General features: G+C 37.6%; 1 protein-coding gene across 18 annotated transcripts; it reads right to left on the bottom strand.

Moving 5' to 3' along the window:
- Positions 1-15,960: 15,960 nt before the first annotated feature.
- Pcm1 (pericentriolar material 1) lies at positions 15,961-106,830 on the bottom strand. Of its 18 annotated transcripts, XM_042700334.1 has the most exons (42): positions 106,514-106,829; positions 104,852-104,918; positions 102,084-102,201; positions 100,560-100,805; positions 96,921-97,190; positions 95,508-95,678; positions 95,216-95,332; positions 88,299-88,476; positions 88,048-88,137; positions 83,807-83,916; positions 81,565-81,781; positions 76,383-76,581; positions 75,128-75,301; positions 74,156-74,313; positions 73,821-74,059; positions 69,108-69,256; positions 68,848-68,977; positions 67,111-67,251; positions 65,532-65,722; positions 64,028-64,225; positions 61,904-62,123; positions 61,652-61,797; positions 60,360-60,550; positions 57,720-57,891; positions 52,308-52,666; positions 46,503-46,667; positions 43,975-44,031; positions 40,332-40,504; positions 39,908-40,039; positions 37,588-37,708; positions 36,102-36,263; positions 35,570-35,712; positions 32,060-32,194; positions 29,011-29,208; positions 28,148-28,210; positions 27,768-27,903; positions 27,068-27,228; positions 23,296-23,368; positions 22,301-22,557; positions 19,803-19,895; positions 19,333-19,447; positions 15,961-16,295 (listed from the first exon to the last, which is right to left on the bottom strand). In XM_042700334.1, the coding sequence occupies exons 3-42, from the start codon at positions 102,177-102,179 to the stop codon at positions 16,270-16,272; spliced, it is 6,372 nt and encodes a 2,123-aa protein (XP_042556268.1). In that variant the 5' UTR covers positions 102,180-102,201; positions 104,852-104,918; positions 106,514-106,829; the 3' UTR covers positions 15,961-16,269. The 18 variants fall into 18 exon arrangements, with proteins under 18 accessions (XP_042556268.1, XP_042556304.1, XP_042556259.1 ...); XM_042700370.1 differs by lacking the exon at positions 104,852-104,918 and having other exon boundaries at positions 40,332-40,474; positions 106,514-106,830; XM_042700325.1 differs by lacking the exon at positions 104,852-104,918.
- Positions 106,831-107,049: the final 219 nt, after the last annotated feature.

Genomic DNA, 107,049 nt, shown 5'->3' with positions numbered 1-107,049 from the left:
GCTGAGATCTGAGGATTGTGATTTTAAGCCAGCTGAGACAGGAAAATCTGAGACTCTTATCTCCAGTTAACCACCAAAAAAACCAGAAGTGGAGGTATGCTCAAGTGGTAGAGTGCTAGCCTTGAGTGAAAAAGCTAAGAGATAGTGCCCGGGCCCTGAGTTCTAGCCTTAGCACCAGCACACATGAACACACACACACAACCTTGAAAATAGAAAGTGAATTTATTTTAAATTCGTACAGAATTATCTTTCATTTAATAAGTTTTTTGTACTTTGTTTTTTTTTTTGGGGGGGGGGGGTCCGGTTGTGGGCTGAACTCTGGGCCTGGGCGCTGTCCCTCAGCTCTTCAGCTCAAGGCTAGCGCTCTACCACTTGAGCCACAGCACCACTTCCAGCTTTTTTCTTTTTGCTTATGTGGTGCTGAGGAATCGAACCCAGGGCCTCAGGCATGCAAGGCAAGCACTCTACCACTGAGCCATCTTCCCAGCCCAGTTTTTTGTACTTCTAATCAACATTTTTTAATCTTAGTTTATTATTTTTCAGTAACAAGCTGTTAATCATCTTATCACAATTAATTATGAAGTAGATGCCCTATGTTACAGGATGCTTCTACTTTATTTTGTACCATCTCTGTTGTATGCATAGCAAGCAGCTTTGGAAGTGATGTCAGTCAGCACTCATGCATATTGACTGGGTGTGTATATCTATGTTGGTTTGAGGGTGGGGGTTATTATCGAGAAATACAAGCTGTACATAATATGAGTTAAATAACAGGTGTTATGTAAGTGGGTTATTAAACAAATGACTAAAGGGTCACAATCTTACATGACTAATACTTACCACCTCTTAACTAATAGTGTCAGCCCAGTTGGAAGAGTTCAGAGGCACCATTTTCCCCAGACAACAGCAGGTCCTTCCACAGAACAATAGTAACTCCAGGATTATTTTTTTTTTAAAAAAGAGTAATTACAAGAGGATTTGTACTAAAATAAGATTGAATTAATGAAAAAAAAAAACCTTCAGATTTTGACCCTCTTACAAGAATTAAGTCAGGTAAACTTGATGTTAATGATGATACAAGAAGTCAGATAATTGTTTCAAGCTAATTCCTCAGGAACAAGTGGAAGAGTGGGGGAAATTACTGGCATTGAATTTTAACTCATTTAAAAGTGGTGAAGAGGACTGGGAAGGTGGCTCAATGGTAGAGTGCTTGCCTTGCACGCATGAGGTCCTGGGTTCAACTTTGCAGCACCACATAAGCAGAAAAAGCCAGAAGTGGTGCTATGGCTCAAGTGGTAGAGCCCTAGCCTTGAGCTGAAGAGCTGAGGGACAGCACCCAGGCTCAGAGTTCAGGCCCCATGGCCAACAAAAAACACAAAAGTGGTAAAGAAACTCAATTGTGTGTGTGTGTAATTCCATGGATATTATTTTGACTGATTTTTTTTTTCTTTCTTTTTTATTTTGTCAGTCCTGGAGCTTGAACTCAGGGCCAGGGCACTGTCCCTTAGCCTCTTTGCTCAAGGCTAGTCCACAATACTTAAGCCACAGCACCACTTCCAGCTTTTTCTGAGTAGTTTATTGGAGATGAGTCTCACAGACTTTCCTGTCCACGCTTGCTTTGAACTGTGATCCTCAGATCTCAGCCTTCTGAATAGCTAGTATTACAGGTGAGAACCCCTACACCACCCAGTGACTTTTTAAAAAATATTTGACAAAAGTCAAATCTGGATCCAAAGAATGAGCTATCATGTATCTGTCTAGCTTTAATAGTGTAACTTAAGAGGAAGTGGATCACACCTATATTCCTTCACACATGCAGCTTTAATAGCATCTTGCTAATAGATCCTGCTTCCGCCCGTGCTCTCTGTGTACCAGGCCTTGCACAGGTGCGGCTATAATGCAGAAGCCTACTCAGTTTTCTCAACAAACAATTATGCTTGAAGTCTTTCTTGGCAGTGATGGATGGAAGTTTCAGTGACTTGCTCTAAGTTGTACCACGAGCAGGGATGAAAACAGAGAGGTGGCAGTGTCCAGCTCTAAGCTGCCACCACAACATTGCTGTGTAACTACAAGCAGAACAAGCCATCTTCCATGTAACACCCCCTACTGTGGTGGTAACCCCCAGGCTGTGGTGCTGAATGTGCCACCACCTGGACTCAGCCATCTGCTGGTTCTCCAGAAAACACATGCGCTTCCAAAGGCACTGGAAACTTTGTGGGATTAGGAACCAGTGACAATATGTTCATCTGACAAGTTACTTGTTTTTTTACTAGCCCAAGTCTATGTTCAACTTGTGATTTACCAAAAGACCTCAGTCCTCTTCTGTACTTGTGGCCACCTCCTCATTTGTTCCCCTCTTCTTCCTTTTAATTGTAGTTATGGGAAACACTCTAACGGCACTTGATCTTTGCTGCTGTAATTTTGCATCTATACTGAACTAATCTGTGGACATATGTTGCCCTTCTGCCTGGAGAAAAAGCATACTGCTTCTGTGTTCAGAGACTTCTTGAATTGCCATAAAGTCTCCCATCTGTCTTGCTACCAATTAGATACAACTCCCTAGCAATAAGAACTGACACTGGTGACCCAAATCAGAAAGAAAATTCCCATTTGTTTTGTCTATTTTCTATCCTATCTGAAAGCCTTATGGGAAATCTTATGTGTAGCACTGGGAAAGATGAGGAAAATGTTCCCGCCTCTAGGACAGCTACTCTGCAGGGTCCTCTGGGAGAGAAAAGCGCCAGGAGCCAGTGGCTCACGCCTGTGATCCAGGCTACTCAGGAGACTGCGAGCTGAGGATCTTGGTTCAAAACCAGCCCAGGCTGGAAAGTCCATGAGATTCTTGTCTTCAATTAACCTCCAGAAAGAAAAAGTGGTAGAATGCTACCCCTGAGCAAAAGAGCTCAGGGCTGAGTTTAAGCCCCAGGACAGAGAGAGAAGGAAGGGAGCTGGGACCCACTAGGCAGCTGTTCAGCAATCCAGTGAGGGGTCCCCATCATAGCTGGAGGGGTCCTAGAACCCAGAGGGATTTTTTTGGGTCAATGTGTGTGCATTAGTCTGGGGCTTGAACCCAGGCCTGGGTGTTGTCCATGAGCTTCATTTTGCTCAAGGTTAGGGGGGTCTCTACCATTTGAATCTCAGCTCCACTTCTGGCTTTTTTTGGTGGTTAATTAGAGATAAGAAACTCACCAAAATGGGCTGGGAAGGTGGCTCTGTGGTAGAGCGCTTGTCTTGCATGCATGAGGCCCTGGGTTTGATTCCTCAGCACCACATAAGCAAAAAGAAAAAAGCCGGAAGTGGCGCTGTGGCTCAAGTGGTAGAGCGCTATCCTTGAGCTGAAGAACTGAGGAACAGCGCCCAGGCCCAGAGTTCAGGCCCCACGACTGACAAAAAAAAACAACTCACCAAATTAAAGTTGCTAATGATATGTTTTTCACAGGTTTCTTTCCATACACTCCTTTAGCCACAATAACCAAAAGGGAAAAGACAGAAATTAATGAAAGTAGGTATGAAAAATAGAATACAAAAAAAAAAAAACAATGTAATTCAATGATACAAAGAAGATTCCACTGCTTAAAGAGAACTATAATGAAGAGAAAGATTGGAACCAGACTAACAAGTCTAACAACACAGAAGAGGACAGGACAGATGGATTCACTACTGAACTCGATCCGGCCTTTAAAGAAGGAGTAGGCTCTCCATGTCAGACTCTAAACTAAGACTCTAGGGAAAAAAAGAGACAATATAAGGAAAAGTAAAACTGAAGAAGAGCACAAAGAACCACAAGAGAGAAAAACTACAGATGAAAAGTGGCAAAACAGGAAGGCAACAGAGAAAAGTAGTAAACGATTTTGCAGCTCCAGCCTCTTCTCCCTTCACCAACCAGGTGATCTCTGGTGACAGGCCTGCAGACCTTACCTGCAGGACAAATCCACCCCTTCCAGAAGCCTCTATTCCTAGAATGGGGATTTGGCCAGTTAGTGATTTCCCATCTTGACAGACTAGCATCGGACAAGACCACCTTATCTTGGAGCAGCAGTGAGGCACCATCGTGTGGGTAGGCTGCCTGCTTGACACTGGGGTACCCTGGGGCCCTAAGACTTAGACACAATGGGGGTACCAAGTGTCTAGATAGATTTAGAGGGAGAGCAGTTTCCTAGCTCAAGGTGTATCATTCTTTTATCCAGAATACAAAAGATCTAGCTGGGCTGGCAGATAATTCAGATCACTGAGTATTAAGTTTACATTGATTGCTGCAGGCAGCCTGTGGCCAGGACGGCACTAGGACTGAGCTAGAACTTGGGAGAACCCTAAAATTAAGGAACATTTTGTAGGACTGAGTAGGGTTGAGACCTGCAGCTAGGTTCCAGGTGGCACGCAGCCACCAGAGCTGGACAAAGAAAAGAAGGCTATTGAGGCCTCTAGTGGATAGGAAAGACTCGTAGATTGGTAGGCTCATGCAATAACCTCAATCCTAGCAGCAATTTCAGAAACCAAAAGATGTGACCTCCACAGGTAGACAGTTTACACTGACCGACTGCAAACAGCCAGGGGCCACACAAATTTGGCGACTGAGCCATACTTGAATGAAGGCTTGGTGGCCTCAAAACAGTTGTTTAGGGACTTGTGAGTCACAAACACCAGAGGCCATAATGAGAGGCAGCTGAGACTTAAAAGGCAGCTGCTCTAGACACCTGGCAGGAGCAGCTGGCACCCTGAAGGCATGGGCAAAGGCTTTGAACTAGCCCCACCCTGCTAGGCTGGGATAGAGGCCTCACTTGAGGCTAGAGCAGTAACACACTGTTAGGCCTTTGGCACTTGCTGTCTAAGATCTGAACTAAGCTCTGCCAATGACAAGAAGACCCAGCCTTCAAGCACCAGTCTAAATCATGTGATCTCCACAGCTGTCTACACCCTACACACACACACACATGAATAAAAGATATGTGTGTTAGATGTCTCTATTTGCTTGCTTACATCTTTTATTCGTTTATTTCTGTATATCTGATATAGGCCATTTACTTTTAGTTTTTAGTTCTTATGCGCCATTTACTCTCTCCCACTTAGTTTTTAGTTCTGCATCTCCTGTCCTCTTTCTTTTCCCCAAAGCCATCTGACACTTGGTCTTTTTTTCTTTTCTTTCTCTCTCCTCTCTTTTTTTCTTCTTGGGTTGTTGTTGCAACTGGGGCTTGAACTCAAGGGGCCTGAGCACTGTGCCGAGCTGTCTGGTTCAAGACTTGTACTCTACCACTTGAACCACAGCTCTTTGATGGACTCTTGAATAGTAGGACTCTTGAATAGTAGAACTCTTGGCCTGTGAGCCACCAGCAGTAGTCAGTATTCAATTTTTAATAATATTTTTATTTTCCTTCTATAGCCATCTCTCATTCACACTTTCCTTCTACATATAGAACTTCTTTAAAAAAATAATTTAGTTATTGTAAAGGAGAGGTACATAGGGTACAGTTACGTCCTTCCCTCGCTCTCTTTCAGTTTTTTTCCTCCTGTCCTCACCTACAAGTTGTGTAATTCATTTTCAACAGAGTCTAGCAAGTGCCACTGCTGCATCTTTTCACCCTTTGTCCTCCATTTCTGTGCCTCCCTTGCCCTTTCCAAGACAGATAAATGAACAAACAAGCCAATAAATAAAAACTGAAAAAAAAACGTCATTTCAGTAGATCAGAGGCACAGAGGCATTGTGCCTTTTTATGGGGGGGTGGGGGGGAGTCATGGGGCCTGAACTCTGGGCCTGGGCGCTATCCCTCAGCTCTTCAGCTCAAGGCTAGTGCTCTACCACTTAAGCCACAGCGTGGCTTTTTTTTTTCTGCTTATGTGGTGCTGAGGAATTGAACCCTGGGTTCAATTTCTCATGCATGCAAGGCAAGTGCTCTACCACTGAGCCACCTTCCCAGCCAGAGCATTGTGCCTTTGTGTAAAACTTGTTCTCTTGCTCATAATTTCTTCTGTTTCTCCCTCTCTAATCCTTCCTTATTATCTTTACTACCTGGTAACTTCTTTTTTTCTGTCCTTTTCTCTCTCCTATTGTTAGTTGTTTTGAGGTATTGTTGCTGTTTTCATTTTATTCAATTCTCTTCATTTTGCCTCCCCTTTCCTACCCCAAAACATTAACTGTACTTTTTTCTACTTACCTCACTCTATGCCCTCAGTAACCTCTCCTGAATGCAAGGAGGTATGACAAAGTAAACAGGACTTGAGAAACAAAGGACTTCCACTCATTTTGTCATATCATTGCTAAATGACTCCAGTTCTTGACCACATATACGGTATATATATGCGCACATCTGAGGTTGGAACCTAGGAGGAGGACACAGGATCAGAGGGAAATGGGAAAACATACAACAAGGAGGCCCATCAGCTGCACTGGACATTGAGGAAAATGAACTAAGCAACTCAAAGGCAGTGATGGGAGGGAGGGAATGAAAGAGGGAACAGTTAGCACTAAGCAAAAAGAAAGAAATGTACATATCACCCAATGTGGAAGAAATAGTTGTACTGTCAAAGCTCATAGAATTCACGAACTTTATAGACCATGATAACAACAATTTGCCTTGTAAAGGTTAAAATGTTTGTAACTTTAAATATCACTGTTCCACAATACTGTGAAATATGTGAAATTTATGTAATCACCTAATTTCAATAAAAATTATTTTAAAAATTCATACCCCAAGATTAAATTGGTTTCACACCAAGAATGGAAACATAGTTTGGGTGCAGAATAGATAAAACGAGGAATGGAAAAAAGTAGCAAGAAAGAGAGAAACACTACTAATGCATTGCTGTCTTGGAAACACAGAAGCACTATCTTCTTTATCTTAAGGCCCTTACACTAAGGGGAGAGGGAGAGAAAGTGAGAGACTCTATGACCTTTACTGCTTGTCCAAGAGGGAGACGGAGAGAGAGAATCTATGATCTTTTCCGCTTGCCCAAAATAACTAATGTAATATGGAAACTGGGCCAAGATCTCCTAAAGACATTCATCTTTGAAAAACAACACTCAGGAAATGACTCTAATTGGCACAAAAATGTATTTAAAATTTTTGCTTATGTCAACAATGGATACCTATCTTGAAGGGAATATGTGGCAAAATCCATTCTTTCTTTGAAGGGATGTTGAAATATCAATGAACAAAGTTTAGCAAGCAAATGAACCTAATTGACAAAAGTTTAACAAAAGAGCCAGGCGCTGGTGGCTCACGCTTGTAATCCTAGCTACTCAGGAGGCTGAGATCTGAGGATCGCGGTTCAAAGCCAGCCCGGGCAGGACAGACCGTGAGACTCCTATCTCCAATAAACCACCAGAAAACCGGAAGTGGCGCTGTAGCTCAAGTGGTAAAGCGCTTGCCTTGAGCTGAAGAGCTGAGGGACAGCGCCCAGGCCCAGAGTTCAAGCCCCACGGCCGAAAAAAAAAAAAAAAAAGTTTAACAAAAGAGTGTACACACAGTGTTCCACAGTGTACAAGGTATCCTCACACCTGAAATGTGGAAACAAAAGAGAACATCCTGTTGTCAGATGGGCCTGCATCCATGTCCAGGCTGGGTACTAGCTATCCCTTCTTGGGTCTCCATTTTTATGTGTCCTCCAATTCTCTTTGTGACATTAAGAACTCAGCAGCCAAGGGCAAGAAAGAGGCCTCCTCCCTTCTGGAGACCTCCTCCCTGGAGCATCCCTGGGCCCAGATCTAAACAGTTTACACATGCAAATCAATCTATGCAACAGCATATAAAATCAAAGACAAAACCCACATCAACTCAATAAACACAGAAAAAGCCCCTGACAAAATTCAACATCCTCTTATGATGAAAGCGCTGTAGAAACAAGGACTTGAATGATCATCTAAACATAACACACACACACACACACACACACACACACACACACACACACACACACACACACACACACACACACACACGCTAAACCAATAGCCAAAATTATACTGAATGGGGAAGAACTCAAAGTATTTCCTTTATAAGTGGCAAAGGAACAAGAGTGTCCACTTTCACTATTATGCTTAATTATTAAGTAGAGCAGTAAAGCAAGGGAGAGAAATTTTAAAATTTAGATACAAATAGAAAATAAACTCAAATTATCCCTGCTTTCAAATAACATGATCCTATTCTCCAATAGAACCTTAGATAAACACTTTAAACAAAGTAATAGAATACAAAAATCAACATGCAAAATCCAGAAGCTTTTCTTTTTTCTTTATTTTGGCCAGTCCTAGGACTTGAACACTGGACCTGGCCACTTTCCCAGAGCTTCTTTTGCTCAAGGCTAGCACTCTACCACCTGAATCACAGCACCACTTCTGGCTTGTTTCTGTGTATGTGGTACTGAGTAATCGAACCCAGGATTTCATGCATGTGAGGCAAGCTCTCTACCACTAAGCCACATTCCCAGCCCCCAGAAACTTTTCTATAAACCAATACCAAGCTTCTTGAAAGTAAAAAAAAAAAAAAAGCCGGTAGTGGTGCTGTGGCTCAAGTGGTAGAGCGCTAACCTTGAGCTGAAGAGCTGAGGGACAGCGCCCAGGCCCAGACTTCAGGCCCCATGACCGGACCCAAAAAAACCCCAAGCAAACGAAAGTAAAAAAAAAAAAAAAAAAAACCATTTATACCCCCCAAATAAAGACAAAAAAAAAAACCTAGGAATAAACCTAAGCAAGGATGAAAGACCTCCACAATGAAAACTGAAATACCAAAGAAAGGAATAGATGATGACACTGAACAGACCACTCATGTTCATAGATCAGAATTCGTAGTTAAAATGGCTATATTACCAAAAGTGATCTACAGATCCACTGTAATTTATGTCAAAATTTCTATGACACTTTGTAAAATGAGAAAAACCAGTTCTAAAGTTTATAATGAAGCTAGGTACTGGTGGTTCACACGGTAATCCTATTTTTTATGGAAAACTGAAGGCTGTGGTTTGAAGCCATCTAGAGGACACTCATTTCCAATTAACCACCAAAAGTCAGGAAGTGGAGGTGTGGCTCAGATGGTAAAGAGCCAACCTTGAGCAAAAAAGCCAAAGAGGAATTTGAAGCCTTCAGTTTAACACCTAACACTGACACCATAAAAAAATTAAATTTATAATGAAGTACAAAAGATCTCAAATAGCCAATGTGATGCTGAGCAAAAAAGCAATGCTGGAAGTTACCACAATACCAGAAATAAACCCATGCAGCCACAGCCATCTGACTCACATGCTATCCATGTGTACATCCCATTTCTCAACCCCACACCAAAACCAATTCAGAGTGAATCAAAGGTCAAACTAGATCAAAGTTTTTACTTACTTTTTGGTGTGTGTGATACTAAAGCTTGAACTCAGAGACTTGTGCTTGCCACTAATTTTTTTTGCCTACAGCCAACCGTAAGATCATGATCCTTCTACCTCTGTCTCCTAAGTAGCTTGGATTACAGATGTAAACTACTACACCCAGCTTGCTTTCACTAATATGTTTGCTCAGGCTGGTCTCAAATCACAATCTTATCTCCATCTCTCTTACAGTTAGGATCACATCACAACCAGTGGTTTAAAGATCTTAATGCAAGATGAGAAATTTTGAAACTACTAGAGGAAACATAGGAGAAACACTTCATGATACAGACACAAGGGATAACTTTTTGAAGAAAACTTCAATAATTTGGGAAGAATAACAAGAACTGGCAATAACCTGGCACTGGTGGCTCATGCCTGTATATCCTAGCTACCAAGGCTGACCTGAGGATCACAATTCAAAGCTAGCCCAGGCAGAAAAGTCCCCGTGAGACTATTAGTAGACTCTTACTTCCAATTAACCACTCAAAAACTGGAAGTGGCACCGTGGCTCAAGTGGTTGAGTGTTATTAGCCTTGAGAACAGAGAGGCTAAGCGACAGCCAGCATTCAGGTCCCAAGTTCAAGCCCCACAACCAAAAAAAAGAAGAAAAAACCGGCAATAGAATACCAGCAAATTAAAAAGCTTCTGCACAGCAAAAGGAACAATCAGCACCAGCAACAGAAAGCCTATTGAGCTGAGAAAATATTTGCCTACTATTGTTATGGAATTATTTTTTCTTAAGAGGGAATGTATCTAAAATTTTTATTAAGAAAGAATGCAAGGATGTGGTGGTATATGCTTGTAATTCCAGCTATGTGGAAAGTGGATATATAAAAATTCTGATTTGAGGTCAGTTCAAGCAAAGGTTAGCAAAATTCTCTCTCTCAAAAAAAAGCTTGGTGCTAGTGGTGATGGGAAGGGATGGGGTACGGGGGAGGGATTTACAGGAACATAATAGAGAACTTGTTCAAAGTACACTATGTATCTATGAAATTATCACAATGAAATACCTTATTATTAATGTATGCTTTTAATAAAAAAGCCAGGCTTGGTGGCACACCACTCCAATCTCAGATATTCAAGAGTTACTGGTAGGATTGGGTATAAGATAAGCTCAGGCAAAAACATGAGATCCTACCCATGAAATAACTAAAACAAAAATGGCTGGGGGTGTAGCTCAAGCTATAGAAATTATGACTAGCAAGCATGGGTCAGGTCCTGAGTTCAGACCTAGGATAGGGGAAAAAAAAAAATCAAAAGCTAGCACAATAAGGACCTCTAGTAGGAAGTGGCGCTGTAGCTCAAGTGGTAGAGCGCTCGCCTTGAGCTGAAGAGCTGAGGGACAGCGCCCAGGCCCAGAGTTCAAGCCCCATGACCAACAAAAAAAAAAAAATAAAAAAAAAAGGACCTCTAGTAGTTGTATTATGAGGTCTCAAATTCATTTTCCCTCTGCCCAAACTGTATAAGTTTCTCTTTAATGGGCCTATTGCTTCACTGATTTGTTTTCCATAAAAATCTCTTCACACTTGGCATAAGAAACAATCTTCAAAACCTAACAAATCAATGACAACCTATCCTCATTACAAATAGAGTCACTGATAAGTTGGTGTAAAATTCATACCAGCTGGCCCCAACTACTCTCCTCTAGAACCCCAAAACCTAAAGTACCACTCTGGGAATTATCAAATAATAAATGTGTGTTTATTCTCTCACAAATTATAAGCAAATATCTGTGGTAGAGTCAAGTTATCTGTTAATATTGTAGGCTACTCCTTACGCTCCCATTTGGTTAGCATATTTTCTGAAGTGTCCTTCTCCACCAATAGGAAAGTACTGAGGAAATAAACTATTTCAGGAGCTTAAAAGCTGTAAGCGTTTTTGTGTTTTTTTTTTTAAACAAGTACCTGAATGTGAACTTGGGGCCTCATGTTTGCTTTGCTGGCACTCTACCACTTGAGCTTTTTGTTATTTTGGAGATGGAGTCTTCTAGACTTTTCTGCTTGGGCTGGCTTTGAGCCATGGTCCTCTGCATTCAGGCCTCCTGAGTAGCTAGGACAAAAGAAGTAGAATATTTGTAATAGTGTATCACAAACAGGGAAGTGGCAGTTGAGAAAAATGAAAATGCTTAACTATTCAACTCCAAAGTCATATGCAGTGATTTTAAATTTGCAATGAATCTAATAAGAGAATCAAAACTAATTATTGGCTGGGTGCCAGTGGCTCACCCGTGTAAACCTAGCTACTCCAGAGGCTGAGATCTAAGATCGTGATTCAAAGCCAGCTCAGGCAGTAAAGTCCATATGACTCTTATCTCCAATTAACCTCCAGAAAACTCAAAGTGGTGCTGTGGCGCAAGTGGTAGAGCACTCACCTTGAGCTGAAGAGCTCAGGGACAGCACACAGGCCCAGAGTTCAAGCCCCAGAACTAACAACAACAACAAAAACCCCAACAAACTAATTATTGTGAGATCTTTCAAAAAGATCAGGTTTTTAAGAATACCTACTAATGCTGGGCACCTATAACCCCAGCTAACTCAGAAGGCTGAGATCTGAGGATGGAAATTCAAAGCCAGCTAGGGCAGGAGAAACTCTTACCTCCAACATACTACCAAAAGTCAGAAGTGGAGCTGTGGCTCAAGCACTAGGGCACTAGCACCAAAAACAAAACACTCTACTAATGGTTTCTAGAAAAATAACATTGATCCTATTTCTCACTAAAATGTCCAGGACTTTGCACTGCTCTTATCAAAACTGCCGAAGTAGAAAAGACTATATCTGCTAAAGACATGTCCAATGAAAAACAACAAAGACTTTAAATCTCTCTTTGGAATACTCTCCACATTTATTCAATTCAACTGATACACAAACACCAAATTCCAAGGGCTGCTGTTATTGAACTAACATTTCAGGGGTAGATGAGATTAAATTCAGGCTCTCCTGCTTGCTAGGCAAGCACAATACCACTTGAGCTATTTTCCTCAGTCCATTTTTTTGGTTTTCAGATAGGAACTCAATGCTAACTTTGTCTAGAACTTTGGCCTAGAATATCTGACCACCTCTGCCTCCTGAGTAGCTGGGATTGTAGGTGTGTACCACCACATCTTACACCCTAACCTGAATGTTTGAATTCTGACAAATACTGAGAAATCTTTTACATGAGTGGCGCTGTAGCTCAAGTGGTAGAGCGCTCGCCTTGAGTTGAAGAGCTGAGGGACAACGCCCAGGCCCAGAGTTCAAGCCCCATGACCGACAAAAAAAAAAAAAATCTTTTACATGAAAATCTAGACAGATCATCAGGCTACAAAAGACTAGCTTTTTTATTATGAAAATAAATGGACACCCTAAAACAGGCCTTACTGATATGTTACTAAAAACTTAAGACCAAATGCAATATACTCCAATGATAAAACAGTGTGCCAGATGCTGGTGGCTCACCACTGTAATCCTAGCTATTCATGAGGGTAAGACCTAAGGATTGTGGTTCAAAGCTAGCCTGGGCAGAAAAGTCTCCCTGAGACCTTTATCTCCAATTAACCACGCCAACACTGGAAGTGGAGCTGTGGCTCAAAGTGGTAGAGCACTAACCTTGACCAGAAGAGCTCAGGACAGTGCCCAGGCCCTGAGTTCAAGCCCCACAACTGCCAAAAAAAAACCCAAAAAACCCAAATCCCACAAAATGTTTTTTTAAATTATTTATCTATTGGACTCTTGTATATAAAAAGAACATTTGTATGATATTACTAAATCTGAAATTTTTAATTAAAAAAACTACTTGAAATGCTAATTCTCTTACTTAAAATCTGTTTTGTCAAACCTTTTTGAAAGTAGTAGTAAGAGCAAGGCACTGTAAAAGGGGAGATAGCAAAACTAACACCAAGGGAGAATGACATCTCAGATGCTATAGTGAAGGCTCTCCAGACTATGGAAAGGAAAACCCACCCCCCCCCAAAAAAATGTGATAAGATGATAAAGTATCTACACTTAGTATAAGAGAATAAGACTTTCTGGTGTAGAAAGCTTATGCTGGTATCGTTTTTAAAATAAAGGACTATGAAAGTTGCTGGTCCAATTTGTGAACATCACAGTCACTTGCAGGCATAGAGCTTCACTGTATTTCTGAATTTTCACAAGCTGATCCGTCCAGGGATAGCTGAATCAGACAAACATGTAAATACAAGAAGTATGAGTAACAATCACAGTTGCACAGCCACCAAAACAAGTCACACTGGCTCTCCCAGTCAAGGTGACTAGTTACAAGCAATCTTACTTGTAAAGAAAGTGAAATCCAGGGCCAATACCCCTTTGACTGGTGAGCTGTTTATATACCAAAGTAGGTTGGACATAAAACATGTACTTTTGAGGAAATAAAATAATGTTTTCTGTATTATATATTAACTATGCTTTCTGACGCTGTAAAAAGCTTATTGGTTAGGAAACGCCCATTCTGCACAAACTTCTAGCTTTCTTAGAAACAGCAAAGGTTAAGCTAGAACAGTCTTACAACACATGCAAACCAAGCAATTCCTAGTCTATAGGCCCAACCATCTACCTCTTGCCCCTCAGTGTTTTCCTGGTTTACGTTATTCCAGGAAACCTCAATGAAGGCTCTCTAGTTAGGCTTTCTCCTGGTTTCTGCCTTCTAATCAACAGTTTAGAGGTTCCCTCCCATCCTATGTGCCATGTGCTGACACCTTTCCTGAGACCTGAATGTAAGTTTCTTCCAAGTCTCATTCTCATTTTCCCACTCTACTCACATTGACTTAATTAAACCATATCTAACGTTTACAGATTATAGAATGTCCCTAATTTTTCTTACATTAAAAACTGTCAATTCTGCAGTGTCAACTTAAATAAACATGCAATTCAGGGTTGTATGTAGGATACACATTTATTAACAACAAAAAAGCATTAAGCCAAAGGAAATATTACAAAATACAAAGATCCTCCATAGCCTGGCTAGGTCCTGGCATTATCTCAATCTGTATAGGAGTTTAAGCTCATTCATATTTACCTTTGCTCCTTCTATCTTAACCAAAATTTTAACTTACATATTGAAAATAGGAATATTTAATGTCATATCTTTTAGCAATAGTTTACTAAAACATATTAAACAAGCTATCTGGTATGTTATAACAAAATCATCCACTAAACAGAAAAACAACAGACTTAGAGAACAGCTACAACACAAGTCAAATAAGCTATTTTAATAAGGATCATAATTATTACATACTGCAATAATGTACTGAATAAAACCTTTCTACTGGGTCTATCTTCTGTTTTGTTTTGGAGACAGGTTTTACTCTATACCACCCTTTGTTGGCTTCAAAGGCAGTAGATAGCCAGGGTGGCCTACAACTCACAATCTTTCTGCCTCAGTCTCCTGTCTGAATGCTGCGAATACTGGTATGTACCACAGTGCCCCACCTTTGTTATCTTTAATATGCATGGAAGAAGGATGGATAATGTAAAGGTATGGCTTGAGTACTGGTATGCTTGAGTACTAAAATTAATTATGCTCTCTTTTTTGCTTAGAATCTAGAAAGTCTAAAAGTTGCCTCTACATAAAATAAAAATTACTATCCCATGTTCAACTGGGTAAAAATTCCTGGTTTGGAATTTGTAATTTTCCAAATAGATTTTATTAAAACTGGAGATAAATGCTTTGTATGTTTTAAGATTACGTATCAATATAACTAATGTCCTCATAGGGCAATCTTCATTCACCATTTCCTGACTGGACCTTTATAGTTTCAACTAATGAATTTTAAGGAACACCACGTAAGTTCTTTTGTATGAAGTATTTTATACAACCTAACAAATTTAGAAGACTACTTAACGCTAAGAATTCTTCATATATTCTTGTTTTACTCAAGGAAAAACTGTAAGACTGACTTCTTCATTAATTGGTGCTCTGATGCCTAACTGGGCCTATACGCAGGCATGGGATAAAAAGGCACATCTCACTGTTTATGCAATACTTTCTTACCCAATAGTCAATACATCATCTGTGAATTGCTTCTCCCTCACTACACACATAATCAGCTACTGGATAACATTAGCTACTATGCTTTGGCTTTAAACTTGACATACTAATTTTTTTGTTAACGTAAGTTCAATTCTATTCTGAAAGAGGTTTTTCTTAATACTAATCAGAATGTTATTTATGTAGAAATAACACTTGCTAACTACATAAAAGCTAATTATTTTTTAGACTGAGACAACACAATTAGGGATTTGAAATTCTGAAAAATATTCATAATAATTAAGAAAGCTCTAGGTGCCAAGGACATGTTTTTAAGCAATTTATAAGGATTATTAACGTATAATTAACGATAACTTTACAAATATGCCTGGTTACCTTTACAACTTACTTACCCTATTTGTACAGAGGTTCAACAGGTAGCTGGGAAAGTATCTGACCCAACAGAAGCAACACTGGCATTATTTGAATGATTGACTTTGGAATAAATATTTTCCTAATTCTTAACTTTTGCTCTCTCTGGATAGCCCAAAACTGTGTGTGTGTGTATACATATGTGTGTAATATATATACATATATATATATATGACAGCAATTTGCAGTATAGAATTCAACATAATTTCCAAAAAAGGTACTTTACAGATAAGTCAAACTTTATTTAAAACTACATTTTAAATTTAATGTTACCAAACATCACAATGAGAAAAATCAAGACCATAAGGAAAAAAACCAAACACAGTGTATCAATGCTTGAATCGGTCCAGGATTCAGTTTCTGATGTCTTAAACTGCCATGGGCAGAAATTAGCACACCTATCAAAAATGCAGTGTCAAACTAATTTACATTTTTATACAGATCAGAACTGATGTTTATTTAGTATCATTTTTCATGTATTCACTGAACTATGTAAAAAGAGAGTTAGAAGAGTCTCTGATGTCATCTTATATGTTCTGGATTCCCACTGTTTCTGAAAAACAGAATAAAAATGCTTAAATTACTTATTTATTTACAAAGTTTATTTATTTATTTATTTATGTATTTTGTCATGGTAGGGCTTGAACTCTGGGCTGTCCCTGCACTCTTCAGCTTGAGCCACAGCGTCACTTCTGGTTTTTTAGTGGTTTACTTGAGAAAAGTGTTTCACGGACTTTCCTGCCTGGGCTGGTTTTGAACCGTGATCCTCAGATCTCAGCCTCCTGAGTAGCTAGAATTACAGGTGTAAGCCTCCAGCGTCTGGCACAGAGTTTAAACATTATTTTCTTCCAAACTTTTTTTTTTTTTTGGGTCCAGTCGTGAGGCCTGAACTCTGGGCCTGGGCACTGTCCCTCAGCGCTTCAGCTCAAGGCTAGCGCCCTACCACTTGAGCCACAGCGCCACTTCTGGCTTTTTTCTTTTTGCTTATGTGGTGCTGAGGAATCGAACCCAGGGCCTCAGGCATGCAAGGCAAGCACTCTACCACTGAGCCACCTTCCCAGCCTTCTTCCAAACTTTTACTTAAAGGAAATCCTAACTTAGATAATATACAGTAAAGGAGAATAAGTAAGCCATCTATTTCATGATGGCAAACAGAATTTTGTGTGTGTGTGTGTGTGTGTGTGTGTGTGTATGTACAGGTACTATAAGTCCTAGATTGGAACTTAGGCCTGGACACTGTGCCTGAGCTTTTTTGTTTAAGGCTAATGCTCATCAGTTGAGACACAGATCCATTTCTGACTGTTTTTTGGTGCTAATTGGAGAATAAGAAATCTCACAGACATCCCTGCCTGGGCTGGCTTTAAATCACAATCCTCAGACCTCAGCCTCATGGACAGCTAGGATTATTATGGGTGTGAGCCACCAATGCCCACTGCAGATTCTTGTTCTTCTTTGGTTGATCATGGGGTTTTAACTCTCAGCTTGGGTGCAGTCCCTGACTGTCCCTGAGCTCCTTTGAATCACCATTCTCAGATCTCAGACTCCTGAGTAGCTAGGATTACAAGAGTGAGCCACCGGCACCTGGCTTACAGATTCTTGTCTGTCCATAAACCTAAATAGAAAAAAAAAAAGGAGACTGCCAATTGCATTCATAAACTGCTTTAATAAATGGCAACTCCTTTGCACAACTACTTAAAGAGAGTAATAAAAAAGGAAAATTGCAAATAAAAATGATTAAATGAACACAGATAAAGGCAAGAACTGGTGGCTCATGCCTGTAATCACAGTAAGCTTAGGTCTGAGGATGGCAATTAGAAGCTATCCCAGGCTGGAAAGTCCGTGAGACCCTTATCTTTAGGAAAAAGCCAGAAGTGGAGCTATGGTACAACACCAGCCTTGAATAAAAAAGGGATAGCACCCAGGCCCTGAGCTGGCAGCAGATTAGCTAAAAACTAGGGGCCCTGAGCTGGCAGCAGATTAGCTAAAAACTAGGGCAGTACAGAAAGTCTTATCTAAAATGGTCTAAATCATATATTTTTTTAACCAATTGATGAGTTGATAGAAAATAAGAAAAACATTCTCTGAGTGGCTCAGAGGTTGTGCTATTACATAGATAAAGAAGGAAATATGGAGACCTGGAGCTGGTAGCTCACACCTTGTAATCCTAGCTACTCCGGAGGCTGAGATCTGAGAAGCGCAGTTCAAAGCCCAGTTCAAAGGTAGGAAAGTCCCTGTGAGACTCTTATCTCCAATTAAACACCAGACAACCAGAAGTGGTGCTGTGGCTCAAGTGGTAGAGCTGAAGAGCTCAGGGACAGTGTCAAGCCTCAAGACCGACCCACCTCCCCACACCCCCTGTCACCTGGCTTTACAACAAATTTAAGATAAGTATTGTAGACACAAAAAGCAACACGTATGTATAAAAACCTTAGTAGTTTACAGATAATGTACATTATTTCAAGTAAAAAACAGAAAATAAAATCAATATGACACTGAGAAAGGACTTAATCCATATTTGTTACAGGGAAAATGAGAGAAATTTAAAACATCAAATATAAAATAGTACAACAAAAATCGCTCTAAAGAAATGAAATACAGGCCTAGAAATGAATGTGGCTTAGTGTAGGGTGCTTGCCTAAGATACATAAAACTCTGGGTTCAATTCCTCAGTACTACATAAACAGAAAAAGCCAGAAGTGGCATTGTGGCTCAAGTGGTAGAGTGCTAGCCACGAGCACAAGGAGCGCAGGCCCTGAGTTCAAGACTCAGGACTGATAAAAAGAAAAAAGAAAGAAGGAAAGAAAGGAAGGAACTCTAGTAATTAAAAGAAACAGGTTTGATACTGACCATTAACTCTCATATACCTTCCTAAAACTATATAAAAATTTATTTTCTAAAACAAAAGATTTTTAAAATACTTATCTGACTATCACTCAGGAGGCTGAGATCTAAGGATTGCAGTTCAAAGCAAGCATGGGCAGGAAAGCCCATGGGATTCCAATTAATTAATCTTCAATCAGATACCACCCCCCTCCCAAAATCCAGAAGGGGGATGCGACTCAAGTGGTATAACACTAGCCTTGAGCATAAAAGCTCAAGGACGGTGTGTAGGGCCTGAGTTGAAGCCCTAGGACGGGTATAATTTAAAAAATTCTGATAATGTTTTGAATCTCAAAGAGCTAAACTAAATTTTTCTTTATAGAACGCTTCCTTTCTAATAGTAGGGTTACAATCCTGTAAATACTATTAGCACATTTGAAGACCAAACCAAGACAGCATCATGATTCTGTAATTTTTTTTTTTTTTTTTTTTTTTTTTTTTGTCAGTCGTGGGGCTTGAACTCTGGGCCTGGGCGCTGTCCCTCAGCTCTTCAGCTCAAGGCGAGCGCTCTACCACTTGAGCTACAGCGCCACTTCCGGTTTTCTGGTGGTTTATTGGAGATAGGAGTCTCACGGTCTTTCCTGCCCGAGCTGGCTTTGAACCACGATCCTCAGATCTCAGCCTCCTGAGTAGCTAGGATTACAGGCGTGAGCCACCAGCGCCCGGCTGATTCTGTAATTTTTAAGTATAAAATTAATGGATAACTTTACCAGGTTCTTTCAGTTTCTGAGAATTTCCAGCTAATTCTTCAGTCTGCATTTCACATATTTCATCAGACAAATGGTTTCTCTGTTGTTCTTCTACCATTTTCTTCCTGAGATCTGCCTTTGGAATGAAAAATAAAAATACCAATCATTTTTTATCTCAATCATATTTGTTATATGAAAGTTAAGTTTTGAGGTTTTTTTATCAGGGTTTTTTTTTTGTTTTGTGGGGCCTGAACTGTGGGCCTGGGGCACTGTCCCTGAGCATTTCAGCTCAAGGCGAGCACTCCACCTCTTGAGCTACAGTGCCACTTCCAGTTTTCTGGTGGTTAATTGGAGGGAAGAGTCTCACAGACTTTCCTGCCCAGACTGGCTTTGAACCAAGACCCTCAGATCTCAGCCTCCTGAGTAGCTAGGATTACAGGTGTGAGCCACTGGCACCGGTGAAATGTTTTTAATTAAAGAGAGCCAAATACCTCTGAATATATTGTCAGTTTGAGTGGCAAATCTTCAACTTTCACAAAATCTTCTTCATCAGACTTTTGACTAATGTTACCAGATTCTGCTTCCTATAAGACAAAATTATATTTCATAAAAAAATTGCATTCTACTTTTGGATCAAAATCTAAGTCATCCATGCCAAGAAATAAAAATGAAATAAAAAGCTGGGTGCTGGTGGCTCATACATGTAATACTAGCTACTTAGAAGACTGAGACCTGAGGATTGTGGTTCAAAGCTAGCTCAAGCAGGAAAGTCTGTAAGATTCTCATCTCTAATAACCATCAGAAAGCCAGAAGTGGGTCTGTGGCTTAAGCACTGGAGTCCTAGCCTTAAGCAAACCAGCAACAGTGTCCAAGTCTCGAGTTCAAAGCCTAGAAACAAGCACCCAACCAAAAAAAGAATAAGCCCTGCGTCTTGCATATACATTTTTTATAATTTGGAGAGGTGAAGGGAAATAACAAAATGCTGAAATAAGGATATGGGTTGACCCATTATAACAATGAGATGTACAAGACACTATGTTGAAAATGAACTTTACAACTGGCGGGGAGGGGAGGAGTTGGGAAGGGAAGCTAGGGGAAAAAACAAAGAAGGGGTAACAATGCTCAACAGGAAATGTACTGATTATCTTACTCATGTAACTGTAACCCTTTGTACAGTATTTTTACAATAAAAACCAAAAAAAGAGAATAAGGAAGATTCTTATGTACATAAGTAATGTATCAATAATTCTTTCATGCTTGGGTTTTTTCCTATATTCATGTTTATATAAATAAATCAGAAACCTATATAGTTCATGAGAAGGGCTATGTAGCTAAACCTATGAACATACTGTCAAACTTACTTCCATTTACAAGAGAGCCAATTTATACAGAGGAAGATCAATACTTACATTTAGTTCTAAAATAATATTTTTTTAATTCTTAGAAAAAATCTTACTTTCTGCTGGGCACCAGTGATTCTGCCTGTAATCCTAGCTACACAGGAGGCTGAGGTCAGAGAACTGTGGTTCAAAGCTACTTTAGGCAGAGAAAATTCTGTGAGACTCTAACCTCCAATTAACCACTCAAAACAAAACAAAACAAAAAACTAGAACTGGAATTCTGGCTCCAAGTGGTAGAGCACTAGCCTTTAGCAAAAAAACTCCAAGACAGTGCACCCAGGCCCGGAGTTCAAGTCTCACAACCGGAAAAAAAAATCCTTCTTTCCTTCAGTACTGATCATCAAACCCATACCTTTGTGTATAGTAGGCAAAACTCTTATTACTGAACTTATTTGTTAACATGTTCACAGAATGGATCAGAGCTATTTACATACACACATACCCTCTCTCCATACATATGTAAATATATATGCATATACATAACAAATGTGTGTGTGTGTGTGTGTGCGTGTGCGTGTGTGTGTGTGTGTGTGTACATATAACAAACTTTCCCCCCCCATCAGTCCTGTGACAGCCTGGATACTGTCCCTGAGCTTTTTCACTCAAGGCTAGCACTCTATTACTTTGAGCCACAGAACCACTTTCAGTTTTCTGGTGGTTAATTGGAGATAAGAGTCTCACAGATTTTCCTGCCTGGGCTGGCTTTGAATGGGTTTTGGAGATCCTTAGATCTCAGCCCCCTGAATAGCTAGGATTATAGGTGTAAGCCACTGGCACCTCAGTTATAAATATGAGGTATGAATTTAGTAATTTACTTTTGTAATCATCTCAAACTTGTGTTTCCTTTAAATTTGGATTGGATTTTCATTCTTTAGCCCTCCCTGTAACTTTGAATAATATCATGTTTCTACCAAGTACCAAAGTAGAAACCTTAGGCTTTTTTTCCAAGGGGGGGCGGGGGGGGGGGGGTCGGAGGTGGGGAAAGGAGCGCTGCTATCATAGATTTGAACTTAGGGCCTTAGTACTTACTCAACTTCTTTGCTCAGCTGGTACCACCTGAACCTCACTATTAGTGAATATTGAACTTGAACTCTCTTAAAACTGTCACTGGAGGGCTGAGAAGGTGGCTCAATGGTAGAACGCTTGCCTTGCATGCCTGAGGCCCTGGGTTCGATTCCTCGGCACCACATAAGCAAAAAGAAAAAAAGCCAGAAGTGGTACTGTGGCTCAAGTGGTAGAGCGCTAGCCTTGAGCTGAAGAGCTGAGGGACAGTGCCCAGGCCCAGACTTCAGGCCCCACGACTGGATCCAAAAAAAAACAAAAAACAAAAAAAACTGTCACTGTAAAACTCTTTGGTTATCCAAATTATAAATTGCTTTAAGGTTTGAAATGCTCACTATAAATTATAATCACTCTTCTGCTACTGCCTGAAGTATGAATAAAAAATAAAAATGTTTAGACAGGTTCTAAACACAAAGTGTTTGTGTGTTTATATAGTATTTGATTTATATGCTGAAAATGTTAATCTGAAAACAGAAATATACATAGAAATAAAAAGCAATATATTTGGAAACACAAGTGATACTTACATAGTCATGCACTAACACTGGAGATTCAGTATCGGGACTTCCAGCCAGAGAGCTCTCAGGAGTTTCCTGGGTAGACTTAACTTCTTTGACTTTAGGCACTATGGTTTCAATTTCAGTTAAAGGTATCGGCAAAGGGTCAGGCTGTTTAGATGAATCAATAGTAGTAACTGAGTCCTTCTGGGTAGAACCATTTAATGGCTGTTCATTTTCCACGATATTAAGGTAACAAGGTTTCACAGGAGAATTAACTTGATCATCTGCCATCAAAACAAAGTCTTAACTTCAGTGTAATCCAAGTTGTTTTTTAATCCCTTTACATCAAATAAAGACAATATACATGAATAGAAATGATCAAGACACTGAAGACCCAACAGAAAAGGCAACTACAAATGTTCATTAGCAGTGGCTTTCAAATTTAGCTGAAGAGATTCATCTAGGACCTTTTAAAATAAGAATTTTTGCTGGGTGCTGGTGACTCATGTCTGTATTCCTAAGCTACTCACAGGAGTGATCTAAGGATCAGTTTGAAGCCAGCGTGGGCAGGAAAATTGGTGAGACTCTATCTCCAACTGACCAGCAAAAAAACTTCAAGTAGAATTATGGCTCAAGTGATAAATGCTAAGGGACGATGCCCCTCTAGCCCCAATTACTAGGAAGGAAGGGAGGGAGGGAGGGAAAGAGGGAGGGAGGAAGGAAGAAAGGAGGGAGGGAAAAGACAAGAATCCAACAATTAGGATTTTCAAGAGTCCCAGGAATGATTTTTTTTTTTTGGGGGGGGGAGGGTGAAGATATGCCCTGAAAAAGAATATTTCTGTATAGGTATATAAACATTTATTAACTCTTCTCTTAGAAAACAAAAGACAGAGTTACAAGATAGGTATTAAGTTCAAAGTGCCTTCAAACTTATATTAGTTTTAAGAATTATAATATTTAATAAAGTTTTAAGTACATAAAAGGTTCTTTAATCTTAAAACTGAAGTTATTTAACTTCTTACTTTTATCAGTGAGCACCTGATCTGGTGGGAAATTAGTGCTTTCTGCCGTTTTTTCCAGGTCATGTTGCAGAACCTAAAAAGAAAAAGATGTTTTAATATGAAAGCCTTAAAATATATGAACAATATACCTTATTATTATTTATCTTATTATTGTATGATTTTTGTCCATCAAAGCTTCTCTCTTAAAGGAGGCTTTGGCTGCATTAAGAAGATGGTCACACTAAAAAGGTTCCTTCTCAGAGAAACTCAACACAATGCAGAAAAGGAGACTAAAATACATTTTTCTGTTTTATGAATTTTTTCAGACCATATCTTAAAAAATACAAACAAAATAGAAAAAAGATATCTATACATGTAAGCATTACAAGGATGGGAGAGGAAGTGAGCAGGAGGAGAAAAATGAACAAAGCCAAGTACCTTTAACAGGATAGGAAACAAAAAAACGGAGATTTACCCCATCATTAGAAGTATCAGATTCTAGGGAGGGAAAATATGGTGGCAGAGTAAGGGCTAGTGATTAAAATTAAGACTGGTAGTGTTAGGCTTAAAACTAAGAAAAATGTGGATTCCTAGGTTCTTATGTCCAACAGACTACAACTAGTGAGCCAGACACTGGGATAAAGAAGGAGGGCAGCAGTGAAGTCCATACTGAAAACAGAATGAAATAGTGCAAAAGTGTATGTGATGATGGGGGCATTCCACTCCTTTCTCACATTAAGCTCCAGAACACCAGGAACAAAACTAATATGCACCCAAGCAGGAAAATAGAAAACCCTTGAAGATATTAAATCACTTTGAAACACAGACCAATAGATACTAACAGCTACAAGTTTCTATCAGGAAACTAGCTGTCTACCTCATGTCCTGTAGAGAAACAACCAACAAAAAAGCAAACCAAGTTAGGCACAGCAACTCAAATCTATCTATAATCCTAGTTTGGTGGGAAGTGAAAACTAGGAGATCTCAGTTTCAAGCCAGTTCAGGCATAAAGTTCATGAGATTCTATTTCAACCAATGGTTAGGTCCAATAGCACAGACTATCATCCCTGCTATATAGGAGACACAGTGGCTAAGTACAGTGGTGTGTGCTTGTCACCCTGAAGATGTGAGTAGATGATTCCCATGTAGATCTGCCTTGGCATAAAACAAGATCCTACCTCAAAAAAAAAAAAAAAAATCAATGCAAATGAGGATTGGAGAAACGGCTGAAGTGGTAGAACATCATCTGTCTAACAAGCATGAATCTCTGTTTCAAGACTCCCCCTCAAAAAACCCAAATTTTTGTATATATCATTCTTCAGTATAATCAGTAGATAACTGAATATGATCAGTAGATAATTGAAGAATATTTCCAGCTAGATAAGACCCTGCTTCCGTGATCAGAAAAGTAACAGCAAAAAAATGTTATTTAGAAATAAAATATGACCATGGAAATAAAAATAATTTCATACTGACATTAAGGCTAAGGAAATCCAGAAAGCAAAAGTAAAAGGATAAAAGCAGTGGGACAAGAGAAAAGAAAGATGATTATCCTCTGAGAACTAGCAATAGCTGATAAAGAAGAAAATATGGTGAAAAAAACAAATCACTAAGGGAAAAATATAAATGGAAAAGATCCAGTAAAATGCCCATATAATGGAAAAGACTCAGAACAAAGTATATTAAGTTTTAGAATTCTAGGGGGGATAAAGCTTTTGGAGGAAGAAAGGTAAATAAGATATAACAATGAAGCAGTTAGTACCTTCAAAGATCTGAAGAAAATATTTTCCACACAGAAGAAGTGATTTTCAATACAGAATTTTTTTTGGGGTGTGTGTGTGTGGTGGTGAACTGGTTGTAGGGCTTAAACTCGGGCCTGACTGCTGTCCCTGAGCATTTTTGCTCAAGGCTAGTGCTCTACTACTTTGAGCTACAGTGCTACTTCCCAGAAAAATATTTTAAACCATTTGAATCAATATTTTCTTTTTTTTTTTTTTGGGTCCGGTTGTGGGGCCTGAACTCTGGGCCTGGGCCCAGAGTTTTCTTAGGTATGTCTCAAAAAGTTTTATCTCTCATTTCTGAGAGGTACTAGAAATTATTATGCTCCTCTTTTTTTTTTTTTTATTTATTTATTTATTTATTTTTTCTGGTCACGGGCTTGAACTCTGAGCCTGGGCGCTGTCCCTCAGCTCTTCAGCTCAAGGCGAGCACGCTATCACTTGAGCCACAGCACCACTTCTGGCTTTTTCTGCTTATGTGGTGCTGAGGAATCGAACCCGGGGCCTCATGCATGCAAGGCAAGCACTCTACCACTGAGCCACCTTCCCAGCCCCCTATTATGCTCCTCTAAAAATAAGGCCAGTAAAAAAAAAAAAAAAAGACTGAATTCTAAAAATAGATCTGAAAAAGGAGATAAATGAACAGACACATCCTTGTGACTCTTCTCTCCCTCCAATTAACCAGCAAAATGCCACAGTGGGTATAGCTCAAATGGTATAGCACCAGTTCAAGCTCTAGTAGCAGCACAAAAAGAAAAAGAAAAAACATATCTAAACATGTAATATAAGTTAAATCTAGAGTGATGAGGAAGGAGTAATGATCAAGGGGAAAAAAAGGATGTCAAGACAAGTTAAATTTAAGTTTATATATGAATTCTGCTGGGAGGTTTATAAAGGTACTGGCTTGGGTTGGGAAGGTGGCTCAGTGGTAGAGTGCTTGCCTTGCAATGCATGAGGCCCTGGGTTCGATTCCTCAGCACCACATAAGCAGAAAATGCCAGAAGTGGTGCTGTGGCTCAAGTGGTAGAGCGCTAGCCTTGAGCTGAAGAGCTGAGGGACAGCGCCCAGGCCCAGAGTTCAGGCCCCATGACCGAAGGAAAAAAAAAAAAAAAAAGAAGATACTAGTATACAGCAGGGGAATATGTTAAAAGAAAACCAATGTAAACTGATGTAACTATCAAATTGAGGAGGAAGATGTACAAGAATAGACAAAAAATAATACTTTCTTGCTCAGCAATCAGTAACATTTATAGTTTAAGACTAAATGTAAATTTCACCAAAACACATACAATAAAGAAAGAAATATGGAGGCAAATAGTTGAAGAAATTGTATAAAGTACTGTCTATGGAGCAGGATGAAGTGAAAGTAGGAAATGATTTTATTTCTTGTTGCATAAGATGTTCTTATATGACTAAAAGACAAATATATATAATTCATTATTAAAAAAAAAACAAAAACCCTCTAGTCAGGTGCCAGTAGACCACGCCTTTAATCCTAGCTACTCAGGAGGCTGAGCTCTGATGATCACAGTTCAAAAGCCAGCTGGGGCAGGAAAGTCCATGAGACTCTTATCTCTAATTAACCACCAGAAAACCAAAAGTGGTGCTGTGGCTCAAGTGGTAGAGTGCTCACCTTGAGCTAAAGAGCTCAGGGACAGTGCCCAAGCCCAGAGTTCAAGCCCCACAACTGACAAAAAAAAAAAAAACCAAAAAACAAAAAACCTCTAATGTGAAAAAAGTTAAAATCTCCATCTGTATACAAAATAAAAACTGCATATGGAAAAGAAAACCCTCTAAAGTATACAGTAGTTAGGATTTGTTAGAAAATCTTAAAAAAAATAAAAACAAACTATTCTAAACAATGTTAAATATAAAAAGTGTTTCAGATTCTAATAAATATCTTAAGAATGACAAAGAATGAGAAAAGCTATAAATTTTGACATTTTTCAGAAGGTCTTTGCTTTCAGTAGTTGAAATAAGAATAGCAGTAACTATTCTGATGGTTAATGGATTACCTGACTCTCATGCTCAGTTTCTTCTGTAGTTTCAGTATTAGCCTGAAGTGAAGTCTGGACATCCACAGGGCTCTCTTCAAATTCTTCTATTTCTTCATCTTCATTTTCATCTTCTCCACTTCCATAATTAGTTAAAGCCTGAGTTTCAGCTTTAGATAAATCTATGTTGATTAATGTACAACTTTTAGTAAATCTCACAAATTCATCTTTTTTTGTTCTTTAGAGATGGGATTTTGTTGTGTCAACCATGCTAATATGCAAGTTTTAGAGTCAACATATCCTCCCAAACTTGGCCTCCCAAGTACAGGTATAAATTTCACACCCACACCATTTAATCTTAATAATGGTTAATATTTACTGTATTCTTGCTTTATTCAGGTGTTTTACCTAATATGCCTAAAATTGTCAATAAGTATTGGTAACTGTGGTACAGAAAGACCAAGTTGTTAGGTTTGTTTGTTGTTTTTCTAAGACAGGGTCTTAAGATGATCCCTCAAAATCATAATCCTCTTGCATTTCAAGTATAGGCATTGGAGGTAAAAGTGATCATGCTGGCCAAGTAAATAAATCAGGTTACTAATTTACTAACATTCAAATTCAGAATTAGATGCTTAATTTGCTATCCTTAAACTCCTCTCCTAAATGTTCTGATAGTGATCTATAAAGAATTATAAACATGGTTCAAAGCCTTTAAACTTACTAATAGACACTGGACATGCTTCACTTTCTTCATCTTCCTCTTGATCAGAAACATCTGATCTTACAGCTTTGGGACCTTTGGCATCGTATACCTCTGATGTCTGAGTCTGCTTAACTGTTTCAGTTTCATCCTTGTCCTGTCAACAAATGAGTAATTAATTTTTTGAAGTACTTTGAAAAAGGCCTATGAGGTCTCTATCTTAAAAGTAATGGTTACTATATATGAATGTATAATTATTTTTGACAGTCTAGTTTTGTTTTTTAAAGAATAAAGAATAGGCATTTGATGGTGCTCTCAAATATTAAGGTAAAAGCTGATAAAATTATGATTTATTATATCTTAAAAGCACTACTAATAGGCATAAATTAATTAGCACATACTTTGTCTTCATCATCAATCTCGCCAGCAGGTGAGCCATGATCTCCTTCAAGAATCCTTTTGGCCTAAAAGCAAATCAATTAAACAGAATTCAGCAAAAACACTTAGGTAATTCCAGCTTCCTAAACCTCAAGTAAGTGACACTTCATTCACTCTGATGCTAAAACCAATAAATTAGAAAATAGCCTTTTACATACTATTATCACATCTAAACTGATGAGAATGTCTTATTCGCCGATTCAATTATCAATTATCACTATTTTTCTATCTGGATAATTGCTAAATATTACAACTGGTCTCCTGATTTTCTTTCTACTCTACAATGACCTTCCTTAATATGATATCAAAACAATTAAAACTGTATAGTGTATGTCATCCATTAATTTATTCCAAACTTCCCTATGGATTTTCATCATGTTTCATGTTTTTATAAACATGGCCTAACCTATCTATGTGATGTCAATTCTACATTCTTACTATTCCACTTAATGTGTTTCTCCCTTCACAGCCTTTTCTCTGTTCTCCCAACAAATCAATTCTGCCTGATAGTCCTTACTTATGAAAGTTCATAAAGGAGGATCATTTAGAAGGTTTGTATCACAGAAACTAAACTACAGGGATGTGAAACTAAAGCCCTAACCAATAAATAAGCATGTCTATTAGCTGGAAGTCACCTTGGTTGAGACATATCCTTGGAGACTCTTGGAGATTGACAACAGCTGTGACAGGTAGTTGGCTAAAGAATAGATTTCATTATTCCTCAACTCTTTGGAGAACTAAGTGATAATATAAGTGACAGTGATCAAAAAGTACAGTTACAGGCTCATTACAGCTACTCCTAAAATCAAAATGAAAGTTAGGTTACCTCTTTGGCATAAGACTGTATCACTCCAGTTGCTTCTATTTTCCTTTTACATCTCTGTTTAACAGTTACACTATTATTATCCAAATCTTGCATCAGCTTAAAGAAAGCCAATTCATTAAACAAAACTTCAGATATTTCCACAAGAAGGTCTTCTCCACAGTCTTTCAGTTTTCTGCCTGCAAATTTTGCCAATGAATCCTATTTGATGATAAATCAAATAATTTTAACATTAAAACAGAGAGATATATGATTAAAAGATGAAGTTTTAAATATTTATCTAAAAGGAAATAAGATTACTGATTTTAAGTATGGAAAAACTTGAAACTAATGGCTAAGATGACAAAAAAAAGATTACATATTACTAAGTGAGCAATCTTCCCAGTCATGCTTAATGAGTAAATGGCAGAAGGAGGAAGAGAGCTGTCTTCCATATATTTAGTACCTAACATAATTCCTGGACATGGAAGATTTCTAATCCCCTAATCAGAGGATTTCTAATCCCAAAAAGTTCCCAATGCATATAGGGAACACATATATACTAACAGTTAAGTCATTAAGCACTATGAGAGAACAATACAGAGCTTCCTTCTAGTATCATTAGAATATTTTTCAGAACAGTTTAAAAGTAAACTTTAGTTCTATTCAAGTTCAAATATAACATCAAATGATAAAATTTATTATAGTCTATACATTTTATTAAAACTGCTTTCCTGTTCTTCCAAAACATTATGGATTTTCCTTTTTGGAAAATACATGAAGTATGATGTTCAGTGTCTCATCACTATTACTATTTCAATCATACAAGGAAGTACATATGCTGAGTGCCTTGTGAAAGGAAATTCTTCAATAAGTTTTAGACAATAAATTCTAGCTCATGAATAGAAATTTAATATTCTAGGCATTAATAGAAATTTTCATTCTTCATATATATACCCCAGTGAAAAATATGAGGGATGAAGTGAAAGAAATCCATTCACACCATCTTACACTTAGGGGAAAAAACATCCTATTTCTGCTGTGCACTAGTGGCTCATGCCTATAATCCTGGCTACTCAGGAGGCTGACATATGAGGAGCATGGATCAAAGCCAGCTCAGTCATCAAAGTCAGTGAGATTCACATCTCCAATTAACCACCAGAAAACTGAAAGTGGAGCTGTGGCTCAAGTGGAAGAGCGCTTGCCTTGAGCTAAAGAGACAGCAGCCAGGCCCAGAGTTCAAGACCCATGACCAACAAAAACAAAACAAAACAAAAAAACCTACTTCTAAACTAATGTTTATAATAACTAATGCTTATAATAATAGGCAAAACCAAAGATGGGCTGAATGGATCTTGATTTAAAAATATGAACTTAGTAATTTCTCTTTAAATCATATTCTAGAATAGTTACATCTTCCTTTAGAGACAAGCCATCTAATTAAATTTTTAAAAATACATTTATGTTATTTCACTTATTTCTACAGGAGTATCTTCTCTATAGTCTCTCCGTTTACTGCTAGCAAATGTTTTGAATCCTAAAGGATTCCTACAATGTAGAGCATCACTGACATCTTCCTTATAAATTATGTATTCACACTATTATAAATGGAGTCAGAACTATTCTGAGACTACTGTGAATTTATACTTTAGTCTTAATATATTGTTTAATTTGGAGTAACAATACCACCAAAAAACAAACCTCAATGGGAAAATATTCAAATAAAGGGTAAAGATTTTTGTTTTTTGTTGGTTTGTTTTGTCATGTACTGTGGGCCTGAGGGCTGTACCTGAGCTCTTCAGATCAAGGCTAGCGCTCTATCACTTGAGCCACAGTGCCACTTCTGGTTTTCTGGTGGTTTATTGGAGATAATAATTTCACGGCTTTTCCTGCCCTGGCTGGCTTTGACTCACAATCCTTAAATCTCAGTCTCCTGGGTAGCAAGGATTATAGGCCTGAGCCACTAGCACCCAGCTTATAGATGTTTTTATAGGAAATTAAAAAATCCTTATTTAAACAAAGTGTCTCATCTTGGTACTAGTGACATTAAGACTGCACAATTCTATTGTGAGAGACATTACAGGTTCTTTAAGCAGCATACCTAACCTACCAACCTAGTACCTCCTCTCTTCTTTCCCCTTCCTACCTCCCCTCTACCTTACTTGCTATGACAAAGTGTCTTCAAATGCTGTTAAATGTCTCCCAGGAGGTAAAAAAATCTCCCCTACGTGAGAATTGCCCTAATTTAAAGTTACTTTTACATCTAAGGATAGCAGTGTGAAAAGCAGGGGAATAGAAAGGTCAGACAACAGGTATAAAAACAAAGACATAAGAAATGTGTTATGGTGTTCTGTAGTAGTGGCTGACTACAGTTCACTATGACTTACGATGTATTTTATAAAGCTGTAGAAAAAAAAAAGCTTCAAGGTTTTAAGTGTAAAGAAATGATAAGGAAAGGGAAATGTTACTGTGGCTTAATCAACAAACATTCTATACAGTGTATATTGAAGTATCTAATTGTAACCTATTATTAAGTGCAATTAATATATTAAGAAAAACAATGTTATACTCTAAAAAGTTTCTTCAACTGGTAGCTGGGTTGGGGCTTTAAAATTTCCCCAGATTAGTCCAAATAAATGAACATATATATAGCATGCCCTAAAAAAACTTCTAAGTAATGGAATAACTTGGAATGTATTAAATGTCACACCAAGTTATTGTTAAAATGAATGTCTGAATAGATGCATAATACCAGAACATGAAAAATAAATAAATAAAAGTCCTAAACTCATTTCTGTAATCTTAAGCTATTCAGGAGGCTGAGATCTAAGGATAGCAATTCAAAACCAGTGTGGACAGGAGAAACTGTGAGATTTCCAATTAACTATCACTAAAAAGAAGCCAGAAGCTAAATTGTAGAGTACTAACTACCCTTGAGCAAAAAAAACCTCAAAGGACTGTGCCCAGGCTCTGAGTTCAAGTCTTAGGACCAGCAGAAAAAAAAAGAGGTGAAAGGGAAGAATTCTAAACAGATGGTGGATACTGATTAGGCAATGTAAGTATAAACACATACCTGTAAAATACTTCCAAGTTGTTTATGAAAGAACTTTACAAACTCTTTGCTCTCATCATTTTGCTGGGTAAGGGTTAAAACCATGCGTCTCACTGAAGTAAGAAGTTGAGACGAACATACTTCATCCATGTGCTCCTAAGAAAAACCCTACAGGGTTAGGATATAAACTTATCTATTGTTTAAAAATATCAATCACATAATAATTCATTTCTCTGGCATAGATCCTTCTCACCTTCTCAATTTTCAGTTGTACACTGGAAAGAATTGTCCATGACAACAACCAAACTCTTAACAATATACACTGAGAGGCTTGACAATTCGGACTCACTATACCAGGTGTTGGCTAGTAAAAGAAACTGGCTTATCCAGCCTTTCTCTACTAAGAATTATTCATCCTATAGCTTCAATTTGCCTATCTTCCTGTTTGCAATTTGGTTAACTGCAACTACTCTTACAATCAATTTTCTTCCACCTAATTTTCTATTATCAGACACATACATATATATATATATATATATATATACATTCATATATGTACACGTACACACACACACACACACACACACACACACACACACACACACACATATGTATGTATATATATAAAATATATCCCCACCTAGTGTTGAGGTTTGAACTCAAGGCCCCTGTTCATGCTCAGTTTTTTTGCTCTTGTCCAGCGTTCTACCACTTGATCCATGCCTCCAGTCTGGATCTTCATGTTATTAACATCTTGTACATCATAGGACATAGGAGCACCTAGTCCTCTACCTACTACATGCTAGTTACTCCATCAACGCTTCCCCAACATTCCAATAACTAAAGTCTCAATACATTATCAGATGGCTTGTTGGTCAACATAACCCCCTAATTTTCTTTAACTTTCTCCTTAATTGTTCTTTAAAAGCATGTATAAATTACAAAATAATTCTAACCATTTTCTGAGGTAAGTCTAGAAATTTCTTATTGCTCTTCTATTAAAGTCACAAGTTCTACAACCTTTCTCAGGTCAGGTTTTTTTCCTAGTTGAATAAATCTATAAAATGAAGTACTCAAACATATTAATTCCTAAGGTTGATTCAGGCTCATTTTTAAAAGTTCACATGTGTCAAGGCAAGTAACTGAAAAAATGAAACAAGAATGAAAAAGTTCTGTCCCTCAAAAGCTCAAAAGCTGGGGCTGGAAAGGTCGCTCAGCAGTAGAGTGCTTGCCTCACATTCATAAAGGCCCTGGGTTCAATTCCTCAGCACCACATAAACAGAAAAGGCCGGAAGTGGCACTGTGGCTTAAGTGGTAGAGCACTAGCCTTGAGCAGAAGAGTGCAGGGACAGCACCCAGGCCCAGAGTTCAAGCCCCATGACCAACCAAAAAAAATTCAAAAGCTTGATTCACAGTTGATCAAAATCTTAACATAAGACTTAAAACTCTGAGGGCTAGGAAGGTGGCTCAGTGGTAGAGCGCTTGTCTTGCATGCATGAGGCCCTGGGTTCGATTCCCCAGCACCACATAAGCAAAAAGCAAAAAAGCCGGAAGTGGTGCTATGGCTCAAGTGGTAGAGCGCTAGCCTTGAGCTGAAGAACTGAGGGACAGCGCCCAAGCCCAGAGTTCAGGCCCCATGACCGGAACCCCCCCCCCCCCAAAAAAAAGACTTAAAACTTTGAAACCCTAGGAGTAGAGTAAACCCTTTAAAGGTATAGGTTAACACTTTCCTGAGTAGAATCTTAATAGCTGACAGAGAAAAAAAAAAAAAACTGATAAATGGAACTTGATCAAATTAAAAAACATCTGCAGCATAAAGGCAACAATTATCAGAATCAAGAGACAGGCTAGAGAATGGGAAAAAAAAATTGTTTTAGTGCCTGGCACAGTGGTGCCAGAACCAGAATAATGAAACCTGTTAGGCAGGGTACTGTGGCTCCCACCTATATTTTAGCTATTCAAGTGGCAGAGTGGGATGATTATGGTAGTGGCCAGGCCCAGGAAAAAAGTTCATGAAACCTCATCTCACTAATAAAGGCTGAGTGTAGTGGAGTAAGCTTGACATCTCAACTACAAAGAAGTATAAATAGGAGGATTATAGTCTACCCCATTCCCCCAAAAAAGCTACAGTGCCTGCCTAGCAAGCACCAGGTCTTGACTCAAACCTTGGTACTACCAAAAACCCAAACTAAACTATAAAACTTGTTTAATATGGGGAAGAATAATATAGCAAGTGAAATTTTTTGTTGTTGTTTTTGCTGGTCCTGGAGCTTGAACTCAGGATGTGGATGTTATTCCTGAACCTCTCTCTCTGTGCTCAAGGCTACTACTCTATTACTTGAGCCACAGCAACACTTGCAGTTTTTGAGTGGCTTATTGGAGGTAAGAGTCTCATGGACTTTCCTGCCCAGGCTGGCTTTGAACTATGATCCTTAGATCTCAACCTCATGAGTAGATAGGATCACAGGTGTGGGCCACCAATGCCTGGCTGCATGAGTGAATTTCATCAAAGTACATCTCTCACTGAGTTGTCCTTAAGTTCTTTTCTGCAGTCAAAAATTCTCTTCGAGCCTGAATAGAAGCTCCATTCTTCTTCCTCAGATACCTCCTTGGAATCCTGCCACTGTAGCATTTTTCTTGGCCAGACTCTCCCTGTAATATGTCCACTGTCTAGCTCTTGCTATTTGCCATGTATCTTACATATGTTTCCCTGTGCTCCTATTTCCCTTTCCTTTCAAATCCTTTCTACCTTAAATAGATATAAGATTAGTCCTCGTTTATAATGGCACTGAAGAGCATGAATCTCACTTGGGATACAATACCCTATCCCTGAGTTAGATGGGACTGCAAAGGCCATATGAGTGTGCATTTGTACTCCAGGGCTTGGATGATACTTCACTTTAAGACCTGATCAGCTGATGTCCTAAGTCACTTTTTCTCATCTGAATCAAAAAGTTAGCCTGAAAGCCTTGTTAGACAAACCAACTGTGATATGATAAACTGAGCTAACTCATAGAAGCAGTAGATTTAAGATTCACTGACAGCAGGCGCTGGTGGCTCACGCCTGTAATCCTAGCTACTCAGGAGGCTGAGATCTGATGATTGCTTCAAAGCCAGCCCTGGCAAGAAGGTTTGTGAAACTCTTATCTTCAATAAACCACCAGAAAATCAGAAGTGGTGCTGTGGCTCAAGTGAGCACTAGCCTTGAGCTGAAGAGCTGAGGACAGTGCCCAGGCCCAGACACAGAAATCACCATGTCTACTTCTCCTAATCCTTATCACTCAGACTGTGACTCTCAATCATTTCTTTTCTTTGAGGCTCTATTTTGTCAAGATTGTGGGAGACAGTTTTGTCTTCTGTTTTACCTGAATTTTTGTTTTTTTTGGGTCCGGTCATGGGGCCTGAACTCTGGGCCTGGGAGCTGTCCCTCAACTCTTCACCTCAATTTACCTGAATTTTTATGATTTACTATAATAAAGTTTTACCTATGAGTCAAAAAGCACAGAAAGTTTATTTTTAAAAATTATTTACCTTCAAAAAAGGAATGACTTCTTTCATAATTGCTTTAATCTGACGATCCAGTTGCTGAGTATCAATTCTAGGACATGGGACAGTAGAAACCTCACTTATAGGTTGTTGTGAGCTACAATTTTCAATAATGGGAGTTTCTGTTTCTAAGAAAAATAATACATTAATAAAAAAAGTTTACATCATTTATACACACACACACACACACACACACACACACACCATTTTAAAGAATATCAAGATATGATAATTTAATTTAAAAAATGCCAGGGCAAAAAAAAAAAAATCCATGTACTTGTAGCATTCATGGTAGCTAAATAAAAACAGTAATAAAAACCTGTATTACCAACTATATATTAAGTAGGGCCTTTAATATGTTTTCTATGACAGAGTCTTGGTCTGTAGGACAGGCTGGCCTCAATATTCTCCTGCCCCAGCTTCATGACTACAAGAATACATACAGTGCCTGGCTGGTTTTTCACTGTTTTTATATGCAACGACGATTATAACTTCTAATCAATTAAAAAAGACACACCATCTAAATTATTATCTGCAGAGGTGGCAGCAGCAGCAGCATCTTCATCCTCAAGAACTCTGCAGGTGCATCTCATATTTGAATTACTGTCACCCTCGGTCTTCATACGTTCATATTCTCTCATTCTGGCTAATGCTTGATCTAAGTGAATCACCGTGTTACCTAAATTTGAACAGAAATATTTCTAAAATAAGCAAAAGTAAATCTTTTTATCCACTTCTCAAAAACTATTATCTGAACATTAGAAAAATTAGCATTTTAACAAGTTCCAGACACTATGTCCTTCATGTAGATCCTCACATTTATTTACTCCTTAAATAATCCTATGACAGCAGCTTCATACTTAAGTAACTTGCCCAAATCTTTACAATTAGTTTTAAATAAAATAGCAGGCATTTGACTTCAGGTTATTTTAAACCATGTTAGTCGCATCTATTTCATTATTATCATGTTGTTTTACTGGAAACAGTAAAAAGAAATCATGCCAAAATGTTATGTAAATTCTGAGGAAAGTAATCCAATTTAACAGAAGCAAATAAGGTAAGCAAAAGAAGCCTACCAATGAGATTTTCCAATATCTACCTCTTTCTCGAGGGGAGTACTGAGGTAGCAACTTACGGTCTTGCTAGGCAGGCAGTCTTTCACTTGAACCACATTCCCAGTCCTTTTGGCTTTAGTTATGTTTCTAACAAGGTCTTGAACTTATGGTCAGCCTGACCTGGACTTCAATCATCCTATTTATTCTACCCTCCTACGTCGGAGTGCACCACGATGCTAAGCTTTTTGATGCTAAGCTTTTTAATGGCTAAGATAGGGTCTTATAAACATTCTGCCTGGGGTGGTCCTGAACTGCAAATCTTCCTTCCTGAGTGCAGACTTGTGAATAGCTAAGATTATAGCTACCACCTATATCCACTTCTAGTTACAAAGCTAGTTGTAAAAAACTGTCTGAAAGAAGAATTTAGTAAAATAATGAAAATAAGCAGTTCATATGCAGCAACTCATTCAGAAATAGTAACAGAAGAAAAGGAAAGAACTAGCCAGAATAACTTCTTTACAATGGATGCACTTAATATAGACCTGATAGCTATTTACTCAGAAAGGAGGCAGAGCCTCAGTAATCAGGAAAATCTGAATCATTGTGATAACAGATACCTAGTGATAAAGCAAGGCTTGGACTTTGGATATTTTTAAAACAGTGTAAACTTCTGTTTATTGAGATATTATTATTTGTGCTTGATAGTGGTATGTATACATTTCCTCCAAGAACATAGCAAAATAAGAACTCTACTTTATCACTATTTCAGCCATAAACATTAGGTGATCTGACCCAGGTTCAGAGTCCTGATAAAGAATGCTGAAAGTTTAACATGATAGTACCTTTATGTCTATGTTTTATGAGCCATACATTATCTTTTAAGTTGCAATTCACAGACTGTAAGACATCAACTTAGTCATGCTAAAATGATAAACATGTTCTGCTTACCTAGATCATCTGTTGCAAAGGGTTCAAAATTTGAAGATACAGACATGACACTAGCATTATCAGCATTGTGTTGCTCACTTATTTTATGTGTTTCTCTTTCAAAGTTTTTCTCAAAAGTTTCCTGTTACAATAAAAAATAATTTCTTTAAAAATTTTATAAATATTAACTATCAAACAGATACTATTTGCAAACAACGATATACCTAAAATGTACGTTACATGAGTACTGCATGCAAACAGGACTATACACTACAACCAATTATTAAATGTTGAATAGTCATAGAAACATAAATATTAATCTTGCAGAACATCTCTTCTCATAATTGAACTCATTTCTGCATGTACTTTGCTGCGTTCCAACAAATGTATATACTCATGTAACCAGCTTCTTAAAAGACCAGGCAACCAGCTTAAAAGACCATGTCTATCAGCCTAGAAAGTTCCTTTGTACCTTTCTACAGTTAATCTCCACGACATTCATCTCATATATCTACCACTGTAGATTAACCTTATTAGTTCAGGCAAAAAGTATGTATTCTTCAGTATATTTTTCATGGTGTTTCTGAAATTAATACATGCTCTTGTGTATTTCAATATTACATTATTTCTAATTGTTGTATCATATTCTGTTGTAAGGTGTATCTGTTTTACTGTCAGCCTTTTAAGTTTCAGCCATTCTAATATGTTCATGGTGGCATCTCACAGTTTTAATTTGCATACTAGCCATCTATATGCTCCTTCATAAAGTTTCTATCCAAATCTCTTTTCTACTGTTATTACTGAGTTGTCTTAAAATTGAGTTGTAAAAATTCTTTATGTAATACAGCTATAAATTCTAGCTGTAATACAGCTAGAAACTCATTTGAAAAGCACAAAGCTTTTATTTTCATGGAGTCCAACAATATTTTCATGTATAATGCTTTTGATGTCCTAAGAAATCATTGCTGACGTTAAAATAAGATTTTTTCCCTTATTTTCTTCTCTTTTAATTTTATAGGTATAGCTTTAATAGTATTTTCATGTCATTTTAAACTAATCTTAAATGTGGTATGACAAGGGTGTCTCATATATATGCATATATGTTTTTGTGGGTTTTTTTCCTGCTAGCTATTGGTCTTTTGTGGGACAAGTGAACAAAGGATAGTGTGCTAATCAAATGGCACTGAAAACAAGAAGATGCTGAATTTCAGCTTTGGCAGGAAAAAAAAAAGAATATTTAAAATTATAGTAATACAGTTATTTATCCCAAGCCCTTATTTAGTAAGTAGTACGCTATCTTTACATTTTATTTAACTTTAAAACTTGATCAAGTTAGTTTTATCTTGAAATACAGTCAATTTTTCAAAATTTGCTATTGATGGTGCAGGTCAGTATGCTGTATCTGGAAATAATGCTACGTATATGAGACTTGGATTAATAACAGAAGCACTGAAGAACCTAAAATTTCTTAGACGTTTAGGAACAGACTTCACACTCCAACTTATTTCAATGCCCAGTAAACCTTAAGACACCTTGTTTAATAGCAAAAATTATCAAAATGATATTTTGGAGAAACACTTCAGAAGACATTATGGAACTATTCCAACTTTCTACCTATAAGCAATTACTTGCTAAGCAATTATTCTTATGTATGAATCTCCAGGTGATTCAACTGTATTATAAAAATAGAATCAAATTTTAAACAGGTGATTCCCCCAACAAGCAGCATCTCTTCAGATTCCTAGCAGTATGTCATTCAGTCTTTCAATGAACAAAGTACTGGGCACTATAGGAGGACACAGACTACTAAATGTCTACCATTCTCCTCCTCACCATCCTCTCAAAGTCCTTTTTGTTTTATTAAAAAAAAAATTTCAAGTTAAAATATATTCAATTACATTCATTACTAGGATGATTGACTTCTGACTTATCTTGTACTTCTTGACTTACCTTGTACTACTTAAGGATTATTATTAAGATCTGTTTGGTTTACTATGTATCTTGAAATACAACATACACCTATTTATTAAATGTCTGTTAAAAGTTAGTCCCTCCTTTACACAACTGCTTAAAAATAATAAAAATATAAGTCAGCCCCTATCTTGTAGAAGATATATGTATGACTATATATGACTATATATATGAGTATTTTGGACCTTATACTCTATCATTTACACATAATTTTTGGTGTTCACGGTATATTTTAATTGTAATTTATATTTTATCTGACAATAATGTATTATACCTATCTTTTAAGCTGTTCACAATTTGACAATAATCAAATTTTTGTTTACTGTATACTAACATTATGCCTACATTTCACGTACTATTATTATCTTACATCATCAGTAGTAGCCAGGCTTTCACTGGGAGTAAGTTCTGAGTTTGATGCTATCCAAGTACCAGAGTTTACAGACTTTACATTTTCTCCATCTTTTTCATCACTTTCAGAAATATGTCGGGATACTATGTCCTATATAAGGAAAATGAGACATTATTGCTTAATATCAAATGTATGATGCAAATTTTAAAACATAAAGATCCATTGCTTCTCACTTGATAGGTTAAGTGTGAAGAAATCATACCAAAGGAAAAAAACCTAAAAAACTGCTCACAAAGACTAAAAAGCTATTTAAGATATACAAAGAAAATAACAAAAAGAAATCAAAATATGTATGGAGCAAGAACATTCATGGGACTAAGAAAGTAAACAGATATAATCATGAAGTAACAGTAACAAGGTAGAAAAAAAAGTTATCAGATACCTGCAATGCATATAAAGCCCTCTGTCTCAAGTAGTCTGTATTAAGTAGTTGAAGCTCATGGAAGAGTTCAATAAGAAAATGTGGACGAGACTCATTTTGAGAAATTAATGTAGCTACTTCAGAATAAATAGTATCCTGTAATGCTTCAAACATGGAAAAATCACTCCCAGTTTCTGGAAGATATAAAATACCTTCATGACAATTTCTAATAATGTGTGTCATTAATCTAAGCTTTAAATTACTTAAAAATCTGAACAAAATTCTATTTCAGGACTTTTAAAGAATGCTTAAAACCAAAGTTAAAGATAATCAAAATAGGCAAGTAAATATTATATATTAAATAAATACTTATATTCATGAGTAACATTACCTAGCACTACTTGGTATCATATTTGCTTCTCAATTGAAATATCTTATTAGGTGTTGTGGTATATGACTATAATCTCAGCAACAGAGAGACTAATGAAAGAAGATTGTAAATTTGAGGCCTGTGTAGGTTAAACAAGACCCTTTCTCAAAATACACACAAAATAGCATTTTTACATACTCAATAGGACTAACCAGTGAAAATCCTTCACCATTTGAATCAAATAAACTAAGCTGAAATAGTTTTGTTTCTTGCTAATATGAACACTGTAGCAAAAAAGGACCTCAGGCTCAAATGGTATATGCTTGCCTAGCACTCTTGAGTCCTTAGTTCAAAACCAAAACCAAATGAAGTACTGCTGTTAAGTGCTATTTTAAGGTCTAAAAAGCTACTAATATTCAAATATCACTTTCAACTCAGAAAAGTTGATAATGTTTAACATGTTTAACTATAACTTACATGTGAATTTGCTATTGTCATACAAATATATATATACTTGTACTCAATGCAAAGTTTTCAGAATTTGCCTATCCCTGTTACTTCTGAGCATATAGCCAGCCCCATACTATTCTTTTTTTTTTTTTTTTTTTTTCAGCCCCATACTCTTAAAAAGAGTACAAATTAGGAACTTGGGACATGCATGGGAGGGGAGAAGTGGAGTAATCACAAAGTAGTCCTAGCTATCCAACTATAAATCTTCTAAAATAAGCCAAGCTCATGACTGTAATACTAGCTATTGAAGAAGCTCAAAGCTAACCCAGCAGGAAAGTCTAGGAGACTCTTGTCTCCAATAACCATCAAAATATCAGAAGTGGGGCTGCAGCTCAAGTGGTAGTCTTGAGCAAAATCATCATCAGGCCAAGTTCCAAGTCCCAGGAAGAAAGCATACTTACACATTTACACACACACACACACAATTCTGGAACAACAAAATATCAAATACCTAGCTAGTTAAATGCTCAAGTTCAGAAAAAATCAGTTTCTAAGAAAAACAAATATGTTGAAATTTTAGTATATGATTCTTTTTAAAAAATGTGTGTGCAGCCGGGCACCTGTGGCTCATGCCTGTAATCCTAGCTACTCAAGAGGCTGAGATCTGAAGATCATGGTCAAAGCCAGTCCTGGCAGAAAAGTCCGAGAGACTCTTATCACCAACAAACCACCAGAAAGCCAGAAGTTGCACTATTGATCAAGTGGTAGAGTGCTTGCCTTGAGCTGAAGAGCTGAGGGACAGCGTCCAGGCCCAGAGTTGAATTCAAGACTCACTACTGACCAAAAAAAAAAAACAAGTGTGTGCAGCTGGGTACCAGTGCCTCAAGCCTGTAAGACTAGCAACTTAGGAGGCTGAGATCTGAGAATGGCGATTCAAAGCCAGCCTGGGCAGCAAAGTTCTTGAGACTCTAATGTCCAATTAACCACCAGAAAACCAGAAGTGGTGCTGCGGCTCAAACGGCAGAATGCTTGCCTTGGGCTGAAGAGCTCAGGGACAGTGCCCAAGCCCAGAGGTCAAGCCCCACGACCAAGAAAGGAAGGAAGGGAAGGAGGGAGGGAGGGAAACAAAAATGTGTGTTTGTGAAGTTAGGTGCCAGTGACTCACGCCTGTAATCCTAGCTACTCAGGAGGCTGAGATCTGAGAACTGTGGCTTAAAATCAGCCTGGTTAGTGAATTCTCAGTCAAGCACTTATCTCCAATTAACCACCAAAAAACTGGAAGTGAAGCTGTGGCTCAAAATGGTATAATGTTAACCTTGAAGAAAAGAGCTCAGGGACAGCACCCAGGCCTTCAGTTCACTGACAAAAAAAAAAAAAAAAGAAGAAATGTGGAATGTATTCTACTAGGAAAAATTTCTACTCAGCAGTAGCTAAATGATGTAATATTTTGAGGTCTCAAATTTTCTAAACATAAAACAACTAATGAAAACCATGTAACTTTCTTATCCTTCTGCTATAGTTTGTAAATATAAAAGAAATACCATTTATTAACTAAAATAATCATATAATTGTTATTAAGTATTATTCATATTATGTAAATTTATCAAAAATATTCTGCCAATGTTTAAATGTTCACTTGTGACATACTACAAAAGTGAGTTACCATAAGCAGGAACCCAACTTATCTTTCTGTAAAAAAATCACTACTTACAGAAAAAAAACTACACCAACATATGATTTTATATGCAAGCTTTTCATTTACTTATTGACCATAGTTGTGGTTTTTTGTTGGTCATGGGGCCTGAACATTGGGCCTGGGCACTGTCTCTCAGCTCTTCAGCTCAAGGCTAGCGCTCTACCACTGAAGCCATGGCACCCACTTCCGGCCTTTGCTGTGTATGTGGTACTGAGGAATCGAACCCAGGGCCTCATGCATGCAAGGCAGAAGCACGCTACCACTGAGCCACCTTCCCAGCCCCAGCTGTTTGATATTTAAAAGGTTTGTTCCAAAGCTAAAAGAACAAAGTACACATTATGGTATCTTTAACAGCTTTGTGTTTAATAAAATTAGCACTCATTATACATCATTAAAAATTAAAATTTAATTATTTTTTGCCAATCACAATCTTCATCTCTCTCTTTTGCAGTCTAGTGATGGCAAGTTTATACCATTTTCTCATCCTGGACTAAATTAATGAGCTTTTGATAGAAAATCTCTGATCTCACAAAGGGTTTTGCCGATCCAATCTTGATTTTGTACAATTTTCATTCTTTTCTTTGAAATTACCAGCAACACATTCATCACTGTCAGATGTGGATCCTTCTTTTATTTTCTTTAGTGTCCCATAACAGTTCAAACAGGCTTTTATTTTTTAGTTATATAGCTTTAGAAGGAGGTAAAGAATTTTTGTAAATTCTGAGTCATATAGAACTATTTTAAGTAATAGATCAAATTAGCATTTTGGAATCTTTCCAATTTTGCATGATCTTTATCATATTCTTCCCATATTATACTTAAATACCAGTATTTTTTAATTAATTTTAATTTTTTTAAGAAATGTAAAATAAATTTCAAATTCTAAGTTTTAAAAAGTTCTATTCCCCTTACAAATGTATTAGGTTTCACACACAAATCAAAACAAGAAAGTCATCAATTTAACCAGCCACAAATTATAAATGAAAGGTTTCAGAATTTTATCAGTATGAACTTTTTTTTTTTATAAAGCACGTAACATTTATACAGTTGCCAAATCTAAAAAACTACCAGAACAGCATTTAGATTTTTAGGATCAAATGGAAAAAACTTAACAAAAGTGGACACCAAAAAACTAAGCAGATTGTTACCTGGCGCTTCATTGCATGCATTTCTGTTAGACTGCTGTAGCATTCTCCTAGCATGTGCTGTAGGAAAGGGCAGACATAGGATGAACATAAAATGTGTATGAGTAGGTCTATGAGTAAGTGAATTAAAAAAAAACAAAAACAAAATTTTTTAAAAAATTGTTTGCCTGAAGTGAAATGTTATCACAAGGTATTACTCTATTATGTTCTATTTAAAAGTAATCACATTAGAGGGAATTTCAAAAGGTTTAATATAAAGTTATTACTGTGATGATATACATATCCAGGTGAACGTCCTGTAACTCTTGTGGGAGCAAAGAACTGTAATGCTACCAGCGATATATGCTTCACTCTTTTTTTTTTTTTATTTATTTTTTATTTTTTTTAACTTTTTTTTTGGTCCGGTCGTGGGGCCTGAACTCTGGGCCTGGGCACTGTCCCTCAGCTCTTCAGCTCAAGGCTAGCGCTCTGCCACTTGAGCCACAGCGCCACTTCCGGCTTTTTTCTTATGTGGTGCTGAGGAATCAATATGCTTCACTCTTGATAATGACATATGATACGTAGGGTAGCAATAAGTCCAAGATACAATTTCAGGGTAGTGGTTAAGATGAAAAAAATGTGTATCTTTACACTACTGACTACATTTTTATGTCATTAATAATCACACTCTTCAGTAAAAGAGATCTGAAATACTATGATTATCAATTATTTAAGTAATGATAGTCTTTTTTTTGAGCCTTTCAATTTAGTGCCTCTCCTCCAACCCAATGTTTACTTTCTGACAATTTTACAACTTAGTAGTATTTTGCTAAAATTTTGGGTCTGAGATAGTAAGAATTGCTATTTCTGTCAAAAGGATTCTGGACTCAAAAGAAGTTTTACCATTTCCTACCAAAATAACCTTGAGGAAGTTATTTCAAAATACAAATGTGATGCTTCTGTTGTAATTACAAAACTTAACAAGTATTCACCTAAGTCTTAGAAAATATAGATGTTAAAGATTATAAAACCATTAAAAAAAACTTTCATTAATCTTCTAGTCATTACTCATTCACATTTTGTTTTACATAGTTGGAAGCAAACTGTTCAGGGATCACTAAATCTACTTTTTCTACTTCTCTTTCCATAAAATGGATTCCAACAAGAACAGAACAATTACTATGACTTTTGAGTCTTCCCAGAAAAATTCTACCCATTTATATAAGCAGCCGGGTTGGAAAAAGAAAAACAAACAGATATTCTTCATCTTTTGATTTCTCATTTGAAGAATGAAAACCAATGAAGCATTGCAGGGCTCAAATGACATACATAAATAATTCTTAAAAAATTAATTTTGAAAATACACAAATGACAGCTGATATAATTTTCACCAAAATCTTAACACAAATGAAACTACAAGTCTTTTTGCTGACTCCTTCTCTACATTCCTTTAGAAACATTTATTCTTTATAAATAAGTACCAGTGTTTATTTAAACTAAAATGACAGCAAATATATTCACCTAACAAGCAATTTCTTAAGAGTCTACCATGTGTATTTAAGACAAAAATATGTGAATGTACTACCTGCTGCCAAGGGACTCAAAAAGGTGACACAGAAACTTAAGTAAATACTACATAATGTAATACAGGTAACAAAGCAGGTTTACTCTGCTCCAGTGGAAACCAAATGGAGAAAAGTAAAGCTATTCTATATGAATTGAGATACAATTTCAGGTTCTAGAATTAAAACTGAATGAAACAGCCTTCCAGCGAAAGGGCTTACAAAGGGCAAAAAAGGACTTGAAGTAGAAAAGACAACTCATGAGGTAAAAAGTACCGTGACAGGCTGGGAAGGTAGCTCAGTGGTAGAGCGCTTACCTTGCATGCCTGAGGCCCTGGGTTCGATTCCTCAGCACCACATAAGCAAAAAAAGAAAAAAGCTGGAAGTGGTGCTATGGCTCAAGTGATAGAGCACTAACCTTGAGCTAAAGAGCTGAGGAAGAGTGCCCAGGCCCAGAGTTCAGGCCCCACGACCGGACCGCCCCCCCCCCCAAAAAAATAAAAACCAAAGTACCGTGACAGCCATGTGAAAGCTCTGCTTCAATGCTACTGAAAGAAAAGGTCTCTAAGCAGAGGATGGTAAGGAATGAATCTAGAAAGGCAAGAAAATGCCAATTCCTCTGTGGCCATGTATGTTAAAATCTGTTTGAAACACATTGGGTGGTAGACATAGTGAAGGGGAAAAAAAAGGTGACAGATACTATCGTAAGTACTTTAGGCTTTAATTTAACATACCATGCCTGGTGAAGCCAAAGGTTTTAATCTGAGGAATAGGATATTGCATAGTAATTTTTAGATGGGTTTTCAGAATTACAAACTTTGAGTCCACCTTTAATGCCAACTATTCTTTGTTTAAAAGTGCATGCACATAATTTCTACTACAAAATCTCACATACGGTAGCAATGTGTGATAGTCTAGTTTTGAAACTTGCTTTAATAGAACTGTTCATATCTAACCTTAAATAGTAGCAAAGCAAGAAAAAAAACATACCTGAAGATATTTCTGTAGACCTACTATATTTTATTATTTTTTCCAGGTGCTCATGATTCTTTCTGCTGAATGCTTTTGCTGGAACAGGCTCTTCAGTCTTTGCTGTATGTCTATTCCGACTTTTGCAAGGTTCACAGGTGCTAGACATACTGGCACTTTCATATCCTTGATTTAAACAACAAAAAAGTAACAGCTGCAACTAACTTAATATAAAGGGAAACTGATTTCTACAGTGAAAGTAGTACAATTAACTCAGTAGAGATGCAATAAAGCACTTGTATAAACAAAATGCAAAATAATGTCTTGGAGATAAATTTGGAAATAGTAATAAATAACTCATTATACTTGAATATTCCCTTAAGTACACTACAAAGTACAATATAAAATATATTTTACAGGACCCAAATTCTCAACCAAAGTCTAATTGATGATTTTTTTCAATGTGAGAAAATATAAGAAAAAAAAAAATCATAGCCAGTCACTGATGGCTCACGCCTGTAATCCTAGCTACTCAGAGGTCTGAGATGTGAGGATTGTGGATCAAAACCAGCCTGGGGAGGAGAGTCTGTGAGACTCATCTCCAATTAACCACCAGAAAACAGAAGTGGTGCTGTGGCTCAAGTGGTAGTGACTATAAGTATGTGGTTTTATTTCTGGGTCTTCTAATCTATTTCCATTGGTTTTTGGGTGTATTTTTGTGCTAATACCAAGCTGTTTTTGTTATTATGGCTCTATAGTAAAGCTTGAAATTTGGTATTGTGATACCTTCTGCATTGCTTCTTTTGCCTAGAATTGCTTTGGCTATTCTAGGTCTTTTGCTGTTCCATACGAAATTTTGGATTATTTTCTCTATTTCAGTAAAGAACATGGTTGGGATTTTGACGATAATTACATTGAATTTGTGTATCATTTTTGGCAGTATGACCTATCCAAGAACATAGAAGGTCTTTCCATTTCCTGATATCCTCTGATTTCTTTCTTTAGACATTTGTAGTTTTCACTAAATAGATCCTTTACATCTTTGGTTAATTCCTAGATATTTTTTTTGAGTTGATTTCAAAAATGGGGTTGTTTTCCTGATTTCCCTTTCTGCTTTTACGTTGTTGGTGTACAGAAAGGTAACTGATTTTTGTGAGTTAATTTTGTATCTTGCTACTCTGCCAAAGTGGTTTATTAGTGCTAGGAGTTTGGGAGTGGGCTGTTTAGGTATATTATCATGTCATCTGCAAATAGGGATAGTTTAATTTCTTCTTTTCTTGCCTTATTGCTCTGGCTAAGGATTCAAGAACTATTATACTGACAAGGAGTGGATAGAGTGGGTATCCTTACCTTGTTCCTGATTTTCAAGGAATTGGTTTTAATTTTTCCCCATTTAGTGTGATACTGGCTGTTGGTCTGTCATATATGGGTTTTATTGTTTTAAAGAATGATCCTTCAAATGTACTCATTACCTTGCCCATGTAATTGTTACCCTTCTGTACGGTATTTTCACAATAAAAAAATAAATAATTAAAAAAAAAAAAGAATGATCCTTCTAAATGGGGCGCTGGTGACTCACGCTTGTAATCCTAGCTACTCAGAAGGCTGAGATCTGAGGATTGTGGTTCAAAGCCAGCCCAGGCAGGAATGTCCATGAGACTATCTCCAATAAGCCACCAGAAAACCAGGAGTGGCATTGTGGCTCAAGTTGTCGAGCGCTCACCCTAGGCCCAGAGTTTAAGCCCCACAATCAACCAAAAACAAAAAACAAAAAAATAAAACAATGTTCCTTCTATTCTTATTTCCTCCAGAGCTTTTAACATGAATGGGTGTTGTATTTTGCCAAAGGCCTTTTCTGCATCAATAATCATGATTCTTGACTTAGGCTCTGTTGATGTGATGAACTACTTTATTGATTTACATATGTTAAGCCAGCAATGCATCTGTGGGATGAAGCCTATTTGACCATAACGTATGCTGGTTTTTTTTTTTTATGTTTCTGAATTCTGTTGGCTAAAATTTTATTGAAGAGCTTTGAGTCAGTGTTCATCAAAGAGACTGGTCTATAGTTCTGTTTGTTGGATCATTACACCTGGTTTGGAGATGAGTGTTATTGGCTTCATAGAATAAAAAGTTTGGGATTGCTCCCTCTGCTTGAGGAGTATGGGTATTAGTTCCCAATTCTGTGGTGAAATCTGTCTGGACCTGGGCTTTTCATTACTGGAAGCCTTCTGATTGCTTCCTCTATTCTCATTGTGAGTGACTGGATTATTTAGCTGATTTATACCTACTTAATTGAGCTTGGGCATTTGTTTTTCTCTAGAAATTCATGCATTTCTGCTAGGTTTTCCTTCTTTAGTGAGTAGATTCTGGAAATAGTTCTTCATGATGATTTCGATGTCTTGGATGTTTGTTGTAATTTTTCCTGTGGCATACCTGATCTTATTGATTTGGGTCTCCTCTCTTCCTTTTTTTGTTAATCTTGCAAGAGGTCTGTCAATTTTATTTTTAAAAAAACATTTTTTTATATTTATAGTTTTATCTCTATCTCATCATTTTCTGTCCTTACCTTGGTTATGTCGCTCAGCTCCATCTAGTAACTTTAGGTTTAATTTTTTTCTTGCTTGTCTAACAGTTTTAGTTGCATCATGAGATTATTTAGTTGACCTGCTCCTATTTTCTTGATGTGTACGCTCAGAGCAATGAACTTGCTTTTGTTGTTTCCCAGACATTCTGTTGTGATGTATTTTCATTGAATTATAGGAACTTACTAATTTCTTCTTTAATTTGTTCTGTGACCCAGGTGCCATTCAGTAACATGTTGTTCAGCCTCCATGTATTTGAGTAATTTCTGCACTATGTGTTGACAAAAAGTTTGGTTCCACTATGGTCGGATAGAATACAAGGGGTTATGCCAATCTACTTGTACTTATTTAAATTCTTTGTATGAACTATATGATCTATTTTGAAGACAATCCCATGGGCTGCAAAGAATGTGCACTGGGTTGTTGTTGGGTGGAAACTCTATAGATGTCTATTAGGTCCATTTGGGATATGGTGTCATTTAGCTCAGAGGCTTCTTTGCTTAACCTCTGGTTGGTTGACCTGTCCTTTGGTGAGAATGGGGTTTTAAGGTCCCCCACTACTATTGTATTTGGTTCTATCTTGTTCTGTAAATCTGAGAGTCTTTAGGTGTTCCTTTGTTTGGTGAATATAAACTGATGATTGTTGATATCCTCTTCTTGGATTGTTCCCTATATTATTATGTAGTAACCTTTTGTCTTTTTGTACTTATTTTAATGAGAACTCTATGGCGACCCTGCCTTCTTGCTGAGTACATTTGCATGGATCTTCTTCCAACCCTTCACTAAAGAGTCTGTTTTTGTCTTTGACTGTAGCATGCATCTCTTGGAGACAAATGGATGAATCTTGTTTTCTGATCCACTCTGCAGTTCTTTTGATTGGTGAATTGAGTCCATTAATGTTTGTGGTTAATACAGAGATGCGGTGTGTTTCCTATCATTTTCTTGCTTTCCTGCATCTTGCATCTTTCCTTTTCCAGTGCTTACTAAATGGATCTAATGATTTCTATCTGATGTGGTTCCCTTGATTGTTTTCTTTGGATTGTGTTCCTCCTTTTAGTATTTTTTGTAGTAGTGGCTTCGTGTTCATGAAATCCTTTAATTGTTCTTTGTTACTAAAAGCTTTAGATTTTCTGTGAAAATGTGAATGGTAGCTCTGCTGGATTGTGAGTTGTTGATTTTCAGGGCTTGGATGGTACTTTTCCAGGCTCTCCTTGCATTGAGGGATTGTGTGGAGAGGTCCGCAGTGATTCTGATTTTCTTTCCATTGTAATATAGCTCGTTCTTTGGCTTTGCAGTATTTAAAATCAGCTCTTTGCAATTCAGGTCTAGCGTCTTTACCATGATGTGTCTAGAAGTATTTCTCCTAGGATCCTGTCTACTAGGCGTATGCTTCTGTTATGTGGGTGAGGGAAATTTTCTATAATAATTCTATTGAATAAGTGTTGCATCCCTCTATTGTGGTAGTCCTCTTGTTAACTGATCTCAGTTATAGAAAGATTAGATTTCTTGGCATTGTCTGCCAGTTCTTGAATTTCCCTTTGGTAATTTCTGAGTGTTTTTTTCCATCTTTAATACTTTCTTCTCCAGCACCTCTGTTTTATCTTCAACTCCTGATATTCTATTTTCCATCTCATTCATTCTGTTACCATTCTGAAACCATTTCTGGTTTCTATATAGGTTCTCAAATGTTAATTTCATCTATTAACAAGGTATTTACTATGTACTATGAAATCGCCACTTTCAGCTTTTTCTGTTTATATGGTGCTAAGTGAACCCAGGGCCTCATACAAGGCAAGCACGCTACCACTGAGCCACCTTCTCAGCCCCACTATGACTATTTTTGACTGTACTTCTTTTTTTTAGGTCTTGGAATTTTTGCTCTTGAAGTTGCTGTTGTATCTCTCCTTTTGTTTCTTTGGCTAATTCTGCCATTATCTTTATTTGGGGGGGGGGGGGGGGGGGCGGTCAGTCATGGGAATTGGACTCTGGGCCTGGGTGCTGTCCCTGAGCTCTTCAGCTCAAGGTGAGTACTCTATCACTTGACCCACAGTGCCACTTCCAGTTTTCTGGTGGTTAATTGGAGATAAGAATCATATCTCAGCCTCCTGAGTAGCCAGGATTACAGGAGTGAGCCACTGGCACCCAGTTTAAACGTTAATTTTAAACTAATCAAGAAGCTGATGGTGCTCACACTTATAATCTTAATTACTCAAGAAGCTGAGATCTCAGGATCAAGTTTAAAAGCCAACCCAGGGCATACAAAATTCCAGGGAGTATCTCTATTTAACCAGCAAATGACTAGAAATAGAGGTGTGGTTCAAGTGGTATAGCTCCAGTCTTGAGCAAAAAAGCTAAAGCCAGAGGCCAAGACCCCGGGTTCAAACACCCATCTAGTGCACACACACCCCTTACACACCAAGATTTTAGGGAGAAGTCATCATTAAACACGGAGTTAGATGTAGAACTAGATGTAACAGTAAAAAACAGAAAATCAAACTTGGACACTGGCAATTTTTAAGTAACATAAAATTTGGAGTACACCCACTGAGATCACACTAATGCATTCACAGAAAAACAATGTTTGAAAAAGCACAAAAAAGAAAATACCATGTTTAAAAATACATTTTAGGGCTGGGAGTGCGGCTCAGTGGTAGAGTGCTTGCCTAGCATGTATGAAGCCCCAGATTAGATTCTTCAATACCACATAAACAGAAAAAGCTAGAAGTGGCACTGTGGCTCAAGTGGTAAGAGTGCTAGCCTTGAGCAAAAGGAACTATGGCCCTGAGTTCAAGCCATAGGACTGGCAAAAAAATAAAAAATTAAATACATATAAATATATAGACAAATCCTTGTTGAAATATTTTACAAAAAGGTCATGAAAGCAAAAAAACTTGCTGGGCCCAGTGGCTTATACCTGTAACCCTAGCCAATCAGGATCTGAGATCTGAGGATCGCGGTTTGAACGCAGCTGCCACAGTAAACTGTGAAACTCTCATCTCCAATTAATTACAGAAAAAAGCCAACAGTGGAGCTGTGGCTCAACAGCATTAACCTTGAGCAAAAGAAATCTAGGGACAGCACTCAGGCCCAGAGTTCAAACCCCAGGACCGGGGAAAAAAATAAAAAAGCAACAAAATCTGACTGTGGTCTGTCTGATCAGTTCTTGCACATCTAGCCAACATGCCTGAATAAGGTTACCAATCTTTATTCTGATCAGCATTCAACAAACCCCAATACTTACCAATATTTTTAACTCTGATTTTCGGCTGTGTGGAAGTCCTCTTTTTACTCTTTGATTTGGGAGTTTTGTCTTTAGAAGCCAGGCTGGCTTGTGCAGATGCTTTTCTTGTCTTAAAGGTTTTAGTCACTGTTGTTGGATCTACTGGATCAGGCATACTACTAAAGCTTTCTAATGATTCTTCATCAAACTGGCGTCTTCTCCTGCTTGTCTCTAGCTGATTTTTGCGGTTACCATTTGTAGTTTTCTCTACAGACACTGCAAATCCAGTCTTGATAAATGGTTTTTCTATTTCCCCTTCTTGATCATATAACCATGGGGTCTTGCCGTTTTCTTCTACTTCTTCAGGCTCTTTTTGATTCCTTATCAATACAAAGATTCCAAAAATCATAATCTTTTAATATTTCTTGAAAGCCAAAATCTTAATTTACTAAGCAACATATATTAACAAATTAACAAATATAAACCATTTCTAAAAAGCATGCATTAAATATGCAAAAAATATAATTACAAATTATACTTTAATTTTGGATCCTTCTCACTATACCATTTGTACTGGCAAAAAGTTCTAAATCAAAAACTTAAAATTTATGATGGAAAGAGTGGGAATTAACAATGAGAAGTACAAAATGTCATGTCAAAAATGAGCTTTACAATGTCGGTGTTGGGGAGGGAGGGGAGAAAGGATTGGGCGGGGGGAGGGGGGAGGGTGGGAAGGGAGGTGAAGGGTAAACAAAGGAGGAGGCTGCAATGCTTGGTAAGAAATGTATGCATTATCCTGCCCTTTTAATTGTAACCCCTCTGTACAGTATGTTCTCAAATAAAATAAAATTAAATTAAAAAAAAAATTGGAAAGGAAGAAAAGATATTGAGGGAAAACAAATAGTTGGCAGAAGGGATGTGAAAGGTGTAGTAGAAAGTTTGGGGGAAAACATGAATCTGTGTTGTCTAAAGTTTTAAACAGAACTAGAGTGTATGTACACAATTGGCTACTAAACTAATAATCTATTTCTCTACTCTGAAGTAGTTTATTTCTTTAGTTCTCAAATTACATTTGAGAAATGTAACTTCTCCAATTTTATCTGCCAAACTATGGCATCTGTTAATATTCAGAGGTGATCTACATTTGGAGGAAAAAACAAACAAAAAAAACACCTAACTTGGGCCGGGAAGGTGGCGCAGTGGTAGAGTGCTTGCCTTGCATGCATGAGGCCCTGGAAGCAGAAAAAGCTGGAAGTGGCACTGTGGCTCAAGTGGTAGAGCGCTAGCCTTGAGCTGAAGAGCTGAGGGACAGCTTCCAGGCCCAGTTCAGGCCCCACGAATGGCAAAAAAAAAAAAACGGGCTGGGAAGGTGGCTCAGTGGTAGAGCACTTGCCTTGCATGCATGAGGCCCTAGGTTAGATTCCTCAGCACCTCATAAGCAAAAAGAAAAAAGCCGGAAGTGGCGCTGTGGCTCAAGTGGTAGATCATTAGCCTTGAGCTGAAGAGCTGAGGGACAGCACCCAAGTCCAGAGTTCAGGCCCCACGACCGGACCCAAAAAAAAAAAAAAAAAAAAGCCACCTAACAAGTTCAAGGTTAAATAATTGTGTTTTTTGTTGTGCTAGTACTGAGGTGAAACTTGAACTCAGGATCTTATGCTATTTTTAGCTTTTTCATTCATGGTTGAGGGTCTATCACTTCAGTATCTCCATTTCTGGCTTTTGCTGGAAGAAAACTTTGGAAGTTACTTCCAACTTTGATCCTGAGATTCCAGCCTCCAGAGAAGTTAGGATTAGAGGTATGAACCACCAGCACCTGACCCTCAGAACTTTTAATATGCCAATATACTTTATAAATATCTTGAATGTAATAATAAGCAGGAAGTTCACAACTTTTCATCACTGAAATCAACCTACCACAGTAACAATAGCATTCCAAAAAACAGTTTGGGAGACAATGACTTACACAGGTTTTAACTGAAGATAAGGGTTAAAAACTAATCTTATAGGACAACTTCAACTGCTACTTGTTTTTATACAGCTTGTGGGCTATGAATAGGTTTTACATTCTAAAGTGGTTGGAAAAAAAATAAAAATATTCAATTCTATGAAATGTAAATTTCAATGGCTATAAATTGTTACAAGAACACAGACATATTTGTATGTTTATAGACTATCTATAGCTGTTTTGTATGAAATTGGCATAGATAAATGGTTGTGACTCTATAACCTAAAAAACTATGTTTACCATCTAGCATTTATAAGAATAGTTCTGCTAAAGATTACAAGGTTTTACTTGATTATCTTCAAGCAATTAACTCAGGAAACCTACATAATGGAGATTTTGAAATATAAAATCGAATCTAAAATACATCATTTAAGCATATCCTGCTCCAGTCTAAAAAATGATATAATTACTTAATGAAAACTGGAATAACTTTCATTATCAAGCATACATAAAACATTAATTAAGCCAGGTGCCATGGTTCAGGCCTGTTATCCTAGCTACTCAGGAAAGCTAAAATCTGAGGATTGTGGTTTGAAGCTCACTAGGGCAGTAAAGTCCCCCATGAGACTCTTATCTCCAATTAACCACTCAAAAACTGGAAGTGGAGCTGTGGCTCAAGTGGTAGAGTGCTAGTCTTGAGCACAAAGAGGCTCAGGGACAGTGCCTAAGCCTTCAGTTCTGGGGGGGAAAAGAGGGGAACAGGAAGGTGCGTGTGTACGCACCAGAGCTTCTCATTCTGGCTTGGTTTGCTACTCATGGCTGGTTGTCTACACACTTGAGCCATGCCTCTACTTCCAGCTTTGTTTCTGGACTTGTCTTCCTAAGTTGGCTTGAACTATGAACTGTAGATTTCAGCCCTAAGTAGCCATGATGATAGCAGCCACCAGTATCCACCTGAATGTTTATTTAACCATGTCTGCACTAAAAACTGTATTGCTTGGATGGAAATTCAATACAAAATGCCCAGAGCATCTAATAAAAAGAGGTCAACATGCCAAGATTAATCATATCATTCCTAGAGGTACTACAAAGTTGAAATTCTAAAATAAATTGTTAGGCCATGTATCGGTGGGCTCATTCCTATAATCCTTGCTATTCAAGAGAATGAGGATCACACAGCTCAAAGCCAGCCTGTGCAGGAAAGTGTTTGAGACTCTTAGCTCTAGTTAACTACCTAAAAGCTGGAAGTAGAGCTGTGGCTGAAGTGGTAGAGCACCAGCCTTGGGTGAAAAAGCTAAAGTACAACAGCAAAGGCACCCAGTTAAAGCCTCAATACAGGCACACAAAAGATAGTTTATTGGGTATTAAACTAAAAACAAAAGTATAAATACCCAGAAGTTTAAGATCTAACAATTATATAATAATATGGTTAAAGGAAATTATGTGAATCACACATTTCTAAAAGTTTTTTTTTGGTGGTACTGGGGCTTGAACTCACAGCCTTACATTTGCTAGTCAGACGTACTACCACTGAGCTACTACCAGCCCTAAATTGCTATTTCTAAAGGATATATTTTTAAAAAATCATAAAGTTATTGCTGACAGAAAACCTGCTTTATTCATCTTGGAGAAGTTTTTTCTGAAGTAAAAAAAATAAATAAAAGGACTATCAGACTGTTACCAGCTTGCTAGAACAGTAATTTTCTGAATACAAATAGTTAAAAACAAAAACATTGCATAACTTAAAAAAAAAAAAAAAAGACACCTTCTTACCAATGACTGGCCTAAGGCTATAGTACTTTTTTTTGGTATTCATCCTCAGTCATGGGGGCTTGAATTAAGGGCTTAACCACTAAGCTTTTTCATTCAAGGCTCTACCACTTTGAGCCATCCCTTCAGTTCTGATATGAGTCTCATAAACTTTCCTTTCTAGGTTGACTTTGAATCAGATCCTCAGATCTCGGCCTCTTGAGCAGCTAGGATTACAGGCGTGAGCATATAGTTCCATATTATTCTTTCATACTATTTGTATCAGAAAATTTATTTGGGAAGCCTACCATATTAAAAAAAAGTGAGAAAATCTTAATCATGATTCATACCATGTAACATCAAAATTTCTCAAGACAGTGTTGAGTTTAAAATTCTATAAAATGTATTGAGAAAGTGTGTCCTAGATTTAAAACCAACCACATCCCGTCTCTATGACATATAGCTTAAGAAACCTATTATAACTATGTACACTATTATTACAGTTTAATACAATTTAACGTAAAGCTAAAATTTTACAGGAAAACTTCTCAGGCAAAAATTGTTTTTATAATACAGTAATGATGAATATTGTAATTGACTAGTCTTTAGGAACTGATTCTAAAGATGTTCTGAATAAAATTATAAGCAATTAACTTCTGGCACTTATTATCAGTTTCCAGTTCTAAAGTCAGTGAAATCCTAAATCTTTAAAAACCTTGAAGAATGCTAGGTATTGGTGGCTCATGTTTATAATCCTAGCCACTCAGAGAGGCTGAGATATAAGGTTCATGGTTTGAAGCCAGCCCAGGCAGAAAAGACTATGAGACTCTCATGTCTTAACTACCAAAAAGCCAAGATGTAGAGCTGTGACTTAAGTGGTACAGTGCTAGTCTTGAGAAAAAAAAAAAAAGCTAAGGGAGAGCACCCTCACTCTGAATTCATTTCACAAATAAAATAAATACCAGCACAAATAATTAGCCTTAAAGACTTAAGAAATCAAGAATAAAAATCAGTGGGTGATATACTTCCAAACTGAATTTCATAGAATACCTTTAATCAAAACTGACCTGACATTGGACAAAGGTTAACAAAAAAATATACTTGAAGGGGCTGGGAAGGTGGCTCAGTGGTAGAGCGCTTGCATGCATGAGGCCCTGGGTTTGATTCCTCAGCACCACATAAGCAAAAAAGAAAAAAGCCAGATGTGGCGCTATAGCTCAAGTGGTAGAGCGCTAGCCTTGAGCTGAAGAGCTGAGGGACAGCGCCCAGGCCCAGAGTTCAGGCCCCATGACGGGACCCAAAAAAAAAAAACAAACAAACTTGAAGACAGGTGCCAATGGTTTCATACCTGTAATCCTAGCTACTCAGGAGGCTGAGACCTGAGAACACAATTTGCAGCAAGCCTGGGCAGGAAAGTCCATGAGATTCTTATCTCCAATAAATTTCTCAGAAAAAGCTAGAGTAGGACTCTGCTGTGGCTCAAGTGGTAGAGCACTAGCCTTGAGCACAAAGAGGCTCAGTACAGCACCTAGGCCCTGAGATAAGTGCCAGGACTGGCAAAAAAAAAAAAAAAAAAAAAAGGCTATAATTGAGTATATACTAAGATTCAGAAGTTTCATTATTTCTAAAACTGTCAAGGTAATCACAAAAATCTAAATTATCTTCAAATTGTTATATGTAATATAAAAATAACATGATTAAGTATTAAAAGCAAATAAAAGATGTTAAGAATCAAATACCTTTGCTTTTCTGCTCCAACAGAGGAACTGCTTTCAAATGGTTTTGGAAAAGCCATGTACTCAGTTTTCCCTGAAGGATTCTGGGCTAATGGTGGCTGCTGTTCAGTAGGTGTAGAAATATTCTGAGAAAAATCTCCAAAATTAGAAGGAAATAAAGGGCTGAAATTCATACCTAATAAATGAAATCAATAAGAGAACAATACACAAGTGCTTTAGCCTTAAGATAGTATTTGACTTCTAATTAAACATATGTTCAAACCCACCAAAACTACTCACTTGATAAACTAGTTAATTTACTCAATCCCTATTCACAGCTTAGCCTATAATACTTGTGATACAAACCTAATGATCCTCTCCCTTATGAACTGGAGAGTATAAGGATCACTTGGCATTCATTTTATTTATTACAGGGTTATGAGACTCACTTGTAGGCACTTATATTCTACTGGAAAAGTAGAATATAAAAAATAATCTGTTAGGGCTGGGAAGGTGGCTTAGTGGTAGAGTGCTTGCCTTGCATGCCTGAGGCCCTGGGTTCAATTCCTCAGCACTACATAAGAAAAAAGAAAAAAAGCCGAAGTGGCACTGTAGCTCAAGTGGTAAAGCACTAGTCTTGAGCTGACGAGCTAAGGGGCAGTGCCAAGGCCCAGAGTTCAGGCCCCACACACACACACACACACACTGTAACAAATATGCTATGTACAAGTTTATTTTTGTTCCTTTTTAATTGTGAAAGCATAATATGGTGAAATGCCTGCCAAACAGTGCTATGCACTAGAGGTGCTTATATAGGGCTAGAAGGGATAAGGAAAACTTCATAAAATGGAACCAGTTTATGTGATAAACAGCCTTTGTACGGAATTAGCTTAAGTATGAAAAGTGTTACAGTGAAAACAACTAGCACATATAACTTCTCATTTGTTACTTTTAAGTCTTCTCAAGGAAGCCATACAAAGTAGCTCATATCTGTAATTCTATTTATTCAGCAAGCAAAAATTGGGAAAAATTTTGTCAGAACACCCCTATCTCTACAAAAAAAATAAAAATAAAATAAAATAAAACCAGGGTAGGTTGGTGCGCAAAAAAAAAAAAAAAAAGAGTCAAAAACAAAAACAACAACAACAATGTACTTGTTATCTTGCCCATGTAATTGTAACTCCTCTGGACGATATTCTCACAATTAAAAAAAAAAAATACATTAAAAAAAAAAAGTACTGGTAGAGTACCTGCCTATCAAGGTCAAAGCCCTAAGATCAAACTCTAGTACTTCCCTCCCCCCAAAAACTTACTCAAATAATGTGTGCTACCAATATTTATACTGCAAGACTAAAAAAGCTTGTTCATTTTTAAATGCCACTCTCATAAAAATTCTGTTAAAAATACACTGTTGGGTATGGACACTTATTTTCACAAAGCTTTCCCAATTTCCTTTATCCTCTTACACTCTCTGGCAAATATCTCCTTCACGATTCACTTTATTTAAACTAGTTGCTTAACTTTTTCACTCCTGTCTTAGGACTTTGCTTTTTAAACCATTACTGGCAATGCTGTTAAGCCCAATTATCCTTTCCCTAAATTGCACTCAAGTCTTCTAGTAACCAGTTATACTCTTGGTTCTTTCCCTCCAATTCCTCAAACACTATTATCGTCAATATAATCTTTGTAAAATATAAATTTTATTTCCCCACCTCATTTAAAGTGCATCAATGACCCCCTTTTGATGCAATATAGCCAAAGCTGCTCTGTACATCACAACAGGACTCTGCCACAATTCTGCAAACATCAATTACTCCTCCTCAGCCTTCACTCTAAACACCAGTTACAATTAACTACCTCTAAATTGTCTAAGTGATACATTATTACTTTCCAGTCATTCCAGTAATTACAACGTTCTTTACCTTCTAATCTTTTTATTTTTTGGTCATGGGGACTGAACTCTGGGCCTAGGAGCTGTTCCTCAGCGCTTAGCTCAAGGCTAGTGCTCTACCATGGGCCAAGTGCCACTTTCAGTTTTTCTGGTGGTTTACTAAAGGTAAGAGTCTCATGGACTTCCCTTGTTGGGCTGGCTTTGAAGCATGATCCTCAGCTCTCAGGCTCCTGAATAGCTAGGATTACAGGTGTGAGCTACTAGCACCTGGCTCTTTTAATCTTTTAAGAAAATAAATTTTATTCACTCTTTTAATATAAATCTCGCCTATTCCAAAACTAATTTGCTGACACTTTGAGAGATATGAGCATTTATTAGTATTCTTTGCTTCCGGCCCAGAAGACTGTTTGATAACTTATATAGTACTTAGCATATAACAAGAAAAACAGAACAAAATGAATAAAAGTCTATTATCAACAAGATATGGTGTTTCTCTTGAAGAGTACTGTCTTCCTCATCATTACTCTCCTGTTTTATACGTAGCTTGTATACATAGTGCCTGGTATACGGAAGGTATTAAACTGGTTCTTTTCCCCTCAATAAACAGCTAATGCAACCATTCCTAACCAATATACTTAATTTTGTTAGCAATTATATTAATTTTCATCACAGGAAACAATGCAGGAATGTTAAGTTTCCACTCAAAAATATGATGTTAAAAATTAAAATCTCAACCTATTTATTTATCTTCCCTTTAGATTTTAGTTACTTACCTGGTGCAAATGATGAGAAGTTAGTAAATCCAGGAAGATTAAATAGATTTACAGGCTGGGTTGGAAAGCTAAAAGGACAAAATAAACTGGGAGAAGAGGGGTGTGATGTGTTACCACCTCTTTCTTTGCTTCTAGGTTTTTCCGGATGTTGACTTTGCTGGTGCATAAGTTCATTTAGCATTTGCTTCAATCTACAAAAATTTCAAGTCAGTAACTTAAAATCAGTTGTATTATGCTCTATATAAAATATATCCAAAAATATATGTAACAAACATGAGTTTGGAGAAAATTATGGAAGGGCTGTCATCAAGATACAGTGTACTTATAAACTAACTTGTTGAATGGTAATCTATTTGTACAACTACTTAAAGATAAAATTAAAACAAAATTTAAAAATGATTCAAAAGCACTCATACTAGACTGATTGTTCTTACACTATAAGAAGCATTTGTTTGCTCTGCTGGCTTAAATAACTTAGCCTTTGTAAAAAGAACCAAACTTAAGATTGGTACCACTAGCTTACTCTTATAATCCTAGCTACTAGAGAGGCTGACAATGGCTTGGAGCTGGTGGCTCATGCCTGTAATCCTAGCTACTTAGGGGGCTGAGATGTAGCATCACAATTGGAAGCCAGTGGGGGCAGGAAAGTCTGTGAGACTCTTATCTCCAATTAATCATAGACAAAGCCAGAAGTGGCTTGTGTCTCAAATGGTAGAGTGCTAGTTTTGAGCAAAAGGAGTTCAAGGACAGCACCCAGGAATAGCAAAAGATAAAATAAAAAGGAGAGGTTGACAATGGGAGGATGGGTGACTGGAGGCCAACCTAAGGAGAAAAATTCAAGATCCTTTCACAACTCATAGCTAGACACAGTGGCATCATCCCAAGCTACATGGGAGGCTAAAAATAATTAGTGAAATAAAGCCTGAAAATGTGGCTCCTGATATTGTGCCAGCATTGCATTCAAACCCCCAGCAGCACTGCGAGAAACACAAAAAACAACAGAACCAAACTCTATCAGATAGCAGGTATTTATAAGAAATTTGCTATGATTGTCATTATAGTGTAATTTACACATTTCACCTAATATAAGTACACAACTCACAAATACAAAATTTTACAAACAAAAGTCCTCAATATACAAGATGACTAGTTTTAAATTTTTCAGGTGCCTGAAGATGCAATTTGGCTCATTTCTTTCTCAAACTCAGGTCTGTTTCCTGGAAGGTAATTGTATAACTCTCTCTCAAGTTTAATATTCACTACACTCTCAATACTTCCAAGAAACAGGTTACCTCTGAACATTATTCTGTTGCCATGTTAGCTGCGTATAGCACTGGTTCAGCTGGTGCATTATAAAGTGCACTTGAGGAGAAGCAACATTGCTCGGCATAACACTATATGGACCAGTGAGAAGAGTTTGTAGAAGACATGACAGAGTCTATAATAAAGAAAAAAATTGGTAATAGTTACTAATGAGTTGAGGGGAAAAAATGTATTGCTTCAAAATAATGCAACTAAAGTTTTATTTTCAAAGTAAATTTTACCTGCTGGTCTTGCATTAAAGTCTGACAAATATTGACACTGAAATCAAGTTGTTTTTTCAACTGATTAATTTGTTCTTGCCATTGTTCTTTCTCCTCTATGTAAGACAGTTCTGACACCCATCGAAGGTTTTCTTGCCGTTGCATGCTAATATTCTGTTGTCTTGTCTTGGCTAACGGACGATAATTTCCATCTGCTGAGAAAGGGCGATTGTTCTTCCACCTATTACAAGATTTAGAGCCTTAAAGTCAAAGTATGTAATGATTTTCCAAACAGTAATAAATCTGAAACCTGAATCTATGGACCAGCGCTCCTTTAAATTAAAAATAGGAGAAAAATTATGGATTTCCAATCTGTTGTTTTCAACTGCTTTCCAGTCTTTTTTATTCATGTTTTTACACACAAGTATCAAAGTCTGAATTCTGCAGAACAAAAATACTTCTGTATTGCAAGTACTTGTCAATTATTCCTGATTTAATTTTTCTTTTTTTTTTGGGTCCAGTCATGGGGCCTGCACTCTGGGCCTGGGCACTGCCCCTCAGCTCTTCAGCTCAAGGCTAGCGCTCTACCATTTGAGCCACAGCGCCACTTCAAGCTTTTTTTTTCTTGCTTATGTGGTACTGAGGAATCCAACCCAGGGCCTCAGGCATGCAAGGCAAGCGCTCTACCACTGGACCCACCTTCCCAGCCCCAGTTGTGAGTCTTGAACTCAGGGCCTGGCTGCTGTCCCTGAACTTTTTTATGCTCAAGGCTAGTGCTCTACCACTCTGAGCCATAGCACCACTTCCGGCTTTTTTTTTTCTGCTTATGTGGTGCTGAGGAATCGAACCCAGGGCCTCATGCATGCAAGGCAAGCGCTCTACCACTGAGCCACCTTTTCAGTGATTTAATTGAGCCACCTAACAGTTCATTATCATGTGGTGTTACTCTTACATATTGATTGGTTGTTATTGGGGTTTTTTTGGTACCATATATGGGGCTTGAACTCAGGCCTGGGAACTGTTTCTGAGCTTTTTTTCCACAAGGCTAGTGTTCTACCACTTGAACCACATCTCTACTTCTGGTTACTTTTTTGTTAGTTTATTGGAGGTAAGTCTCACAGACTTTCCTGCCCAGGCTGATTTTGTACCTCAATCCTGAGATCTCAGCCCCGAGTAGCTAAAATTATAGGAATAGGAATGAGCTGCTGGCACCCAGATATAAACACTTTTATTCAGGACATTATATTTAATCTTAATATTGCAATTAACCTTTTCTAACTTTTTTTTTTCAGGATAGGATCTTACAGTGTTGTCCAGGCTGGTCTAATATTCTCCTGGCTTCAAATGATTCCCACCTCAGCCTCCTGAGAAATCAGGACTTACACATGTAATTGCAATACAATGACAACACATTACAGTATTTTGTTGAAAGGTATTTTTCATTATCTATGACGTTTTCATTTTTGCTGTTCACCCTCAAAGATGAAAGCTAAAATATGAATCTTGATTCAGTTTAGCAGGAATTGAATATTACTATTCTAATATCATTAAAAATACATCAATGTCTGTCTCCATTTCTTTGAACAGAGATCCTAAAACCTTTGAATCTCCTGAGTGATAAATTCTATCTTCTTATTTGTAACAAGCCTCTACTAACCATATCAGAGTTTATACTGAGGTGATCCTCAAAAGGCCTTCAGGACAAGGGGAGTGGTCATCAGAAAAACCAACCAGGTCATTAGTGGTTTATAACTTTCATACTCAACACTCTTGACCTCCAGGGAGGGCAAAATAGACCAGAGATTGAAATTACCAAAGGCCAATGATTCAATAAATCATAGCCACATAAAATCTCCAATAAAAAGCTCAGAGACCATGCAGGTTGGAAGCTCTTGTATACTTTCCCATTCTAAAATGCCCCCTGTATCTCTCATACCTTACTGCTCCTAAGGTAGATACTGCCTTTGAAGTTTCTCAGTTTTGATTTTTTCTAGCAAATTATCAAACCTAAGGGACTATAGGAATATTCAGCCAAGACAAGAAATGCAGTTACCCTGGCACTTTGAAAATGAGCTGAATTTTAGGACACTCAGCTGGTTCAGATATAATTAAATTAAGGCAAACAATCCAAACTCGGAAACTAACCTATTTTTAGTTTCCTTTACATTATAAGAACTATGATTCACACCATTAGGAAACACAGGAAAATTATCATTGGAACTAGCATCTTGTTCTTCTTCCTCCTCTTCATCTGTCCGAGCAATTCTTTCAGAAAGGTAACCATCTTCATCTCCCTCTTCATCTAATGCACACTGCGTAGAGCCTCCCCAGGTTGCCATTGTTCTAGTGATTAAAACATGTAACACAGAAATCATATGGAAATTAGCTACTTAAAATCTATTACCTGACATATTAAACAGTTTGCTATATCAAATTTCACTTAAATATAAATACTATGAAGTGTCACTCTCCGTTACCTAGTATACAAAATGTTTAGCTGTCTTGTTACAAAACAATTACCAAAAGTAATTAACCACACCATTTGGGGCTTTTTTCCTAAATTAAATGTCCTTCACCTTTCCCTTGAGTAACAATTCTCTACTTCAGTGCTATCCAACAAAACTTTCTGCAATATTGGCACCGATCTTTATTTGTGCTGCCTTATTCAATAGATGCTTGGTAGTGGCTTTCTGACACTTTAAATGCTGTAGACATGACTGAGGAAATGAATTTTAGATTGAATAGCCACCAATATCTACTGGTTGCCACACTAAAACATGCAATCTAGATTTCTGGTTTTGAAACCAGGTGCTCATCAAAATCACCTGAAAAACTTCACGAAAGAAAAGAGGTTCAGGCTGGTGGCAAAGTTCAGAGGGTAGAGCCCACTTAGCAATCATGAAGTCTTGAGTTCAAACTCCCAGTACTATACTCCACAAAGGAATAGGTAAGTAGTAGCCAGATAGAACAAAATATTGTATAGTTTGACCAATAAAATGTATATTAGGATCCCAAGCTCTAAGAACAGAAAAAGTTATTATAAAAGGAGAAATATCAGATGATATGAAAGGTGAGATCCCAATAAACTGTGATTTTGAAACTTTAAATCTAAATCTTATGATATAGTAAAGTAACTGACCATACAGATCAAATCTTTTGGGCATATCCTAAATATGAAAACTTAAAACTTAAGTCTTGCTTTAATACCTTTAGGACCTTTACAAATAGTAGATGCACAATTTGTTAAAAAAGGCTTATTTCTGCTCTGATAGAAAAGAATTGCAAAACATCTAGTCTTTTTCATTCTATAATTTTAAATTTGACTAAGAGAATAAGTTTATAAAGCTCAATAGGAAATGTCTTCATTACCTTGCTCATGTAACTGTAACCCCTCTGTATAGTATTTTTACAATAAAAACATACAAAAAAATACAGAACACCTATCACAATAGATGTATAAATATAGTGTTAAGAACAGAAACATGCTGTAAGACGTTAAAACAGAATATAGTGGGATTCAGTTTAACTGAATCATAAACTCATTAATACTTCAATAAAACATATGGTTTATGATACGAGATAACGAAAATGAGGCTGCTTGCCTACATATTTAGTCAGGCTTTCAAGGAAAGATTTAAAAACCTCTTACTTTTCTGTTCTACTTTGCTGAGGAGTGCACAAGTTCTCAGACCCATCACTTCTCAAGGACACAGCCACTGGAGATGTTGTTTCAGCCAGGCCTTGTCTCCTCTGATGTTCAGCCATCAGAGCTTCCAGCTGCTTTCTTCTCTGTCTCAGCTCTTCCCTTAACATTTCATGTCTTCGCATATCTGACCAAAGCTATTGTTTTAAAAGTTGGAGGAAATATTTATATACTTATTTTACCTTAAAACTTTCTACTTGCATGCTAAGATATCCATGAAAGCCAGTATATTTCAGTGACTAAAAAAGATATATTTTTTTTCTTTTTTGTCGGTGGTGGGGCTTGAACTCTGGGCCTGCACACTGTCCCTCAGTTCTTCAGCTCAAGGCTAGCGCTCTACCAACTGAGCCACAGCACCACTTAAGCCTTTTTCTGTTTGTGTGGTGCTGAGGAATTGAACCGAGGGCCTCATAAATGCAAGGCAAGCTTCTAAGCCCCAAGACTATATATATATTTGTCTGTTGTGGGGCTGAACTCTGGGAACTGTCCCTGAGCTCTTCAGATCAGGGCTAATGCTCTACCACTTGAGCCAAAGTGCCACTTCCGGCTTTTTCTGCTTATATGGTGCTAAAGAATCAAACCCAGGGCCTCATGCATTGCAAGGCAAGCACTCTACCACTGAGCCACCTTCCCAGCCCCCCAAGGCAATAATTCTTAATGAAAACAAGTAGCATTTGAACATACTTCAGTAAAACAAAACCCTGTATTTTAGAAAAAAACTATTTTGTATAAATTATATGTAAATAAAGTTCTGACGAACAGATCTAACTTAAATTAGTTTTGTTTTTCACTACGATTGCCTAATAAAGACCAAATATAACAGTACCAGTGTTTGTGTTTATTTTTTGGAAAAAATTAATTTACTAATCCAACTGAGAGACAAAACACCTTGTTATTTAAAAACATATTTTGCATAGCGTATTTGTCTTCTATGCCTGAAGCCAAGACACTATCAACAGTACCAGAAAAGAAAAAAGCTTCAATTTTCAGTTCCCTCTTTTTTGGTTCTGGTCCTGTGGCTTGAACTCAGGGCCTAGACACTGTCCCTGAACTTTTTTGCTCACGGCTAAGTGTTTAATAGTTGGGTCACAGCTCCACTGGCTACCTTTTTTTTCCCCTTTTCTTTGTAGTGATTAATTGGAGATAAGAGTCTTATAGCCTTTCCTGCCTGACTAGCTTTGAACTGTGATCCTCAGTTCTCAGTCTTTTGAATATCTAGGATTTCAGGTATGAGCCACCAGTATCCAGCTCAGTTTTCCTTTTTAACATATGATTTAAGACCAACTTAGAGGGCTGGGAACGTGGCTTAGTGGTAGAGTGCTTGCCTAGCATGCATTAACCCTGGATTCCACTCCTCAGTACTACATAAACAGAAAAAGACAGATGTGGCACTATGGCTCAAGTGGTAGAGTGCTAGCCTTGTGCAAAAGAAGCTTAGGGACAGTGCCCAGGCCCTGAGTCAAACCCCAGGACTGGCAAAAAAAAAAAAAAAAGACCAACTCATAAACAACACATCCGACCATACCTCATTATCTACTACTGAAGAATCTTCAGGCTCAAAAACAGATTTGCTTGTACCAGCCTCATTTTCATTAACAGTTGGGGTTGAAGTAACAGCTGGCAGGTATTTTTTTGTGGGACAATTACCCATACTAGCAGCTGACAGCTAAAAAAGAATTGACAAAAATTATTATGAAGTATTAAAGCAATTACATTAATTGAATAAAACTTTTATTTCTCCAGAACTCTAGAGCTACATTTAATCTGTTACTACCAGACTTCATTTGTCATCATCACTCAAAGATAACATATGAAAACAAAAACTAAAGATAATGAATAGAAACAGAAACACTAGAGAATAATGCTAGTGGAAAAAATTTTGTAAATTTTTATCTCAACTCTCCTACATACTCCTCTGGCCATTTTTTAGGTTGGGAATAAAAAACTTAAGAGTTTAGAAAATACACAGTTCTATTAGAAACATATTTTTTGACATGCTTCTCTTTCTTCAAAAATAAAACATAACTTGCTGGGCACCGGTGGCTCACGCCTGTAATCCTAGCTACTCAGGAGGCTGAGATCTGAGGATCTCAGTTCAATGCCAGCCACTTAGGAAAGGCCATGAGACTCATCTCCAATTAACCACTCAGAAAACCAGAAGTGGTGCTGTGGCCCAAGTGGTAGAGTGCTCACCTTGAGCTGAAGAGCTGAGGGACAGCGCCCAGGCCATGAGTCCAAGCCCCATGACCAACAAAAATAAAGAATAACCTAACCAGTAATTTTTGGAAAACCTCAAAAAAAATTTTATTCTATTTTCAAATACCCCTGATACTTGATTATTTGACATGGATATCATTTATTCTCTGTTCAATCTTTAAGACTCATATTAAAGTTTTGTTTAATAAGTAGAAGTATGTACATTTAATATTAAGACAATAATTAATTTCATAGAAAACTTGTGATGGTATAAAGGCTTTCTGATATAATTCTAGACCAACAAAAATGGAAATGCTCGTCCATGGTTGCAAAGTTTAAAGTAGAATATTTTAATAGTGGAGCACAAGTGGCTCACACCTGTAATCCTAGATACTCAGGAGACTGAGATGTGAGGGTTCCAGTTCAAAGCCAGCTGGGTATGTGCACGCATACACATATTTTAATATAATAATTATTCGTGAATATTTTTGTGCTGGTCTTGGGGTCTGAACTCAGGCCTGAGTGCTATTCCTGAGCTTTTGTTTTCCAAGATAGCAGTCTACTATTTAACCCACAGCTCTACTTCTGTTGGTTTTAATTTTGTCAGTTGTGGGGCTTGAACTCAGGGCCTAGGCACTGTCACTGAGCTTCTGTGCTCAAGGGCTACCACTCTATCACTTTAAGCCTTAACTCCAATTCCAGTTTTCTGGTGGCTAGAGATGAGTCTCATGGACTTCCCTGACTAGGCTGGCTTTGAACCATGATCCTCAGATCTCAGCCTCCTGGGTAGCTAGATTTACAGATATGAACAATTAGTGTCTGGCTTGGTTTTTTTTTAATTTTTCATTTTTTTGCTGGTTAAGTGGAGCTAAGAGTCCCACAGACTATTCTAGTCCCTAAGAATGGAAATAATGTTTATTCCCATGTGCCATGTTTTATCAGAGTATAAATATATATGCTTAATCCATTTAATGTCACAAAACTAGATATAAATTTGTCAGTCAAGACTACTTTCAGCTGCTATTAGATTTTAAACATCTTATTCAAAGTGAAATTTTAAAATCACCTGTAGATCAGGACATGCCTTTTGCAAAGCTTGAATTTTCTCTTGAATCTCAATCAGTTTCTTTCTTTCTTCCTGCAATTGTTTTAGCTCTCTCTGTTGTTGCTGTAGTTTAGCCTCGTAAAATTTCTCTCTGTAATTATATTGACATTGTATTTATGGACTCCAATAAAATATGATTAGTAGTATTAAAATATAATACAATAACCAAGTAGTTTTGCTATAACAGCCATTACCTTTTAAAAGACCAAAGCTTATCATACCTTGCCTTTTCATTTACTCCAGTAACTTTCTGTGTTTTACTAGCATTTCCTCTTGCATTATTTGAATTTTGCTTGGTGTCTTCTGCAGGGTAGAAATCACCCAAATTTGATGCATTGGCAGAGATAACTCCATGAGCTGTATCATCATCCTAAAACAACGTAATGAAAATCATCATGAGCCACGTGCCAGTGGCTCATGCCAATAATCCTAGCTACTCAGGAGGCTGAGATCTGACAATTACAGTTCAAAGACAGCTTGGGCAGGAAAGTCTGTGAGACCCTTATCTCCAATAAACCACCAGAAAACTGGAAGTAGTGCTGTGGCTCAAGTGGTAGAGTACGAGCCTTGAGCTGAAGAGCTCAGGGATGTGCCCAGGCCCAGAGTTCAGGCCCCATGACAGACCACTCCCCCCCCCCCCAAAAAAAGGGAAAACCATCTTGATAACCAGACACCATCTAATTTACATCTACTAAATATGCTAAGATATAAAAAGTTACATAGTGGCCGGGCGCGCTGGTGGCTCACGCCTGTAATCCTAGCTACTCAGGAGGCTGAGATCTGAGGATCGCGGTTCAAAGCCAGCCCGGGCAGGAGAGACCGTGAGACTCCTATCTCCAATAAACCACCAGAAAACTGGAAGTGGCGCTGTAGCTCAAGTGGTAGAGCGCTCGCCTTGAGCTGAAGAGCTGAGGGACAGCGCCCAGGCCCAGAGTTCAAGCCCCACGGCCGACAAAAAAAAAAAAAACAACAAAAAAAAAAAGTTACATAGTTCATATAGAAACCACCTAATTTTTACCAAAAAAAAAAAGTATTCTCTATCAGCAGCCAAAAGTGAATTACTAACAACCAAACTGGGTAAATTTTAAATGTGACTCATCAATTTTTCAGTGCTATGGTGCACTGGTGAAATTGAATCCCCACTGTTAGGTATTGAAAAGGACAGAAACATAATCCTTCTAATGTTGATTAGAGGTAGCCTTTAGAAAGTGATTAGGCTCAGATACGATCACTAGATGCAGTCCCCACAATTGGATTCTAGTGACTTTATAAGAAAAAAGACAGATTATGTGCTGTCTTAAACTACCTCAGGATTCTGTCATCACCAGATGTGGACTATTAACCTTCCCAAGAATGAGCTAAATAAATCTATTTTATAATAAAATTACCCAGACCCAAGCATCTCATGATAGAGAACAGATTAAGATAACTAGCAATAACAAAAATTTGGCTACTTTTTCTTGATAGGTGAGCTATCAAAAAATAGCCTTCTACAGAACATCTTAAAAACTAACTTAACTCATTACTGTTATGAATAGGGAGGCTAGGAAAAACTGTGTTGTAACTAGAGAAATGAGAAGCAGCTTCACAAAGCATTGTCACAAACAAAAAGTGGAAAAACTAAAAGCTAAAATTAAAAAGAGGACTAGGGCTGGGAAGGTAGCTCAGTGGTAGAGTGTTTGCCTTGCATGAATGAAGCCCTGAGTTTGATTCCTCAGCACCACATAACCAGAAAAAACCATAAGTGGTGTTATGGCTCAAGTGGTAGAGTGTTATTAGCCTTGAGCTGAAGAGTTCAGGAACAGTGCCTAGGCCAGAGTTCAGACCCCCACAACGGACTGCCCCACCCCCCCAAAGGAATAAAAGCTGACTAAAATTTCAGGTGGTAATATAACTGAAATATTAACAAGCTATTGTATTAAAAGATGACAGTGACTGACTAAAGCATTATCATTTTAAAATATACTTCATCACAGACTAAGGAACTAAAAAAGGTGAGTCTTACAAGACATGTAAAGTTTAATATTTGGAATTTTCTCATCTCTGATTTATCATTTTTGATCTCAGAACATTCCCTAAAACAAGTTTGATTTACATAGGCCTGATATTGAACTGGGAAGGTGGCTCAGTGGTAGAGTGTTTGCCTCACATGCATGAGGTACTGGGTTTAATTCCTCAGCACCACATAAACAGAAAAAGTCGGAAGTGGCTCTGTGGCTCAAGTGGTAGAGCGCTAGCCTTGAGCTGAAGAGCTCAGGAACAGCACCCAGACCCAGAGTTCAAGCCCTACACATGTACATATTTATGAAATTAAGTTAATTTAACTATAATGCATCAAAAATTAATTCCTCATTTCTGTTGTAGTATCCAATTTAAAGTTGTACATCTGAAAAAAAAAAAAAACTTGAAGGAAAAGTCATTTATAATAAATAAAAGAACATTCAACAGAGCACAAATACTATCATTTGCTTTAGAAACTTTTTCCCCCCCAATGGTAATATTGGTTGGGTCCTGGTAGTTCATTACTTTAATCCTAGGAGGGTGAGATCTGAGAACCACAGTTCGAAGCAATTCCAGGCAGAAAAGTCCATGAGATTCTTATCTCCAATAAATTACCAAAAAAGCTGGAAATGAACCTGTGGCTCAACACACACACACACGCACACACACACACACACACACACACACACACACACACACACACACACACACACACACACACACACACACACACACACACACATCAGAATTTCCAGGACATTCAGAGAAGATTCCATTCCTAACCCTTAAGTGATTCCATTATGCATAAGCAATGAATGTTAAGTTTAGTAACCTTCCAGATACACATTGTATGTAGGCAAAATAAATACACATATTTGACTCATATTTCTATGTGTTGTTCATATTGCCTTACATATCCAATCATGTTCATAAACATATTTAAGTATCCTCTTTCCTCAACAGCATTTGAGGAGGGTGGGGGAGGGAGAGGGAGAACTCAACGCCTTGAGTTCTGATAAGGCTTGCTTTCTCACAGTGGGTATTCTACTACTTGAGTCACAATTCCAACCCAGTTTTTTTTCTGATTAATTAAGTCTCTCACAGACTTTGCTGCCCAGGCTAGCGTCAAACCATAATCCTTGAAACCTCATCCTCCTCCTAGGATTGTGGGAATGAACCACTAGTGCCTAGAGAACAGCTCTTCCTCTAATAGAGAAAATCTGGAAAAGCCAAAGGTTAATCCTACTAAATGGTCAATAAAGATATAGTATAGTAGCCAGGCGCTGGTGGCTCACGCCTGTAATACTAGCTACTCAGAAAGCTGAGATCTGAGGATAGCAGTTCAAAGCCAGCCCGGGCAGGAAAGTCCATGAGATTCTTATCTCCAACAAACCACTAGAAAACCAGAAGTGGCGCTGTGGCTCAAGCGGTAGAGTGCTTACAGTGCTCGCCTTGAGCTGAGGAGCGCAGGGACAACACCCAAGCCCAGAGTTCAAGCCCCAGGACCAACAACAACAACAACAACAAAAGATATAGTATACTAATATAAAAACATGCCATCAAAGGTTAGAGGAAATAAACTCGCTTATACATAAATGTTTAGACAATAGTCACTCTGAAGAGTCATTGAAGTGTCCTTTAAATAAAAATGTATATGAACAGAAATACTCTTAATTTTTCATATATATGCTACAAAAACACAAAAAGGCCTGTGTAAGAAGGTTCACTGGAGCAGTTTATAAAAAGAAAAAGTTGGAAACCATAAAAGGATATATCAGTAAGATGGTATAACTAAAAGTTCACATACATATGTACTGTGTATATATGTGCAATATTGCAAATATTTTAATTAGCTGTATAATCACATTTATAATTACGTTTATAATTACATACAATACATGCTGACAAAGGTTCTTCAAGACACTGTACAGTAGGAGGAAAAAAAGCAATAAAATGTGCATTGTATAAGTTAGAACCACTTATTTAAAATAGATATATCCTCAATGTGAAAATGTACAATATTTACATGCACAATGAACGTAAACAACAATTTATAAACCTCTAAAGAAGTTATGAAGGCACATCAAGGAGTTTAGGCTGGGCACTGGTGGCTTGAGATCTGAGGATTGTGGTTCAAAGCCAATCTATGCAGAAAAGTCCAGGAGATTCTTATCTGTGTCTCCTGTGGTAGAGTACTACTAGCCTTGAGCAAAAGAACTCAAGGACAGCATCCAGGCCCAAAGTATAAGCCCAGACATCCCCCCCCCAAAAAAATTATGATTAATAAGTTCTAATTTTAATTTTTTGGCTTTATTAAGAAACCATATAAATTTTCTTCTGTTATATCAAAGAAGAAAATGGTTAGATATATAGGCCTTAGTATGAGAACATCTAAATGCTGTTGGGCATAGCTTTATAACCTATTGTTTATTACCTTTGGTAATATTACCAAAGGTAATAAACGATATCTGTTTTATCTATTTAATATCTATCTACCTTACTGCATGACAGAAGGTTGAGGTCATCAGCAAAAAAACTTGGTTTAGTAAATAAGACTACACTGAAACATAGTAATGCTCATGTGTTTATACATTAGTGCTACTTTTACATAAGAAGTTGTGAAAACTGAATACAATATGAGTAAAATATCTATACTCATCATTAACAAAAAATGTGTGCTGATGTTTGTATAGTACAGCAGTCTTTAAAACTGCCAGATAAAAAATAAATGGAGGACTGGGATTATAGCTCAGTGGTAAAGTGCTTGCCTAGCAAGTGTAGGAACTTACTTGCCTAGCAACCTTGGGTTAAATCCCTGTTACTAGTATAAAAGAGAAGAGAAATGTACTATCATAATTATAAACAACAAAATAGCCAAACATACAAATTTTACTTTTTAAGATTGTACTAACAATTCATCATGTATTATTTACCTGCACCATAGCAACAAGATCTTGTAGCTGTCGAAGTTTCTGTTTTGCAGCCATAAGTCTACTAATCTTCTGTTCAAATTCTGCATCTTCTGGAGCCTCATCAACCAGACTGCTTCTATGACTTGATAATGAAGCTCCACTTACTCCCTCTTCTTCTGCTTCTTCCTCTTCTTCCTCATCATCTTCACCTTGTGCTGCATGCATCCCCTGTTCTCCTTCTCTATTGTATCGACAGTCTGCTAAAAATGTTATTCAAAAAGAGAACTGATTCTCAAAAGAGAAAATCCAATTAAGAATATCAAGGCAAAATCATCTCTGAATATAGACCACCATACCTAAAGGAGGAGGCATATTTAGACCCCTGATGTTGGCAGCAGATCTGTTATTAATTTCACAATTTGAATTAACTGATCTCCCATCTCTATTATTAGAAACACACTGTGTATTACTATTACTATTTACTTCATTCCAGGTGGCAGATACTTGTGGATTTCTGGGAGAAAAAAAGAAGAAAATCTGCAGTTATTTAAGGTTAAAAAAATAAGGGTTTAAGAGCTTTAATAAAACAGCTTAAACTAAGAGTAACATTAGCTATCTTTTTGTCAGTTGTGGAGCTTGAATTTAGGGTCTGGGCATGCTGTCTCTAAGCTATTTTGCTCAAGACTAACATGCTATTACTTTGAGCCAAAACTCCATATCTGGTTTCCTGGTGGTTAATTGGAGATAAGAGTCTCACACTTTACTGCTGAGGTTGGCTTTGATCTCAGCCTCAGACCACAGCCTCTTGACTAGCTAGGTTTGCCTGAATATTTAATACTTTATATATTTAACAGCTATGCATAAACTTCGATTTCTGTTTGTTTGGGTTGGTGGTTTTGATTTGCATTTCCTTTATGGCCAGGAATGTAGAGCTTGGCTCTTGGCTATCCATTTTAAGTTCAAATTTTAAGAAGTCTATGCTTGCTTTTCATTAACTTTTGTATATGTGTTACTTGGAAACTTATGGGGAAAAGACATCTGTAAAACCAAAATTACATCTGAAAATAGGTATAGAAAAGTGCTAAATTTGATACTACTTACACTTTACTTACAGTTAATCTGACAGTAACCTTATTAAATTACTATAGGCAGTACTTCCCTATTTCTCTGAAGATGTTAAGAATGATTACACTGCCCTACTTTGTTGTGAGCTTGCAAGGGAAAAACTTAAAAGCAAATAGTAAACACGTCATTGAGGCATTTCCCCCACACTGAGAAGTATTAGGTTCAGATGAATACGTTGAGAAAAAAACAAACAACATCCTTACCTAATATTAGTAACAGGTTCAGAATTTTCATGCTCAGAATCATATTCTGAATCTTCAGTTTCTTCATCTTTTGTGTTTTCATTTACAGTATCTATCATCATATCTGATGTTTGTTCATAATAATGAACTAATTCTCTTAGTTCATTCAATCTCTTACGAACTTCATTTAACTTCCTGGTTAAAAAAAATCTAGTATTAACAGCCATTTCAGAAAAAACAAAGAAAGCATGTACTATCTACACACAATAGCAACCAGAACTAAATGTCCAGTAGATCTATCCATAAATGTTAACAGCAGAAAACGCAATGTCAAAATACATCTGTTTGCCAGGTACTGGTAGCTCATGCCTGTAATCCTAGCTATTCAGGAGACTAAGATCTGAGAATTGTGCCCCAAAGCCAGCCTACCCAGGAAAGTCCAGAAGACTCATCTCCAATTAGCCACCAGAAAACTGGTAGTGGAACTGTGGCTCAAACTGGTAGAGCACTAGTCTTGTGACAGTGCCAGACCCTGAATTCAAGCCCTACAACCAACCAAAACAAACAAAAATCTAAGTTTATCCATAACTGTTAAATACAAAAAAAATTAACTATTCAGGCAAGTCAGATATGCTGACATTATTGAACATATGTAACTTTCCAAATTTGTCTTAATATAAAAAGACCTATAAAATATGTAATACTTTAAAAAAAGTAACAAGTTTGTTGAGTCTTCTACAAAGTGTCAGGAACTATATCACTTTTTTAATCCTTAAAAGCCTTTATAAATTGAAATGTTTCACTGTAACTTTACAAATATGCAAAATTATTATGGGTCAATTACATCAAAAGTATATTAAAAAATTTTATGGACAGAAACATTATTCCTATTTTGCAGTAGGGAAAACAATTAGTAAGACTAAGTTATTTGTCCATACTCACAAGAACCTTATGCAAGAAAATTTTTAGGACTATGTATTATTCTAGAACCTGGGCTCTTATCATTTGAATATAAAATATTTTACTTACAGTTCTAGCTATTTTTGATCTTTTATTGAAAACTAAAAAAGTATCTGTTCACAAACTACCTGGATAAAATGACCCATTTCCCTTTGAAACTTTTAAAATGCACATATAAAACACACATGCACACACAGATACAAAACATACCATAACATCATTTAAGAACAAATTTTCAATAGATTAAAAAAGAAAAAATTTATCCCCATTATCTAATTCTAATCTATGTCAACAATGATAGTAAAAAATGTTTTACTGGAGTTTTTCAGTTGGATTTAGATGGCCTTCATTTTCACTCTCATTCTGAGCAACTAGAGAAGCTGCAGGGTAAGGAACAGCTGTAAGGCTACTGGATTCTCCATTGACAACTGGTGCCAAGCCTACAGAAGCAGAAGGTGCTGAAGTTGTACTTCTCTGATCCCCAGTCCTTTGTGGAGAGGCTGAAGAAGGCACAACTGCAAAAGAGGGAAAAAATTTACCATTAAAAAAAAAGTTACGGGCTGGGAAGGTGGCTCAGTGGTAGAGCGCTTGCCTTGCATGCCTGAGGCCCTGGGTTCGATTCCTCAGCACCACATAAGCAAAAAGAAAAAAGCTGGAAGTGGTGCTGTGGCTCAAGTGGTAGAGTGCTAGCCTTGAGCTGAAGAGCTGAGGGACAGCGCCCAGGCCCAGAGTTCAGGCCCACGACCAGACCCCAAAAAAAAAAAAAAAAAGTTACCATAAATAAACATGGCACAAAATAACACACCCTTTGCTGATACAAACATAAAACCAAAATCATTATCATCTTAAATTCTGCAAATTTAGATATTAGAAACTTACGGATATCAGGACACTTAACTGAATACTCCACAACTAAACACATCAAAATATGTAGAAACATTTGTACTTCCCTTCCAGTCATTTTACATTACTGTTTCGGGGTTAAAACAGAAAGAGGGAATGTATAAGAAATTGACACAACTGTATGTACATTAGAAAAATAATAGAAGAGCAGTAGGATAACCCTACTTCTAGGTTAAGTTAAATAAGGCCAGTATGTCTGAAGTGCAATACACAACAATTTGCCAAGCTTGGCTGATTTAGGTCTGAGTTTCTCAAATCTACAGTCCACAAGAATTACATTTAGCTCATAACATGTTATTTACACACAAACTGATTAGAGGAGGATACACTTAGGGAAGAATCCAAACACCTCTGAACAAGTACTATTTGTCAAAACAAATTCCAGGAAATGGAAACATGTTTTGTTGTTGTTTTTGTGTTTCATTTTGTATTGGGGCAGGGGAGGGGAGGAGTGGATCCCACAGAGGAAAACACAGGAATGGAGGAAGGGTGAACAAATGCAGTCATTGTATTCAATATACATTATGCAACTTGTGGGGAAAACGGGAGGTAAAAAATTCAGGAAAGCAAAGAAAGGGGTATTATTGCCTAACAAGCACTGTACTCATTACCTGACTTGAAATTGTAACTCCTTTGTAAAACTCCTTGATAAGGTCCATTAAAAGAAATGGAAAAACAATTACATATAGCTTCCAAGATAGAAAATTTCTTATTTCAGGGCACAGAGCAAATATATAATCTGTCAGGCATCAATACCATGAAATACTACTTAATAATACAATTTTCCAATTAGGTAAACAGCTAATCTTTTACAGTACTTAAATTTTTTATGACTTTTCTATCCATTACATAGAAGATATTTTATACCTTCTAGGGAAATTAATGATTGAGAGTCTGTACTTTCCTACCTCTGATTACTTCAAAACTATTCCTATTTATCTTTTATCATTTTTTTAAAAACAGAGGGAAACAGGGAAAAACATACAACAGCCGGACCCATCAGCTACACCGGACATTGATCAAAACGAACTAAGCAACTCAATGGCAGCATGGGAGGGAGGGAATGAGAGGGAAAGAGGGAATAGCTGACACTAAGCAAAAAGAAAATGTAGATATCACCTGATGTGGAAGAAATAGCTATATCGTCAAAGCTCACAGAATCCACAAACTTTTTTTTTTTGTTGGTAGTGGGGGCCTAAACTCTGGGCCTGGGCGCTGTCCCTCAGCTCTTCAGCTCAAGGCTAGCGCTCTACCACTTGAACCACAATGCCACTTCCAGCTTTTTCTGCTTATGTGGTGCTGAGGAATAGAACCCAGGGCTTCATGCATGCAAATCAAGCACTCTACCACTGAGCCCACTAAGCCACCTTCCCAACCCCAGAATCCATAAACTTTATAGACCACGATAAAGACAATTGCGTCATGAAGATTAGAATGTGCTTATGACTTTAACTAAGTATCACTATCTAACAAGACTATGAAATTTGTGAAATGTAATCACTTAATCACAATAGAAAAAACTTTTAAATGATAAAAAATAAAAGGAGTTGTACAAAGAGGTTAAAATTCCTTAAGTCAGGTTATAAGTACAATGCTGCTTGATCAGTGTAACCCCTTCCTTCATTCTCCCCCATTTTCCCTCCCTTGCCCCTATCCCCAATTATATAGTTTGGTTTTTACATAATGTACATTGAATATAATGGCTCCAGTTGCTCACCTTTCTTCCCTCCATTCATGTGTCTCCCAAGAACCCTCCCCCTAAAAAAAGATGTTTCTGCTTCCTGGTATTCATCTTGATAAACAGTACATTATTTGTTCAGATGAATTACACCTTTGGACTCCTCCCCTAATTATACCATCCTTTAGTCTGTATATAAATGCATATGTTATTATGCATGTTTGTATTTTAGACCCGTGCTGTTTGTCTCTCTGAGCTTGATTCTATGTCTATCCATTTCCCTGCAAATGACATGTTCATTCTGATAGTAAAATTCCACCATGTATATGTATTACATGTTCTTGATCCACTTATCCGTTGTAAAACACGTTTCCATAACTTGACTACTATAAATAGTATGGCAATAAATATGGATGTGCAAGTGTCCTTTACTGTATCCTGACTTACAATAATACTCTGGGTAGATGCCAAAGAGTGGTATCAATATATCACAATAGTTCTTTGTTTAGTTTTTTTGAGGAATCTCCAAAGTGTCTCCCGGGGTGATTGTAGTAGTTTACCTTTCCACTAACATTATAGTAGAGTTCCTTTTTCCTCATCACCACCAGCATTTTTATATTCTCAATGCTGGCCAATCTTACTTTTGATTTGCATTTCTTTTGTGGCCAGGAATATAGAACATTTTCCTCATGTGTTTATTGGCCATTCCTACTTCTGAGAAGACTCTACCTATTTATCTGTTTTATCAAAGGGACTTTCATTGTTCGCTTCTACCTTGTTTTAACTGTTGTCAACTGGTATCTTCACTTTATTTCTTCACCATTCTACTTTTTCCCCACTCCTTTCAAAGTGTTTCCCCCTGTTAGAAAAAATGACCTCCTACTGTCATCTAAGCAGAGTGGTACTTTTTTTATATTTTAGTCAAGGCTATAAATATAACTTTAAAATTTTAAATTTTTCTTAGTGTCCTCTATGTAGGAAAAGAGTTGGTTTTTAAGGCAGAATTGTTTGGTTAACTGTGCTGGTACTGTGGCTTGAACTCAGGCTATCACTTTCTCACTTAGCTTTTTCCCTATAGCTGGCACTCTACCACTTGTGTCACAACTCCAGTTCTGGGAAATTTGTTTTCAGGGGAAGAACTAGGCTTCTCTTGACAAGGTAATTATTAGGACAGTAATTGAAGACTACTGACTAGGTGACCAGCCAGATGGTATAATTTAGTGTTAGCATGTGCAAGGCCCTGGGATCAATCCCCTGAACCAAAAGAAAAACACAAAACCCATTAACATGCAACTCTGTGGAACAGAAGATAGTTCATATATTCCTATATAGTTACATCTGCCTGAGTTGACTATTTATATTGCTATATACACATTTTAAACATTAATATAATTCCAAGGGTTTTGTTTTAAACTTTCTTTTTTTTTTAGGGGGTCCGGTCGTGGGGCCTGGGCGCTGTCCCTCAGCTCTTCAGCTCAAGGCTAGCGCACTACCACTTGAGCCACAGCGCCACTTCCGGCTTTTTTCTTTTTGCTTATGTGGTGCTGAGGAATCGAACCCAGGGCCTCAAGCATGCAAGGCAAGCGCTCTACCACTGAGCCACCTTCCCAGCCCTTAAACTTCTTTCATGTATTTCATACCTCAAAAATTTTTGTCTACACATTACTAAATCTATTTGACCATTTCTGTTATTTTTATTCTAATTTTTTTTTTTCAATTATGGGTTTTAATCCAGAGATTCAAGCAAGCTAGGTTCACTTTACCACTGTGCCACACTTGCAGCCCAGAATTTCATGGTTTTTAAACCAAGGTACAAATTAAACTAGTTTTACCCTAGGTAACTTTTTTTTTGTCAGTCATGAGGGGTTTGAACTCTGGGCCTGGGCCCTGTCCTTACCACTTTGAGCCACAGCACCACCACTGGTTTCCTGGTGGTTAATTGGAGATTAGAATCTCATGGGCTTTCTTGTCCAGGCTGGCTTTGAACTGTGATCCTCAGATCTCAGCCTTCTGAGTAGCTAGGATTCCAGGCATAAGCCACCCGTGCTGGCTGAATTCTGTTTTTTTGTTTTTGTAAAGGTGTTATACAGAGGGGTTACAGCTACATAAGTCAGGTACTGAGTACATTTCTTTTTGAACAGTGTCACCTCTTCCCTCCTTTTGTCCCAGTTTTTTCTCTCTTCAACCCACACAAGTTACATAGTTCATATTCCACATAGTGTCTAGTGAGTATCACTGTTGAATTAGTACTACCCTTTATCCCACCATTTCTGTGCTTCCCCTTCTCTTCCCTTCCCCAAATCAAATATACTTACATACAAGACAAAAAGACACAGAAGCAAAAACCCCAGCTAACATGTTTAATAAGGTTTAAAAAGGCAGTATTAAGCTGGGTGCTGGTGGCTCACACCTGTAATCCCAGCTACTCAGAAGGCTGAGATGTAAGAATCATAGTTTGAAGCCAACTCAGCCAGAGAAATCAGAGACTCTCATTTCCAAATAACCACCAAGAAGCCAGAAGCGGAGACTCAAGTGGTAGAGTATCAGCACTGCGCAAAAAAAGTTAAGGGATGGAACCCAGGACCCAGAGTTTTCAAGGCCTAAAACTGGCACCAAAAAGGGCAGTATTATGTCCTCTGCCACAAAATTATCTTTTCTTCTACCTTTCACTTATCCAACTCCTACCAACTTTTCAAGTCCAACTTTATTTTTCCCTTTTCTGAACCAACTTACCAGATCATATATGTTACCATACACCGGCTTATTATTATTCTACATTCAAGTTACCTTTCCACAAAAATTATAAATTCTCTAAGGAACTACAGTCACTCATCAAGTACTTATTAAACAACTACTGTGTGTCAAATAGCAAACTTAGTAGTCTTTTATGTAATATTGCTAAACCAGATTTACATACATGTTGAATTGTTCAGATGCTGATCTCGAAGGGTATGAAGTTCTCCCAGCAATTTGTCCATTTTTTGCTTTTTTTCCTGTAGGACTCTCATTTTGCTAAAAAGCTGAACTTTCTCATCAGGTGAATGTTCTGAACCAGATGGATTTCTGCTCTGGGAAACCTCTCTAGTTAATGATAGACTTTCTGCTTGTCTTCTGTTATCTGGGACAGATGGAGGCTTAAAACAAAAGAAACAGGAGACAGACAGATTAAGAAAAAATACATTAAAAGTTATTATTTCCAATTTAAAAATGCATAAGCTAGGCACCAGTGGCTCTGTAATCCTAGCTACTCAGAAGGCTGAAATCTGAGGATCGTGGTTCAAAGCCAGCCTGAGCAGGAAAGTTGGTGAGACCCTTATCTCCAATAAACCACCAGAAAACCGGAAATGGCACTGTGGCCCAAGTGGTAGAGAACTAGACTTGAGCTGAAGAACTGAGGGACAACACCCAGGACCAGAGATCAAGCCCCATAACCACCACCACCAACAACAAAAAGCAACATAAATTCTATTTGCGAGATGTATTTACCTAGGTCATACTGGTAGATAAGTAGATGCCATTTCTATTCTCAAAGTAAGTTACTATTCCTGCTGTGCCATTATCACAGATATGGCTTTATATGCACATAGGTATACTGACCTTGGGTTCATTGGACATAGTTGCTGTCTAAATCTAAATTGAGTACTAACAATGCCATATGTTATATAAAATAAACATACAAAAATCTCTCTTGCTATCTTCTTAGAATCACTCTAAACTTTAACTTCCCAACCTATCAAACTTCCTCCTCTGTGTTCCTCTTTTTCTTTTGTTTTTTGCCAGTCCTGTGGCTTGAACTCAGGGCCTGAGCACTGTCTTTGAATTTCTCTGACTCAAGGCTAGCACACTACCACTTGAGTCACAGGATCACTTCCAGCTTCTTCTGTGGTACTGAGGAATCGAACTCAGAATTTCATACATGCTAGGCAAGCACTCTACCACTAAGCCCCATTCCCAGCCCTCCTCTTCTTTCCTAAGAAAACTTATAAAGGGTTATGTGGCTCAAATGGCTCAAGTGGCTCAGGTGGTAGAGAACCAAACTAGCGAACACAAGGTCCTGAGTTCAATCCCCAGGGCAACTTAAAAAAAAAAAAAAAAAAGTGGTTTCAGGAAATAACTCCTTCTGGCATGGTACTATGTGCCATAAATTTTTCTATTTGGGAAGATGGAAGGATTGTGGTTAAAGGCTAGCCTTCAAGTGGTAGTATATGTTTGTAATACCAGCTACTGGAGAGGCTAGCCTGGGCAAAATTACAAAATATTATCTGAAAAACAAACTAAAAAATGAAGGACTAGGGTAGTAAACCAAACTGTATATTTGCAGACTTTTAGTACTCAATCTCAAGTAATGCCAAAAAGAATTACAAAATGGACAATTTCAAGAATACTTTTCTCATATATATTTTTATTTGGGAACATCTCTATGTGTACTGATAAAAAATAAAGTAAGCAACAGCTTCTTAAACTTTTCACTCATTAGCTAATTATTGGAATTGCTATGTAGGCTTTCACCCTGTATTCATAGAATTAATTCATTTTACTGTTCACAGTCATTTATTTTGTTTCTGGTGTCTTGCTATTAATATGTCATAATATTCTTATACTTCTCTTGTAAGCATCTGGGTTTCTTTAGCATAGGCTGTAATGAGTCAATACACAAAAATTATTAAGTATTGCCAAATAACTGTCTAAAATGATTAGTTTCAGTTAGCAAGAAGAAAGAAAACACTACATCTTCAATCAATCTTGTTTTCCAGTGAAAATAAAATCCCCATGTTCAGGCAGGACTATCTAGAATTCAAGGCTTACCTAGGCTACACAGTGAGACTGTGTCAAAAGGAAAAAAAAAAAGGTACTTCCTTGAAACTGTTAGTAAAATATAATGACAAAGACTTAAACCTAACTCAAGTCTTAAAGCTTATGACCATCCAGTCTTCTAGACAAGAATGAATTCTAGGAACAAACAAAAAGAATATTTCAAAATACAGTCCCTGTAAAAACAGCAATGCAATCATATGAAGGGTGGGAGGCCACTCAAATACTATGAATCATAATTTTGAAAGTAAAAAGATTCCATGAAATTAATTTTTTAACAATTGTGCCAAGAGAGTAACTATTATGATAAAATTATAAACTCTTATCAAACTAAAAAATTAAGTTACCTGAGAATCACGAAGCTGATTATGAAAATGCTGAATTAAATCATTCAATTCTTCATTTAGTTCAGATGTGATACTGACTCCAGATAAGCTACCTGAAGTTTCTGTAGCAACTGGAAAGAAAATGAACAACTACTGGTTAATGTAAGTCAACTTTTAGGACATGGACATAAATTTTGAGAAAAAATAAAAAGCAAACTAATAATTATAAACCAGCTTATGCTCTTATTTATCAATAAATCATTTTATTAGAAGTTTCTATTTAACAAAAAAAAAGATAAATGCAAACTCGTTTAGAGTAGTTCTTTTTCTGTTTCAACATACAAGGAGGAATGGGTCTTTTTCTGTTTCAACATACAAAGAGAGATGATATATTACACTCCGATTAACAATAGTGACTCAATGATGAAGAGTGGTATAGCATGTCTATCAGTTCTTTGGAGGGAATAATGGGTAAAATGCATATTGAAAAACTACCTCACGTGTCTCAATCTCCAACTACTCCAATAAAACTAATGCTGTATTACATGAGCTGGTAATCTTTTGTAAAGGTTAAAATAGCAAATGTATTTGATTTTCTAAGAAATACTGGCTTTTTTTTTTGACTACTCATAGGGCAAAAGCATTGTAACCATTGATAAGCATGAACACTGGCTATATCCCATATAATGTTCTAAAAGCAAGCCAAATTCCACTAGTCATAAGCCTACAAAAATAGGTATTTCATTGTAGTTGGCTGTGAAGTAAATCATACAAAAAGACCCTGGATTTTGTCTTCTTCTAAAAAAGCACTTTCCTAATGACAATTCTAACAGTTACTACTATACTATTCAACTACCTCAGGCGCCCTTTTACCACTCTAAACTTTCTAGCTTAAAACTTTCTAGCTGTAAGGGAGACAGTGACTATAATATAGTTAGAATCACAGGGCTGACGAAATACATGTATTAGTATAAACAATTTTTAGAAAAGACAGAAATTATAGTCTAAATAACTCTTATGTAACTTTCTTCGTAGTTGTGTCATCTCTCAGAAGGTTTAATACTACAAAAACTTGTTTTTTATATAACTACTGCAGTATTTACCTGGAAAATTTCATTAATACATTAGCAAATCTGTTTTAACATTACTAAAATTTAAAAACTGTATATAAAGCTAGACTGGTGGCTCACACCTGTAATCCTAACTACCCAGGAGGCTAAGATCTGAAAATTGTGGTTCAAAGCCAGCCCAGGCAGCAAGGTCTATGAGACTCCTATCTCCAATAAACTACTCAGAAAAAGCCGGAGGTGGTACTGTGGTTCAAGTGGTAGAGCACTAGCTTTGAGCACAGAGAGGCTCAGGACCAGAACCTAGGCCTTGAGTTCAAGCCCCATACCCAGCAAATAAATAAATATATATAATAAATTCAAATTTAATCTCTTGTTCATTGTACTTATTCCCTAATGCATGATAATATAATATTTAAGTACATATATATGTGTGTGTTTTTGTATGTGTATATATGTGTATATGTGTGTATGGAATACGAAGTTCACATTTAGAAATGTAAAAGCCTCTAGCTGAGTGCTGATATAATTCTTAGCTACTCAAGAGGCTGAGACCTGAAAGATCCTGAGATTCAAAGCCAGCCCAGGCAGAAGAGACTGAGACATTACATCCAATTAACCACCAAAATGTCAGACTGGAAGCATGGTTCCAATGGTAGAGGCTCCAGCTATATGAGACAAAGATAAATAAGACTATAAATCCAGCTAGGCACTGATAGTTCATGCCTGTAATCCTAGCTACTCAAGAGGCTGAGATCTGAGGATCATGGTTTAATGCTAGATAAGAAAGTCTATGAGACCATTATCTATAACCACCAGAAAATCGGAAGTGGCACTGTGGTTGAAAGTGGTAGAGTACTGGCCTAGAGCTCAGGGACAACACCTTACCCAGGCTCTGAGTTCAAGCCCCATGACCAACAAAATAAAAAAGACTGAGAGTCCCTAAGCTGAATCCCAGCACTGGCACAAAAACAAAACAACCTCTGTCCTAAAATTCAAGATATCTGACTCTAAAATCCTATGTAAGTATAGGTTTATCAGAAATCTTATTTTGAGTTTCTTCTCTATAAAACTGGAATAAGAATAAAATCTTTGTGTACTAACATTCAACGAATGGTTAAAGAGCAAGTAAGACATAAGCATTCAAAATTACTATAAAATCTTTATTTATATTATAGTTATATTAAAATAATGTTAAAATATTTAAATTAGGCAGGTGCTGGTGGCTCATGTCTATAATCCTAACTACTCAAGAAAGACTAAGATCTGAGGATTACAGTTCAACCCACCCCAGCTGTAGGAAGTTCCATGAGACTTGTATGCTCCAATTAATCACCAAGAAGCTGAAAGTGAAGCTATGGCTAAAATGGTAGTGCACTAGCCTTGAGCAAAATATCTCAGGAACAGTGCTCAAGCCCTAAGATCAAGTCCAAGTCTGGGACCAAAAAAAAAAAAGCAAACTTAGTTTTTCCTAAATTATTTCCTAAATATAAATGTAAAATCTAGTAACATGTTGGACTTTCTAATTAAATGGGGGAAAATCTGTAGTTTTTTTCTATATATAATCATATAGTTACAGGAATATTTTACCACATTAAACTTAAAAGAAAGTTAACTGAAACTCATAAATGAAAAGGTAAAATTAAGGAAGGTGTTAACAGCGTAAACTAGCTGAGACAGCAGACTAGGTTAAATACCTAACAAACACAGCAGGGTAAATTAAATAATCAAACAGGAAGATTCAGTAAGAATCTAAACACTGGCAAAAAAAAAAAGCAACGCTGGAAGATGATAAATCACTATTAGAATACAATGACAGAGGGGTTAGGAGTATAGATCAAGAGGAAAAGCCCTTGTCTAGCAAGCATGAGGTCCTTGTTTAATCACCAGTATTACCAAAACATGGTAATAGACTGTTAAAACCGTAACTTAGCCAAGGGAAGAGTAAATCATAAACTCCTCTCACTTTGTGCTCCATAAACTGACAAAAAAGTATTTGCCAATTTGCCAGTTAAAAATAAAAAGAATTCTTACTCCTGAGTTTTAATAACAATCCTATTTTAATGAAAAATTTGAATGTAGTAAGACAAACTATAATTAGACTCAATACTAAAGAATTCAATGTGATTTTTACATAAATGATACATGGCTATAACAAAAGAAAGAAAGAATGAACATTTCTGAGTCTCAGGAAAATGGAATAAAATATAGTTATAGATCAAAATCACTACTATAAAAAACTATATGTAGGGGCTGGGAAGGTGGCTCAGTGGTAGAGTGCTTGCCTTGCATGCATGAGGCCCTGGGTTCGATTCTTCAGCACCACATAAGCAAAAAGAAAAAAGCCACAAGTGGCACTGTGGCTCAAGTGGTAGAGTGCTGGCTGAAGAGCTGAGGGACAGTGCCCAGGCCCAGAGTTCAGGCCCCACGACAGGACCCAAAAAAACAAAAAAACAAACAAAAAACTATATATATAATATTGAATGCTAAATATACACATTTAATCATTTCCTAACAAAGTTTGTTTTTCCTTTTTTTTAAAAATGTTTACTTTCCTTGGTACTTGGGAATGAACCTAAGGCCACACAATAATACTCTACCACTGAACTAAATTAGTAAGTTTCTCTACATTCCTTTTTGAGACGAGGTCCTGCCATGAGTCCCAGGATGCTCCTAATCCTTTGTTTGTTGGTAGTGGGGCTTGAACTCTGGGCTTGGGCACTGACCCTGTGCTCTTCAGCTCAAGGCAAGCACTCTACTACTTGAGCCATAGTGCCACTTCCGGTCTTCTAGTGGTTTATTGGAGATAAAGAGTCTCACCAGCTTTCCTGCCTTCCTGCCTTTCCTGCCATTTAAACTGTGATCCTCAGATCTCAGCCTCCTCAATAGCTAGGATTATAGGTGTGAGCCACTGGCAACCAGCTGGATGCTCCTAATTCTAAATCCTCTTCCTTAAACCTCCTGAATCCTAGAGTTACATGTGTATACCATCAAACCAAGCTTCCTTAATAGTTCCTTTGGAAGAAAGTGAAGAATGATAATCAAGAAAGAAAGAGAGAAAGAGAAAAAGAGAGAGGGGGGAGGGAGGAAAAGAGGGGGGGAGGGAGGGAGGGAAAAAAGGAGGGAGGGAAGGAAAACATTAGGAGCCCTATCAACACGAGGTACAAAACCACAGAACTAGAGCCTCCTTTTTACCTCTTAAGGGTACTCTCTGAAGAAAAGGAGAGCGAGCTGTCTGTCTGCACGGTACAGTATGATGGCCAGCAGATGTCCCTGCAACTTTTTCTGCATAACCAGAGAAAAGCACAGGACAGAGTAAGCCTCACATACAGTTTTCTAAACTAGTCAACAATCATGATCTCATTATAATAGCAGCATCCAAATTTGCAATATAATTACTTATGGAGCCTTGCACATAAAAACAATATTCTAAGGCTGTAACATACCAGAATCATCCATCACAGCTATAGCTTGCTCTGCTTTGTGTTGCAAAGCTAGAAGAGCAGCTTGTCGACCCTGCAGAGCTCGAAGTTGTTCCTGTTGTTGTAACATTCTTTTTAATAAATCATGTTGTTTCTTCAAATTTTCTATCTCTTCAATAGGCTCCTGTTGAGGATCTCTAGCCTGGAAAATAAAACCAGTAATATTTATATCTATCAAAATCCTATTTTAACTGCCAATGGCAAAGTACATTCATACATGTATTATTAAATATACAACTGTAAATACAGTTTTAGATTTAAAAAAAACGAATAGAATGACGATAGACAGCATGCCATGTTAAGTGTTTGGTAATTTCACAGTAATTATTATGATGACTTATTATGAAGGTATATCAACAAAAGAAAAAGAAAACCAGAAAATTGGAAGTCAAAGAAGGCAAAAAGTGCTATCTACAGTATACACAAAAGAATGGGAGATTCATATTCCATAAAATAGTAGCAAATTATATTGGGCTATGCTTAAAAAAAGATCAATTAAACTTTCAAAACGAGAAAAACTTTCTAAAGGAATCTCAGAATATAAACAAACCCACTAACTTCTAACAAAGGAAACAAATTTTAGATATGCATTTTTTTGTTTGACAAGCATAAAAAGGCTTTTTGTTTGTCTCATATTACTAGGTATATAAGAAAGCAGAAAAATTTACAATTTGCATCATGTATGTCACTGATTTTCTTAAATTATGCTTAATCAGCTGACTGTAAGGACACAAAAGTACATACTACCAAATTTCTCCAAAATGCTAAGAACTTATCACTATTGTATAAAAGTCAAGTAACGGATTATATAGACACAAAACATCATTACAAGAAATCATTGATATCAAGTTGGCAGCGTTAAAAGGACCATCAATAGTATAGTACTTCCCTAATATGCACGAGGGCCCTTGATTCAACAAAAAGAAAAAAAATTGTATTCTGAATAATCATTTTTAAACTATTTAAAATGAAGCTTTAAGAGGTAGAAAGGCCCAGGATGGGAAGGGGAAACAAAGGAGGCTACAATGCTTGATAAGAAATGTACTCATTATCTTGCCCATGTAATTGTAACCCCTCTGTACAGTATTTTCACAATTAAAAAAAAAGAAGTAAAAAGGCCCAACAAAAATACAACACGAATTCAATAAATTACAAGTCAAATTATGCATGAAATACAAAGCATGGTGGCTTTTCATCACTACCATTAAAAATTTAAATGTCCTACGATTTTACCTATTTATATAAAACTTTCCTTTTCTTGCCAATTTTAAATTTTGTTAAAGTTTTTTGTTGAACATTTTTTTGTTAAAAATTTAAATGATTTTCCCCTAAAATTAATATAGGTATAAAAAGTTCAGTAATTTCACTTAAAAGTCTACTTTTCCTGTGCACATCTGATTTCTAGAGAAATTATGGAGAAAATAGATGGCTCAAGAGAAGTTTCCCTCTGGGTGACATCCCTCACCAGTACTATGGAAAAGTAAAGCCTCTTCATTTCCCAAGAACTCACCAGTATTGTGAATAAGGTAAAGTAACCATGACAACATTTTACATTGTGACTTGGAATTAAAAAAAAAAGAAAATTAGTTAAGTCAACAAAAACAAAAAAAAACATATCACGGAGTATTTAAAGAGGGTGAAATAGGATGTTTAGTGGAGGTTTATTACTACTTACTAACTTTTACATCCATATAAACATTCTAGATTGAGATCTGGAAAGCTGAACCAAGAGAGTGGGTAAGGACTGTGACCCAATATAAAGAAAGGGAAACGAAATGAAATAACTAGAGCTGAACAATAACTAGAGCCAAGCACTAGTGCTTCCCACCTATAATCCTAACTGCTTGGCAGACTGAAATCTGAAGATCAAAGATCAAAGTCAGCCGGGGCAGAAAAGTCCGTGAGATGCTACTTCCAATTAACTAGCAAAAGAGCTCAAAGTGCAGGTATGGCTCAAGTGCCAGCCTTAAGTAAAAAAAGAAACAAGAATGCAAAGCACACACACCCACACACAAACATGCATAGGCACACACACACACACATACACACCTACTCCACACTAAATTGTAAAAAAAAGTCTAGGAATAAGAACATGACAAAAATATAGTAATTGGAAAGCCAGTACTACAGCTAGCCCTTCAAAAACATACTCAGGCATAAAATCCTAAATTGCACATATATAAAACAGTAAAATCTCAGGAAATCTGTCTTCATTTCCTCCTCTAAGTTGGGGGCTTCTCCAGTAATTTTTCAGATACAGACTTAGGTTTACAGCTAGCTTCAGACTATATATATATATATTCTGATTTTTTTCATGTAAAAAGAAACTGAAAGCACACAGAAAACAAAGCTTTAATTTATCCAATATCATAATTAGGCAATGTCAGGATCCTAAATCTCTAGTGCTCTTTCCATCATACTGTCTGCCACAAAATTATGTGCTTGGGTTCCAAATACCTAAATTAACACATAATCTCAGAAGAGGCACAATTAGTTTGTGAGACCAGGTGAGTTCACATAAGGTAGTCAGAAATGATTAAAATAATACCAAGAGAAAATAACAGAAGTGTGGTATTTCTGCAAGGCCTCTTTTGTAAAATTACACAAAATTTGTCCATAAAATATTCAGTAAGATGGAATCTGCCCTTGTAGGTATAGCTAGATATTAGTACTTTCATACTGAACTCCCAAATCAAAGATAGTTTTTACCCTTGAATCTTAGTAAGATCTACCGGTTTTGTTTTTTGTTTTTGTTTTTTTTCTATTATTCCAACAGAACACTATATTTTGAAGTTTCTAAGGAGAAAATGAAGACAAGGTAATGAGAATGGCAGACTCCTCTTAGCAGACAAAATAAAATAAGGTGGTGGGAATTAATTTCTTTCTAAGAAAATCATTTAATGAACTGAATCCTTAAAATCTACAGTAGAATAACCTTAAAAATCTGCAATAAACTTCAAGCAAATTCAAGAAAGTAATACTCATTTGTAAAGATACTTCTCAAAGAAACGTAAAAGCGGAAAGGCAAAAACATTAACTCCTTAAGGATGGAGGGAGGAAATTAATAGAAACTATGATGTACTACCTGTTAACTAAAACAGAATTTTAAAAAAGACAAAAATTTACAAAGAATACCATGAGAAACCTAGAACTTTGTTCCTTTCAAATTTCACTAGCTTTAAAAATAAGCAGTTAGCTTATTGTTGGGAGAAACCTCTTGCTTAGCGTTATTTATTTTTGCCAGACCTGGGACTTGAACTCAGGGCCTGGGCACTGTCCCTGAACTTCACTCAAGACTAGCACTGTACCACTTGAGCCACAGCACGACTTCCAGCTTTTTCTGTTTATGTGGTACTGAGGAATCGAACCCAGAACTTCATGCATGCTAGGCAAGCACTCTACCACTAAGCCACATTCCCAGCCCTTGCCTATTACCATTTTATGTAATAAACATGTACATAGCAGATTATCAAACTGTGTCCTCAAACTCTTATGAAGCCAGAAAGACAAAACAAACACACAAACTGTCAAAATATCTAGAGGTTAATATTTCTCATAAAAAGAAAATATAGCTGGCATTGGTGGCTCACACCTGTAATCCTAGCCACTCAGGAGGCTGAGATCTGAGGATCATAGTCCAAAGCCAGTCCGGGCAGAAAAGCCTCTGTGAGACATTTACCTCCAATTAACCACTAAAAAACCGGAAGTGTAGCTCAAAGTGGAAGAGTTCCAGCCTCAAGAAAAGAGTTCAGAGACAGTGCCCAGGCCCTAAATTCAAGTCCCACAATCACCACCACCACTACCACTAACTTTATATATATATGTATATATATAAAGTTATATATATATATATATACACACATATATAGATATATACATATCTAAAAGAGGAAATGATCAGCCCTTAATAAAATAGAAATAAACTCAAAATTAAACTAATGAAATAACTCACCTAGACTGATCTATTAGTAATAGAAAGTACTCTGCTCTTGCCAAATGAACATAAACATTTTTACAAATGCTATTTTAGTAGAACAAGTTGTCTTAAGTGGAATTATGTAGTTTTCTTTAAAGTTAATTTGACTTCCTTTATGCAAATCACCAAAAACTAAAAGAAAGCTTAAGCAATGAAGGAAACACCTAAAAATATTAACAAACAAGTCAGCTACAAAAATAAGTATTTTTCTAAACAATGGAAAGGAGTTCTAACAGCAACATAAATACAAATATAAGAAAAATAAGATGTGTTGGAAGAAATGAGTGAGAATGTTAAAAGGGGGTAACACTAAGATACAGTATATACATAAACTGCTTTGTTATATAGCAACTCCTTTGCACAACCATATAAAACAAAAAAAATTGCACAACCACATAAAAGATAATAAACAAAAGTATTTCTTTTTACAAAGAAAGGAAAGCTAATAGTTTGTTCTGTTTTCCTTTTCTTTCATGAATGACACAGAAAGACAAAAATTAAAAATATCATTGTGATGAACTCAAGTATCAGATACAAAGGGCCAACTAACTGATGGTCTAAATTCCTGAATGTGTTCTATATTTTAAGGCTTTGATTGTAAAAATGACATTTAATTATTTTTTAAAATCTTTATTAAAATCAGACACTTAATAATCTATGGATAGATATATATAAAAGTAAAAAAAAAAGACTAAGGGACAGCATTTTATTAATGTAAATTAGTGTAATTAATAAAGTTAATAATTTATATACTTAAGATATTATCAAGCTGGGCGCCAGTGGCTCCTGCCTATAATCCTAGCTACTCAGGAGGCTAAGATCTGGGGATCGCCGTTCAAAGCCAGCCCAGGCAGGAAAGTCCGTAAGACTCCAATTAACCACTCAGAAAACCAGAAGTGGCGCTGTTGTTCAAGTGGTAGAGTGCTAGCCTTAAGCTGAAGAGCCAAGGACCAGAGTTCAAGCCCCATGACCAACCAAAATAATAATAATAATAATAGCAAAAACAGAAAAGCAATAAAGAAGAAATATGAACAAAAGAGGTACTCTTGTACAGACTTCCCAAATTAATACTGTGAAGTATACCTTTAAGGGAAATCTACATTTTGGGCTATATTTTCCAATTAGGTTTCAATTCCCTGTCATTCTGAAGTCTGTCACCTTTCCCTTTTGGACTTGTAGTAACGTCAATAAGCTTCTTGTGAAGCTCAATCCCCTAGTTTGTCTAAAATACACAGTCAAATTCTCAGACTAAAAGATGCCTTCTTTACTAAATAGTGTTAGCGTATTATTTTCTTAATACAAAGTTCTGTTTAACACATAAGCCAGCCTTGTAAATACATACTAAAATTTCTTGGTCCATCGTTCTTTAAAAAGCAATCCAGGGGCTAGGAAGGTGGCTCAGTCGTAGAGTGCTTGCCTTGCATGCATGAAGGCCTGCATTCAATTCCTCAGCACCACATAAGCAGAAAAAGCCAGAAGTGGTGCTGTGGTTCAAGTGGTAGAACATTAGCTTTGAGCTGAAGAGCTGAGGGACAGTGCATAGACCCAGAGTTGAAGCCCCACAACCGACAGAAAAAAAAAAAAAGCAATCCACCCATTTACTAAGTAAGTAAATTACTTAGTGAGATTTTAAGTTTCTTTATACTAACCTCTTGCTTATTAAACTTAAATCCTCAACAATTTCTAAGGTATACAAAACTGCTTATTCTGATACATATTAATGAACTTTCACGTCATGATTTTGTTACTATGAAGTAATTCTCACCATGGTATATACTTTAGACTAACAGATAAATTATAATTAATTATACCATTTCCCACACTTCCCCAACAAATTCCTTTACATACACTACCCCTTCTATTTCTACTAACAGGTAAGAAATTATTCTCAATACTACTGTAAATATAGAAGCCATTGTCCCACAACGGAATCAACTTTCAACAATTCTTTGGACCAATCCCTTCTAAGTATTTCCTGGTAAAATAAGATAGAGAAAAAAAATGAAATTTCCTTCTTAAATTAGAAAGAGCAGGGAAGACAAAAAAGGCAGATAAGAAACTATTCAGGTCAATACTAAAAGGAAACAAACCCTCAGTTTCCTAATGCTGAGTAGCATTTTGGAACGTACTTCAAAAACAATGAAATATATATGGTAATCCTTTCAAAAGAAAAGTCATTTTGGCAATAGGATCTAAGCTTCTAAGGCATGATTATAGGCACATCTGTTAAATATGCTTAGAAACAATAGTTTTTGAAACATATTAACTTATATGAACTAAGTCTAATCTACAAACTGCTGCTGAAAGCTTTAAAAATTGTATTTTCAAAGGACAGTATTTTTATAAATTTCATGCTACAGTAAAGAATTAAAGTGTATTTCTTACTGTAAGAAAATAATGTAAATACTGTCCTGATCCTACTGTCATTTTTTCAGCGTTTTGATCATTTGATTTTGCTACAGTATTACTATCTAAAAAAGGAAAAATCTTAAAGAGTGGTCCGTCCATGGCGAATGAACATAGAGACTTCTTGCTGACTACATGTTTAGCAGTCATTACTATTATTACTGATTACTAATAGTCATCAGAACCACAATGAATTTTACCTTTCCTAATGCTTTTTAAAATTAGGAAAATTGTGCTAAACAAAACTAGAGAAACAATGTTTCTCTACGTTGAAGTTCAGAAATGACTAGATTTTCAATTCAATCACTGTATTTTTAATCCTTGTACATTAAAGTTTTAAACCTCCATGTTTAAGAAATGTATACAGCATTAACAATTTGAGGGTTTCTTCCCCAGAATAAATTTTTTATTAAAGAATATCTATAAGATATCATCTTGAAAAATGGAGGAACGTTTAAAACTTCATTTCCAGTACTTTAGTTACCAAAATGCTGCTTACCGTGGTATCTGAAGCCTCAGACTGCACATCTATGTTTAGCGATGTGCTCTCAGCTACAGAACCAGATCCCACAGCTGAATCTACAGTCCGAACATCCTCCTCCTCATTTTCTCTAGCCTGAAATATTTTAGTGGTATAAATCATACAACTATTAAAAAGGACAATAAAATGCTATAATGGATGTCACAAGTTTTTAAATATTCTGGTGTGGCATCAGAATGTCACTAATGTATATAATTCATATATTATAAAAAAACAACTTGATATATTACTTAAAAGGTCCAAAACTTACAAGGATTTTTTGGAGAAATTTCATGTATGACTTTTCTTGTTCTTTAAGGTGATCTATTAGATGAGTAAGACGCTCAACATTAGCAGATCTTTCATTTTTTTCCACAAGGTCTTCTCGCATAGAACTAGCTTTAGTAAGATAGTCACGAATTTGAACAAGCCTACTTACAATCTATAGGGCAAATGTTAAAGAGAATGAAAAATACATGTAGGTTTATCATATAAATTTATATATGCAAAATATGTGAGCAAAACAAACTTTAACCAGAACATAATTAACAATACTAAAAATTTCAATCACTTATTTATGTGAAAATTGAACAATGAAACCTACTGAAATTGGTTTGGGAAGATAGAAGAGATGAGGTAAAGTGATGGAAGGGGTAAATCTGATCAAGGTACACTACACTATGCAGATATGGACATCTCAAATGAAACCCACCTATACAACTGATGTTAATAAAAAATATGGAAGAAATTTTTAAACACAAAAAAATTTTAGCCGGGCCCCAGTGTAATCCTAGCTGTAATCCTAGCCTGTAATACTAGCTACTCAGGAGACTGAGATCTGAGAATCATGGTTCAAAGCCAGCCCAGGCAAGAAAGTCCATGAAACTTTTATCTTCAATAAACCACCAGAAAACCGGAAGTGGCGCTGTAGCTCAAGTGGTACAGCACTAGCCTTGAGCTGAACAGCTGAGGGAAAGTGCTCAAGCCCAGAGCGCTCAAGCCCAGAGTTCAAGCCCCACGACTGACAAAAAAAAAAAAAAAAAATTTAATGGAAACTCCTCTGTACAACTACTTAAAAACTTTAACTTATACGTAAAATTTATAAAACAAATTGCCCATTTATATGTCTTCCTCATATAAATTAAATCCTTATAAATATCTTTGAAAGTGCTTTTCAGAAAAACAGTATTGTCAGGCACCAGTGGCTCCTGCCTGAAATCCTAGCTACTCAGGAAGCTAGGTCCCAGAGTATTGAGGTTTCAAACCAGCATAGGCAGAAAAGTCTCAGAATGCCATCTTCAAAATAACCAGCAATTTAAAAAACCAGGACTGGGGCTGGGAATGTGGCTTAGTATAGACTGCTTGCCTAGAGTACATGAAGCCCTGGAGTCAATTCCTCAGTACCATATAAACAGAAAAGGCTGGACTTGAGCAAAAAGCAGCTCAGGGACAGTGCCCAGGTCCTGAGTTCAAGCCCCAGGACTGGCAAAAAAATACATAAATAAAAAAGTAGGGCTGGAAGCCTAAATAGGCACCAGTTGAATGGGCAACTCAAACAAGTTTGAGTCCCTGCATTCAAATTCCAGTTTTACCAAACACTTCTTACTAGAAATCAACATTTGGTATTTGGTAAGTAAAAATGTACATTTGAAATTTGTAAAAATAAACAAAAGAAACATATTACCTGACTGCTTTCCATTGCAGGCTCTCCTCTCCCGTCCTCTTCTGATACATGACAATTTTGTAAAAGGTCATTACTTAAAGCAGATGCAAACAACTTTTTACATTGTGTTGATCCAACCATTTCTCTTTTTTGAAGACTTGTAGCAGCGTCTTTGCTCTTATTAGTATTAATCTGCATAGGTAAAAAGTTGAAGGGCTTTCTGTTTTCACTAAGCTGACGTTTGTTGTTAGCAGCTGTTGCTCTACCTTGAGAATCACTTCCAATGCTTCTCTACACACACACACAAAAAAAAAATCACACAAACATTAATCTTTTAACTTCAATGTTCTTAGTTCCACTATCAGTTACTTTACTGAGGTATATTCAAAAAATATTTCAAAGATCTATAAAATTGTTTTAATAAAAGAATTAAAGTAATCATTCTCTAATCACCTCATTTTCCTGAAACAATTCATCTGATAACTATGAATAAGTGACATACTAGGACTATAACCACATTTACAGAATTCTCACAGGCTCTGGACTCAAGAAATTAATGTTAATTAATATAAGTATCAGCACAAACATTTGTCTATATGAAGCACTGTTTGAAAAAGTACTTTAAAGATAGGGATATAGCTCATAGGTAGAATGCTTGCCTAACATGTTTAAGACTCTGGCTTCAATCACAAGCCCACATATTTGAAGAAAAAAAAAATCAGTTTAATACCTGCTGTAAACTAAAACTAGTAAAGTATTTCCTAAGCAGAACACAGTCATTTCCATCATCAGACTTAAATCTATTTGCTATGTATTTGGGAACCACTTTACTTCTGCAAACTATAGATGTGTTAGTAAAATACTGATAAAGAGTTCATTGGGGTTTTTTTTTTTTCAGTCGTGGGGCTTGAACTCTGGGCTTGAGAGCCATCCCTCAGCTCTTCAGCTCAAGACTAGTGCTCTATTGCTTGATCAACAGGGCCACTTCCAGTTTTCTGGTGGTTAACTGGAGATAAGAGTCTCACGGACTTTCCTGCCTGGGCTGGCTTTGAACCATGATCCTCAGATCTCAGCCTCCTGAATAGCTAGGATTACAGGTGTGAGCCACCAGTGCCCAGCAAAAGTTCTTTGTTACTTCTATTTGCTTATAGTGGTTATAAAAACAAATCAATCTTATTCTAATCTAACACATCCTACACTTAACAATACCTACATTAAACTTAATTTTATTCAGTTAATATCATGCAAAATTTACTTTTATAATAAACTTATTAATTAGCAATAGTAATGAAGTCCAGAAAGTTGTGTACTGGGCAAGTTTAGAAATAAGACTTTGGGGCTGGGAAGGTGGCTCAGTGGCAGAGAGCTTGCCTTACAAGCCTGAGGCCCTGGGTTCGATTCCTCAGCACCATATAAGCAAAAAGAAAAAAGCCAGAAGTGGCGCTGTGGCTCAAGTGGTAGAGCGCTAGCCTTGAGCTGAAGAGCTGAGGGACAGCGCCCAGGCCCAGAGTTCAGGCCCCACGACTGGACCCAAAAAAAAAAAAAAAAGAAATAAGACTTTGTCTCTCTTCAAGACACAGTACCATCATTGATTCCTTCCACATGCATAGAAACTTTTATTAAAACATGTTTGTACATCTTTATGGGATACAATGTAATTAAATACACATGACAATACCTAATGATTAAATTAGGGTAATGAATACTTGCACCTCCTCTAACATTTATCACTTCTTTGCTTTAGCACTTCCATACTGCCCTAATTGTTTCTTAAATACATCGTGTGTGTGTGTGTGTGTGTGTGTGTGTGTGTGTGTGTGTATGTATATATATTTGAGGGGGGGGTTCGTTTTTTGCCAGTCTTGTGGCTTGAACTCAGGGCCTGGGCACTATCCAAGCTTCTTTTTTTTTTGGGGGGGGGGGGGAGGGGCAGGGAGAGTCCAGTCGTGGGGCCTGAACTCTGGGCCTGGGCGCTATCCCTCAGCTCTTCAGCTCAAGGCTAGCGCTCTACCACTGGAGCCACAGCACCACGTCCGGCTTTTTTCTTTTTGCTTATGTGGTGCTGAGGAATTGAACCAAGGGCCTCAGGCATGCAAGGCAAGCGCTCTACCACTGAGCCACCTTCCCAGCCCTATCCGAGCTTCTTTTGCTCAAAGCTAGCACTCTACCACTTAAGACCCGTACCACTTCCAGCTTTTTCTGTTCATATGGTACTGAGGAATCAGAACCCAGGGTTTCATGCATGGTAGGCAAGCACTCTACCACTGAGCCACATTCCCAGACCCAAATCATATACAATCATGATGATTAACTACCCTACTGTGATGTAGAAAATAAGAATTACATCCTCCTGTCCATGTTTTGGTATCCCTTTCTGACCTGTTTTTGTAATTTCTCCCATGTCCTTTCCTAGCAACCACTATTATACTCCATTTTCCATAAAATTGGATTTTTTTTTTTTTGGTCAGAGACAGGGACTGAGACTGATGCTTCTGCTCACTGGCTAGTGCTCTAACAACTGAGCCCAATCAACGGGAAGAGTAGAAGAGAACAAGAATCCTGAAGGATAATGTTCAAAGGATGTTTTATACATGTGTATACTCAGACTACACACCACACACAAATATAGAACAATTAACCTACCAAACACTGTTTGAAAAAGGGGAGAGAAGAAGGAAAGAAGATCCCAAGATTGACTTTTTTAGGCACCATTTAAAATCAAATTCAGGGCTGGGAAGGTGGCTCGGTGGTAGAGCGCTTGCCTTGCATGCTCGAGGCCCTGGGTTCGATTCCTCAGCACCACATAAGCAAAAAGAAAAAAGCCGGAAGTGGTGCTGTGGCTGAAGTGGTAGAGCACAAGCCTTAAGCTGAAGATCTGAGGGATATCGCCCAGGCCCAGAGTTCAGGCCCCATGACCGGACCCCCCCCCCAAAAAATAAATAATAAAATAAAATAAAATAAAATTCAAAAGCAAAATTTCTTAGTTCATTTAATAATTAGCCCTGATAGTCTGCACCAGATATCAATTATTTTTGTCTTTTATTCTTTTGCTTTTGAGTTAACATACATTTGTAATAAGGGGATTATACTGCAGTATTTCCATACACACACAATATAGTTTGAACAAATTCATTTCCTCTACTATATTTTCTTTACTTCTCTCTCCCCCTTTTCAAACAGTGTTTAGTGCGTTTAATTGTTCTATATTTATGTGTGGTGTATAGTCTGGGTATACATATAAAACATCCTTTGAACCTCTTTACCCTTCAGTATTCCCTTTCTCTTCAACTCCTCCCATTGATTCACTCCTAAACAGTCCCCTCCTATCCTTTTTTTTTTTTTTGGTCTGTTGTGGGGCTTAAAATCAGGGCCCGTGTGCTGTCCCTGAGCTCTTTTGCTCAAGACTAGCACTCTACTATTCTGAGCCACAGAGGCACTTTTTTTTTTCTTTCCTGTTTTTCTGGTGGTTAACTGGAAGTAAGAGTCTGATTGACCTTTCTGCCCAGGCTGGCTTTGAACCGTGATCCTTGGATCTCAGCCTCCTGAGAAGCTAGGATTACAGATCTGAGTCATCAGCATCTGGATCATTCTTACATTCTTAAGACAAACTCATTTCAATATTTCCCAGTCAGAACTTGATTTTTAAAATAATTCACAAACCTGATCTAAGTCACTGAAGTTTATCCGCTGTTTAAGTTTCTCTAATTCTGCCTGCTCTGGGACAGACATCTGAGTCATATATCTACTGTGTGGAAAGGTATGTGGAGTCTTGGTTCTTCGTCTTCCAACTCCAGGTGATGACTCGGGAGAAATATCATTAGTTACCCTTTTATCACTTTCTACACCAAACTTTTTCTTATTCTTTTCTGATGATCTATTTGCCTTCTTCTGTTGGCCACTCCAATCCTTTGAGAAAGTAAAAGCAAAAGTTAATCTGGCCTCTATCAAATCAGGAAAATAATTTTGGTATGCTTAAAAAACTTTGACCAGTCTTAAAATTGAAATTACATTTTTTAACATAAACATTCTTTTCTCAAGACATTTATTTCCACCAACTTATTTTCCTTTCATGTCCATCCTAATTTTATTTTATCCTTCAAAAAGCAGATTACTTATTATAGGTCATTAGCTAACATAAATCCCAAAATTCCAACCAAGAATAAATTTAAACAAGCCAGGCGCCAGTGGCTCACGCCTGTAATCCTAGCTACTTAGGAGGCTGAGATCTGAGGATCGCCGTTCAAAGCCAGCCTGGGCAAAAGTCCATGAAACTCTTATCTCCAATAAACCACCAGGAAACCGGAAGTGGCGCTGTAGCTCAAGTGGTAGTGCTTGCCTTGAGCTGAAGAGCTAAGGGACAGCGCCCAGGCCCAGAGTTCAAGCCCCATGACTGACCAAAAAAAAAAAAAAAAGAAGAAATTTAAACATTTTGAAAAGCTTTTTGTGTATTGTTTTTGCTCTGATCTTGCTCTGATCTTCAGATAAGACATTGAGTTTCTGTCTGGGGCTGGCTTTAGACTAAGTTCTAACACATTCACACTGAAAAACTTTTAGTTATTGCTACAATAAAAATCATTATGGGTATCTTCTCTATTTATGATAAAACCTGCCTTTTCATGAACTGTCACTCGATCCCAATCCACATTCCTACTAATTTTAATACTATTACCCCACCTTTTGTAGCCATAGATGACTGGAAAATAATGTATAATCTAAATTGTGACAATCATATTTTAAATTGTCAACCTGGAACTAAAAGGCAAGTCAGTAGATAATTTTAACTATTACTAAATTTTTAGAATTTAGAATACATTCTAAATCTGTATTCTAAATTTAGAATACATCCAGAGTATACCACATAAACTAGAGGAAAGATAGTCTGTGAAGACAAAAGCTAAAGAAACACAAAAGTGAAATAGAATCACAGTAGTGAAAAAACAATCCTGACAACTTTCTTGTTCCTTCTTTTGTAACAGACTCCATAAAAGACCTTACATTCTTTTTCACTTAAGCAAACTCAAGTTGACAGTTATCTGTGTCAATTAATACTCCAGAGATTTTAATATACTTCCAGTAGTATTTACAATGTTTCAGTGACTTAAACTTGATTGAAGGAAAGTTGCATTTTAACAATGATTAAATGTTATTGATCAATAACATACCATCTACAATAAGATAGCATACCATGTTATTAAGTCGATCGTCAACACACTCACTGCTCCAGTTGGGTAAATCCTGATCATTCATACTTTCTTCAAAAGGACTTCCTCCTGTGGCCATACTGACTTTCCCAAATAACTTTCTGAAAAACAAGTAAAAACTTAACTTTTTTTCCTGATTTAAAAATGATTTATTTACTTACTTATTTAGACACTGAGGATTAAAGGCAAGGAGGCAAGCATTCTCTGCTGTGCTCTGTTCACAGAACCCAAACCTAAGTTTTTTAACACATAAAAAGAAACTATAGTTTTTATATGATTTCATGAGACTTGGCAATATAAAAAATACAAAACCTAATTTTAACAAATTAAAAAAGTTGGGCTGGGAAGGTGGCTCAATAGTAGAGTGCTTGCCTTGCATGCATGAGGCCCTGGGTTTGATTCCTCAGCACCACATAAACAGAAAAGGCCGCTGTGGCTCTAGTGGTAGAGCGCTAGCCTTGAGCTGAAGAGCTGAGGAACAGTGCCCAGCCCAGAGTTCAGGCCCCACGACCAGACCAAATAAATAAATAAATAAATAAATAAACATGGTTAAACATCTTTAACAGGGGCTGGGAAGGTGGCTCAGTGTTAAGAGTGCTTGCCTCGCATGTATGAGGCCTGGGTTCCATTCCTCAGCACCACATAAACAGAAAAAGCTGGAAGTGGCACTGTGGCACTATGGCTCAAGCGGTACAGCACTATTTTTGAGCTGAAGAACTGAGGGACGGAGCCCAGGCCCCGATTTCAAGCCTCATGATGGAGAGAGGGAGAGAGAGAGAGAGAGAGAGAGAGAGAGAGAGAGAGAGAGAGAGAGAGAAAGAGTGTGTTACAGATAAATAAGATTGACAAACCTTTAGCCTAATTAACCAAAAGGGAAAAGACCCAAATTAAGAAAACTAGGGATAAAAAAGCGCAATCACAGCAAATACCACTGAAATACAACAGATCATGAGAGAATACTTTGAAGATCTATATTTTAGCCTTGTATAACTGAGGTCTTTTGTTTGATCCCAATACTACCCGATCCCTGAGGTTACAGTTACATTAGTCAGGTGGAGTACATTTCTTTTTGGACAATACCACCCTATTTTTCTTATTTTATAATTTTCCAGAAAAACAAACAAAATTCACTAGGATTGGAAATAAAATATAATCAACTACCAATTTGTATTTTCTATTATAGTTTCATTTCAGTCTTCATAAAAGTTTATAAATCTGTTAGGTTTTTTTGGAGGGGTGGAGTGGGGGGTGACTAATACTAGTTTTTAAACTCAGGGCCTTAAACTCTTGGCTTTTTTTCCCCCAGTCATGGCTGGCATTCTATCACTTAGGCCACTAAGTGATTTTGCTAGTTAACTGAACACTGTCTCCCAGACTTTTCTGCACAGGCTGGCTTTGAAATTTAAGCCTCAGATTCCAGCCTCCTGTGTAGGAAGGATTACAGGCTTGAGCCACTACCATTCTTTTGTTTTTCTTTTTCTCTTTTGCTGGTACTGGGGCTTGCATTCGGACCTCAAGCTCTCACCTTACTTTATTTCTGAATCATGTTTTCAATGACACTTGGTGCGCTGCTACTTGAGCCATGCCACCAGTCCTTGTGTTTTTTTTTAATAGAAAACAAGAATATACTAAGTTGTTTTTTTTTTTTGGTGGGTTGTGGGGCTTGAACTCTGGACCTGCAAATTGTCCCTCAGCTCTTCAGCTCAAAGCTAGCACTCCACCACTTGAGCCACACACTTCAGATCCTTTTTAATTTTTGTCAGTTGTGGGGCCTCAACTCTGGGCCTGGGTGCTGTCCCTCAGCTCTTTAGCTCAAGGCTAGCGCTCTACCACTTGAGCCACAGCGCCACTTCCGGTTTTTTCTGCTTATGTGGTGCTGAGGAATCGAACCCAGGGCCTCATGCATTCAAGGCAAGCACTCTATCACTGAGCCACCTTCCAAGTCCCTATTAAATTTTGAAAATAGGCTTTTTTTCCTCTTTCCTTCCTTCCCTTTTTCCTTCCTCCCTCACTTTTTCTCCCTTCCCATTTGCTGTTTTTGTTGCGATAGGATCTTGCCATGTAGCCAGACTGGCCTATAACTTGCTTGGTAGCCCTATCTTCCCAAGTGCCAGAACTACAGGCATATATGTGCCAGAATTTTTTCTTTAAAAAATAACGAAAATTTCTAAAACATTTTTAAACAAAACTTCTAATTCCCATCCTTTAGTCATTTACTTGCTAAATTACCTTTAGGAATTAAATTACTTTCTCTCAGTGTGCTAACATTCTCCAATACTGACTTAATCCTTGGCAATGCACAAGACTTGATGTTCACAGCAATTTTAGATAACTAAAAGTATGTCAGTTGAAGGCAAAACTTAAAAAGCAAGAAAGTTTATGAACAAAAGGTAAAGTTAACTAATAGAAATATGGAAGGAGATGACTTGAGATGAAATGGATTTGGAAAAATAAGTTATCTGAACAGTTATCACAGGACAAATTCAAACTCAAATGGGCTGAAGAAACTCTGAAGACAAAGAAATTTCAAAAGATATTACATATTCTAGTAATTACTACCAATAGCATGGCTCTTTCCATGAAAGACACAAACAGAAAGTAGAGCAGCAGAGTGAAGGCCACAGCAAACTCAGAAACTTTACTAAGTGGGCACTCCATCATGCACTTATTTTTGGATAGTGCTGTCCACCATAAACTATTACAGTTCAAGTATAATGCAAAGGAAACTAATATATAACCACATCAAATTACCTCTTCAGAAGCTAGTTTTTGCAGCTCAGAAACAGCACCTTTCCTGTCCACGCTTCAAAGCTGTTGTCTGCTTATTAAGAAAACACAACAAAAAACAACAACACGTGGGCAGACTTCTATACTGTTAAGTATAGAACGACAAACACCACACTTGTGGTTCAAAATGTTAGCATACCAACAAGAGAAAAATAAAATTTATCAACACTTTACGTTCAATTTACCTTAATCATTTTGGAAAACAATGTGATATATACATACATAAATCTCCAAAACCCTCTAAGATCCCCCCAAACACTAAAGTGACCATTTAACATCTACTATCATTATCATTTAAAGATTGTGGGCAAGTTTACTCTCTAACTTTACCAAGTCTTTTTACTTGCTGCCACGCAAACGATTCAACAAATCCATTGTTTAAAGTGTCTATGTGAACACTAATTACCTCTTAATAATCTTGACACGCTGACAAAGTGTACCTTTAAAGGTTTAAAAATCCTGTATTTTCACGGCACCCACCAGCTCTCACCAGGAAGATGGGGAAAGAAAGGGAGCAGGTGCAAGCGACGCTCCGGCTCTGCCAACACCCACTCGGGTAACCAGAGAAGACCAGAAGGCGGAGTCGGGTCAGCGGTTCAGGGGCGGAGGGGGTGGGGGCGCCCAGAAAGCCCGCTTCTTTCAGCGCCAAAACAACCGCTACCGGTTATTTTACAACCACAAGGTCTTCAAAGCAGACAGGATCTCTATGGATCTGTTCACACACACGCACTTATATGTATATATACACGTATATGTACACACATGGATTCACACGGACGTGCGTGTATATGCATGCGTACACATGTAACACGTGTGTATGGGAATAAGACAAGAGATCCACAAGTGTGGGCCTGGGGATGCAAAGTTCGCTCTACTGAACGCCCCGGCACGGCCGAATTCCCAAGCCCATCTCCTGCAAGATCACCGGCACCAGTGCCGGCCGAATGGGCGGCGAATCCCAGTCGGCTCCGGGTGGCTCCCGTGGCGATCAAGCTGGACGTGCAGTGCGGCACGGAGCGCGGGTGGCGGGAGGGGCGCGGGGAGAGCAGAGACCACAGCCACGCGCTCCCCGGAGCGCCCACCCCGGCCCGGCCGCCCCGACGCCACCACGGACGGCAGCGAAGGCCCCGCGGGGCGCGCAGCGCGGCGCGCTCCCCGGCCGCCCTCCCCACCCGGGACTCCGGCTTCGCCGGGTGGAATGCGGCGGGTGGGGTGGACGGAGCGCGGTCACGGGGCCTGCGGCCGCCTAGGCCTAGGCCCTCAAGAACTCGACCGGGGAGTCCCACACCACGGCCGGAGGGCTCGGCTTCCTCCTCCCGCCCCGGAGAGAGGCAAAGGCGTGGCGTCCTCCCCCCGTCCGCCCGCCCCCCACAGGCCAAGGAGCCACGGGGGGCGTCCGCCGTCGCCGACCTGCCCCGGATGCTCCCCCCGGAGATGGCGTCGGTCGGCCCCGACTGCCCAGGGAGCCCGAAGCTGGCAGCAAGAAGACCCCGGAGCCTGCGGAGGGGGCGTGGGCCCGAGCCAGGCCCGGCCGGAATCGCGTGTCCCCGGCTCCTCGTTCGCCCGCCCAGCCGCCCAGGACGCGCTGCCCTCGGTTGCCAAGGGCCGGCGACGCGCAGGCTTTACCTGTAAGCGAGGCAGCTCCTCCGGCCGGGACCGGACCTGTGGTGGACAGGCGCCCCAGAATCCGCCACCGGCGGCAGTTCTTCCTCAGAGAGCGCGGCAGGGAGGCCCACAACTTCCCTGCGGACGGCTTGGAGCCCAATGGCCGCCTTCCCTACCTTGGCTGCTGGGCGCCAACCGCCGCAGCCAGCGCCATCTTAGGATCTCATCGTGGTGGGAGAAGAGGGGAGGGGGAACCGCAGAGGGGGCCACGAGCGGCGGGACGTGCGCCGTCTCCTTGGCAACGGTCTGCGCGCGGAGGAGAACCCGTCCTGGCGGTCGGAGCCGCAGTGCGCGCTAGACCGGAGTCACGTGATCCAAAGGCGTCTTGGAGAGCTGATGTACTTCGTCTACCAACCAGAGACTGTATCCCAGAATGCCCGCTCCACTCGGGTTAATCAACTCTTCCCTCCCCCACCCTCCCGAGACACACACACACACACACACACACACTGTCCACCTCCCCCACCCTCCCGACACACACACACACACACACACAC

This window comes from Dipodomys spectabilis, unplaced genomic scaffold, assembly GCF_019054845.1.
Source record: "Dipodomys spectabilis isolate Male_0828 unplaced genomic scaffold, ASM1905484v1 ptg000009l, whole genome shotgun sequence".
Taxonomy (NCBI): domain Eukaryota; kingdom Metazoa; phylum Chordata; class Mammalia; order Rodentia; family Heteromyidae; genus Dipodomys; species Dipodomys spectabilis.
The sequence above is the reverse complement of the archived record's forward strand: the minus strand, read 5'-3'. Positions and strand labels throughout refer to the sequence as shown.

Excerpts from the sequence above, each read along its gene's own strand:
- Pcm1 (XM_042700334.1), bottom strand. The coding sequence starts at position 102,179 with ATGGCCACAGGAGGAAGTCCTTTTGAAGAAAGTATGAATGATCAGGAT. Across the intron at positions 69,257-73,820 it reads ATCTTGTTGCTATGGTGCAG|GATGATGATACAGCTCATGG; the intron begins GTAAATAATACA and ends ACGTTGTTTTAG. Across the intron at positions 40,505-43,974 it reads TGCATGCAATGAAGCGCCAG|AAACTGGGAGTGATTTTTCC; the intron begins GTAACAATCTGC and ends TATATCTTCCAG.